Source organism: Lichenostomus cassidix, chromosome 1Aa, assembly GCF_008360975.1.
Source record: "Lichenostomus cassidix isolate B80296 chromosome 1Aa, HeHo_3.0, whole genome shotgun sequence".
Lineage (NCBI taxonomy): Eukaryota > Metazoa > Chordata > Aves > Passeriformes > Meliphagidae > Lichenostomus > Lichenostomus cassidix.
In genome coordinates, this window is record NC_139480.1 from 7,373,397 (window position 1) to 7,517,575 (window position 144,179).

Consider the following 144,179-nt stretch of genomic DNA (forward strand, 5'->3'; position numbering starts at 1 on the left):
AATCTCTTTACCCAGAGCTGAAATTTCTGGGTGTAGTCAGGGTATTTTGGACTTTTTTTCCTGGTTTTTTTTTGTATTTTTGCCATTCAGGGAGAACATGATATTTGTTAAATAGGTTTTGATTGTCCAATTTGAAAAGACAATTAATTTTAAAATTGGTTTAGCTACGAGTGAAGCCAGCTATGTTCAATTAATTGAGGAAAAACAATTGCTTGAAACCAAAATGCAGTATTTTGGTTTTCCACAATAGACTTTGGTCTTACTTTCAAACTTCATTAAGGACTTAAAAACCAAACAACTCTCCTAAAAAAAGCAAACCAAACCAAAACTCCAAAACACTAAAACAACACACACAAATCCATGAACAAAGACAAAAACACCACAAACCTTGTCTACTTCAGATTGACCTGTGATAAACTTTTTGAATCTCATTTTTCTATTCTTCCCATAAATAAAAAGTGATCAGTTTTCCACAAATCTTTCTGCAATTATTATTTTAATCAGATAACTGAGGTACTTGAAAATTGTGACTTCTGAATAAAACTAAAGTTTTCTTCAGCTTTCAGTAAGGCACTGTAGATTCTGGATTAAGCCTTGTTCTCATCCATAGGATTTCCTCTGATTCCAGCATTTCACTCCAGACTGTGCAGGGCTCAGAGCAGTCTGATGACTCTCCAGGCTCACAGTCAGGGTACTTGGGAGGAATGATGAGAGGACCCAATCTGCTTTGAGGTGAATTGCTCAGATCTTTAAATATGATGTGAGCAATAATGAGATTGGAAAAAGTTTGTATTCTAAGCCCATGTTTTACAGGAATGGGAACAAAAATGACAAACTTTTTAAAATAGAGAAATTAAAATAATTATGTGAGACAACAGCAAAGAATAAAACCCTGAAAATTCCCTTAATCAAGCAGTGTTTATGCCAGTATGTTGTGGAAAGCCTCTGCTTTGACATTTTCCTTTTCTGTCCTGCTGTGTTTTGAAACTGGGTTACTTCATCAGGCAATACCAGACAATCTGGATCCTTGCACATCCAATGGAAAGTAGTGAAAGGCTTTCTAGACAAAACTAAATAAAATACAAGAATGTCAGGAGCATTTGGTGGGACTGGAACTCCAGAGCTCTGCATGTGTTGGTTGTTTTCTTTTTTGTATGAAAAGCCCACATGCCAGAGCCAGCTAAGTATTCACAGCAGGTGTTCAGACACAGGCACTGGGTCATTTTCTCAATAGTGCTATTGAAAGGAATGACAACTCCAGCACAGTGAGATCCTCACCTGCTATAAATTAACTTCAGTAATGTCAATTTTGATTCTGGGACTGGAATTCATCTGACACAATGCCTTAATTTTTAGTGCAAACTCCGTGATCTGAGCAAGCTGTGCTCGCCTTTGTTTGGACAGATTCATCCCTACCTGAAGTGTCTGCCTGAGAAAAACCAGGGGAATTATGCCTACTTCCCTCCACTGAGTACAAAGGGAGAAGGGGCTGACAATCTCAGATGTAGCTATTTATTTAGTCCTTGCAAACAATGAGTGTCAGATGAGGTGCATTTGACCCTGATTGTGGCTTTCCATAAAAATTGAGAAGAAACTCTCATTGGCCTAGGCATTTTTAAGAGCTCCATAAAGATGAGATGTCAGCATTATGGTCAGATATTCTGACCTTTTGTCATGCTGTGACCAGCCTGTTAATCCCCAAAAGGAGCACACCAAAGTCAAATGAATGTATCTGCCCAACCTGAGGTGCTCTAAGAGGCCTTGATTTGGAAAGGAAAGCTCCCAGCCTGTCAAAACTTGACCGTGTGCCCTGCATCAAGACGGGAAACAAGCCTGAAATATTGCATATGGCAGAGGCTGTGGAGAGGAAGAAACTGAATGCAGAGCTCTGCATGTAGGGTGGGCTGATCTGTGTCTATTTTGGGAAAAGTCACAGAGATTTCTGTACTGGACACCTCCGTGACACAGAGGCTTAAAATCTCAGCATCTATCTTATGAGTAGGAATTTTAAGAACCTGCATCTTTAATTTTTGCATTCCAAATAACAGCTACTTCCTTTGCCAGTTCAGCCCTAAAGGAATTGCAGCTTTTCAGAAATGTGTGAAAACATCTGCAAGTTCAGGAGAATTGGGCTCCAGAGAACATGTACATCCCCCAGTCTGTACCCAGAGTGTCTGACTTTCAAGCCTTGGTGGTGTTGCCTTTGAAGTCAATGAGAATTTTGCTATTGACCTCAGCTGGAATGAGATCAGTGGGAACAAGCCCTTAGGTAAATATGCTCAGACACATTAATCAAAGGTGTGTTTGTTTCCTTAATGACTTTTTGGACCTGGTGGAAGGGAGGATTTCGGATTGTTTCAGTAGGGTGAGGGCAGCTTTAAGAGAGCACTTTTAAAGCTAGACTTTTAAGGTATTTTGCAATTGTCTAAGTAGGTGGTGTGTGTGTCTTGAAGCATTTGGTTTGAATGCAAAGGTCACCCCAGAGATGTGTGTAAATGTCTCCTGGATTTCTCTTTTTTGACTTTCTGGGCTCTGCTTTGTGGTGCTCCAATTACCTTTCACAGCACTGTTGATACAGACAAGCTGAACCAGCTTTGTTTTGGCTGGAGATATTAAACAGTCTTAGCTAATTTTCTGACAGATTTTGTTCCAACCTAATCTAAAATCTCTTTGTTTTTATGCTACCAATCCATTGTGTGCATGACAGCATTTAGTTGTGCCAAATGAGGGAAGCAGCAGTCAAGAATTTTTTACTAATTGCTCATTGAGATTACATTAGACATTTTCACTTTTGAAAATTATCCTGCATTTTAATAACAAAAAAAGAAATTGAGATGAAATTTGGAAGTTTTTTTTAAGAAGAGGAAATTTCTATCTGACCTTGAAAAAGCATTAATAATAAGCACATATATTGTGTTATGGATTTTATAGCAAAGGCACAGACCAACACACAAATACCTTTGTACACACCAGACTTTCTATCGTTTTTACCTAATGTGCTCTCTGGAAAAATGTAATGACCTTGAGAGAGGAAGAAACAAAAATGAAACCATGCTGAAAAACTTTTATCTTTTTATTATTGGTGCCTTTACATTAATACTGCTGTTTTGTGCTGAGAAAACCAATCTGTTACACGTAAGGTAACTGTAATATACAACATAGAAATGCAGTCTAAGTTAATTACAACAAGGAGCTACAAAAAAAATTCGTAGGAAAGAAGTCACCTAACATTGCAACTGTGCTTGCAACAATCACTCCCTTACTGCAGGACTATGCACATTGTGAACCATGGTTATTTACATGTCCTTTACCACCGTTAACAACAGAAGGGCTAAAATCAGTCTAAAAAGTTCCAGAATGTCACTATATACTGTACAATCCTCAAAAATAATTTATTACACTGTTTCTAAAAAAAGGTACTAATTTTGCTTTGATGTCTTCTGTTTTTCTGGTGTTTTCTGGAGTGCACAACATGTGCAAAATTTTACCTAACAGTCTAAAAACTCAAGAACTGAACCACGAGCCACAATCACAGAGACGAAGTGGTGGAGTCCAGAACTTCCCTCCCGTTGCACACTGTTGGCACATACATGCTGGCAGATGCTGGAAGAGAAAGAGAGGGGAAAATCAACTGAGTTCAAGACAGGAAAAAGGAAAACACAGAGGATTAGAATTTGTGTTGATCTGCACCATCTCACCCATTTTAACCAAGGTGCCTAATGAAGAGTTACTGCCTGTATTAGCAACAGGGCTAATGGAGGTGCCATTTGCACCTCTACAGGCAACTCAGGTTTGAGGCTGAAGCATCCTTTGAAGAAACCTGACTCCACTTTGCTGGCCACTGGGAGCACAGAGGGTGATTAGGATTCTCCAAGAAGTGTTGGAAGAAAATACATTAATTTTTAAAATATTTTTTAAATGATTCTGTGCTACTGGGTCTCACTTTGTAGCACTTTGTGTGGTAGTGTGAACTAATACTGCTAGAATGGTGCTAAGATACCTTAGTAGAAAAAAAGTGAGCCTTTTGCTTTTTTGTGTTTTATTGGCAAGAAATGCTAAGGTCTGATCCTCTGAGCTTTCACATAATTGGAGCAGACATTCATGAAGAAGATATATGTAGTTTTAAATCCAGGAGATAATCTGCCATATTAGAATTCTGTGTCAATCTACCTTTTAATTAATAAAAATAAGAACTCTAATAACATTTTGGATGAAGTGAAAATTTTTTTTAATAAATGAATTTAAAAGCAAGATTATTTCTTACCTAATCCCAGAATAATTTCTGCCTATAATACACTTCATTTCTAGGAGCTCTGGATCAGGATTCAATATGCATCCAGAGGTGAGAGCCAGATTCTGATAAACTTGTTTAAATGGCATAACATTTTATACATCAGTTTTTCATTGCTTTAGCAATATTTAGGTGACAATTAAATCGCAGTATCGCAATCTGTTTCCAAATGTATTTGTATTTTGCCTGTAGAATATATTACCCTATTCTGCTTAACTCTTGTGGATTTTAATTTAAAAGCAAACCGTTTTGTCCATCTTTGTTAAAATTATCCACTGGGCATCAGGAATGTGTTTTCAGATACTCTGTGACATCTCTGCTCAGGGCACCATAAAGCTGTTTTTTGAAAGATGCATTAGGTTAATGGTAACAGTGACCCAGAGAAATGTGATGCTTTCATCAAAGAAAACACATGGCAAGCAATGACTGAGTAAACTCAATCATCCAGTGTAAAAAGCAATTTATGCAACTGACAAGGGCATGCTCAATCTTCCACATCTGGTGTTGGCTACACTCTCAGTTGCACACTGGTTCTGTAAAGATGCTCAGTATAATTTTTAGGACAAATTATTCTTTCTTCAAATCAGCTAGCATTTTTAATTATTTCATTGACTGAATAAATATTTCATGGAAAACAGAATTGCTTTAAAAAAAGAAATTTTGAGGCATCTACTGGACTAACCTACTGCTCAGAGGGCACAACATCTTGCTGATAAACAGGAGACCCAAGAGCAAGCCCCTCTTCTGGATTAGGTAGATGGAATTTGATCTCTCATAACATGGATGTATGTTGTGACTCATAGATGTGCAAACAATTGTTGTAGGTAAAAGACCATAGGACATCATATCTGTGATCTGTAGAAGTTAACTATCAGGTTTTGGATTCTGTTTTTAACTGGGTATACATGGCAGCACAATGACCTGAATTTTTACTATTGTTGTTATTTTTATTTCTACTTTTTGTTAGAAAATAGAAAAATCAGTTCTGCTCAGGAAACCTGATTCAAACCCCTGTTCTGCTGCAGTATGGCTACAGGCAAAAGCGTTTTGTTTCCGTGAACATCAGTCACTTACCCAGAATTTTTTTAGTTTCAGGCTTTTTTTTTTGAAGTCCAACTCACTGACAAGCATGAATAGCTCAAATACTATGGTAACTGGGTCAGGAGGATATCAAAATTGGACAGAAATATGTGGTGGTAGGCGAGAAATGAGTGGCCTTGCCTTTTAAGTTTCCAGGCTTCCTGCACAGCACGTACACCGCTTGTAGTGCTGGGATGCAGTTATTAACTCTGCTGGGAGGAGTAAAGTGTTCTCACCAAGAATCCAGCTCTCCTGAGACAGAACAAAAGACTTTGCTTTTCATTACAGACCTCAGCAGTGTTAATCACTGGCCCTGCAGGGTTCTGAGCTACACTCCGTGTCTTATAGCAGCAGCCAAGGCATTTCCTGGAATACTGCTGGATGTGCAAGAGACACTTCACCTTCATTTTGTATTGAGACCAAGGACAAAAGTGTGACATCAGCAGAAGTTATGATTTGGCTCGAGTTCATGCTTTTGATCTCCCTTTTCCTGGCTGTCCCTCATTTTGCTGAGATAATCCAAGGAAAAGGACCAGAGGTACAGCACAAGAGCCCAGCATGGCTGTGGTCACCTTGCAGCTTTGCCTACACAGCCAGGAACAGGCAGAACTGCCTGTGTGCCACTTAGAATCACAGGGTCATAGAATATGCTCTCTTGGAAGAGACCCACAAGGATCATTGAGTCCAATTCCTGGCTGTGCACAGGGCAACTCCAAGAATCTCACAGTGAGCCTGAGAGTATTGTCTCCTCTACTCATGCTCACAGCGGGACAACTGTGAGTTAATCATATACAAAAAGTTAATAATATACAAAAAACAGGGCTAGTTTGGAACAAGGCTTGAGAAAATAAATTCAGAGGAAAAAATGTGCCAGTCTGGCTATAAACAGTAGCTTCAATTCTCTGTCTGACCCCTGTGGAGGCCGCCTGGAGGAGCTCAACTCTGTGTGCAGCTCTCCACGTGGACATTGGATAAATCTAGGTGTAAAAGCTTAGTCTGAATCATGTAGGTGCTGAAATAAGACCTGAGTTCTCTGTGAAGTTTTATGAGTGCTGAAACCCTTAAAATAGACCGCAGGAAATCTGGGAACATCCCAACAGGGGAAACACTGCTGAGGCAGCACCCTGCCAAATGGGAATTTTCAGATTCAAATAAGTGTGTACAGATACATACATATCAAAACATGTCATATACCTAGGTACACACCCTGCCTCTATTCAGCTTATATCTATATTCTTTTTTAGTCCAGACTTCAGCTATCAGAATGATCAAAGCTCAGCTCTAACACTTTGACACAGGAGCATCATGAGTGTCACTTACCTCTTCTCATAGTGTTTGACTAGTTTTCACAGTTCAGAGAGCTGTGTTAAAAACTGTGTGTCACCTGCTGTTCATGACCCACTGTGCTCATGGCATTCCTGATCAACGGAGTGAAGAGGTGGTGGCAACCCTGAGATGCAGTGGAGGTGGGAATCCATGGAGATAGGAAAAACACTGCCTGTTTAAGCAACTTGGGTCCTCTTGACCTCTAAAGCTCTGCTAATGTATAAGAACTGGTTGTTCAAAGTCACTAGAATGCCCTAGAGCTAATTTTGATCAGTCTGATATTAAGAAGTTTCTGAGATCAAAATAAAAACAAGCTGACATTCCCAGGAGTGATGAGAGGAATATTGTAGACAAATATTAGAAACAATTTGGATGGCAACATTTTTGGAGTCTGATAAATGACTAAACAGTTAAGAAAAATAATGGGAATTTATTTAAAATAATCTACAAATTAATGGAAGGGAGTAAGGGAATATTTTTCATCTTGGGAATATTTTTCATCTTGAAAATATTTGCACTGTGGTAGACAGTGTTATTTTTCCAAATCATTGTCCTGGATGGAAACTACAGGGCTGTTTCCTTTGTATGTGACAGACCTTTTAGCCCTACTTCCTTGTCCTTCCATGGTCCAAAAAGTCCAACAAGGTGAACAGCCCTTATTCAATTAGGTGTAAGCAGTAAAAGTAAATATCTGCAGCAACCTTTCTAAACAATGAAGTTGTAAGAGGTAGTAAGTCTGGATTTTTATGTTTTTCTTAATGTCCTCAAGCTGTTCACAAGTCTGAAAATGTAGGTTTTAATGTGAAGATGTGCACTGAGGATGTCTCTCAGTTGCATGCACACTTACACATACATATGTGCTTTCCAGCCATTAAAATAAATGAATTTATTTTATACTAGAATCCAGTATTTATGAATAAAAGTATTTATAAATCAAAATGGTTTTTGACTGAGCTCATTCCATAGCATGAGAGTATTAAAAAACTTGGAAAGACCATTGGCACAAAATTCATAAAGAGCAAGAATAATCTCATGGGATTTACCATTTCATCAAGGTACCAAAATTCTAAGAGTTTGGGAATCCATTGGCCTTTTGGGGAATGTTCAGCACTTCAGGCACATAGGGCCATCTTGTTAAATTTTCCAAACCAGCAAGGAGTATTTGCTCTCTGGTGTCAGGGCTGGATGCAGTCCTGACTCTGATATATAGACTGGGCACATATAGAGCCACATGGCTGATCTCTTCTTAGGGGACTCTGGACATTCTTGCACAGTGTGGTTTGGGATGGGAGAGCCAGGGATGGCTGGGATCCCTTCACTTCCTAATCCCTGCTAATGTAAAACATAGCAGGGTGACATGTTACTTCCATGCTCCATCTGAAATCTGAAGTGCCAAAGGTTTTGAGAGAATTTTGAAATTTAAGTGACACTCAGAAACATCAGGCTAGGTTAGTGTGAACTTGTTGGCAAACCTCGCTCTGTGTCCACCCCTTTCCTCTGTTTCTTACTCCCTTCCTCTTTTTCATTGTAGTGTCCTTTCCAATCAAATTTCCAGAGTGGACATGCTATCCAGAGAGCTCAGTGAATGAGGACGTGCTGTGTGCTCCCATCTTTGACTAGTTAAATTAGTTAAGCTAGACAAAGAAAAAAGCCCAAACAAATCTACAGATGACTTTTTTTTTGTAATCTATAAAACCTTCTGAGCAATTCACCCAGAAAAGAAGTGACAGCCTCAAAACAAAATCACAGCTGTGAACCTGCTTGTGATGAAGAGAGTGAAGATGAAGGAAAGAAGGGAATCAGAGCAAATGAGTTGTCCTTGCAACAGAACACTGATTGCTCCTCCAGGCTGTGGCACTGACAAAGGGTACTGATCATGCTCCGCATACAGATGCACTTTATGGCATCCCTTGGGTGCATTTTCTGCAGACTTGGAGCCTCTCCCTATAATGCAGGTGATGAGCCATTGAGAGCACACTGTGCTGTGGCCCAGATCCTGTCAGTGTGGTGCTCTGCTCCTGTCACACTGCCAGAGTGACAGTGGGACACAGGGTCTATGTGGTGTGGGCAACAGGCTGGAGTCAGGGTGCCAAAACTTTCTGCTGACTACAATGAGCTTCAGAGCAGGCTCTGAGCTGATTCCCATGGGAGGGGGATGAGTTTTCCTCTCCACACAAAAAGAACTAGTGCTTTCACAGGGTTACACAGTTCAGCCCATCTTGCCTTTACCCAAACTCACCACAACCCCAGAGAAAGGTGGCAGCCTTGTTACTTACACTGGGAGTAAGTGGTCCCGGTCCCACTGACACTGAACCTGTTGAGGTGGAGTCTGTGAGTGACCACGTTCTTCTGGGGCTGGAAAAGGATGATGTGCACCTTGGGTGCAAACAAGCAGCCCAGCACAACAAAGCCGCTGAGACTCACAGAGATGCACATGGTGGTGGTTTGCACCTAAGAGAGAGAGGGCACAAACACTGTGTTTCAACATGGAAAGCTCTGAAAGGCAGAATATTAGAAACATTTACAAGAAACAGCAACAAGAGCCACAGTCCTGGGGGTTTGCAGTGGTGCTGGTGTGAACATCTTGCATCCTTATCATCCACACTACTAGGATCACATGGGTGAGGTGCTGGTGCTGATGGTGCCCTGGGTCTCTGCATGTCAGGGAGAGATTTGGCTGAGTGTGTTCTCTCTCATTTTAGTACAGAAAGGATAGATCTGCTCTCTTTCTCTCCTACCCTTGATTTCTAACTTGATGAGAGAGCCCTCTGCAATGCTTGTCATGCAGTATCTGAGCAATGCTGGCTGCAGTGGGAAACAGCTCAGAGCATAGATTATGTGGGTTTACATCAGGTGTCTCATGCAAAGCATCCATCTGAAAACCATCTCCAGCCTCAGCCCTAATCAGAGAACTTGAGAAAGCCATTGCAGAAATATAGGTGTGATTTGGAGTAAAGATAATAGCTGGTGACTGTTTCCAGACTAGGTCTGAAAGGTGTCCTGATTTTGAGACATCAGTTTTTTGGGGTCAGAAATGAACTGTTTGTAAGACTGTGCAGTTTAGAATAGTTGCCTTGGGGCATTTGTTAGCACAGCTTTGCTGGCACTGTCTATCTCTTATCCTTTTTACTCTATAGTATAACTGTAGTGACAGTTTACTGCCTCATTTTCAGTTTATATTCTTTTATTCTAAGCAGATTCCTTAATTAAGATGTTGAACTAAAGTCCATTAAACTCTACTGCTTAATTTGAATGATTATGCATCCACGGCTCATTTTTCCTTAGTTATATTCCTGCAGTTTTTTCAGATTAGCCTTCTTCCATGGGAATGCTTCTCATATTTCTTTGTGAGAAATAATTGGTGCAAATTGAAAAACAGAGTAAGGAATGGACATTGTTGCTTTACTTACATACTGGGCATGATTGGTGTTTTGTCATCAATAAGGATAATTAATGTGATCATTTAATTATCACTCTTTGCACAATGTGGATGTGGCAAGCACCATGAAAGGGTGCTCAGCTTTCACAGGGTGAGTGAGCATGGGAGATCCTACAGAGGCTGCAGGAGAAAGGAACACCTTAGCTGCATATTCTCCTTCACCTCCCTGCATTTTGTCCACAGAGCTGTGCTGTCAGTTCAAGTGGATATTGAACTGTATAAGTCAGACAACACAGGAGTTTTCTTATAAAACAAGAATAAATGAAGCTACCTTTATTTTAATTTGTTTCAATGTAAGTTTTTTTCACCATCAGAGCCCTCTCCCCCACCCTGCTTTCCTAGGGTTTTTGCTGCCTGGAGCAGCTCAGCTGTGCTGGCATAATTATACACTCAATCAATTAAATGATTTGGGTTAAAAATAGCTCCATCCCAGAGGGTTCCTTTTAATCCAGGTCACTTCCAGTGGTTCAGTGTGTAACCTGGCTTCACGGACTGGACTGTTGTGCTGGCAGAGTGGAGGAAATCCTGCTGGACCCTGTGTTATGCTAAGGCACATGGAGAACAGGGAGGAGATTCAGTACAGCCAGCATGGCTTCACCAAGAGCTACAGATGTCATTTATCCAGAATTCTGTAAAGCCTTTGTTAAGTGCCCCCCAACACCATTCCCTCTAAACTGGAGAGATAGAGATTTGATGGGTGGACTCTTAGATGAGTAAGAAATTGGTTGGATGGTCACATCCAGAGGACAGTGGCCAATGGCTAAGAGTCCTGATGGGCATCAGTGACAAGTAGTGTCCTTCAGGGTCCATACTGGGACCAGTGTTAGGTAGTATCTTCACTAATGACACAGATGAAGGGATCAAATGTATCCTTAGCAAATCTGCAGATGACTCCAAGCTGAGTGATGCTCTTTCTAAGGCTGTTTATTGGTGATGCTACCAGAACAGGATGGCACAAGTTGATTCAGAGTCAACATGTGACACTGCATGTAAACAGAATATGGGCTTTTCAAAGGAATCTCAGAAGTATAGACTTGTCATGAAAGTGTCAAAAAGTTGTTAAAAGCATTTTCTGGTGATTTTGTAGTACTTGAGTTGGTTTATTTGGAACCTTGTATATAAATTAAATGCCCACAAGTGGTTTTGAAAACTCCACTCAGGAGATATGGCTCTAAAATTCTGCTTAAACAATCAAGTCATGTTCCTCCTGACCATTAGTGTCTGTACTGCCCACTCATGTGACTGTCTGCACTGAAATTTCCCTCCTTCTGTGTCTGTCTTCCTGATTGCTTTGGGTGTCCAGGGCTGTTCCCTAGTGCCTTCTTTAAACTTTTCCTTCATTAGCTCCAATCCATTACTCGCTATTCTAACTTCTCCTGAGACTGAATAATCCCTTCCTCTCGTTTTGTTGCCTTGAAATTATTTATAGTCTGTGCTCACATCTCCCTGGGTTTACTCTTGTCTAGACTAAATATATTTAGCTCTTTTACTGTCACTCTGCGTGTCTCACTGCGTCATTTGTTACCTACCCTTGCTTGCTAGGGGTTTTCAGTACATTTCCTAAGCTGAGAAAAATACTACTAAATATATTGTTCCAGTCTGGCCACACCAAAATTATGTTAAGTGACATTACTAGCTCCACAGTTTTGTATGCTAGTTCCTGTACACACTATTGGCAATAACATCCCCCTAAGGTAATCTACCTTTCTTCTGGGCAGAAAGTTGAAGTAATTCTCCGCAAAGTGCTGTAAGGGCCAACTCCCACAGTCACTTCTCACATTGTAATAACTGTGAGATTTCCAGTGGAGCAGATCTGAATCTTTTTTCTGAGACAATTTCCTTCTGTTCAAAAATACGATTTTATTGAACTTGAAGCTTTGCAACACTATCTGACAACTTAAACAGTTTAATGTTTCTAAAGTTTCCTGGTGAAAACTGAGCAATATTTTCTGCTCAGTGAGGTATGTGTTTTATGAAGTGCAGAAAGAATAAAAAGTTCTATATTGAAGCAGAACATTGGTTGGATTTTTTTAACAACATTGTTTCACAGGAAATTTTTAAATTCTATCCTTGTATTTTTTATTTGAAGAAAATGCCACGTTTCAATAACAGATTCTTTTACAGAAGGAAACTGGTCAGTCCAGATTTTATTTTAGGCTCCATTTCTGCCAAATAACTCATTATGACTAATTCTAGCTCGTGATCTACTGGGTCTTTCTGTTAGGACTATGACTTCAGATAGTGGTGAACCCAAATGAATGCTTAATCTGTATGTTATGCCTCTATTGCAATCAGACTGACAGAATTAATACCTTCCAGCTCTAACTGTTCATGTTCTTTTTGAAATGACACCACCTTTCTTAGAAGTAAGCAAAAATCTGGTAACATTGAAAGAAAACTCATTTGCAAGGGATCCAGGGGACAAAAGAAGTGAAAGAAGCCTTTAGTGAACACTGATATGGGCATCAGAAGTGATGCACATGATTTATGGAAACAGATATCCAAAGACTTACTCTGTAGTCACTGGATGTCACATAAAATATAGGCAGGAAGGCCAGCCAAATGATGCACGTAGTGTACATTGTGAAACCGATGAACTTGGCTTCGTTGAAGTTCTCCGGACATTTCCTGGTTTTGAAGGCATACACAGTGCATAAGACCACGAGGATTACATCATAGGTTAAGGACATCAACATAGTGGAATCTTTGACGTTGCACTTCAGAATGACAGTCTCTCTCTTCTCGGGAAGCGTGTACCGCCTGGTGCCCGGCGCCTCCAGGATGAGCCACACGGACACCACCACCACCTGCACCAAAATGAGACCCAGGCAGATGAACACCTGAGAGCTGGGGCTGATGAACTTGGGCCTCTGCGCGCCGTTCTTTACGCCGTCAAATATCCTGGCGATGCAGTTCGTTTTCGTCAGGAGGGCAGAGTAGCAGACGGCAAAGGAACTTCCAAGCCCCAAACGGCGGAGGGTGCAGATGGCTGGGGAAGGCTTGGCTATGAAGAAGAAAGTCATGCTGTAAGACAGGAAGACCCCGAAGAGCAATATGTAGCACAGCTCACGGCCAGAGGCTTTGACCAGGGGGGTGTTGTTGTGCTTGATGAACACTCCAATGACCATGAAAGTACAAATGAAGCCCAGGCATGCAATGGTAACAGGACCTATAGCCCAAGCATCTTCCCACTTGATGTAGTCTTCTGGCAGGTCGTAGCAGCCAGTCAGGTCAGCTGTGGGCCATTTTCCAGGCCCACAGTCTGCACAAGTGAATTCATCAGCCAGGTACTCATAGGTTTCACAGGGAATACAAATCCAGCAGCAGACATCTCCTGGCTGCATGTTCTTCATTTCATTGGGAGCACAGGGGTCACTGCACTGGGAGACAGGGATTGAGCTCCTGGACCAGTGGATAGAGTCTACCTCCAGTGACAAAGTTTCTGCCCACTGGCCAACCTTCACGTAGGAATATCTGTCTCCAGTGAACTGGAAATTGAACACATTGTATCGTCCTATCCCATCTCCATAGGCATCAAATTTGACCATACTGTCTGGATCATTGGGAGGGTTGAATGGAGCTGTGGAGGAAAAAAAGAAGAAAGAAAGAAATAGAGAATGTTATTATCAAAGCTATTTATGGTATTTTTTCCATCCTTTTGGCAAGCACAGGTACCTGACAGCTTATAGAATACAATTCAGTTGTCAACAGGTAAGTCTAGAGGTCTCTATCAGCCTCAGTTTTGAACTTGGAAAAAGAGCTCAAGTAATAGAACTCTATTTCACTTTACATTTATAAATGTAAGATGACCAATGTCCTTACTTTTTTTTCGTCCTGGATACAAATCAGTTTTCCAATTATTGTTCCCAGTATGCACCACTCCTATCTCTCACATTTTCTCTTGAAAGAAAGAGGTCTGCTTCTAACTGAGTCTCAACATTTTTTGTGAAACTTGGCTGCCGTGATACAAGAAAAATTAAATGTTCAGATCCTTAAATGTCAGTTTTGAGACCAATAGTCTGGAATGCAGCTGAATAGAGGATTCATTTTGAGGATGATGGAGAAATAATTATGAAGTCCTCAACGATTTCTACTATGACTTTTTCACTTCTCTCTGTGTTCTAGGAAGCTTTGAATCCCTTATATTTTGCTTCAATTTTACTAGTTTCTGATAATTTTTGTATGGTTTGAGTTCCCCATTATGTGCTGCTTTGGTCCTGTATCTTGTTTGGGGAACAGATGAAAAAACCACAAAGTGGATCTGTGGCCTTCTGTGAAATCAATATTATAACACTTCTAACTGGTAAGCTCTGGAGAGTTTTGTTTCTCCTCCAGCTGAGGTTTACCCAGAGAATGAAGAAATATTAAAAATGTGTGAGGAAATTGCATTTACCATGTGATTTATTGGTCACTTGCTGTAGCATCAAAGTTGAAAAGCTTTATAGGCAGGAAGCAAGAGGGGTTTTTTACCACTGAAGAACAATAAAGGTGATTTTATTCCCCAGTGTCTTTGGTCATAGAAGTGGTTCCACTGTCATTGCTGGAATAAATCTCTTTCACTGCCTCTGTACCTATGCTGTGCTTGAGCTTGAGCAATTTTGTATAAGGGTGTAAAACCTTCCTCCACTTCAATCCCCAGATACTTTGGATTTCTTGATTTAGATTTATTTAGCTTTAAAACACTGAGGCCAAATCCTTTCACCTTTATTCCTGCAGAGTGTTACCTTATTTTGCAGTACCCTGGCTAAGGTCAGTAAAAGGGACACTGGGTTTTGGCACAGCAGCCCCAGCTGGAGGGTTGAAATTGTAACCTGCACCTCCTCAGGTGCTGCACTTGGAGTGCATTTTTTCTCAACTTACTGCTTATTGTAGAGCAAAGTTGGAATGTAATTTACAGCCAGCTACAGACTCTTCTGGGTTTCAGTCAAGACTCTGCTTGTTCTCATCCCTGCCCTCTCCTGCTCCTTCCCACCTCAGCTGTGTGAGCCACAGTGGTGGACAGCCTTGGTTAGCAGGATTACAGAATCATGGAGTTACAGACTAATTCAGGTAGGAAAGGACCACCCGTGGGGTCCTCTGCTCCAACCCCCCTGCTCAAGCACAGTCATCCCAGAGCACATGGCACAGGATTCATCACAGTTCTGGAATATCTCCAGCGAGGGAGGCTCCACACCCTCTCCAGCAACCTGTTCCAGTGCTTGGTTACTGCACGTAAAATAAGTTCTATCTGATGTTCACATGTTCCAGTTTCTGCCCTTTGCTCTGTCTTACTGCCATCAAGAAGAGCCTGGCTCCCTTCAGATACCCACGAGGGTCCCTCTCAGTTGTGTCTTCCAAAGGCTGAACAAGCCCAACTCCCTAATCCTTTCCACATAAGACAGATGGTGCAGCCCCCTAATCATCGTTGTACCCCTCAATGGGACTTGCCCCAGGAGCTCCATGTCTTTCTAGTGCTGTACAGATTAGGACTGGGTAGCCCAGGAACTTGTAAGAAGTTTATTTAATCTTTATTTTGTCCCTGTTGGTATCTAGTTGTAACACTCCGTAGTGCACAATGTAGATCTCTGAGTGCACAGAAATGAAGAGCAGCATAATCCTCCCCCAAATGGCCAGTCCTGCTGGAAGTGACATGCTCTAAATTAAACAGGTAGCTAAAGCCAAAATATAGGTCAGCAAGAAGAATATTAAGCAGCTGTCCTCCTCTCCCTTCTCCTCCTCATGCACAGCCATGCGAGCTCTCTCATCCAGGAACAGCATTAAAACAAAATCATAATGCAGCACTTAACAGCTCCTCAATAATGTGCTGTCATTGCCAGTGTCTTATTTCATTATTCATAACACTTATATAGATTGTAGAAGCTGTTAACATAGCAGCCCAGCTTTAAGAGCCAGTTTATTCACTCCAGTGTTATCCAGGCCAGCTCCTGAGGTGGGCTGAGAGCTTTTGAGCTGCAGACAAGAAAGACAAACTCCAAACTGGTTGTTTGACATCTTCTGCCTAGTGCATAACTTGAAGGGTACAAAGTGCCCCAGTGCAAGTTGCCTGTGGGTCTGAAACACCAGCACTTTTCAAGGTGTAACGTGTTTAACAACTTCTTATAGAAGTTCTGATAGAATATTTGTCATCTAAATAGAGCAAAGCATTTTCCTTAGACTTTGCAGGTAAGTCCAGAAGGCAAAGCAGGTAATCTCACCCAGAGTTTGCTTGAAGCTCATGTATAATTGCCTTCCACAGGGCTGTGCCCACGCTACAAGCAGAAACAAAAGATTTTTGTAGGACAATATGTTCTAAGTTAAACCAAAGCTTGTAGCTTGAAACATTCATTTTTAGTGGCTGCTGATAGCGGAAAATAAATCACCCTCTTTCAGATGGAAAGGATGAAATCATTTAACCAAACAATGATGTATTAAATTATAGTATGGTGAGCCAAAGCCTACAAATTAGCCCACTGGGTGGCAGCAATTAATATACCCACTGATTATATATAAAATCACTAAGGCATTTTAACGTATCATTTATCAACCTGTTCTAGATCCTGTAGGATCACTTCCAAAAAGTAATGTTTTAACAAAATATGATGTAATAACAATCATAAAATCAAGATGCTTATAGGCAAGAAAGATGCTTATCACAAGAAAGCAGGACCTTACATTTTAGAGTAAAAATAACAGTTTTTCTGAATTGGTTTTCCCAGAATTGATGTCAGACTGTCATAAATCACTCTGGAAGTTTTTTTTTTCCAGTTATATTTCAGTTTTGAGAGGAAACCTCCAATCTTTATAGCAGGTATTTCTGGCAGGTCTATTTCAGAGTTGTAGCTCAGCTGTTTTACATTCATCCCCAGGGAGAGGACAGACAAGAGTCTCTGGATCTACTCAGCTGCTAGCAAAGAGGCTGAGGGACAATACAAACTTTGCCTCTTTTGAACAGAGCCTTTGAATCTTCTCCTTCCCTTGCACTTAATGAAATTAATTAGCCCTGTGTGAAGCAGTTATACAAGACAAATTTTGTAAAACAAGTTATCAAGGAAAATAAGAGATAATTAAAAGTGACTGAAAGATAAACCGGTGATGCTTTGTGCTCCAGCTTGCAGCAGCTCAGCTAGGAAGGTGCAACAGCAGTGCCATTGATGAGAGCAGGAGGGAAGAAGACAGAAATCTTTGGAGCCCTGGTGCAGGCAGCCCACCTCTGTCAGTTCCCTGGAGAAATCCTATTGGAAGAGGGGATGCCATTGTGCAAGTGGAGGACAAACTCCTTCAGCTTCAGATAAGAGAGGAATGACTGTAGATTTATGACTGTTTTAGTAGCAGATACAGATAAGAGCATAAAATAACATCATAGTTTTATGTAGTGAATTATGTCATTTGTTTCTATCTTCCTAAATGGGATCAATTTTTCCAACAGTCTGTTGCAAAAATGTGCTTATCTGCTGTTAGAAATAGGTGAGTTGCTTTCATTTAGAAATCTTTATTATTTTTGGTGTCAGCAATGTACAGCTCTTGATGACATGAAAAGTTTCAGAAAGAAAGTTCTGAAGGGGAGATTTATTTTATTTTTGGGCAAAAAATTTATTTGAAGAGGTGGTGTGAGAAATATATTTAAATGCTTCTAATTTTGCACATTGCCTCAGTTAGGTGAAAAATACTTCAGGATTTTTTAACGAGGAATGAGTAGATGAGGAAAACAAAGCAATTTTCATCCTAATTTGGCACTGGGAGACTTTTAAGAGGCTGAGCAGCCTAGGAAAAGTGCATGTCATCTTAAGTGGCTTGGAATCAGACCGGGTTTTTTTTTGTCAGCAACATCTTTGGGCCAGGAAGGATATTTTGCATAGAGTCTTGCGTGTGTCTGGCACAGACCTGAGTGTGTAGATGTTATCCTATAGAAAACATCCTCAGTAACACTTCCTGGTAGGAATGATGATTGATATCATCTACATCTGAGACCTTTCTTCATGTCCATTAAAACACACATCTGTTCTTTGTTTGCAGAGTTTATTCTTTCAAAACAAGGTGCAGATCACAGAGGCAGAGCTCACTAGCTAGGAGGAAATTCATTAATATCAAGGCTTGATGAAAGCACTGCAGTTTTTCAGCTTGGCAGTTGGCAAAGCTGGGATATTTAATGTGGCTCAGAAAGAGATGTAAAAAGGACTATTGCATGCACTGAAGGTACCTTCTTCCACAACTTGTTGGCCCCAAAGACTATGAGGAGATCATGATTGAATAGAAATGGAAATGTAAAGAGGGAATGGGCTGGAGTTTCTGAAAAATTTAGTACAAACTCCTTAGTCTCACTAGATGGTGCTGCAAAAACTCAGAACTTCTGATTTAAGACTGAAAAACAAGACATTTTTTTATGTAACAGAAAAACATAGTTATTTTTTAATCCCCCCTACTCTTCCTGTTACATATCCAGGGCAATGCCTTTTTAAAACACATTAAGGAAGAATCTAGATAATAATATAACAGGATATGGTGTGTTTGTCCAACAGGCTCATCTGTGTCTATGATGCCTTATCTTGAAAAGTATTAGAAAAGACCCTGAGAATGCACATATCTTTTCATTCTCTTTTATTTTTGGCTAGATATGGCTTGTTGAGGTCAAAGTGACTTATTTCTGCTTGGCTGAATATTCAGACCAAGCAACAGAGACCTGATGCACCCACTCCTCTTTCTGCCTCAGCACAGCACAGCACAGCTGGTTTCATACCTGATTGACAGGAGGCACGTTGAAATTTGGCAATTTAAAAGTTAGCGTAGGGAAAGATCAGAGTGAAATGTCACTAGATTATACATCTCCACAATTAATAAAATATTAGTTTTCTCAGAGACAAGCAGTCACTTTTAACCTCTGCACCACTGTGACTGGATGTGTTTGAGTCATATACAGCATTCCTTCTTTTTATTTAAGCAATGAGTGAGACAAATTAGACAGATTAGTCCCTAAAAATGTAATTTTCCTATCTATATCTACAGATTTTCCATTCAGGTCTGTGGTTTCTCTCTTAGGTAAGAAAATTGCTGTAGAGAATTTTAATACCTGTCATAGACCTCCCCAACATCTGCTGGGGTCAGAGACAGAAATGTTTTCCCCAGGCCTCATTGCAAAGTTCCATTACATGGATATCTGTGGACAAATTAGTTATCCCAAGCTTGTGTCCTACAAGAGAGAATGATTATTTCTAGGGTTCCCTTTAGAGGGGTATCCAGAATAGCTCAGCCAAACTGTTCTTTTCCTGTTGACCACCATGAGTGTGACTATCTGAAATACACCCACTATGAATGTACCTGAAGTCAAGTGAGATGAATGGCACCAACATCTGGAACAGGAAGCCTCACAGCTGGAGTGCCAAAAAGTAGCAACACATCCAACTCTCCACAGTGCACCTGCAAGCAGATGTCTCTTGCAAGCTGTCTGCACAGGCTGTGGGGGCTATCAGACAGAACAGCCTGGGAACATCAGCAAAACAAGCTAAGAAAGGTCTGAAAAACTAGAATAATTCCTTCAGCTTGTCATTATCCTCATTATCCTCAGCCTGGCTGAGCAGAGAACTCCCAAGCTACCTTTCCTGTGAAATGCTTGCCTCAAGCATAATGTTTTACATTTCCAGGTATGTGTTGTCCTCTTGCTTGTGTGGCTCTTGGGCATATGTGTGGTCTTTAGGACTCAGAGTAAAAGGAACTAGATGCTAAGTTACAAACCAACATCAAGGAAACTGTGAAATTGCCCTTATTTTTATAAAGAAAAGCTAAGGAATTAAAAAAAGGATTTCTTCTTTCTTAAAGCATTTGGATTTTGAGACATGGAAAGTAAAAAAACCATGTAAAAATTCTGCAGGCATTATATTTCTCCTTAAAAATACAAATCATCTCCCCTGAAATTAAGAATATTTCTTGGAGCTTTTTTGTTAAGGCTGTTTTAGTCCAACTTTAAAATAAAACAGACACTCATGGAAAAGCATCCAAGGTGTTTTTCTTGGTTTTTAAAATAAGTCTACTAGGCTGCTAATTAATATAAATAATTCATGATATTCCAACATAGAAATGCATTTCAACTGATGCCATCCTTTTAATTTAAGTTTATCCACTTAAAGAAATGGTTGGTACAAGAGGCAAAACACATGCAATGTAATTCATACCAGCAATCAACTTGCAATTACAAAGGAAATTAAACCATGACTTCAAACTGCTTAACTCCTCCCTCAGGCCAACTTGCTCTTTTGTACACAGAAGCAAGGAGAACCCATTCCCATTATGAAGAATTATGGCCACTGTTGAGGGTGACAACACATAAGCTCAGGAGCTGGAACTCTACGTTCTGGGCTGGCCTTTGGTAGCTCCTGAAATGTTTTGTTCTGAGGAAAATTTGAGTTAGTTGTTGAGTTCTCTGTCAGTTGCTGAACACTAATGTTGCTGCCAGAGCTTTATGTTTTGGTTGGGGCTTTCTGGCAGTTCAGTGGTTATGGGTACCCTGTGTCCAATTTGAACTTTTGGGTGAGGGATGCTCCCATTTAAGCTCAGAGCTGGGAACTGGTGCCACGTGCCTTTTACCCTTCTCTTCCCACTACATCCAAGGTGCAGCTGAAAGAGATTGAAGCTGTGTTTTAATTTTGCTAAAATTTACTTTTGGACTAAATTAGGGACATGGTTCTATCACAGGGGTATGAATCTTTCTCTTTTGGGAGGCACTGCTCCATGATGTGCTAATTCCACCCCCAGACTGCATACGTAGCTGTCTAAGGAAGTGTTAAATACCTAATAATATTTTTGTCCTTCTTTGTCAGCCTGAAGGAAATATGAATAGATTTAGTTATTAAGATATTAAAGGAAGTTGGTTAAAACATTCTCTCCTCTGTGGGGACTTGAGGATTAGAGAGGTGTTTCCAGACACAGCTCTGAATAATTTAGTTAGATGGTTTGCCCTTAGAGATCAGAAGCAAATGAACCATGAAATAGACCCTCTGGCTGTTATTTCCTAATTGACTTGATATGAAGATACTCCCAAATCAGGTGGACTGACATAGATTAATTACTTATACTGCATTGCCATTATTTAGTAGTAGTAATATTGTAGCTGTGACAGTCCAAGATGCAAGAAATTTCAAGTGCCTAAGAAAGGCAGTATTTCTTATTAGACTTATAGATGGAAGAAGTGCACAAGCTTTCAGGCCCCAGGTCACTCCATCAGGTCATCAGAAACATTGCTCAATAAATTTGACCTTCACTTATTTTGAAGGAACAGCTCTGCTCGAGTTTAGTATATCAGGTTTTTATTTCCTGCTGGAAACACAATTTCCCTTTGCAAGCAGCCTCATTACTATCCATTTACAGAGTAATTGCTGAAAGCTTTTTGTTCGCTTCTTTCAAAGTACAGAGTTCAGAAGCACAAGGTCTGATCAAGATGCAAGACAAGATATGACAAAGAGATGTTATGCCAAAAGCTTCTGTTTTTCCAGATATGTGGGCAGTCTAATAAAGGTATTGCCTCTTCCTACAAATCTTATGACTCTATGCTATTATTTTTGTTAAGAAGCTACTGAAAACTCTCAGCAATCACCTTACAAATTGCTAATAATGAGGTAATTTGCAAAATGAAATTGTATTTGCAGTAGGAAAATAAAACGCTAAGTACTGAATTCTAAGGAGAGCATGTATTTGAAATAATTGAAGCTCAAATTTATTGAACATTTTGTGGAAAAAAAAGGAGCTGTAGAATGCCTCAGAGCTGGAATTAAGAGACATTACCACGGTGAAACACAGGAACCTTTATGCTCAGACACATTAAGTAGCTCAGTTACAGCATTTGGCACATCTGACATAATGCTGGTGGAGGACAAAGAAGAATTGGAGTTCAGCTGGAAATGCAAATGTTTCACACATCACATGGTGTAAGATTCTGGAGTGGATAATTTTTTTCTAGGAATATAATGCATGAATGAAAAAAAGTGACCTGTATTTCTTGAACATGAGTTTAATTAGAGTGTCTATATTGGGAGTGCAGTTTTCTCACAGAGCTCCTGTAGTCAGTGGAGAGAATTTGGCACCTCCAAAGGTGGGTTCTAGCTAACACAAGTTGCCATCAGGAAAGTAGGTAAGTTCCCCCATCAATAGTTCTCCAGTGATACTCCAAAGTGTGTCAAAGAATACATGAAAGCTCTGTGACTTCACTTTGGGCCACTGATGGAGAAATCAAACTAATGTTTTCAGTAAGGCCCACCACACACATTATATGTGCTCATCTTCCTTTCCAGAGGTATGAGTCTGGATTTTATCTTTACTCATTTCCATGTAATAAGGTGGGGTCTGGAAATGCATATCTACTGAAATTGCAAATTAATTCACTATTCAACTGAATCCATCTCAGCTCACCAAATGCTGAGTCAGCCAGAGAGGTGAAAGTGGACTTCAGACAACAATGAATTTCAGTCAAAAGACAGTGAGATAAAGGATAACTCTTGGCTTTTCAGGTTATTCTTGCACATCACACACCAGCTGCAGAGGTGGCACATTGCCTCTCCCAACATCATCAGTGTTCATTGCCATGTGTTACACTACAACATGCAACCTGCACGTCCTATTATTCTTGCAAATTCTTCTGTTCTCGGGAATAAAAGATAAAGCTGAAAGAACAGAATCATTTTTGTTAATGCTTTGCTCCACTGAATCAGTTCAGCAACAGCAATCACTGGACCTCAGGGGAAAATGTAAAATGAAAATGTTGATTTATTTGCCTGTTTTATGGTGGAAGCAGAGACACATTGATGGGCTTAGACTGATAAAATGTTTCAGAGATCTAGAAAAGACATTAACAGCACTGCCTCAAACCTTCCTCTGACTTGAGATAATTTCTTCTCCAAAGAGCCTTTAAAGATGGGCTTTTTATTCTTTCAGTTACTGGAGCATTAACTAGCCATTAGCTATTTATTCAAATGGATGTGCAAATGTAATAGAGAAAGTTTAACAAACTTTTTCAGCACATTTTCAGTTTTCACTATTCCCAATAGGAGTTTCATACAGTTTATCAGCCACTGTCTGGTGGAGACTTATCCTGGTACAGCAGGCCAATCTTTGACACAAAGCTGATCACTTGGAGCTCACAGTGATCAGCTGCTCCATTCATCAGGCAATAGAGAAATGTCATGGAAAAGTTCTACTTTTGCAGAAACCACAGGTAAAATTTATTTATAGGGGTACATGGTGTATTATTTATGTCAAGGGCAGGAACCACAAGAGCACAACCTTTTGCTGTTAGACAATGACATCATTGCTGCTTAGGCTACAAGAGTCCAGCAATCCCACCCCACAAATTTCTGCATATGATCAGGCATGTCCTAGTGTTTTGGGGCAAATTTAAGAGCTATTGTAAAAGTTAGAGCCACAGAGAAAGTGTTCCCACTGGAAGAGAGAAGGACAGTTCTGTAGCAGAAGCACAGGCAGATGCTTGAGGCTCTAGAGCTACACACAGTCAGCTACTGATCACTACACAAATTCCACCTTGGGAAGAAGGGAGGATTGTTTTTAGGGCATAATTAGGAGAAAGAAGAGTGTGTTTTCCGCACATGCAAAGCATCCTGTGAATGGTGACAAAATAAAAGCAGTAACAAGGAGGTACAAGGCCAGTAACAGCCTCTGCAAAAAAAAGGAACTGGGACTGTCCCCTGATTGTGGACGCTGGAACTCATCAGTGTTGCTGCCTAAACACCAGGAGGTTCTCCCTTCCCTTCAGTGTGGAAAGACCACTGCTTGTGGATTTGCTGTTCCCTTTTTACAAATGTAAACTCAACAATCCCACATCAACTATTATCTTTTTTTATAGAATTGGGTTTAAGTAAATTAAAATTTTAAAGAACAGTGAGTGCTCTTGTGAATGTGTATGTTCATGCCTCTCTGTGTGTTTTCCAATCCATACAACAATGTGGTTAATACTCAGTCATAGAATCAAAGTGATATCAGATGTAGCCTGTGGGAATCACATTCCACCCTGAAAATCCATATTCTCTCAGCTGGAGAGTTACATAGGATTTCTGTGGCACATACATTGTGTGAGGACTCTGTTCAAGGCTGTGCTTCCCTCAGCTTTCTCACACAAGTTTCCCTGTTTCCTCTGAGCACAACACAATTCCTTCCCTGAATAAAACCATGGTGTTTCCTGAGCTGAGCCTCATATTTCAGCCACAGAACTGGTAAATATTTCATATGTATAAAGGAATTGTTGCATTAGTTTATTCCATCAAATTGTCTGGAATCTGTGCATAGCAGTAAGTAGAAAAATGCACTGCATGAAACCTCCATTGAAATGAGGAACAATTGCAGATAAACATTTAAAAAGTGAATATCTCTCAGCCTTCAGAAATTGTCTTGAATTTCTTTTGTGAGAAATGTGCTGGATATATATGTGTCATTAGTCTAGAAGAGATGAGATGATTCATATATTGCCAAGTAGAAAGATGAGCTTGAACAAGAAAAACAAAACTGTAGTAGATGAAATGCAGACACAAGACTGAGGGAGCAGAGGCTTTTAGAGTGTGAGGTGCAATAACCTCTGCTTTCCATCTACTGGGTGTTTGCAACCACCATTCCCATCCCCACTGCTTCTGGCCCTGAGCTGCTCTTCACATGCCTGCAAGAAAGAGTGAGTTTTGTGTGGAGACCCTACATCCCAACTTACCGGTCTTGGTAATTTCTTTATAAAATACATGCCGTAAGATTAAGGATTTATATTTGGAGACATGGTACTCTCTGGTGCTGAACCCTTTTTCATTCCCAACAGTGAGCAGGTGAGCAGCCAATGGATGGAGAAAAAGCAAGAGAGCAAATCAAAGGATTGCTCTGGTAGCCATGCTCCAGCTAGGATTTCATGGACATTTCTGTTAGAAGTTTCTCTGCTTCTGATACCTCTGGGCATGAATATGGGTCTTTCCCCCCTTGCCTTGAATTTTAGTATTCTTTGTCTTCATTTGGTATATGCTCAGACAAACAAACTTTCATGACAGGAAGAAGGAAACAAAAGGAAATGACTCATCCAGATAACAGCAATGAAATATATTTTTACATTATATTCTATATCTGCTAACTAAATAACCATAAATATTGCAGGGATGCCAAGGAAGACATTCTCTGAGATGCTTTTAGAGGTGTTTAGAAACTTGGCTCTGACAAATGTGGAAAGGAAAGAAAGTAACACACATTTGTCTGCCTGGTCCATCCAGTTTACAGTTGATGGGAGTTGTGTAGAAGGTCATTTTGTGAAGAGCATGCATATGTAAAAGGAGTTTCTGCTCCATTAAGATGTAGAGGTGACTGCTTTTTGAAAAAATGGGAAAAATTTTGGGAAAAATATGTTAGTGGAAAATGTAAACATTGGCTGTTTTGAGTTTGGGTTTCTTTCTCCCTTTTCATAGAGAAACAGCTCTGAATCACTGAGTGGGTTTTTTACCTTTTTTTCTACACTGGGAATCAGAAACAGACAAGACAAATTGAAGGGAATAATTCAGGCTTTGCAGAAAACTCAAATAGGTTCATATGCTCATCTGGGCTGCAGTCTAACAAGTACAAATACAGCAATCAGCTTGGGATAGGTTTGTTGCAAACTTGCTCCATGGAAGAGATGTAGGATTCAGACCATGATTCATGTCTAGATTGCAGCACCAGGCTGGGCTGAGTGTCAGTGTCACACTAATGCAGCTGTACTCCTCTGTTCCCTGTTCCCATTTAGCCACTGTTAGCCTGGGAATATCTTTGCACTGTGCTCTGCTGGGTGAAGAAAATGTGTCTTCCAGGAATGTCATGAAGTTAAGGTTATTTCAGAAGAAAAGATACTTTTCTACAGATTATGCTTTCACTTCTGCTTTTGTAGCATAATTATTAGCTGCCAGCAAGGATATAGATTTTTAAAAAATAACATAACATTTAGTTGTCTTTGGGATTTGACATCTGGATTTGTGACTTTCTGTAGTTTTCTTCATCACCTTTTGAAAAGATGAATTTTCTTGGAGACTCACTGGAAGTCCTGGACACACCTGGATTACTCAAAAGAGTGAAATGGAATCTCCTTCTCATGTCCTTGTCCTCATCCTCATGAACACTTCTGTGGTCACATTCTGAGCAAAGCCTTTGCCTTTGTCAGACCCTAATGTAGTATCTCAGCATGCAAGTGAGACTAATAACATTAGCCATGGAAGTGCTGAAGTGCTCTTCTGTAGCAGCTGGTAGAGAAGGATCTGGTCTTTCCATGGGCTTTTCAGAACCAAATTAGATACTAAAATGCAAGGGATAGGAATCCCAAACCAAACTCTTCTCTCTCACCTGATATCTTTTCCTTCAAATTCACAAGAAGAAAGAAGCAGACTTGAGATCTCTTCACTTAGGTGTGAACGTTTCTCACAGGTAAATCTGCATGAAGACTAAGAATATAATCTATGGTATGTCCTGAGTTGCCCCCCTACTGTAAAACCCAGTGGGACTGGGAAAGAGAATGTGTGTATTTTGGGGGATGAAAATGTTGTACAAGACTTCCTGCTCCTCTGAGGACTTGGAATGTACAGACCCTTGGTATTTGGGATTCACATATCATTTGCCAGCAAAACAAAAGATAAAATAATAACTATTATAAAACAAGCAGCAGGCAAACACAGGAGTCTGTGATTTAGAGAAATTAGGTTACCAAGCCTTCTGTCTCTCAAATATGTGATCTGAAAGAAAATCATTGCTCAGTTTGTCAGTCATGTGTTTCTCCACAAACACAGGGTGTCTAATCTCATCCTCATTTACACACTCACATGGATGCTGCGAAATCCAGAGATTTATGGATGCCTAAAGGCTACGTTATTAATAGGATATAAGCAGCTGACTATAAATTACATACAAGGCATAGACTATATAATTTTATATTCAGTATTTCATAGCTCAGCTGAAGTGGTAGGTTGTTTAAATATTCTAGTAGAGGAAACTGAGGTAGAGATCTAGTTGCCATTTTAGGGATGCCAAGTACTTTCCCCTAAATATGCCCCTATAACAGGTTTGGGGCTGTTGCTGGCCTGTCGTTTCTGCAGGCTTTCTAGGAATGGCACCCAGCTGGGTAAAGGCCAAAGGCAACATAGCTCCAGAGACTTCCTGAGAAGAAATGCTGTTTCTGCTCTGTGTCCTGCTACTGCTGCATTTCCCATCTTTCTGTCCATGGGAGCTCAGAGCCCAGGTCAGGCAGGCAGTGGTGGCAGCAGGCAGAAGTACCTTGCTCCTGTGTTAGGTGGGGAGCAATGGCCCAGCACACCTTGGCCTCAGCTGCTGGAGCTCATCTCAAGGGGTAAAAACACAATTCAACATCTGCTCCTGCTCACTCCGGCTAATTACTGTGAATTAGTGCCAAAGGAAAGCTTGAAACAGCAGCTTTTTTATGGTGGTATCTAGCTTGATAGCCATTATCAGGTAGGTCACTGACCTGCCATCATGTCAAGAGAAGTTTTAATGGATATTTTATTTGGAACATGTGCCCTGGAGAGGACTATGCCTGTGTCCTGCTGCCAGCCCAGGTATCCAATTCAGAGGGTGTAGTGAGTGACACACAACACATCCACAGTGCAGACCAGTTGCTTGCCATCATGATACCTCAAACCTAAACTAGTGGTTACAAAGGTTCTGTAATATTTAATTTCAACCAGTTTACATCTGTGGAGTCCTCAGCACATTGGTCTGATTGTACAGTTGTCTTTCCTTTCAGCAGGAGGTTAGATTAGAAACCTCCCAAGTACCCTTCCAACCTGCTTTACTCTTTATAATTTTATATATTATGAATCTATAGCATACACAATTAAATATCTACATAAATGTACATATATATATAAACAAAGTACATAAAGATTTTAATATACACACATACTAAAATTTTCAGGAGGACTAAGTAGAGATTAGCTTATTTACCCTTGGAGGGTAAATTTGCCCAAAGGACAAGGACAGCAGATCCTATGAGGTCTGTAAAGAGAGGAGGAAGGAGAAAGTAGATGAGGCCATCAGGATTACCAGGCCATCAAAATCTCTCTGCAGCTCTCTGTGTGTTTACACCAATGTGAGTCTAATACAGAGAGAAGATAGGAAAATACTGTGCAGCTTCAAGTGTTCCTCTTCTCTGAAACAGCAAGTCTCAAGTGGGCTTTCAGAGACTGTCCCTTAGCTGCTTGCAAGGTTTTAAATGGTATGACACGTTTGTGGTCCAAGGAAAAGGCAGTAATTTTTTCCTATAAATCATAGACATCTTTTTTATGTTTGTTTTTAATTAGTATCTTGGGGAATTCACTCTACGTTTTCCTTGCTTTTATTCGCTACAAATCCATCATATATTACATTTTTACAACTTTTATGATTAACAATGTATCTGAAAGTACCTTTTGGTTTATTTTACACATAAGCTTCAAGGAAGACCGGGAGGACCTCACTGCTGACTGAGTGCTGAAGGCAAGGGGGGTCTGACCTGATGAGAAGGAGCTCCTTGGGTGAGATGCCAGAGTAGCAGGGCCATCTGCTGCAGAGCCTGGCCTTTGAGCTCCAGCTTTACCCTGCACAGGTACTCCCTGCTGTAAACTCATAGCTGGCCTCTGAAGTTTCTGCAGCTGTAATTTGTGATAGCAAATGCAGCATTCTTTTGGTCTGTGCTCCATGCAGCCTGGCTCAGCATTGAGTTTTGAAGTGTACTTTTAACAGGAGCTGTTTATGGCTAAATCCCAGAGCAGGGCCCCTGCAATGCTGCTGTGCTCACAAGTAATGTGACATCTGCTTGTTGCAGACCATGACTCTTAAGCCCTTTCTTACTTGGATGGAACAGTTAAGATGGAAATGGTCTGTGAAATTGTGTTCCCACAACAGAAGTCACCGGTGTTCAACAATAAATGAGAAGGTAAATTTGTGTTTCTGCCTCATATTATTTGAGTGTTGACTGGGGCAGAGTGAGGAGGAATAAAAGAAAAAAACAAACCACATGGAAATGTAAGACCAGGTAAGAATAGAAGTTTTGTCATAAAGTCCAATGGAGGACAGGGGACAAATCAGACCTGACTTAAAACCCTTTTCTCATTTGGAGTAGCCATTCTTGTTAGCCATGGGAGGGGATTTGCCCAGGATAAGCTAGTCTGATGACACAGGCTTTGCTGTAGAAGGGATGGATTTCTGAACACAAGACAGAAAGGGACATGACAATGATTCCTGTTACTCAGAAGGAAGAAAGGGGTAGGAAAAGACACCAAGTACTTGAAATATGCATTGTCTAAAATTTTTTATGATTTTTTTCCAGGTCTACTTTAACCAAATTCCTCCAACCATTAGCTGTGGAGATTCAGAAAGCTGCATAAGACAAGTGGACATGCATGCATCCCAAAATCTACCCCCCTCTACCCACATATGCTCCCACACTACACTTGGGATAGAGTTAGTCCTGTTATACCCTTGGCCTTGCTAATTGCAGTGGGAAAAGCTGGAGCCCAGCCCCACACTCGTGGGTAACAAGGCTGTGATCATGCACAGCCAGATAAGCAACCCTGGGCCAGATGGAGCTACTGCTGGTCCTTCAGTGTCATTCCTGCCCTTCCTCACCTCCAGTCCAATGTCCTGGAAGAGCAGTTACACCAGGCAGCACATGTAGGGTACAGCTGTACTGGACCCTGCCACTTTTTTATCCCAAGTGATGGACACTCCTCTCACACTGTCCTGGCACTCGTCACATGTGAGGCTTGCAGAAGTGCTGTGGGCAATGACAACACTGCTATTCTGTGTTGTCCTTGTGGCTTAAATAAACTAAAACAGCCAGCAAAGCTGTTTGCTGCACTGTCCCCTGCACCCTTGTGAGGCAGCAAGGCTTCTGAATATGTGGATTCACCCTTGGATTCAAAGCCCTCCCAGGAGTCTCTCTGTATGCTGCCCTTCACCAGGCAATGGCTGGGTATGATGAGGAGTTGAGTTTACTCTGTGCTTTCTCCCATGGAGACCTTTACTTTTGTTCAGCACTTCTTTGTTGTTCTGGTAATACAAGTTAACAGCCTCTTGAACCAGCATCTCTTTATCAGCAGAAAACCATCACGACTCAGAACATCAAGTGCTGCACTTGTGCCCTCAGGAGGGAACGCAGAGGATGGGAAGATCAAGAAGATGAACCAGCCTATATCTCTTCGAAAGGCCAAACAAGCACTGAAATAGAGTGAGTGCATTTATCTAGGGGCTGGGCTTTGCATTCTCACATCCTGCTGCGGGAAGCTGGAATTAGGCACAGGTGTCTCTTTTTTCCTTTCCTGAAAAGATTCAGGATATCACGACGTTTGTTATATATGACTTACTGACTTGCAAGAAAATTATGTGCTTGGTGCATCTCACAGACAATAGGGAATGAAATCTCACCACGTCTTTGCGCCACACTGAAGTTCTGTGGAGTTATTTCAATTTAATGAAAAAGGAGAAATAAGTAGGAACCCAGAAATACTAGTGAAATACCTGTCACACAGCATGCCGGCAGCAGTGGCAGAACGAGGGTGCACAAATCCTGGCCAGTATCCTGCAAAAGCCCTGCTGTTAGCTGGTCCCTGAGTATTTCCTTGCAGAGCACATTATTGCTGTGCCTGAGAGTCTCACTTCAGGCTTTCAGCTAAATGGCAAGTGAAAATAAACCTTAATCACTCTATGCTCCATCTGTAGTCAGTAGCAAGAGATGTAGGGGCAAATCATACCTCGCATGGTCTGGAGCACACTCTGTAAGTGCTGATCCCCTCCATTAACTGTAATCAAAGACTAATCAAAACTAATTTGAGTGTGAAGGGTAAATGTCTAAAATTGCTCCGTCCCACACCAGTCATGGAAATGCACCCGATCGTTTACTCAGAGTGGCATGTGTGAAATACACCATGTTCCAGGAACCTGGGACAATACATTCAGGGCCATTTGCTAGATTTCTTCCATGGAAACCTGAGGGTTTATGCATGCAGGGCTTATCTATGTGGACCCCTGCGTTTCAGAGGAGGAGGCATTGCTTAAATAGCTGCTTGTGTGTCTGCAAATATGGTAATCACTGTTCTGTTTCTTGCCTGCTTCCTTGTGGTGAGTGTGGATTGCTACCCAGGCTGAAGAAGAGAGAAAATCCACAACCTGACTTGGTAGCAGTGTACCTGCTGGGCTGGTAACTTCCATGCCACACTCTCTCTGCACTGGGGAAACGTTCTCAGGTTTGGAGGTGAAAACGGGAGTGTCGTTGATCAAATGCACCATGCAACAAGGTCCTCATATTGCATTATCAACACACCCAAAGACCTTCTTCAGCCAGGAAAGAGAAAAGGATAACTCTTGGTTCCACAGAAATCAATGACAAGACTTAAATGTATTAAAATCTCTCATATGTATTAATTTTTCAAACCTTTCTGAAAGGAAGAAGACATGGAAGATTTGCTGAATAACTTGCTACATAAAAAATCACTCACCTGCTTAAAAAATAGCTTACATTAAAACATTATAATGGAAGAACTAATAACAAAGAAAGCAGATGAGCAAATCATATTGTAAGCTGGTAAAAATATGTATGGAACAAAGCCATTGGAAAAGAACTTGACAGGTTTCTTCATGTTTTAAATTGGAAATGAAAATTAACTGAAACTAAAGCTCTTCAGAGTTTCAAAGATTTTCATGCTGATTTTTAATCAAATTAATTTGGTTTAAAAAAAGAGCCTTCTGTTTTCAAAACCGAAAAATTACAGGCTTCAATTTTTTTTCCAGCTTGAGCAGTTCAACTTCCAACACACAAAAGTATAAAAGAGATTTCAGTCAAAGTTAAAATTAGTTTTTCTTGCTCTAATCAAACAAAGGTATTCCTGAAGTTTTGGTCAAAGACAGTTGGGGTCATTTTGACTTTATATATAAATGTTGAGTGGGAAAATGCTAGTGTTTAAAAAATATCTGCATGTTAGAAAAGTGATTAAGAATCCTATACTTGAACTAAGGTGGCTTAGTGTTAAAGCTGGGGTCTATTAATAGTGTCTTCATTTAAGCCCATAAAAATAAATACCTGTAGTGTCAGAAAAGTCTTTAAAATAATTGAAGTTTAAGATATTGAAGTGCCTATTCATTTGGGTGGGTTATTCCATTCCTGAAGTATCTCCCTGGCAGAGACAGAAGCACACCACTGCCTTCCCTCCTGATCAGTATTCCAGGACCCAACTCCCATGAAGTGCTGTCCTCCTAAAACCAATTGATTTCAACAATTTAAAGACATTCAAGTGCCTCTGAGGATAACTGCAGGCAAGTGAGAAAATAGTTTCTATGTTTTAAGTGCTGTGAGGAGGGGAAGGAGAAAGGATTCTTCTTAATTTCCAGAGATCTAGACCCAAAAAGTTTGTTTCATTCTGATTTGAGTACTTGGCTACACCAGCCATTCCCCACTGGGAGTGAGAGGAGCATCAGGGATGTGGTTGGTAGTATCTAGACATGATCTGAATCAAGTGCTGAGAAGACCTCTAAGGGAGGGGAGAGTTCAAGCTCCAATTTGACAATTTTACATAGTTTCCAGTGTTATTAGCATTGTACAATTATTGAAGGCCTCTTGAGATTGAGCATGCTGCATCATACACATTTATCCTTCAATTCCTCTTGGAGCTAGTTCTCACACAAAACACAGCGTGATGTTTCCTTACTATCAACTCAGTCAGCTGAGAATATCAGTTTAATAATACATAGAAATGCAGGTTCAACCTCAATGCTTCAGAAGAAAGTTAGACATGTAACAACAGAAAGACAGAATGTTCTACACTTTGTTTCCTCTGTAGATCTATTTACCTTTCCTGAGGTGTAATATTGTTATGGCATAGTATTAATAATAAAGCTAAACTCAGCCATATGTGATGGCAAAATCACAGAGGTGGCATGTGCTGTGCAGCCAGTCCCCATGAAGTTTGCTCATATCATTCCCAGGTTGACCACCCTCCTCCACGCCTCCTGCACATGTTTAATGTAGCTTTTTTACACTTTGTCATTTAAGCCTGAAGTTCTGTAACACAGGTAATGGCACTATCCCATATATTTAAATATTTTATGCACATCTGGTTCTATGACAGGAATTATTACTTTATTATTGCAAGGACTTTGGCCATGGTCCAACAATTATGTAAATTCATAGCAAAACGAGGGAGAGGAGGCCAAGCCTTGGCATAGGAATTGCAGGCAGCTGCCTGGTGTAGCAGGTGGTGAAAGGACCATTGGCTTTCAGACATGCCCAAACTGGCTGTGAATTAAATGGGTTGGTGTGTGGAATTTTAGAGGATGGAATGCAACATTGCCAAGACCAGCTGTTGCCACCTTCACCTGTTCCTTCTGCTGGAAGCAGGAGAACCATCAAGCTGTTTTTTTAGGGTTCTCACCAGGCTCCTCTTCCTTCTCCTTTCTGCCTTCTTGTGACAGGATTGGCTTTGCCTGGGTGCCATCCTGGTCTAAACTGTGAAAATAGTTGCTACCAGTAATTTGGCTTGCTGTTACCATGACAGATGAACATTTCATTAATTACAGTGCCATTCTGTATGTACCAAAAGAGGAGTTATTACCTGTAAAGTTTACTTTAAGGAGATAATCCTTGTACAGCTTCCTGCCATCCAGATGCTTCATGGCATCACAGAGTTTGGTGGTGTTTGGGCAGAGAGTCCTCTGCATTTTATGCAAGGCATGGGCCATTGCATACACAGCATTCACCACAAACATGATCTTGGACTCTTGCTCGTAGTTGGAACTGTTGATGGTGAAGTGCTTGTCGCAGGCCTTTTTGTGCGGTTTCCGGTTCTGCAGATTGCACTGGAATTTTTGCTCCCAGAAGTCCTTGAACCAGGGGTTGCGCCTGTTGTTGTAAGGACTGAGACTTTGGAAGTACTTGTCAAACTCTTTAACGGGATGGGAAGCAAGCTCCAGGGTTATGGCCCCAGACGCTATGTGCTCGTTGCCCTTGACGATGCTCTCCTGCGCTCCCCACCCGTCGCTGGCGATCCAGGTGAAGGAAACATTGAAGCGGTTGGCGGCTGCAATGAGCTCCCGGGAGTCATCGCCTCGCATGAAGAGCACCACCACCCTGGCATTGGGTTTCTGGAGCAGCTCCTTGATCACGCCATCATAAGATTTCCTGATGTTGGACCGTCCCACTTTCTCAGAGGTGGCGATGCAGATGTTGCGCAGGCGAGCTTCCTGCTCGAAGGCCTCGATCCCTGTCTCCCCGTAGTCTCCTTCAGAAGCCACTGTTGACACGTAAGTCCAGTTGAAATACCTCAAGATTTCAGCCATGGCTTTTGCTTGGTAGAAGTCCGGGGGAACTGTCCGTGCGAAATAATCGTAGCGGGATTTGTCGCTCAGCTTGGCGCTGGTGGAGGCGTAGCTTATCTGGGGGATCTGGAAGAGTCTGAGCAAATTTGCCACCTAGAGAAAAAGGGGCAGCACAGATTATTAAAGAGTGGTATTTATAAAACCCAACAGAAATATTTAGGGAAAGGCATTGACAGTGTTTTTTAATGAGAGATGTTCTGAGAATCACAGATTGAGGGTGTTGGTAGAGGATGTTGGTAACAAACTCCAGTGAGAGCATTGCACTGAGCATATGCACAAAAGCTGTTCTGATGCCCAGTTAATTCCCTGGGTCCTGCTGGGACTGTAACAGGCCTTTATTTTTGTGAAATTGAGCCTGTTTAAACCAACAGATAATTAGACACAAATGGACAATATATTTCAGTTTCAGACTGTGTTCCTTATTAAGGTCTGGCGATTTGCATGCCTTTGCTGTTCATAGTGGGATACATCTTCTCCAAGACTCGTATTTGATAACCAAATGCACTAATAAGACATAACTTTCCCTTTTGTGCAAATATCACAAATGTACAGGCCTTTCGCAGAACTTTCTAATCTCATTCAAGGTAAGTCCCCACCTCCCCCACATTTTACTAATTTAAACTCTTTCTTTCTTAGACGTTCTTACTTGCTGAGATGGTACATTTGTTGCATGTTAGTATTCTTGAAGTGTTGCACACTGTCACAGAACCACAGAATCACACATTCACAGATGCACAGAATCACAGAATAGTCTCAACTGGAAGTGACCCACAAGGATCATTTAATCCAACTCTTAAGTGAAAGGCCCATATGGGGACCAAACCCATGACCTTGGCATTATTAGCACCATGCTCTACCCAACTGATCTAATGTCATGTTGACCTACAGTTTTTAAAAAATAACAAAAACTTTTAGTAATGTCTATGTGCCCTTCTGGTTTGATTTATGTGGTCCAAAGTCCTGCCTTTTTTTTTGTCTTCTTCATATGTTGCTATGCCCGATGCTTAAATATCCCCAAATCTACTCTGCTGCTCCCATAGAAGTACAACACCTGATCAGATCTGGAAAGAAATGAAGAGAGATTATGGCATTTTTTTTCCTATGATAGCTTCTTAAGTGACAAAGGGAAGATTGGTGACTAGAAGCTGTGTCCAGTAAATTAAATTTGAAGCTAATATTGGAGCACAGCCTGATGAAACCATTTGAAAAGCAATAGTGTGCTTGAGATTCCTGCAATAGTGTACTTGAGATTCCCAAAGGAAACTTATTAAAAATTGCCCAATCATTTAATTTTTTTAATCTTCCCCAGATGTTTCTTTGACCACAGACTGTCTGTGAGAATTCAAAGGCAAAGGGCTTTTTTGAAAAAAGTGTTGTTGAGCAGGCAAATTTTGAAGGCCCAGACATCAGAAGAAAATTAGACAGTCTGGTTTAAAAAAAAACCAACAAAACAAAACAGAAGAATTTTATTGCTTTTCAGCAACCTGTATGACTTGGCATATTATAAATTTAGATTCTGTCTTTTCTGTAATGCAGACACTGAACTAGTACCTGCTACAGTTCAGTGCCTCCCTGTAAACTGGTGCAATCCCATCTGGGCCAGACTCTGCTGGCAGCCCTACATGTACAGGGACTTTCACAAGTCCTGAGCCACATGGAACTGAGGACTTCAGGAGGTCCTTGTCCTCCTGTCCTTCTGGAACATCAGGAAAGACCAAGTGTCCTAGCATATCACTCGTAGCTGTTGAGGTGTTGAAGTTCACCTTCTCAAAATGAACCCCTTGTTAGTGGCTTATTTTAGTTTAAACCAAAATAAAACCTTTTCAATAGTGCTTGGAAGGAGCACCCTGAGCTTTAGCTACCACTCTGCAGTTTTGCCAGTGAGTTTTGCCCAAGGCTTGGAAGTGCTGTTGCTGAACAAGTTACTGTCCCTCAGAAAGCAACTGATGTGCCCTTATCCTCCCTGCTAGATGGCAACAGGCATTAAACTGCCTTATTCTAGAGCTGTGGGATTTAATTTGCATCGTGGGGATGTAAATGAACAGCTTTAAAGCAACAGGATGGGCAGAGATGCTGGTTTTGTCACCAAGGTACAATGGATGCTTTGAGCATTGCTAAGTCCCTGTGGCTTTGTAACTTTGATTACATGCCCACATTTCCACCTGGTTTGGTTCACATGTCCTCTCTCAACAAGAGCACTCTGGTTTGCTAACAAGAATGTATTCCATGTAGCTATTCTGGAACATTTCTTGCAGAACTGTGTGGGCTGGAATTGCTATTCTTGTCTCAGTTTATTCTAGCAGGAATTATTTTATTTGTGCTAAACCATAATGATGATATGCACACATATCATTCTGCATTTCCCCCCTCAAACTGGCTAAAGAAGAAGTCCATTTTCAGCAGCTCAAGTAATGCTGTTCAGTGTGTAGACAAACCTTCAGCTCACAGAAAGATGCTCCTAACAAATATAGCAGCTTCTCTGTAGTTGGTGGTTTTTTTCCTTTTTTCCTTTTTCTCTTTTTTTTTTTTCTTTTTTCTTTTAGTCTAGGCAGCAAAAGCATCCATGGAGCTACTCTTCCAGTTTACACAGGGGCCCTCAGCCTTGGAGGACACTATACTTCTAGGGTTCCTGCAAACAGCTGCAATTCTGATTCCTGTGCTCTGGGGAGAAGAAAGCTCTCGTGTTTACAGCTGTTTTCTGTAATGCTCTTCATTACAAAGCTGTCCAGATGGCAGATTTTTCATGGACTAAAAATTAAAAAATATGAGAAAGTCTGAATAATCAAAAAGGATAGTGACCCAATCATCGCTGAGAACTATGACTGCTCATGGAGTTCAGTGAAGTTGTATGTTATTAATTCAGATCAGGACACTCTTCTTGAAGTTCTCAAGTGGGGATTTTCTGGAATATTGTAATATCCTTATATTAGGGAATAATTTTACATAAAAGCTCAAGTCTGAGGCACTTAGCTGATGCAATTGATGTCAGAACTGTCCCCTTTTCCAGCCATTTCCATGCTGATCTGAGCATTTGATTCTGAAAATGTTATCCTGGTTAAGAGACTAACATGATAATAGCACAAGTAGCAGGTTCTGCAGAGGAGCTGAGACTAAGTCTACTCAGTGTAGTAGAGGACAGTGTAAACCAGAGTTATGTGCACTGAGATTGAACCACCTGAGGCTCACTTCCACTGTAGCTCCATGTTGCCTTGGCATGTGTGCTACAGCTTCAAAATTGCTGTGCAGATCCAGCTTTTGCTAAGTGAAATAATTTATTCTGGCAAAGCTCCAGGGAGCAATTTAATCAAGCCGTGGTGCACGCAATTAGTGCCTGAAATCCATATGTTGGCACTTAAGCAGCAGTAGTAGCCAGGCTTTCTCGCTGTCAAAACTGGTGGTTTTGCAGATACCTTTGAAGATAAGTCTGGATGTTCTGCATCTGCAAACCAAAACAGCCACTTTGCACAGCTCGCTGTGAACAAAGCGTGTCAATAGAGTCAGTGTTCAGCGTGATGGGAAACCTTTATGAGCTCTCACTGCTGGGCTTATTAGTGCAGCCACTATCCTGTGGTAAAGTGCCCACTCCCCAGGCAAACCTGGCTCTCTCTCAGGGCTGGATGGTGGTGATTCACTGTCCAACATGAGCAGAAAGTCCAGTGCCAGCCACGTCCCTCCGTAGGGACATAGAGCACCAGCAAATAGTGCAAATGGAGTGGCTGTGGCAGTGCCAGGGGAAACCAATGCCCCTGTCCCAGCACTGGAGCCACAGCTGTCATTTCTGCTTCTCTGAGCTGCAGGGACAGGATAAATGCTTGTGGGAAATTGCCAATCTTGTTTAAAACACTGAAAATGGCTTCATAATAACCACCTGCAAGGAGCCATGAATTAGATACAGCTATCAAACATATGAACCTGGTTTCTGAGTGTATTTGTGGCCATTCAAGAGTCCTGCTGGTAAATGGGGACAGATAGGTAACACCTCTATGTCTCTGTAACCTTGCTCTGTCTTGTGATTTATTGAGTCTCATTGAACATTTTGCCTAACATTCATAAAACTTTTTTCGACTGCAGCAGAATTTATTCTGATGTTTTTGTTAAAATTTCCCTTTTTAATGGCCCAGAGATTGTTACATGGATTGTTTGAATTTGTATGGGACTGGAAAACACAGGAAACATTTTGGAAAAAAGATAAATCTCAAGAGTGCTAGAATAGATAAGATTTCTTCACCATAACACACAAGTGTGTATTGCACATTTGTTGGACACAGGAGGCCCCTTGTTAGATGACAGTGCTCTCTGCCCTTCTGAAATTTAACCACGTGAGAATCTCATGGCACTTAACATGGCTTAATGAATCTAATTTCACAGAGCTCCTCTGAGACAGGCAAGAGCTACTGTGTCTGCTCTGAACAGACAATAAATTAGGCTACGGAACAGAATAGGATTGAGGTAAAGGAGTTTTGTCTCTATGGAGAAACTGGACAAATCTCTGTTTCTCTGAGCTGCAATCTGTCCTAATGGAGATTCTGGTGCTGCCTTTGGTCTCATGAGAAAGTCTTTCTATTTCTGGGAATAAGTTCTTGTCCAGATTCCTACAGCAAGACCATGGCAAAGCTATGTCCCAAGGTTTTCCTAATTTCTAGATCATTGCTATAACAGGGTCTGAGCTCCTGCTTTGAAGGAACATGTCCTGCTGCCAGTGTATGTTGTATCCAGCTCCTAAGTGATGGTAATCTACCTGGTTGGCTTTTTACTCTTATCTGGGCAGCTCAATATCAAACTACAGCTAAAGCATTCATTCCGATATATAACACGGGTTTTTTTCCTTATTTAAATTTTTCATGTTTCTTAAATCTAAAAATATAATAAAATTTTGGCACAAAGTGATATTTTAAAAGGCAGGAAAGAAACACTGGTTCTGAGTGGGCTGGGATGTGGCTGTGAGGTAGGTGGCAGGCATAAAGCTCAGGTAAAGACTAAATAAGGCACCTCTCTAGGCAGCAGTCTCCACTGGCCTGTGCAATCTCCCCATGGTCCCAACCCTGGGTTGTGCATTTTTTCTCAGGTTAAAATCTCCCTTTTTTCATTTTATAACTATTTTCTTCTATCCTCTGGTCATGCATCATGTTGGTAAAGACATTCATTTTGTGTTCCTGAGAACAAACCCGTACATACTGAAAAGCTGATATTAGGTTCCCTCTAAACCTTCTCTACTCCAGGCTAAACACATGCAGTTTCCTCAATTTATTCTTGTAGGGTTTGTGTTCCAGACTCTCCTCCCCGTGATTATGATTGCATTTATTAAATCATCCTTTTACTGAGGGACCCGAAGCTGGACATAATATTCTAGATGTGGTTCAATGAGAATAGAATAAATAGAAATATTTATTTCCATCTATGTTCTGGCTATGTTTCTGCAGGTACAGCCCAGCAGGCTGTGAGCCTATTGAGCTGCCAGACTATATCACTGGCAATAAATGTGAGCAATACTGAAAAGCTGGGCTCCACCATAATTTTACCTCTTCTCTTGGGATTTAGTAGGCTCTTACCAGGGGACAGTGTGACCCAGAGTGACTCAGTCTGGACACTTCTGACATACTCACATAATTTGGGAGTATTTGGGAGTAGGAGAGTTCAGTGATGCAAATGCAGTTGCTCAGCTTGGACCCAAGGAAAAAAATCACTTCAAACCAATTTGTTTTCAAAGGGAAATTAGGACTTTAAGGGCCTTACTCCTTTCAGAATTGAAAAATATTTATCAGCCTGGAACATCATCTCTCCCTAGCCCATTTTTAAAATGATGGGTGCCATCTCTGGGATGTTATAATAATATCAGTCACTATGGAAGGCAGTGACTGCACAGGGGCTGTGCCATGACCTGCAGCAGAAAATACCCTTTTGGCTTCAGCAGGACTCCAAGCACTGATCCCAGAAGGTCACTGGGAATGCCAGTATCCCAGTTCTTTAAATCATTAAAGGTCAGTTGTAAGGAACTCAGCCAAATGCTGTGAGGTTGTTTTGGAGTCCCAGCCTGGCTTGCTCTCCTATGGAATCTTCTGGCACATTGCAGGACTGAAGCAGTGGTTTCCATCAGCTTTCTCACTCTTTGGTATTAAGAGAGCTGTTTCCTAGTTTGTAATGTTCCTTAACAAAATTCCTTCTGAAAGGTAACTTAGGAAAAGATAATTCACTATCAAACAAATAAGTGTCTGGCATTTTTTGTTAGAGGGGAGAGGGGAGAAGGAAACATTATTTTTAGTCTTGCTCTTCTCCTGAAAATCTAGGCAATGAAGCTGGGGAAAATCTAGCTAAATATTTTCAGTGGATTCAGTAGCTGTCACTAAGAGAAAAGCAGTGTTTGAACTGTGAAGTAACTGCATCTGCACAATGGACATCAGAAATAAGGCATGCTGTCAGAATAACATCTAGGATTTCTGCAAAGGACTTGGGAATTTCTTTTTATATTTACATCCATCCTGTGTAATAAAATGCAAAGCATGGAGGGCATGCAGAGAAATGTTGTGCTTTGAGACAATTGTGAGGAAATTTTATTTTTTTTCCTGCAGGGGATGGCACAGTGAGCTGTCACATATGCACTCTGCTTCCATACAGCATTAACTCTTGAAATGAACTCAGCTGAGTGCTGAACTTATACCCTGAAGAGAAACCTGTGCAGAAGACCTTGCTTTGCATGAGGAGTGTAACTCTGAGACTTCATAAACCTTCCTGTGAGTGACTCATGTCACATTTACACATGATCAGAAAAGGTACTAAAACTGGGGCTGTTGGTTCTAAAAGAACACGGAATTGCTTCTGGAGTTAAAAGAGCTATCAGTGATAAATATGGTTATTTGAGACTCATTAACTGGTGAGTAAGTCCTAGACAGAAGGGGTAGAATGAGTGTAGATGCAGGTGACCAAAGCTAGTTCTTATTTTTGGCTCCTTTCTCTTGTAGTTACATCCTTTCCTGCTTGGAACAGTTTATTGCTCTCTAGAACTCCCTGAAACGAGCTCCCAAGTCAGCCTCTTCTCCCATGGAACAAGTGATAGGACAAAAGGAAAGGATCTCAAGTTGAGCCAGGGGAGGTTTAGATTAGATATTAGGAAAAATTTCTTCATTGAAATGGTGGTCGGGCATTGGAATAGGCTGCCCAGGGAGGTGATGGATTCACCAGCTCTGGAAGTGTTCAAAACACATGTGGATGTGGCACTTGGGAACATGGTTTAGTGGTGGAGTTGGCAGTGCTGGGTTAAAGGTTGTACTCGATGATCTTAGAGGTCTTTTCCAACCTTAATGATTCTATGATTCTCTCATTATATGCTAGGACTCCTTCCTTCTTACCTGTCATCTCAGCGCTTACTCATCCATCCCTATCAAATCGTATGATTTCCCCTTGGCAAAAGGAGAAAATGCACACACTGAAGAAAAAAAAATATATCCCAGTCCCAAATCAAAAACACTGCAAAGAAATCAGTTACTGTGGTATTTTCAAAGAAGCCAGCCAGAGGGAGGTACCCGTATTCTTTTGAAATCTCTAGGAAAGAAATGTCCAGTGTTCTTTGTACACTTTGAAAATCTCAGCCGAGTGGCTGTTCAGTTTCTGAATGTGGAATAGAAACAAAGAGAGGAACAAAGAGCAAGGATCTGGCTGAGAGGTAGTGGAGAGAGGGGAAGAACAGAGATAAAAAGAGGGAGAGTTTAAAGGAGACACATGGAAGTTGGCAAGTGCATGTGTAGCTTAAATGCTGGTGGTAGGTGGTCCATCTCACAGAACAGAATTTTTAATAAGGCTCTGGTTTGCTTTTACAAGCACAAAATCACCAGAGGCTGTCACTGCACGGCACAAATGGTGTGTGTGGCCTGGCAAACCCCTGCAGTCCCCTGCACATATCTCCTGCCCATATCCCTGTGGGGTCCATGCACAGTGGGACAGAGCTCCATATGTTACATTTTGTTTCTCTTTTGCATTTAGTTCTTTTAAGAATTTTGCACTATTTTCAGTGGTTATGGAAGTCAGAAGCTATTGTTAAGACTCTGGTTGAAAGATGGTTTATCCTTGGAGGAAGGAAATGGAGGTGATTAGCTTTCAGGCTACATGAGCCCTTGGCAGACTTTTGTGGCTAAGGAGAAACGACAGCCAGGAAAAGATTGCCAGTAAATGAGCACATATTCTGAATTTCATGCCAGATGGTCACACACTTAGGAGTGGCTTTAGCTTTTGTGATAGCAGTAATGCAGCGCTAAACCTTCTGCAGTGATTTTGGTACAGTTTACTTGAGACACAGCAAGGAATTGAAGAGAAGACAGCAGGGCATTCCTGTCTGTTCTGACATTTTTTCTGACCAGGCTCTAACTTGGAAAAACTTTCATGGTCATGATCTGGAGGTCTTGTGGGCTAGTAGCATAAAAAAACTTCATATCCATGTGGATATAGTATACATAGAAATTCAAAACCCAGCTCACCTAAAGGAATGTCTTAGTTTTTCTAAAAGTTGACTGCAGGGAATGGACCATAGTCTTAATTTTCAGAAGATGAATCCAATTTGCAGAAGCAGGGAAGAACAAATCCAGCACTTGAATAATTGTATTCCTGCTTCCACATGCATATTCCTGACAAGAGCTGACCTAAGCATCTTAAACATGGAATTGGTATTGGCTGTGCAGGTGCTCCTCTGCAAATGAATACTGCCTTTTTTTCTTATAATTTTTACTGCGTCAGTGTCTCCAAGGAAAATATGTTTGAAATTTCTGTTGCAAACTACGAAAGAGTGGATAACCTGGCTCAGATACAAACCCTCCAAATTTTGAATTATCAATCTCTTGATGCTAGATTCAACTCAAGTCAGAATTTTATTTCATGAAAACAGCTTTTATTATTTTTTTTTTTAACATGAGCTTTTCCATTGAGTAAGAACCCTGGCTTGAGTTTTGAAGGATCAAATGCTGTGCAGATTGGGCTCACTGCTAATTTAAACACAACATCTAAAAACTAATTATCCAGATCATCATTAACGATAATAGCCTAGTCTGACCAGAAAATAATTAAGCATTCTGCATTCTCTTGTTGTTTTTAGTCTCTGCAAAAAGTGCCTATCGCACATACTGACTCAGTGGGGAAGGTGTTCATTGCTGATTTACCAGCAAAATCTTTTTTTCCTTAGTGGAAGGGTAATGAAAGAAGTACAAATCTGACAGCAGGAGCATCATGAAGTGATTTGGCAGACAGCTGTCCAGACAAAAAACAAGAGAGGGAGGGTGAAGGGAGGGGAAGAAAAAATATTGAAATATAAAGACAAATTCACAGGAGGGGGAAAAAGAAAGCCAGAAATAATTTTTGTCTGAAGAATTCAGCATGTTTTATTTTAAGGCTAAGAAACTGCACTGTGGATTTTATGGTGTTTACAGCTCTCAGCAAAAGAAAAATGCTCGCCAGGGCTACATCTGGAAGCATCCAGCACCCTGAGTGCTGCTTGAAAACACAGGGAGTGGGAGTGCTGAGCCTTGCACACACACGCCTGGTGAAATATTTTGATTTTCTGGTGTGATTCCAGTTGTTACTGGAGCTACTCTGTCCAGGTGACTGGCTCTGAAATTGGGTAGTCTTTTCTGGTATGGCAGCAGAATGCTTGCTTTTAATGCTTGGAAGTCCTTACAATTTCAGGCTTGAGTTTGCAATGTCTATTTTTCTTGACAGGGATTTTCTTTTGAAACAGGACTTGTACTGGCTATCTTAACAGGATGGGCAACAAGAATGAATGGCTTCATTATGTCTTTTCTAGGGCTTAATTACATTTTTTTAGATGGTGTGAAATCTAGAGGAAAGCTAGAAAAGAGAGACTGAAGGAAGGCCAACACAACTATGTCAAGAGAAAATAAACAACTGAATACTTTTTTTCTAGCTGGAAAATGCTTGATGACAGTTGAATGATTTGTAAAACTATTTATTTTTCTGAAGAACTGTTATAAAAGATCCTATGTTAGAACAACTATTGACAAGTATAGGGAAAATCTTAGAATAATATTAACTATAAGTATTGTTTCATCATCCTCCATAGGTTTTGAAAATTGGATGACACTGGATGCATTGGAAGATGATCCAAACCCAAGATTTTGGAATATGAATCATCTATGTATACTCTATTATGTATATTTGATCTGTGCTGCATCCAATCTACTGCCTCAGTAGATTCAATCTCAGGTCAGTGATCACCAGAGATTGGCTTCAAAAGGACAGTGACAGTTGTTGTGCAAGAGACACCAGGCCACCTTAGAAGTGTGACCTGACTCCCTCCGGGTTTCTGTGAGGGAATGAAATTCCTGCACCATTTCCTGTGCTGTAACTACTTTTATAGATATGTCTTTTAGGCTACTTCATGTCTTTGTATGTGATCCTTTGGACACACTTGAATTTAGGATGGACTGAGAAGCACACAGACCACAAACCAAAGGTACAGTGAAAAGACTGCCACCTCTCCACCAGTGGGACAGGGCAGTCATGCAGTCACAAGATGCTTAAAAATATTTTGCCAGCCTTAAGACAGTTGTAGCTCTGGGAACTGCTGAACCAGAGGAGGTATCTTACCGAATTTCTTCTTTTTGTTTCTAGTCACTACTAGAACTCATTTAGCTTTTAGCATCCACAACAACCTACCCTCTGCTGGTTGATGTACTTTTTGTCTGATTGGAAGAGACAATGAATAATGGTTTCCTTAACAATTTGTGCTGCCCAAGGTTCTGTAGCTTTCATCTTTACCCTTCAGATATCTCTTTTTCAGCCTGAAACTTACTTGTTCTTTGTGCTCAGTGATCAGACCCCCATAACTGGTGAAGGATACCTTCCTGTTCTGCTAGCTGGTCCACAGTGGGACAGAACCACTCCTACTACAAGAGATGGCTGAGGTTCTGCTCTGCAGAAACTATTCTCCTGTGGTGTGGGTAACTATTCACCCTTATATTCCCTACTATGAATACACAGACAAGTTACACACTGGAATACAAAAGGAAATAAAACGTAATTTCTTAAATTCTTCTGTGCTCATGCATGTCCTATGGGATCTGACCATGCTCCCTACTGATGGGATTCAATGCCTTCACAAGAGCAGTAACCAGCTCCCCAGTGTAATTCTGACTGAAACGAACATTGGATGAACTCTTGGCCTATTTATGAAACAGGCAAATGAAGTGCTGTGCACTTTCTGTCACTGCAGGGATAGTCTGCAGTACAGAAGAGCTCTTATTGCTGTTGACACTGGTGCAGTGATTAAGGCCTGTACTCAGTCTGGAAAAATGTTCTGTATTGAGTCTAGAAAAACATCCTTCACTAGGTGCCTTTGGAAACCTGCAGCTGACCATGAGGAAATACCAGGTGCAGGGCCTTGGTCTGTGTCAGTCTGGGCTTAGGACAACACTCATTTGTGATTATGAGTCATGTGGACTGGCTTGTTTCATTTGACCCGAAATAATGAGACCACAGAATCACAGAATCATTCAGGTTGGAAAATATCTGTGAGATCACTGACCCCAACCTTTGACCAATCACCACCTTGTCAACCAGACCATGGCACTGAGTGTCAAGTCCAATCACTTCTTTAATATGTCCATGGATGGTGACTCCACCACCTGCCTCCCTGAGGAGTTGGTTTCAGTGCCTAAAAATCCTTTCTGGGAAGAAATTCTTCCTGATGTTCAACCTAAACCTCACCTGTCACAGCTTGAGGCCATTTTCTCTCAACCTGTTGCTGGTTGCCTGGGAGAAGAGGCCACCCCTCATCTGGCTACAACCTCCTTTCAGGTATTTGTCACTTTAAAGTCCCCTCTGAGCCTCCTCTTCTCCAAGCTTAACATCCCAGCTCCTTCAGCTGCTCCTCATAGGACTTTCTCTGTAGACTCTTCACCAGCTCTGTTGCCCTGGACACACTCCAGCACCTCAATGTCTTTCTTGCAGTGGGGGGCCCAGAACTGGACACAGGATATGAGGTGTGGCACTGCCAGTGTCCAGTACAGAGGTCACTGCCCTAGTCCTGCTGGCCACACTAGTGCTGATACAAGCCAGGATTCCACTAGTTTCTTGGCCACCTGGGCACACCTGGCTCATGTTCAGCAAACCCTCAATCAGCACCCCCAGATCCTTTCCCTCTGGGCACTTTCCAGCCCCAGCTTGTTGTGCTGAAATGGGGTTATAGTGACCCAAAAAATCCCCATAGGCACTTAACTTTATTGAACCTCAGTCAATTGATCCAGTCTATCCAGATCACTCACAGTTTTCCTACCTTCCAGGAGGTCAGCATTCTTACCATCTTTTTCTGCAAATGTACTAAGGGTACACTCAATCCCCTCATCCAGATAATTGATAAAGATATTAAGCAGGTCTGGCCTCAATACTGAGCCTTGGGGAACCCCACTAGTGACTGGAAGTAAGATAAGGATTTATTTTTAAATTTTAAATATCTGTTATTAAAATGACGAATGTTATGCACATGCAGCATGGCAGGAACACATAAGTTCAGACACATAGGTGGTATCACTTATGATTGATGTGAAAGCAGAGATCTGTGCTTAGAGCTGTAGAAGTCCCATGAAATGAAAAGTTCAAAAGAAACACTAAGACTTTTGGAAACTTCAGATGCCCTCAGGATACACCATAACTAGAGGAAGTGGACAGTTGATGGTGTTTTTTAAAGAAGGAATCAAACTAATATAAATTCAGTAAAAATCATATGCTAGATTGACCCCTAGAGTACAGTGATCAAGCCAAGATATGCTTTACTGGCAAATGTACATCGTCAGTGTTTCTCTCACTGGAATTGCAGATGAAGAATTCTCACCTGGGGAGCTGCTGTGACTCACCTGTATGGAGACACTGCTGTAGGAACCTCCTATGACTCCTGCAATGAGCAGTGGCAAATTCTCTTGGATGGCATACGAGCCATCAGGGCACATGTACTCTGTTTCATCCACTTTAGTCAAAGATGCCCTGACGAACTCCAAAGACTGTTCTAAGGCATATGTATCCCTGGAACATGTGTCCAAGATGTGAACTCCAAGCTTAATTCCTGGCAGCAAGTAGTTGTCTTTGTTGATTTCATCAATGGCAAACAGCATGGCCTCCAAGCGCTGGATGCCTCGGTCTTCATTGATTCTCCCACATTCTTCTGTCCCAGTGCCTTTCTCCTTGATGGGGAATAAGCCTCCTAAGACCAGGTCTCCTTCTATCTTAATTTCCTTCCTGACAAAGCTGTGGTCACTTAGGGAAAGGAAAACTCCTTTGGAAAATAAAGCTAGCGCAAGGACTTGGAGTCTGGTGAGCATCTTCATTGGTCCTGTTTTAGTAGCTCTAAGAAACATTGGTGGGAGCAAAAGTGCTCTTCAGTCCTTCTGATCCATTGTCAAATATGAAGTGCTGTCCCACAAGCCAGCGAAGAACAAGCCAAGTCTTTCCACTGGACCTCTAAAGAAGAAATGGAAAGAATTAGAAGAGGCAAAAGGAGACATGAAGATGTGAGATGCTTTAATCACACAACCTTCCCTCCTTAAGGCAAACAAGACTCTCTTCTGAGCAAATTGAGGTAAATACATAAATAACTAAGAGAAACATGAAAGAGAAAAATAAGAGACATGACAAGAAGGAGTCTCGTGTTTGATGCTTGCTCAGGGTATGAAAATGCTTGCGGCTGGACTTTCTCTCTTTAATGTTAACCACAATTCAGTGCTTGGATCAAAGGGAGAACACAGCAGTGATGTGTGTACTTAGGATATGATTTTACTCTCACCAAGGTCAGGAGAGTTTGCCCATAACCTGAAAAGGAGAAAAATCAAACCTCAGAGTGAAGATAGCTTTGCAACAATTTTGTAAATAAATACATACACATACACAAATTCTGTTTATGGAACATAGATGCATGACTTGTCCATAGACTCCCTGTAAATATCTCTTCAAATTTATCACAGTGGCTGCCTTGGTCTCCCAATCCTTGGATATATTGTGTGGCAATAGTTAAACAGAACACTTTAATAATTTATTTCTGTACTTACCTTTTCTTTAACAGAGTATATACTATTAGAGTTGCAGAGTTATTTATAATTTAGAAACACTTAGCACAAAGCAATTGACATGAGCAACAATTAAGATTTAACACTGAATAATGAATGAATATGCTTATTGCAAGGCAGTTGTTTATCCTAGTACAGTTTCAATGTTGCTGTACCAAATTGTGTGAAAGGATAGCTTTTTATTCATATTTATTCCAGCATTGCTCTCTCATAAATCAGTAATGGGTCAGATGCTCAGTTAAAGGTCTCTCTCTGCTATCCTAATAGACTGAGCTGCAGATTGCCTCAGCAGAATTTTCCATTCAGAAATGTCAATGGAAAAAAGTCTTCCTCATCCCTAAATGATCTCTAAGTAAACTAGTTTTCCTATCACCTGTGGTTTATTAAACAGGTCCAGAAAATATATTTCCTGATAATATTAAGAGAAGTAATGATGTTGACTGCATTCAGCAATACTTCCTGTATCAGACTTAGTATTCTAATTTACCAAACATTATTCAAATGTATACAGGGCATATAAAAATTGTGGTACTATCCCATTGGATATCATTATCAGACAAAAAGATGACATTTTTCACATAAATGGCTTTGTGGTTAATAATTCAGCTGTGTTGACTTCCATTGTTTTCATCACTAATCCACCATTTGGATAAAAACAGGATTTGGGATTTTTTTTTAAATGCAATATCCATCTTCTTTACCTCTGTGGCTTCTCTTGCCACTGTATCTCAGCAAACATTCATACATTTATCCTTATAACATTGGCAAAATATTTGTTTTCCCTTTTTTACACGGGAGAAAAAGAGACACAGAAAGATGAAATACGATTCTCAGAAGAGAGATTCAGATTTTGATTTGCTTGGCACTCACAATCACTATCAAACTTTGGAAAGTTCAACTGTGCCCTGAATCCCCTGGTTTCTACTGAGGCACTGATGCTGAAAAAGTTCCTAAACAAACTCTTCCAAGTCTGTTCCTGAGTGATTTACCTAAGGTCATCAGCACAGCCAAGAGTCAAACTTTGATCTTGCCCAGTGCTCCTCTGATACCTTAATGATAAACCTCCCTTGTTCCCTATTGCTAATTCTAGCTTTAATGTGAGTCTTTTATAAGGTCATATTAAAACTGCTTTCAAAAGCCCTTCAACATGACCAAGAACAACCTAGTTTCCCCAAGAAAAGGATTTAAAATGGGGCTCTCTATAAGGTTTTCTAAAACTGTCCTGGGACATACCTAGAGCTACAGTGGATTTACCCTCAGGAACAGGGAGAATGCTCTCATCCCCCTGACTCCTTCATTGGTGCTGCTTTCTGCAAATGGCATCATCTTACACCTTGGAGGAGATCTCCATGTCTCAGGAATCTGTGTCTCTGACACACCAGCAAGAAAGGATGGAAAGGTACTGAAAATGATTTCTACATTGCACATGGAGAACTGTTTTCTCCTGCAAAGAATGAGAAGGATTTCTATGTTCTGTCATTTAAGCTTGTTGCAGTGGTACTGCTGAGGGAAACAGGAATCAGTGATGGCACAGCAGAGGATCATTCCTTGCAGAAATCAAGGGGCAAGCAGAGAAGGTGTGGGTTTGGGATAGACAAACCTGCTATCATTGCTCTGTTTCTTCCTTGCCACCTTGTGTTGGCAGCACTGGTGTGAAGATGCCCTGGGATATGGAAGGAGGAGATGGTGGAACCCTGTGTGGCTTGGAGAACACAGATGGCTCATCCCCACCATCCTGCTCTATCTGGGGACACACTGCTTGGTGAGGGGTGTCCATGGGTGGGGGCCACCCACCTGTGCCAGCTGTCTTACCCTCCCCAGGGCAATGCCTGCAGAGTTCTGACCTTGTCACAGGGGTTTTCATACTGCAGGGAGACACCATAGATGCAGAATCCTTCTTCCCAGGAAAACCATCCTATTTGATGTGTTGAAATGCTCTCTTTATAAATGGAAGACAGCAAAGAAAACCACAGCTTAGGATATCAACTGTGCTTTTTCATCACACTTGGCAGCCCCTGCACTGCTGCCCATGTAGTGGCATTGCAGTGTCCTGCTGAGGACCAAGGATGCTGGGCAGAGGTTGGGCAGTGAAGATGTTCAAGCAAAGGCTGATTTTTCAGGGGAGGTTTCCTTTGGGCTGTGAGGGGTGGGTGCCTCCAGGGTTTCTCAGCAGTGGGACTCCTGAAGGAAGCTGTGAGGCAGATTTGGGAGGTCAGTGAGCAGTGTCACTATGGTGACACTGAACAGACATCTTGGTGTGATGAAGGGAGACTATTTTAAAGCAGATCACAGAGATGGGCTTGCAGCTCAGTTCCTCTCCTGTTTTCTCTGGTGTGCACCTCCCACATGCTTTCTCTGCAGCTTGTGTAACTCAGGACTATATATACAAACATTTGGTACCTATTCTAGGCTGATATTCCATATTCCTCCTCTTGAACACGGTGAAGCTACCACTTGCCATTTCCTACCATGAATCCTTCCATGAAGTGATTTCATTATGCTGACCACTCCAATTCAATTCAGTTTTGCAGTACCATTTTCTACTAAAATGTTTCTGGTATATTAAAAAAAACCAAAAAAAACCAAAACACCTGCTGATCAAGCTGAATTTTTTTTTTTTTTTAATATTTGAAGTTTTTACTACAGCTACAGGCAGGGTTGTATTGTTCCAGGTGTTCTGTCAGTACTAAAAATATGTACATTCCTGCCTTATAGACTTTGGATCCCTGGAGGAAATAAAAGTAAAGTCTGGGTGTAGAAGTGATGCAGATATCAACATGAAAAATAAACAGGCTGAAGGAGAAAGTTTCCAGGTCTGCATCAGGGGATTTCTGCCAGCACTGCTCTATCTGAACTTTAGCCAGAAGCACTCAGCTTGTGAAACACCTTCATTTGGCACTCCAGAGCCCCTTCTCTTTCCACCAACAAAAGTCCACAGGGGGAAGCTAAATCTGCCCTTGGGGGACACTGTCAGCACTTCCCTCAGTGAAAGCAACTCATGTACAATAGCAGCTGTGCTGCTTTCATTGAAAATTCACTTGCCTCTAGGTCTGAATCATCACTTTTGGTGGATTATTTCTCTGTCTGTGAAAAGTTGATTGCACAAATTTACTATTCCTTGGTGTAAGTTTGCTTATTTACAAGGACGGGCACATTCTTGTTTCTGTGAAAGCAACTAGGATGAGAAAGAAGATGTGTGGGGTTTCTGCATTCAGTATCACACTGATATAATCTCCAAAACAAAACCTGTCTTTCAGGGCTATATTCACATGACAGCTGAGGCCCTCTGCAGGCTTTCTGTCTGCAGCCCACAGAGTAGACCCACCTGTTCTGTTGGTTCAGAGATGAATTCTTATCAGAATAAGCATTTGTAGACTATTTTTCTAGTAGGTGTCAAACTCCAAAAAGCATTACAATTGGATCTTTCATTTAGCCAGATGACTTATAAATCAAACATAATTGCTCATACATCAATGACAATTTTGTTCCTGCCTTCCATCATACCAGCACCAATGCTTGGTACTGGCAATCCAGCATCCAGCAGCCATGCACTTTCCAATTTTTCCAGTTCTAAGGATGGAATAGGAAGCCTTAGTGAGAGCTGAGGCACTTCAGATTGCCTAGTTATTATTCAACATCATTAACTAATGAATAGGACAATCTACATGACTGGGCTAAAACTCTGGATAGGTTTTTTCTCTTCCCTACCATGTGCTATATCCTAAATTTTCCCACATTTGTTCCTCTTCATGGTGTTTTGTGGGGTTCATCTGTTTATGCAGCTTCCTGACAAAGGATGCAACAAGAGCTGACGTGGGTGCTGGAGAAGATTATGTTTAGCTTTATTGTGGGTGGCTCCCCCTTGGCAGTTGAGGATTTATACTGCATTATTCAGCACTATAATGTGTTACTGTGGTGTCTGGAGCCATATGTCAGCTTGGTATCACCTGCTGTCCTTTGTAAACTTTCTTTGGAGGAGAACCATGCCCAGTGTAAGGTCACAGAGGAGGTTCCCACACCTGTGCTCTTGTGGCATTTTACAGCATTGAAGCTAATGGTTTCATCAATAGATCTTTCTCCAAGGTCACCCATCAGAGAAGTGTCTTTCCCCAAGCCCTTGCTGTGCCCTATGAATTTTATCTTAGGGAAGTAAATTTCTAAAACATTTCCAATTTCAGCTCAAAATTCTGGTGTGTCTTTCAAGAGTGACACAAGAAGGTGGATGCAAAGATTTCTTTCTCTCAGAGATCATGGATAACTTGCACAGTGGCATAGATCATCCAACACATTTATCACATTTATATGAGCCCTGGCAGAACTTGACCTTAATGGCTGATGGGAGCTGCACTGAAATATAACATGTCTTATTTAATCAGAAAAAAGTGATAGACAAGCTTGAGTCTCCTTACCAATTATAATTAGAGATGTTGTCACCTTTGGAGAAGAAATATTTGTAAATTAACCCAAACCTGTGACAGACCAGTGCAGAGAACATAAATTGTTCATATCCTGATTCCAGCAGGCTGAAATCTGGTAGCTTAAATCAGGATGTAAAAGAAAACAAAGAAAGGTGAGGTAGAGAAAAGAAGTCAATTTCTTCTATGGAAATGGAGAAGTTCCTTCATGAAAGGTAAATCAGGTGCTCACATAAATTTGCTGAAAATTAACCAAAGTGCTTTAAATTTCAATTGTTGGCTGTTATATCTCAGATTTTTTTTTCTTTCCTTGTGAAAAAGGACAAAAATGCCTTTCCAATTAGGTGATTTTGTGAACTTGATTTTGCCTTGAAAACCCATACACAGAAAACATTAATTAATGTAATTACCACCACAAGCAGCATGAAGCTACACGCCATTCAAGATCATGCCATGCCTAGGATATTGTAAAAGAGTTTGAAAAGCCCTAAAAATTTAGGAGCATTTTCAATATAAAGACATATAAAGCAAGATGTAGGCAAGAAATAATATGTCAGTGTAGAAGTAAATCATCGGTTTCAAAACAAAAACTTATATTCTGTTACTTTAGAACAAGAAGAAAAATTCAGAACACTGTGTTACTGTTTGTACTTTGTTATCATCAACATCTGATGCTGTATGTTTTCTACAATGTCAACATACAGCAGATGCCCAGCCCTCTCCTCAGAGATCTATCATATCCTGTTTCAGAAAAAAAGAATTTCAAATATTAATCACACAGGAAAACAGGCATCTCTGACATGTTACTCTTTAAGGTTCCAGATATTAATAACTCTATAGATTAGAACTAGATGTATTAATTTAGCCTGGTGAGGAAAAAGGAGCCCCTGAAGATGAGCAGACATTAATATGGTGTGGAAATATCAGTCTTTGTTACTTGTTAAAATACACGAGAGCATTTGGCACTGGCTGAGTCCTTCTAAAGTGAGTTTGGTCTCAGGAGAGGGAGTTACAATGAGCAGAGGTAGAGCTCTGGGTCAGGCTGTGAGGGCTCCTAACTCATTTATAGTTTCTCCCTACTCTGACAATAACTATATTCAAGTGCACTGCGAAGTCCAGCCGTGAGCCTGAGGCTTTGTGCCATCTGGACAATTTGTGGTGTAATGATCTTGATGTAATGCAGGGTTAGACCTTTGAAAGTCCCACCATCTTCCCTTCTGTCTTCTTTGGATTGAGCTGAATCCTACTGCTTTTTGTCCATCTGCTTATTTCTTCCAGGCATTGGTGACAGATGAAAGCCCACCAGCAGTGACTGCAACGAACAGGCAAGTTCTGTGTGCTTATTGATTGTGTGCTAGTTTACTTAGCCTTCCCGTGTGGTCCCAGAAAGACATGGAAAAGGAAAAATGGGAGCATAAAGCCTTTGGGGACAAAGGAGCAGCTGGTTTCTGTGACCTGTGGATGTCACAGCAATAATTCCTGCTAGGTGGTGTGGGAGCACCATCACCAGCCTAAGGTCAGCAGTGTCAAGTGTTGGGTGAGAGAGGTGATGGCATAACTGTGGAGTAGTCTTGCCCAAAGTAAACCATGATGTTTTCTGTGTCATGTCCTGGGGTGAAATATTTAGCTAAGAGAAGCTTTAACACTTGTGCTTAATGTGAGTGAGGCTTAAGTAAGTGACGTTAACACCATTCAAAGTATAGCCCCCCAAGGAACTCCTGTGCATTTAGTCTTTAGACACGTATTTAACCTTTCCCTCTTAATTGATTCTTAAGCATCTATTTTTTTTCTGCCCACACAGAGATCATTTCTGCTTTGTGCTCCTAATCACTTCTCAGCTCTCAGCAATGCCTGCAGGGTTTTCCTTGAGGCTGTATCTCCCCATGAACCTGTGCTCCAGCTGAGGTGCTCTGCCTGGGTATTCTTGGCTCACTCCAAGTGGCATCAGAACCAGCTGCCAGATTTCACTCTCACCTCTTCTCTGCCAAGATGTTTCCCTCACATTGTGGCAACACAGCAAAATATGGCTGAGCCTCTGCATATGTGGAGGGCAGAGAGTCCTTTGTCACTGTTGCTTCTGTTGAGGCTCAGTCTGGCTGGCAGCACAGGAGCCTCAGGGTCACACCAGACTCACAGAGTGTGCACCCTTTCTCTGTCAGTATGTGGGGTGACTTCTGCTGCCACCCAGCCTGCTCTGATGGGACCCAATCTGGCTTGGACCCCTAAGCAGCAGCATTCAAACCTGGCTTGGTGCTCTCCACATCACTGGTCAGGATAGGAGAAAATGGAATAGCAAAGATGATGGCCAACAGTGGGCAAAGTCCCCTCTGTGACTCCATCTCCCCACCCCAATTTAGTGATGAGTCAAATAAAAACCTTCCCAGGCTAGCTCTCCCATCCCTGTGTGGTCTGAGCTGTATCTCCCAGTTTGCCACAACAGTACCAAACACTCATCTGGAAATTTCCCAAGTTAAGATGGTTCATCTCATTTGCTGATCAAGGCAATATTTCTCCCTCTGACATGTTCACTGCAAGCACTTCAGAGCAGAAGCTGCTGCCTTGCCTGTCGTTGTGCAGGGCTGAACCCTTGTCTCATCAGCACTGACCATTCAGGGATGAGATTCAATCTGCCTAAGTTGCTTACTAACTTATGGCAAAATTTTAGGCACTTTTGACCTCCTCCAGGAGAATCTCCTGCCTATTCTGGTCTAAGAAAGTCTCCAGGTGTCTCTGGGACCACTATAGGCATGAAAATATTTCTAATGAAAATTAAGGCAATTGCTTTAGGCAGACTGGTTTGCCCAGCAGCTACAATGTGAGGTCAAGGTTGGTGCCTGATTACACAGACAGGGTTTCACCTACCAGTTACTTGTTTTGTCTGCTCCTGGTAACACCACAAAGCAATAGAAAGGGATCAAAACATGGAAAGAACGTTTAGGTTTTTAAAGAAAGAACTTTTTAGCAGTGGATTGTAGCTTTTTGATGTTTAGTTGTTTTCTTTCCTTTTTCTTTTTTTTTTTTTTTTAACATAAAAGGATTAAAAATTTAACAACAGTAACCTCTCTTGAAATGATCCTTCCCTCCTCCACCCCCCTTACACCCTCCCCCCAGAGCCCACACTGGTAACTCTTCCATCACATGAATATTACCTCCAGGCTACAGCATTCAGTGGAGTGTGAAATCACAATTAACGGAGCAAGTGTTTTGTAAGTGAGCAGAGACGGCCACAAATTACATCCTGCTATTAGCCGATTTTAGAACAACACTGTTGAACAGCTTCATGATTACTGGGCTGTGGCGTGTATTAAAAAAACATTAATAAAACATAATTGATTGTGAATTGTGCTTACTGCCTTTACAGTTTAAATCATGAAAGTCCCAGAAGTTTGCTGGAAACAAAAGCTGCCCTCAGCTATTTATGGGAACTGGATTGTACTAAAAGTTTTACAGAACTTGATTTGCAGCTGTTGTAAATCAGTAAACTACTGAAGCCTGTGGGGTTTGCTGAGTGATAGATACTCTTCACCTTTTTCTTTTCCAGTCAGCAAAGAAAGGTGTAAGACTGCCTTACCTCCACCAAGAAAGTACCTCTGGAAGTGAAAACAATATCCTCAGTCTCTCAGACCTGCCATGCCCTGGCTGTGTCCTTAGATGCAGCTAATGTCACTGACATGGAGCAGGAGCTGGTGGCTTATATTCCCTGAGAAACAAGCAAATACAGAGCTATACTTCAAAAAATACTTGCATTTATGTCACTGTTTTGGGCTCCAAATTATTTTCAAAACTTAAATCATATATTTTTACAGGAACCTGGAATGTTAACTCTGATTCATGACCCTCTCTGGGCTCAGGGAGCGACAAGGTATGTCACAAAAGTTTACGGCTACATTATTAAGCTTGGATGCCCTGATATGAATTTATGGACTTTAAAAAAGGCTGTTCACAATCAGTCAAATGTGTGACTTTGAAAGAATTTGAGGCCCAGCCAGTGACACAAACAAACTGCTCTTCTTCATCAGCTAGTGCTTCAGGTAACTAAATCTCACTCTCAGGCTGAGAATTCCCAAAACACTTCAGACACTGCCTGCACTTGCTGATCAAGGTGATGCCTAACTCCATTATAAGCCAAATTTAGTCAGAGGAAGATGGACCTCTGCCAAAATCCCCAGGGAAATAGGCTCAGGGAGGTGGGGAGGATCTTGCTCTAGCTGTAACTCTTTAAGCAGTTTTCTCACCCCATGGAGAGGTGGCATAAAGTGAGGAATAAACCTCACAAGTTCTGAATCTCTCCTGCTGGGACCACTAAAAATGCTAGTCCTAGGAGTGTTGAAAAGTCTTAGAAGTGGATCTAAAATTAGGTAATATAATGCCTGCATTATTTATTGACTTTTTTTCAGCCTGCGCCCTGGCAAATAAACTTGTATAAACAGTGGGAGTAGATTGCTGAAAAGCATTTCCTGTTAAAGAGCTAGCAGCAAGGGTTATTTTTAATGAAAAAAAACCAGACAAAGCAAATTTTTCCTGTTTCTGCAAAGATTTATCTCATGAAGGCAGCAGCAAACATGCCTTGTCTGTCCAAGGGAGTGACTTCTACTGCTAAGAAATGATATTTAAGTCAGTTATCACTCAAGCTGATTTCAGTTTGGTACTCAGCTCTTTGCAGGTGCATCCTGGAACAAACAACTCCAATCTGCACCAAGCTTCTTCTCTTTCCACAGCACCTGTCCCTCCCTCAGATCTGATGCAAACTACTTGCTTGGCTCCTTCCATGCAGCTCCACGGCAGTGTATGTTCATGCAGACATATATTTTTATGAGGAGAACCAGAACCTCACACCCCCAACACATTGCCTGCATTCTCTCTCTCTAAATGGCCATTGCTATGGCAACAACAGCTTAACTCAAAATTTAGAGAGGAATTTAGCATGAATTATGAAAGAAGAGATGCAACACTGGGTAAAGCCATGCACGGTTTGGTGGCCCATGGTGGCTCCATTCACCGATTGCTTCAGGACACCCTGGGGGCATTGTCACTCACAGTCTGTCACCTTCTGCCCAGCATAGTGCAGGAAACAGCTTTCTCTAGCACTGGCTTTGTCTTTATTCTTTTCTGCCCTGATAGTAAATGGCCTTTCAGCCACCTGATCGGCCACAGAAGTGAATTTGCAGTCCACCCAGCCTGGTCCTCAATACCTCTGCCAGAATAATTCATGGGCTGTAGTGTGAGGAGGGAATTCCTTGCTAATGAAGGGAAGGAAAGACACTAGATCTATTTAGAGTATCTGGAGCAATGCTGGTGTTCTGCATCAGTGTATCTGGCGGCAGATGAAGGCCCAGCTGAGTTGCAGGATAAAGCATACTGCATGTCTGTGACACTTTTCCTTGCAAGGAGCTGCTCTGTGGTTCCAAATCTCAGACATAATGGCAAGGTGGAGGAAAGAGAAACGTGAATAACCTCAACAATTCCTAGTGAATTCACTTACTTCTAAAACCTGTGCAAACTTTGTTCTGTGTTCTTAAATAAGGCCACATCTTATATAAGCCAAAATAAAAGGTCTGCAAGGAGAGGGACTTTTTAGAAGGGCATGAGAGGGAGTAGATTTACAAAAGATACAGAGAAGAAATTCTTCACTATGAAGGTGAAGAATCACTGAAACAGGTTATCCACAGAAGTTGAGGACTCCTCATTGCTAGAAGTGTTCAAGGCCAGGTTGGATGGGGCTTACTAGGGGGGTTGGAATTAAATGGTCTTTAAGGCCCCTTCCAACCCAAATAATTCTATGGTTATTCTATGATGATGATGATGATGATCTTTTGCTTTGGATGAAGCACAAAATTGGCAAAAACTATCCAATGAAAACTCATGTCTAATTTTAGATATCTAAAGTGAGCTTCCTTCTTTGTAACCTAAAGCTAAGCAGGATAAAACTGGGTCTTAATTGTGCTCCTTTCATCCCTCACTGGAGGCAGAGAGAAAGTTTTGGTCAAGGAAGAGTTAAAACTGCTTTGCATGGATGTTTGTATAGAAGATTATTATTTCTTGGACGGTATAGTCCACAGTAAGGATGTACTCCTGCCTCACTCCAGGAGGAGTTAGGTCTGATTTATTTTGGGAGGATCAGGGCTGGATATTCTTTCTGTGTGGCCTGTGTGCCTTGTAATAACAAGCTCTCTTGTTATTACAATTCTCATTGCAAACTTGTATCCCAAATTTCACCGAGGCCAGCATGAATGAATAATAGTCCCATTAAAGAATTCAAGAACTGGCCAAGAGTCACTAGTTGTATTTGTTAACAAAACTGAACCAGAGGTAAAGATTTCATTGCTTTGTTTGCACTTCCTGGCTTTGATCAGGGAGAAACTTCATGTTTGCCAACATTTCCACTGACCACAGGAAGGCAGAGCCATCCACATGTCAGTGGGCACTCAATGAAAGCCATTCTGTCATAATTGCCCCAAATCCTTCTGTCATGCAGTGACTGAAAAATGAGAGCTGAGAAACCGCAAGACCAGGTGCATGAGAAAAAAGTAGGTTAGGAATTGTGCATGCCAGATTGTGAACCAGGCTGCACTCCCCTCGAGGGCATATTCTTCCAGTTCCACAGCTTGTTTCACAGAGAGGAAGATGATGGACAAGAACCATCTCTGTTCTTCCTGGGGCCGTGATGCAACCAACCCCACATGCCAGTGCCATGGCTCTGGGAGGCAAAGGGCTCTCCCTACACCACACATGATGAACTGCAGAAGTATATTTGAGCAAGGAGAAAAATCAGGAAGCAAACAGCATCTCTGGATGTGGCTCTGCTCCAGCAGGAGCTGAGCAGCAGCTCAGGGTGTTGCTGAGCCTGGGGACAAGTTCTGGGGGTCACTGAAAGTGACTGGGAAGAGGGAAATTACAGAAGGATGACAAGCATGGAAATGTGAAGAAATTTGAGGGGAAATTTTGAAATTCATTTTCTAGGGCAGAATGATAGCTTTGACAAAATCCTTTGACCTTTAAGCTACATGACAGCTTGCGGGGCGAAAGAGCTGCAGTTCCCTAAGTTTTAAATTGAATGACCTTATGTGCTTTTTAGGGCTATCACACTCAGTTTGGCAGAAAGCCTCCCTTCATGGCTCAGGCCCAGCTGCCTTTTTCTCAGTAAAGCAAAGTCAGCATGGCCAGCATCTTCTACCTTTTCCTATTCCACACAGGAATGAAAATCATGCATGGAAAACAGGGGAGGCCTGTGAAAGCAGGTGACAATATTTAAAATAGGAAATCCTATGGCATCTTTCCAATATAAAATGAAGACAACACTTGAGTAACAACCTACACGTATTGCAGGCTGCATGTTTTTGGTACATCTTAGGGGCTTGTAGAAGTGGTATCTTCATCTGCAATAAAAAGGTATCAAAGATGGCCAGTAATCCTGACCTAAGGAATTCTCACTGGTTTGGATAAGCTACTGACTGCTTTGACTGTGTCCTGCCTGTAACTTTCCTGTCTAAAACAAATCTGCAAGGCATGAAATCAGGGTTTACTGAATTCAGAGCCAAGCTTTCACTGATGTCAGTCAAACACAAGCTATCCCCAGGTGACACTTGTGTTCCAGTTTGAATGTTGTCTTTCTGACATAGTATAAGACCAGGGCATTTATCTTTTCCAAGACGGATACATTATCTGGCAGTTTCCAGCTGATGTAAGATAGGTTCCAATAGTGATACAGCCTATCTGAGCAAAGGACATTATGGAAAGTCTCTTTGCCTGTGGTTTCCTGCAGGGGGGTTTTTTGGTGTTTGCTATATGGCTGAGCTCACTCTCCAGCCTTTCTTTACCATGGGATTTTAATCTCATTTTTCATTTCTTTATTCAGCCGCTGTCCTTTTCTCAAAAAGAAACCTGTAACAAATTAATGTCTTCAAAGTCTGTATTTTGTATGATTTTGTTGAAACTGGCTAGCATTCAAACTTTATTGGAATTGACAGTTAATGTAATTGCATAAGCCCTATTTCCTTAGGAAAACAGCCTTCAAAAGAGCAGGGCATGCTATGAGAATGCCTCTATCCTTGCAGTGTCCCAAGCTCTAACTTTTAAACCTCTCCTAGTGTTATGTAAGCCAATAGCACAGCTTTGTTCCTGGAATTTGTCAATTATAGAATGTGATTCATCTGTTTTAGACATTGGAATAGGACGAAATAAATTGCACACTACTGTATCCATTTCTCTCCATGGACAGTGGACAGGGTCTGTAGAATTGGACAAAAGAATTTTCTGTGTGGACTGGACTCTTCAAGTGGTCTCATTTAGTCAGTGATGTATACATGGCCAAAAGTTTCTGGCATGCAATTCATTTCACAGAATCACAGAATCACAGAATGGGTCAGGTTGGAAGGGACCACAGTGGTCATCTGGTCCAACCTCCTTGCTCAAGCAGGGCCATCCCAGAGCACATGGCACAGGATTGCATCCAGATGGTTTTTGAGTATCTCCAGTGAGGGAGACTCCACAGCCTCTCTGGGCAACCTATTCCAGTGCTTGGTCATTGCCCAGGATAGAAGTTCTTCCTCATGTTCAGATGGAACTTCCTGTGCATCAGTTTCTGCTCATTGTCCCTTGTCCTGTTGCAAGGCTGAACAGGCTCAACTCCCTCAGCCTGTCCTGGTAAGAGAGATGCTTCTGACCCTTGATAATTTTTCTGGCCTCTGCTGGACCCTCTCCATGTCTCACTTGCACTGAGGAGCCCAGAACTGGACGTGGTATCCAGATGTGGCCTCACTAGGGGTGAGTAGAGGGGCAGGATCACCTCCCTTGACCTGATGGCAAAGCTTTTCCTAATGCACCCCAGGATCCCATTGGCCTTCCTGACCCCTGGGGCACACTGTTAACTCATGGACAGATTGTTCTCCACAAGAACCCCCAGGTCCTTTCTATTTTAGGCTGATTCACACTCTACACTCTATTGACTGTATTGATAAAATCCACATATAGTCACTCAGCTCACATGAGACATCAACAACAAAGATATCTAGATAGATGGGCTCCTCTTCATTCTCTCAGATTTTCAGTATGGCAGAGGACTGTTCCCTGGGTCACATTATTTGGACGTTTTGAGCCCTTGGTAGTACCAGACCTTGTGCCTTAGCACTAAAAGCCCTCTGTGAGTAGGAGCAATACCATATGAAACAGGGAGAACTCACATTTTGCAAATCCATTCTCTCTGTGGGCAGCGTTTCAGTTTCATTCTGGGATCATTGATTTGCTAGCTTTGAGCTGTTTTCTTCATCAAGCCCAGAGGATAACCTTTTTTTGCACTGCATCTTTCTCTCTTCTATGGCTAATGCCAGTTTATTCTCCTTCAAATCTTATGTAAAGCTTTTACAGGAGAATACATCTGTGATATGCTCTTTGGCTGTTTTTTTTTTTTTTTTTAAATATGAATAAACCAGAGTAAACTGGAAGATTGTCAGTGTATTTTGCAGATTATCTGTGTTCCAACTCTACTCACAGGAAAATGCGAAGTCGATTAAAACCCACCAAGTGTAATAAATATGTTTTTTGATTCTGTCAGCATGGCTAAAGATAAAAGCTAATGGCAAATCCATAATACAGTCATACAGATCAAATGATCTATCAATCTATAAGCCTGTATTCATGACAGACAAATGCTCTTATTATCTTCACAGCATGCCCCAGTTAGTCCAGCATGAACTTTGTGAGTTAACTTGGCACTCTGCAGTCTGGGTGCTGGCATGCAGGAAGTTGGTTTTGTTACAATTTTAAATGCTGAAAGTTCCATTCCTTCAGTCTGTGAACTGTTCCTTTCCTTGATCACTGCTCATCCCCCCAGCAGCTCTCAGGTGTATCCCACTCCTTGTTCCAGTTTTGATCTCCTTGTTTTCCTCTTCCAGGCCTTCCCCCTCTTCATGCCAGCAGCCTCTTTCTCCCAGGTTATTTGTACACTGAGCCTCAAGCAGAAAACTCTCTACATTTCCATTCACCTAGGGCTTGAGAAAACCACATAATGGGAAATATTTGACAAATTTAACTAGAGGCAACATAGCCAGAGAAAACTTGTACATTTTTCAAGCTAAATTCAAGAATTTGTGTCAGTTACCCACTTGAGACTTTTGTCTGGTCCATGGTTCAGGGAGTCAGGGGTATCATACACTTGAACTATGAGCTCTCTTGTATGAGCAGACTGTTTTGAGCTAGGACTATAATCATAAGGAATAAAACTGTTAATGCAATGGCCAAATCAAATACCAGTGAAAGAGGCTCCATTTGTGTCAATCACAGTTATCTTGTTGATGGATCTGTCTCATTGTTAACATTAAAACCTTTTTTATTCCCTCGTTCCAGCTATTCAGAATTATTCATTCATCCTGAATGAATATTTTGTGCTTAAACTGAATCTTAGAAGCTTATTTAGAACCACTTAAGATCTTAAATTAAATATGAGTGTAATGTGGGGAGGCATAGAAATGAAAGATCCATAATTTTTCAAGTGTAAAATTAAATTCCTCCCTCCTTTCCTCTCTGATTTGATGCATCTAGTACAAAGTATATGAAATTTGAGTAGGTGTACTAAGAAATTCAGAGAGTTTTGATAGATATCTGCATGTGTGAGATACATGACTACTGGAGGTCCACAGAAATATACCAATTGATTAGTTTATTTTCTGATAGAAGTTGCAGATTTTCTCCATTTACACTTAAAGGGCAACAGGATTGACTTATGAATTTTTTCCTATTTTATCTATTTCATCTCAGGACCCACAGGGAAGAAATTAAAAGCCCATCATCTGGCCAGCATGGAGGCTCAGAGCTCTGATGGTTTCAGCTGTTAAGCCTGCTGTTCCACAGAACCCATTTTTGACTCCTAGATCTGCTGCCCAAATCAATGTGCTGATGTTTGGTTGGAAGCAATACAGTTGCAGACAGGGTTAGCAATTTATAAAATTTCCATCAGCCTAAGCACAGCAGTGAGCATATATGTGCATGCATGCATGTGGGCTTTGTTGCTGTTTTCAGCATTCAGGAAACAATTACAGGAGAGCATTAGCTGTGCTTCAGTGCATACTGTGAGTCTAAAGTGGAATGATCTTCACTCAGGGACCAAGAGTGTCCCAGATGGATCAGCAAGGCAACAGGGAAGTAAAGCTGCAACACAACTGATTTTCTTTAGGTTACTTCTCTGTTTTGAGCACCCAACCCTTACACTCAGAAAGATTTTTTCATGGAGTTGTGAACAGCTCTCTCCTTTTAAGCAGCTGAACCGATAAATGAGAATATTTTGTATTTCTCCACAATTACAAATCCCTGTAAGACAGGGGATAATACCATCCCTGTAATTTAGCAATGAGAAGCTGTGGAGAAACAAAGTATGGCCTGAATCAATGGCAGAAGTAAAAATCACTTCTTTCCCAGTGTCAGCATAAAACTCTCAGAGATTACAAATGTCTAAGAACAATGACAAGAACAAGAAGCTGCAGGCAATGGGGGATTACCTTCAGTACAGCCCAGTCCATACACAAGAAGAAATGGTTCCTGTTAAAAGACTGGTACAGCTGCAAAAAGCAAACACCATTTATATTACCAAAACACTTTTTCAGGTCTTCATTATCCAAAGCTAATTTGTTTCCCCTCAAAAACATTAGGTGAATTCCCATTTCTCCTTAACAGTGCTGCTTCACTTTAACTAGACAACTATGGCCACAGTGCTAGTCCTTTACAAAGCTATTTGTCCATAAAGATAATTAATTTCAATGGGGAAATGCATAGCCAGCAGCAGAACTGAGAGAAAAGAGCTCTATGACAATAGGTCAGAACTACTTGAAGTGCCCTGAATACTCATTGTTTTGTTGATGAGAAGGAGCAAACCCTGACATTTTCTATGAAGGTGTCCTTCAGCAGTTTTTGACTATATGACAACCATCTAATTTAAATACCAACATCCCCAAATCTCAGGAAAATTAATGTACACCACATATATACTACACCTGACTCATTAAAGCACATGAGATTCTTTTCTTCATGTCGATTTGGGCTCAAAATATAATATACAAAATCCCCTTCCATTTGTTGGAAAGGCTCCAGCCTAGTAGGTAAACCAGCACACTGAAATTCAGTTCCAGTCTCATCTCTGCCTTTGGCTCACCTCTTAGTACCTATAGAAAATAGAGATAATATTGCTTTGTGACCTTGCAGTTGTGTCCTAAGGATTAATGATGTAATGCACTACACCCTCCCCCAGTGAATAGAAGTCTGGTAGTGAGTACACTCTGTTCTTTGCGTGGAGGTAGATTAGGTGTGCCTCTGATGGCAGCAGAAATTTGGCCCCATTGGATGAATCCCATGATCTCCAGGCTTTAGACAGACTCATTCAGCTGGCACCCTGCCTCAGAGCTAACTTCAGTGTTGTGGCATATCTTGCAAGGAAAGGTATTTTTTGGGTTGTGAGAGAGTATGTTGATAAGTAAAGCAAGAGCTGGGGGCACCCTGGTGAAACAGGGGATGCTCTCTGGAGAATTACATCACCTGCTCCCTCTGAAAGGACTGGTGGAAGAACAATTGAACAGGGCATGTGGGGTCTGCTGCTAGAACACAGAGAAAAAAATCATAAGCTAGCCATTTTTCTGGGGCTCCCTCTGATTTCTGGGCACAGGAGAGTTCCTCAGGGAAACCCCATGGGATTTTCAGAGAATCTCGGTTTGGCTGCTGCTCCAAAGTGCTTTCTGGAGAGCTTTCTAATGGCAATGGGGAAGAGCAGGGAAGCCAGCTGAAATATGAGGGTGTCAATAACATCTACTGAGCCTGAATTCCCCTGGGCCAGAGCTGCTGGTGTAGACAGAGTGTGAAGGCAGAGTGCTTGGCAGGCTGACTCTGCTTTCCGAAGCCAGGCTTCATCCTACAGCCCTAGCAAGGTGTTGCTGAGAGCTCCTCACTGCACTGAAAATAGCCAGCCCAGAGCTGGGGTTGCAGCCCACAATGTGCTGGGGGATCTGGGTGACAAGAAGCCCCCAAACAGTCCTTAGTCTGTCATGCCGTGACAAGCACCAACTAAAACCTCAGCATACACCAGTCAGGCAAGCACCAGTTATTATGAGCATTAATTATTCATATATTTCCCTTTTATTTAATAACGGAGTTACAACTATTCATATTACTGTCTCCTTACTCCAGCACTTACACAGACACAAAGGGCAGATGATAAATACATTTAATACTTCCTCCAATGCAAATGTTTCTGTTTGTTTTTCAATGTTTACTTGCTTGACTGGAGCATTTTGCTTGAGCTTCATACCCCAGTTAGTTACAGCAGATTGCAAAGTGGGATTCATGCCTGGGTAAAGGTAGTTTGCTTGCTTTACAACACCAAGATAAATACTGGTCTGAAGCAGCATCATGAGGTCAATCAGGCCTAAGATTTTAAATGCCAAAAGATTTACAATTCCATCCTGACAGCCCCTCTGCTCCTCCTCATCTTCCCCCCAGCAATATGACTCTTTGAAAACTTTAAAATGTGGGAAGTAGAAAAGGAGTCATTAATTTTACTTGCACAACAGCATTCACACTTGTAAGGCTTTGACAGCTTCCTTAAACCCAAAGGAATTCAGATAGCTAGGGCAAGGAATGCCTACCAATACCTGTATTGGAAGGACAGAGTTTTCAGGGCTGAACACATATTTTCGTCCTGCAGGAAGCTGACAGTGATAAGATGTAGGATGCTTTACTACCACATTCACGTGATGCTACTTATTTTGCCCTTCATCTTGTTCTGCATATTCCTTTTGTGTTTCTTAAAAAACCAGAATTGCAGTGAGCCAACAGATTATTTCAATATTTTGTAAGATGCTCTGCCCTAACCGCCATACTTAATACCTATTGTTTTTGGTAAGGCAAATAAACTCCTTAAAGGTTGTATTTGCTACTTAGAAGGAAGTTGACTGTGTGTTTTGGGGGATAAGAAATTCAATTGCAGAAAGCTAAACATATATGCGTGGAGCTGAATGCTTTTAGAAACAAATTCTGTGGGCTTTCATATTTGTATCACTGTCATGATTTTGGATGGAAAATGGAAAACTTGTGATGAATGCATAATAGGCCATTGCATTTCCATCTGAGACAGAAGGAACGTGCTTACTTCTTCAGAAGGGAAGACAGATGAAGGCAGGCAAGCTGCAGAATAAAACAAGAATTAAGTGATAGCCTCTTGATGATCATTGTTCTGCTATCTGTCCATTATCTGTCTGGGTGTAGGTAGCAAACACCACAAGAATTTAAATAAAACCCATTACTCACACTCACTTACAGACGTGATGATAGGAGTTGCTTGACAGGTCTTACACAGGAAACTCGGATGTAATTGAGCTCGTTGCTCTGTTGATTCTCCTCCAGCAAAATTCTCTACCTGTGCAGGAATATTTTAAGACCTCACTAAATTTGACAGAGTGTTAGGGTTTTTTGCTTATTTGTGTTTTGTATCATTATTGGGTCTCTACAATAACAGATGGTGAAATCTCTCGAGTAAGCCAAATGCCAGTGATTTTCCTTACAGGATGTCATGCAAAAACACTAACAGCTTGGTTCCTATGAGCACTAGAAACCGATGGGCCAGCTCCAGCACCTTTTAAAGTTCCTGGGTGTCTTTGGATCAGCTCCTTGACACTGCTGAATGAGGCAGGCAATCTGCTTGAAACACTCCTTTATTATTCCCAGAGTTTCTGCTGAACATCCTATCAAACAGGCTAAAAATCTCACTAAAAGAGCACTTTTTTCTAGAATATGCAGGTTCCTTTTGAGATGAGTGAAGTCAGGGCAGTTCGCAGGTAAATTTAAAACACCCATTTGTTTTTCCATCTTGAATCAGGGACATCTCACTTCTGAGATGGCCACTGCTGGTGGTTTCTGTTTGCTGGCAGCAAACACTTTACAATATTGCACTTGGCACAGGTTGGCCAGACTTGTCTTTCCTTGGTCTTTTCCCTGTGTCTCTTGCTATGCCATATTGAAGGAATCAGGTTTAATGACTATAATGGGATAGTTACATCTATTTCATGCTCCTAGAGCTGTCTTAATTGACTCTTTCCTCTCATCATGATTAACTTATATTCTGCTGATCGTGAAATCTCAATTGAATTGACCATTCCCTGTCAAGCGTGACTGTAGGGACATTTCTCCATCCCTGTAAGTCCCATACTCCCCATTGGTGATATGAAACATGTTGGAGTTCTTTCACTACATTCTTGGGCTGTGAGAGTAAGTCTGGATGTATTTATAAAGTCGATAAATTTAGATTTTATTCTATTTATATCTACCTGTATTTAATGTTGAAATTCTTATTTTCAAGTACACATATCTATTTATGATCACTTTTTTCATTAAATTTCCTTTGGATTTATGAATGAACTGTTGGTGGTCCCCTAACAAAGAAGGTTTTGCTTTGTTGGATCTCTGATCTGAACAGGTTCCAAACTGGGGAACAGGTTTGAGTCTTTTCATTGCACTTAAAGAGAAAAGGGGAGAAGTGCTTCTCCTCTCCTTCCTGTCTCCTCCAAGGAGATAACTGAATTTCTGACAAACACTGTATTTTAAGCAATGTGTAAGTATAAGCAGGGGCCCTAAAGAGGTGAAATGCTCACTGCAGTAGGCTTCATACACATGCCAAGACGGAGCACTTCCCTCTTTATCTCTGGGACTCTCTGTGCTGGACAACAGTCAGTAGCTGGTAATGGACACTGAGGGACACAGTAGCAATAGGGACAAGATGTCTGTCAATTTCATGCAACCCTAGTTATCTACAGATGTTTGTGGGTTTGGGCTTCCATTACTCTAGGCCCCCTTGTTTTTCAGAGAGGCAAGTCCTGACCTTATCTACTTTGGCATTTTCCTTGAGAGGAGAGACATAGCAGAGACAGAGCAAAGAAGGCGATTCTTATGAAATGTCTTCAAGGAGAGTTAATTTCTTTTGACTGATGTCTGTGGAGTTTTCATATTTATTCAGAAGGAAATCATGCTCAGCAATTGTCATTACCTCCCAGAGAAGTGCTGCATTCGTTTGAAGGTATATTTGACACATATTGTGTCAAAGCTCACTGTCTCTCAGACATGACATGTGACAGCTGAAATTATTTGTCATGCTCCAGTTAAAGGAATTGAGAACCAAATTCCCAGGGGCTGTGGACAGTTTTTGTACATAAAGCTCTCTTTGAGTATAAAGGAGATTTTTCCAAAGCATTCAAAATCGGTTTTTCCTGCTCTCATAGAGTTAATTCTGGGTTCTTTTGATCACCAAGGTAGTTCTTCACTACATCTGAGCCAGTTTGGCTGAAAAGATCTTAGCAAATAGGATGGGTCATGGACCAATCTGATCTGGATACCATCTGACACAGCTGTGCTGTGCCATTACAGAGAAAATCTCTGTAGCTCCAGAACTGGAAGATCCCATTCCACAGATCTGATGTGAATACTGCTGGAGCTAAGACAGTCTCCAGCCTCTTCCCAAGGATCTGTCTTGGGAGAATTATATCGGTCAAAACTCCATGGCTGGAGACTGTTTTAGCCATTAAGTGATGTGATCATATTCTGGTGTCTGTCAGTGTTTAAGAGCTGCAGTTGCAAACTTTGAGCTCTTCTGCCATCAGCACAGATGATCAGAACTGTGCACAATCCTTCACATGAGGAGCTGCATCCTCGTGTGTAGAGCTATGTCTGCTCTCATAAATTAAACCTCTGTGGGACCCTTCTGAGGCAATGAGATCATCAGGCCCACAGTGGTGGGCACTCATCCAGCTGGCCTCTGCCAGCCTCTGGAAAAGGGGGCTCACATTGTAAATGTATCTGGTGAATGGTCCACTCTATGTGCTATGTCCCAACACATGTCTATGAATTATTCAGAACAATGTCACATCCCAAAAGAACTCCAGGGACCATTCAAGCAATTTCTCAGTATGGGCAATCAGGATTATATTGTCAATGTCTTTTCACTGGCACTGTTTAGCTCATTAGTAATACAAAAAGACAGTCCTCACCACTTCTGCTATAGAAATCTTGCCTGATGCATCCCAGTACTCAATTTGCTTTGCTAATAGCTGCATCAAGATTGTCCCTGGGCACTATCTCTGGGTTGAGAAAACTCATGTGTCTTTTCCCAAGAGATCTCAAGCTTCCAGGTGCTGACTGAAACTCCTCATGCTTTCCTAAATCTGAAATCTCCTTTGTTGAAAATAACACAGGAGATAACACAGGCGCCTGCAGCACTCAGTCAGTGGATACAACTTCCAGAGTACCAACAGAAAGTGTATTTTCTGTGCATGCAAAGTGATGTTGGTGCCACTGCACAGCATGTCACATGAAACTTGTGTATAATCCATGTATTATTGTGAAAATAATAATTGAAGTAGGTATAGATATAGAGAAGGACTACTGCAAAAAACAGGGGACTGATGAACTTGTTTTAAGGGAAAACAATGTGGCTTCACATGTTTAGCTTAGTGAAAGGAAAGCTAAAGTTTTTGACAGCTATCCATAGACACCTCAGGGGTCTGAGTACTCAGAAGGGAGGAGAGTAAAAGACATTTCTGGAATTAGAACAAATTACTGTAACCTGGTCCTGAATAAACAGACAGTGGAAATTATAACGAAATTTCTAAACAGCAGAGGAATGAAGTTTTGGAAAAGCTTTCTGACAGCAGGAATAACAGGAAAAAAAATTAAGAGGGAGCTGAAGAATTCCAGAGAAGGGATTGTATGACCTGATGGTTCATGACAGCAAGAACTGAACTCAGTGACCAAAGTTGTCCCTTCAGGTCCTATTTCTGATGATCTGAAAAGTATTTAAGAAGACCATGTCCCATTGATCTGCAATGGCAGAGAAGGTGGAGACTGAGTCTGAATCTCTCCAGATCTAAATGTAGCATAATGCCCTTGAGCAACAGTCCTGCCATTCCATATAATAGCAAGAGAGCCCAGAAATAGCTTCTGTGGAGACAGTAACTTGATTTACCACAGTTGGGAAAGAATGGCCTCAAAGAGTTATTTTTCCTAAACTGTAGTATCTTTTTTCCTGGGTATGCTATAATCATGAGAAATAAATTGGCAGATATCTAGACACAAATTTTAAATCAATGAGATCTTATATTGAAGAGCTTTTGTGTCCAAATGGCTGTTTCATGCCCTAAATTCTCTGAGTTGTTCTTAATTCTTGCAGCACATAAGGCATGTAAAAACCACCCACTCACTACTTCAGAGCCATTTTTCTTCATCTAAATGAAATTTCTTTAGTTCCATTCATCTTTACAGCTCATTCAACAGGTCCCTCTGCAGCAGTGAAGGGAAGCATGTTTCAATGTGCTAATCCAGCTCGGAGATGGATTAATTGACTCACATGCCCCTCTGATCACTAGCCAGATGTCTCTCCCCAGCTGGCAAGCCTTACTAATTTTCTTGTTGTTGTTGCTGTTGTTAATTCTGGGTTTCCAGCCAGCAGGGGCTCAATCAAGGGCAGCATGCCCTCTGCAGACATTTTGTATTCTTTGGTCTGCTTTCCCTTGGGCAAAGATATTCAGCTAGGGACCTCCTTCCCTGGCTCTTTGTCACCTGTCCTGTGGCCCCTGGACAGAGCTCTCCTGGTGCAGCAGCACTTGTGTATCTGGCAGGTTGGACCCCTGGGAGCTGTGCTGCGGATATTTGGGGAGCCTGAAGGGCCTGCAGGACCAATTCCAAGAAGTGGTCCAAAATTTCAGGTCTGTGCATTGAAGTTTGGGGAGAAAAAAGAAAAAGAAAGGCACTCATAACAAGAGTTAGAAATATTTCCTTCATCAGGCTGCGTGCTATGAAATGATGTGGGAGAAAACTCAAGAATGCTTAGGAGGACAACACAAACCTGCTGGGACACTAAATTGGGAACTAATGTAACATAAAGGGTGGTTTGATGTATGGGTTTGATGAAGGATGGGATGTATGTGTGCTCCAGGCTCTGCTCCTCATTCTGTCATAACACTGATGTCTCAACAAGACACTTCACTACTCTGGTTTCTAATGCCTAGCAGAGTTATTTGGATTTTTAAAAGATATTTGCTCATGAGAAAGGCACTCAAAATTAAATATAATTTGCATCATTGAACATACAGCCATCCATTTTCAGCATGAAGGCTTCTGAAGTGACTTGCAGTGATTTGGCTAAAACCATGATGTTGCCAAATGGAAAGGTGTTGGCTTTGGCCAGACTGTAGAACACTGCTTGCTCTTGTCCCATTGCTTGCCTTGGGTCATCACCATGATCACACTGAATAGAGATGTAACAAACAAGAATTTAACTGGATGGTACAACTTTTGTTCACCTCAGCAGTGACTTCCTCGCACAGAGGTTGTGGGCAGCAAGTGGTCACTGAGGGAGGGCAGCTGAGAGTGCAAGTGGCAGTAGGAATATCTGAAGATTTGTACTATTTAACACCAAGACCCTGAGGTTCAGCTATTCACACAGCTGAAGCATCCCCTAAATTATAAAGGTGGAACATGGGTTTTCTAATTTCTCACTAATGGGGGTTATTTATCCCAAGCTGCTAAGAAAGGAATTCCTGGATTATATGAATATTCTCCTTTTCTTTCCTTTTACCATTCCCCCTTTTCCCCCCCTCTTTCTTCCCCCTTTTCTTTCTTTTCCCTTTTAGTTTCTTTCCTTTTCCCCTTTCCCCCCCCCTTTTTTTCTCCCTTCCCTTCCCTTCCCTTCCCTTCCCTTCCCTTCCCTTCCCTTCCCTTCCCTTCCCTTCCCTTCCCTTCCCTTCCCTCCCCTTCCCTTCCCTTCCCTTCCCTTCCCTTCCCTTCCCTTCCCTTCCCTTCCCTTCCCTTCCCTTCCCTTCCCTTCCCTTCCCTTCCCTTCCCTTCTTCCCTATAATGATCTGACAGGAATCAGTTCACCAGGATAGAAAAGCAAACACTTTTCCTTTTTTTTTTTTTTAACTCATTAGAAAAGAAGTTGCAAAATATTGTTTCATGACAAGATCAAGAGGAGCACAGCTTGAGAAGAGAGAAGTAAGAAGTTCATCTAAGGTGTGAACATTAAGAACTCTGTTGCATTTCTATGGACCCAACAACTCCTACTCCAACCAAAAATGTGGACAAGGTCATTTCTCCAGCATCTGAGCAGTTGCTTACAATTCATAGGGATGCAAAAGAGAAGAAAACCTCACTCCTGTAATTTAGCATCTTTGGTAATTTTTAGCTTAGGTACGTTCCTTGTGTAAATCTCTTTCCAAAACCACAAATTTCTTCCCACATCAGGCATAGCCCCAGGGAAGTTGTTTTACAGGGAAGTAAAGGCTTCGACCTTTGATCACTGTAACCTGGCTTTTCACAATCCTGAAAACAAGTTTCTAAAAAATTGAAATGTGAACAACACACACCATCAATATCAATTACTGCGTTGTTAGGTGGTAAATTTTCCCCACAGGGGGTGAGCAATTCACTTGATGTATTTGGCAAAGGGTTTGATTCTCCTCCCCACTGGCAGCAGTGTGGTGCTGACAATGTCAGTGTTCTTTGATGGGGCACAGAGCAGAGAAAGGGAGAGCAGAGTCAGACTCAAAGCTCTGTGAGTGCAGAGAAAAGCAGGCTCTGTCAAGAGAGGGTTTATGCAGTCTGAACAGCAAGCTGCAATCTTTGAAGAAAAGACTTCAAAGAGAAAAGGAGAAAAGAAACAATGTCTAATCTTCACAGAAATGTGCTCAGGGGTCTCTGAAATTCAGAAACTTCTAAAATCTAAGAATTAATTATCACTTGCCAGAGGGAAGCTTTATTCACAGGTAACAGTTCCAGCAATCCGAGTCCTCTAGGTGTAAAACTCATGGAATTATATTGAACTGACTAAAGCTCAGTAAATCACCCTCCTTCCCTCTGGTGTACTTGCACACTTTCCAAGTGTTTGATATTATCCTTCACATTGTTTATGTGGGACACATGACAGCAGCTCCTAAAATTTTGTCTTTGAAAGGAGATGCACTTGGAAGTATTTTGGTACAAGAACTGTGACTCACAGGTTCACATTAAAACATGCAACAAAGCAATGCAGCTCCTCAGCTCCTGTAGAGCAATGCAGCCCTGTTAGCTTCTGTTTACTGCAGCAATAGGCAAGACTCTAAATCATTTGCCAGCTCCACAGCTGCATAAATAACAAGGAGCACTGGGGGTGACTAAAAGCAAAGCAATTCTGTTCCAAGTCCTCTTAGCAGAATGGGGTGTTTAAAATGACCCTCAGGCCAGGTATCCAGAATATCTCAGCACCTCACAGACTTTCTTGTATTAATTCTCATAGTACCCTTTTGTGTAAGCACTCCTCATATTAATTTTACACTTGAAGTATGAAACCCAAGGAGGTGATATGACCCATGGTTGCAGCACAAATTAGTGGTGAAATCAAGAATTAAACATTTAGGTATCTGGAGAACTCAGTTACATGGTGGTGTTATTGTGCTTAAGAAAGTGAATGATTTATTGTGGATGTCTGACCAGAGTCACGCTCAGGCCATGGTAATGTGTGGTTTAAATCCTGCATTTACTGAAGCTGAGGGTGTGAACCCAGCTGGCTGGTGTGGCTCAGCTGCTGCACAGAAACACATTAAACCGCAATAACTTGATTGTGCATCTCAGCCCTCTCCTTTTAAAAGCTCTGTCTTTCATCTTTAAGACTTCAATGAAAACAGCTGTTGCAGAAGCTCACAAGAGAGCTGTACCACGGCAGGGAAACAGTTCCCTGACATGAGCAAGAGGGTCTTCAGACCCAGAGCAGCTATATCTGATACACAACTAAAAAATTGTCTATCTTAAAATGTCAGTGAGCCCAGGCACCTGTCCCAAAGGGAAAAGAAATGGAAGACAGAGACCATGTTCAATGCAGCTAGTTTGAAATAATGAAACCCTCTGGGAGGATTGGAATTGCTTCATTTTATGTTTATATCCATATGGCTTTTGAGGTTAAATAGAACTTGTCTTGATATTTGCCCACCAGCAGTCAGGAAGCATCTGTGCCTGTTTTCTCCCTGTGCATATGAATACTTTGCATCCCAATAATAAGTAGACCCAGACATTGTGCACTACCAGCATTGCCAGAGGTGGCCAAAACCAGAGTAGACATGGCAGTTTGTGATATGGTTTAGTAGGCTTGGTGGCATTTGGTCAAAGATTGGACTTGATGATCTTGGAGGTCTTTTCCAACCTTAGTGATGTTATGATTTTATGATCTGCTTCTGCTTGGGAGTCACTGCCCATCCCAGAAGATCTGAGTAGCACAGGGGCATTGAATTATCCAATGATAGCATCCAGAAGGATGCAAAGGACAGAGTTTGACCCTGGTGTTGCATTACAGGCAGGGCTGTGGGTGTTTGCTTTCAAAGGAAATTTTCTTCTGCGAGCAATCAGAAAAATCCCAGGCAGTCTCCTCTCGCTGACTGTGGCAGCTCCCAAGACAACAAAACCAAAGGTAATTGGGGCTGCCTCTCCCTCCAAATGGGAAATGTTGATATCTCAAGTATTTGTTTAACTGCGGATAGTTGACACAGCTTGTGAGGAATTATTCTGGGAGGAAAGGAAAGCTCCCAAACTCCTCCACTTCCTTTGTCCCCGGCTCCTCTCAGCTCCTGCTGGGTGCTCTGAATCAGTCCCCCAGGAATGGCCCTGCCCCGGAGCAGGTCCTCCATCCCGTCCTGGAGGTTTGGCATTCTCCTGCCAGGGATCCAGGATCCTGGAGCAGGGGATCCAGGGCTGCTCAGGGAGCAGATCCTCGGCATCCAGAAAGGTCTCAGCTCTGCTGGCATCAGTGGGGCCAAGCCGTGACACCCCAGCCCGTTTGGGGTAAGTCAGGCAGACTCTGGCTCTGAGTGAGTTCGAACCAAAACAGGCAATCTGGTGCTGAGCTATTTTTGCCCACTGGGGGATATCTGCTGTGTTTGTTGTAAGATTTTTGGTGTCACTTATCACATGCTTGTTATAATGCATTGCCTGAGGCATAATTAAATTCAAAGGGCATGTCTGTGTTGAAAGGGAGGGTTGCAATTTGTTGCTGTTAGGATTTTTCATTAAAAACCAAGCAGTTTTTCTGACTGGCAGGAACAATGGTTACAGAACAAAAATGCTATTAAATAAGGAGAAGGCAAAGGCTTTTCTCTTTTTTCTTTTTTTTTTTCTTTTTTTTTTTTTTTAATAACTACCTGCCTGACATCTCCACACTGACTTGGAATAAAGTACAGCATTATAAAATAGTGGGATTTTAACAGTAAGACAAGGCAAAGAAAAGAAGAGCCTTGACATTAAGAAAGGTCTGGCAGGTGATAGATATATTATATATACACCAGATTATGTGTGTATATCTATTTATACACACAGATATCTATATCTATATGTGTGTGTATGTGTTTCATATCCAGATGAGAAATTTGCCTTTGTGCTGAAATTTTCCTGAAAGCTCAGTTAATTAGTTCTCATAATACCCATGGAGACAGACATTAGTATCATCCTTATCCACAGATGAGGAGATAGGAAAGAGCACAGAGAGAAGGATGCACAAAGAGATTAAGGGATTTCTGCTACAGTGAATTCAGTGTAGAGCTGGGAATTCAGTCCAGCAGGCAAAATCCTAACCCCATTAAAAGCAATGGGAGACTAACTTACGAGAAGCCTGGATTTGGCAATTTTTGCTTGCTTTGTTCAAACCTCTCTGATCTATTCACAGCTACATGAGTCCTGATGCTTTCAGAAGAAAATTACACCTGTGACTGTCTACAGCTCCTGGTCAAATCCCAGCCTCAGAGCTTCAAAACGGGGGGTGACTCTTTCTTTGAGGGACTCTGTACCATGCATTTACATATATCTTAAAAATAGTCTGGAGTGATAAGTGAAGTAATTTAAGATCTTCCTAAATAGAGTACTATATTCTCCCAGGCCACCAGGGTCAAAGAACTGAAATTTTACATCCCTAGTTGCTATATTCCACCTCATAATGCTACCAAAAAATGACTGGAGGGTTTCAGCTAAACAGATGAGCTACTTCTAAAATAGATTGGGTAAAGCAAGCTCGTTAAAGAAAAAAAAAAATAATGTCCTCATTTTATAATGGCTTTGTTGCCTTCTTGCTTATATACTCATTCCAGGGCAGTATTTTCATGTTATTATGGTGTTTTCAGCTCTTATTTTTAAGCTCACTTCATTAACATTGGTAGAACACTTTGAAGTAGAAAATGTGAGTGCTAAGTGGTATCACTGACACACTTTCAAGGCAAAGCTTTTGCCTTCCCACAGGTCATGTGAAGCAAATTTGTCACACCTGCAAATGTGCACAAATTGCTGCTGGCAGCAGAGGGACAAATTTCCCTCAAAACTGCTGCAGCAGCTGTACAGTGGCTGCAAGTGCCTGGAAGAGGATTCCTCTTTCCAGCAGGAAGCTGGAGTCTGCCAGGAGGAGAGTGAATCCCCAGCCTTGCTGTGAGGAGTCTGGCAGTGAAGCAGCTGTGGAGCAGAACTCCACTGCCTGATACTTATGTGCTGGATAAAAATCCCCTAAACTCTTCTGGAAGTTCCCCAATGGCTCCTCCAGTGCTGGGCACCAAATCTCTAGTTTCTTTTTCTCAACAAGAGTGTGATGGACTGAGGAGTGTTGGAAGGAGCACAGTGTGCACGGTTTGTGTGGCACAGGAAAGGCTGCTGGGGTAGGCAGCAGATGGACCTGCTGCAGCATCTTTGAACATGGGGACAGTTTAGTAGAGTCACAGAAAGTCTTCAGTTCAAAGGGACTTTAAAGCTCATCTGGTTCCAGCCCCCTGCCATGGGCTGTGACACATTTCACCAGATCAGGTTGCTCAGAACCCCAGCCAACCTGGCCTTGAGCACTTCCAGGGATGGGTTATCCACAGCTTCCCTGGGCAACCTGTGCCAGTGTCTCACCACCCTCACAGTAAAGAATTTTTCCTAACATCTAACATCTCTATCTTGCGGCTTGTTCACTGATCAGGGGTTTGCCAGTGCTGCAGTACTGTTGAACACCAGGATTTACTGCTCCCTTGCCTCCAGCCCAGAGCATCTCAGGGCAGAAAACAGATTTCTAACACCTGAGACAAGGACTTACCCATGAAGAGTGGTACAATAGAGTCCTATGGTGTGTTTGAGAAGTCTGTGACATCAGGGTTAATTTTGAAAATCACTGAAACCATGGCCTGGTTCTGTATCCCTTCCCCAGCACCCCATGGAGTGTGGGATCACAGGAGGGATCATGTTGCCCTGAGGGTAGGGTTTGGAAATGTACACTGCTGCTGGCAGAGTGTGAAATGGGAAGCTGTCCTGGCACTGGATGGCAGCCTTCCCTCAAAACTGCAACAGCACAGCTGGCCTGCTTGCCTGTGGCTCTGATTTATTACCTTGTCATATTTCAAAAGCTAAAGCAGGTTGAGCTTGGTCAATGTTTAGATGGAAAGGTCTCCAAGGAAAACACAAGAGCTAGAGGAAATGTTCCCTGAGTCAGAGTCAGGGCAGTAATCCAGCGTGGTGTTAAGGATGTTGCTTTTGGTCTGATTGCAAAATCAATGTATAGGCCAGTAGTGGTCTGTGGGGAGGGACTGTAATACCCAACATGACTGGGCAATAACTGCCAGGTCTTTCTTTTCCTACAAGGGTCAGCTCTACAGCAGGTGTAAATTGGTTGAAATGAAGATGATGAATCTGGCTGATTGCTTTCTCTCTTTTGTCTCATTATTTGGATTTAGAGGTTTGGTTGTTTGTCTTTGTCATCTTCCTGCATATGTTTCATAATTCCTTAAATGGCGTGGAAGGCCACAGAATACAAACCTTTAGCTTTGGTTTTTTTTCTAATAAAGTTCCCTTCTGGAGACCTACAACTTAAGGTCTCCAAGACCTTAAAGGTTTGGGTTTTTTCCCTCTAAAACTATTGTTATGTGGATTTGAATTTTCCCTCATCACTCCTGCAGAATTGCCTGAAATCTCAGGCTGCTCAGCACTGTCTGCAAGGTTGGATCCATTATCTACCAGTTTCTTATAGTGAGCATCATCTCTGTGTCTGGCCCTCAAAGAAAACCTGTGACATTTGTTGCCATTACCCCTGTAGATGTTGTGTTTCAGATACTGGACTCTGTCAGTATCCTGTCTGCCAGTATTTCCACAATGAAGTATGAGTGCTGATTATTCACCACATAGTTTTTCTGAAATGGTGCCAGTCAAGGAACACAGACATTTGTCTCCTGTGATGCAAGCTGCATGCATGTAATAGAAGTCATAGTCCCATTTGTAATAGTAAAGACTGTATTAAAAGAACACTGATCCAAATTTAAGGAGATATAATGAAAATGAGCAAACTCGTCCATGCACCAGTTTGGCCTCTCTGGTTTCTAAACAAATACCTGTTCTTCATCCATCCTCCACCTGTGGCACAAAAAGAAATATTTTTCCATGACATGATGGAATTCAGATTAAAAAAGCTGTATTTTCATCTCCTGAATCTTTGTTTCTGGCTTAACAAACTGCAAATTTGAAGGATGAAGGTGCTAAATGATCTCATACTAAAATCTGCAAAGCAAACAGAGCATCTCTACCCCCTCTGTTATTTTAGGTGGTCAATTCAAGAATGAACCAACCAGAGAGTTTTGAGGAGGGAAAGTTGTTCATGAACCACAGCGCAAACACTCTGTGACTGCAGTTATTAGCTGTGGGCTTCCACTGGGAAAGCAGAGCCTTGATAAGCACATTACAAAACCCCTGTCTTTTGCTTCAGAGTATAAGGAAGTATGTAATGTGAAATTTCTCAAAGGAGATTATGCTTTACTTGGGCTTTTCTATACAGATTGAGAGGCAGAATGTGAGAAAACTTCACAACTTATTTAGGAACACAGATATTTGCAGGCTGGACTGCACCCAAGACCAATCTTGCCCAGCATCCTGTGTCAAAGAGTAGCAAGCACCAGATGCTGCAGGAGGATGTACAAAAGAATCTGTACAGGTTATGTTTTCACAAGTGGGGAAAACATCTCCCTAATTTCTAGTCATTGTTGCTGTTATGTGTGGATTTATTTTCTTTCTACAGCAAAAATTAAACAGAGGTGTCTATTTCAGACTTTAGATATCATTGCCCAAAGCATTAAATGCTTCCTTCCAGTCCTACACTGAACGACTATAATGAAGCCAAAAAACCTGACTCCTACCCATGCATTCAGTAATTCCAGTGCATATTTCCACATCCCCACAATCTGGGATGTGGCATGGAAATGACCACTTTCCTTTGGCCACACAGCAGTCAAGGCAAATGGGAATTACCTTTGGTTTTCAATGAGGTGCAGGACTTTTTCAGCAGATCAACACTAACACCCCCAGCCCTTGCAGAGGGACACAGAGGGCCAGGCTGGGACCTTCTTGGTGGGTTCTTACTGGTACAGACTGCCTTAGAGATTCTGTACTGACTGATACTGGGCAAGCTGTTCCTCATCTCTGTGTTGTCTCTACAGAGGAGAGATACTGACACTTGTCTTCTTTGAAAAGCAGTGTGATTGATGGCTGTGGCTAAAAAATAACTGTAGAATGTAACAGAAGAGACTGTTTCTTAGGACTATCAGCTCCACCACTGAAACTGCTTAAAACCACCCACAAAAGTCTTCTGTAGACTGAGAAAAACACGTTCACCTCCCTGTAAAGCTTCTCCTTCTGTTCCTCCTGCAGAATTAAGCTGAGCCTTTGACTTTTAATAGCGGGCATTGGCTTTTTTGTTATTATCATTATTAAAAACACACAACATAAACTTAACTGTGGTCAGATCCCTCATTGAGCTGCAGTGGAGGAAGGGCATTTGTACTGGAAATTAATATGGCTGGCATGTCTGCCTTGGTTTTGAGAATAGTGTTTTCATGTTCCTTTCCTTTCTTCCTCAGCTTTCTTCTCTTTTGTATCTGCCTGCCTCTTTCCCGTTTCTTTCACAGCCGCTATTTTTGCTCCAAGCAAAGAACTCAGTCATGCTCTCACTCTCTCATGGGCTCTGTGTACACTTGAGGTCAGGCTAGCAAACCTTACTGGAGCCAAACTTTGCACCCTTCCCTCGCCCTTTTCATACCCTCTGCCTTGTCAGTTTTCTGTCCCCTGGGTTTTCCCCATGCTCCTGGAGGGCAGGAGAACCTCCCTGCTGGCACATCTGGCTGGCTTTGCCTGGGTGCTCTCAGTGGCTCCTGTGCAGAGCTCCTCTTGGACCCTGGGCCAGTCGCTCCTCTCTCCTCTGATATATTTTATCTGTTTCAACCACGTGATTTTCAGGAAAAGGGACAGTCTGTTACTCTTTGTCATTACCCACTGTAGCACAACACAGCTCCCCAGAGGTTCAAGGCACCATATGTTTCTTTAAAAGACACAGTCACTTTGATGTGCCCTCACATTACTCTGAACTCACTTCACCCTCACATCCCTTCTTCTTCTTGCTGCTGTTCTTTTAAGTGTCTTCCTCCTCAGCACTGTGGTCCTTCTTCCTTTTCCCCACGCTCCCCTTGCCCTCCTCCAGAGCTGTGCTGCCAAGCCTTGGGCAGCTGTCCTGGGCTGGAGGTGGGGCTGGGACCAGGGGACACCCAGCATCTGCCAGGAATTGCTGAGCCATTGTGACTCCTGTCCCTTGTGAGGGAGCAGGGATTTCTATGTCTGAACCTCTGTGGGCAGGGAACTGAACAGAAAGAGGAGGCAGAGCTGTCTGATGAGCTCAGCAGAGGTGACATGGCTTGTAGAAAAGGCTGTATGTTCAACAGAGAGCAAACCTTGTGGGAAGGGATGTTTAACATCTGATTTCCAAAGCCTCATTCCTTGGAGGTCTCCAGTAATGTTTTTCACTTTCAGTGCCTTCCATTTTCTCATATCTGCCCTAATCTCTGTGTTTCCTTGTATATAGTTTTCTCCAGTTCTGTTTAACCTTCTTCCTACCATTCCCATCAGTGTGGCCTGTGGGCTGCTTCATTCCAACCAATATCCCTAAAGTTCCTTTGGAGAGGTGCTCCAGTGAGGCAACAATTAATTCCTGTATCTGTAATTTGTTTATCTTCCTCTATAGAGTCTTACAACAAGCCTCAGGAGATGGATATAAATGATGAATGCAGATTAATAACACGGGAATCTGTGGAAAATTGCATTAAAATGGCACAGAAATAACGGATATAAAAACAACTGAAGCATGTGGTGAAGCCTCTACTATATTAAAATATTTCCACTGGTAATATACATTGCAGTTTGCACTAAAAAATCTGAAACTTAAAAGTGATAAAAAATTAATACCTCCAAACTGCTAGTGAGAAGAAAGAAGGTTAGGTAAATTATTCTCCTTACAATAATTACAATAGGTGAAAAAATTAAGCAAAATGGGTGAACTTAATCCTATTTAGTTTTAATCACTCAAAGGCCTGGAGCCTAGCCGTGTGTATCAACAGAGCTCCCTCTCTCATCAGTGCAGAGAGGCAGAGACCTCAAGGGAGACAGATTCTTCTCAACACAGAAAATAAAAGCTTAAAAAGCAGGGACACTGGCTGTCCCTTAACTGGAGATTAATTCATCTCGTCTTACGTAGGCAGGATGTCTAACCCTTCCAACAGCTCCACTTGGGAGCTTCCTCCTTCTCACAGACATTTTTTAAAAAATGCCCTAAGGTCACTGTGGCCAGACTGAGATTAACAAAACTATTTGTAGTTTCTGATATTCTGAGAAGGAACAAAGACCATTTCCATTTGTTTAATAACACAGAGGCAGCTCATGGATTTCACTAGTTGCACTGGAAACTCTCTGCCAGATGTGAGGTAGTGGAAGCTGAGCTACACAATCATCAGGATGCTCAATATATCACCTTTGTGAACATTTTGTGTGCCTGCATGAGCTGAGGGAAGCTACCTGTGTGAGCTGATATCACAGAGGGGTTTCAAGAGACCTGCCACTAATCTTCAGTCAGGCAAACAAACCAGGGGAGCTTTACCCTCTCATGACAGTTCATCATTCTGCTTCAACAGGTTGAAAAAGCTATCAAGAAGTGATGTGGGAAGCTGTCACACTAATGTGGAAATGGAAAACTGCTTCACTTTTTCCAGTAACAAACAAACAGAATGAGAGCTGGGCACTGTCTCTGGAGCATCAATTGGAAAAAATGTTTAGGACATCCCACCCAGCAATCTCAAACCAGACTATCTTTTGTGTCAGGACACAGGTATTGTGGAGATGGGAAAAGGATGGGAGCTACCTGCTGAATTAAGAACAGGTAGGGTGTGTCATCATAGTGAGATGTGTTTCCACTAATGCACTTCAGCATAAATAGTGCTGATGTTGGTTTTTGAAATGATAAAGAGGCACTGAGTAAATCCTTGGGCTGGAGGTGCATTCATAGGGAGCCAAGAATGCAAAATCCCACTTCAATAGGATAATGTAAAAGAAAGCTGCAGAAAAGCATTTAGGTAAAGAAAAACTTAATCCATATAGTTGTCTGTTCTTCCAAAGCATTAGCCAGAAATCTGTCTGAAATGCTGTTTTTTAGTGTATGATCTTATAGCTCAATGACTGCTTCTAAGGTAAGGATTTTTTTTTTTTTAATGCTATTTCCCAATAGCAGCAAAATTTCAATTTTCAGCCTGTGGTCTGTGATTCTCCATGGGTCCAGTATTAGCTTCCTGATATCCATGGTTTCCTACTTTTCTGAGAAACACAACCCTAATGATAATATATTTTCAGCAGAATCTGTATCTGCAGGAAGAAATAGGAAAGGATAGCAATAAGGAGTGAAAACCACTGATACATAAGGGTTGTGTTTGAGCTCAACATGAGAAAATTGATCAAGATTCCCTTGGGCTTTTTTTTTTTAATGGCAACACTTTGACTAATGGGAAAGATTGAAATGCAGAAAAGGTCAACAATGCCATTGTCATTGTCCAGAGAAAGTAGAGTGGAAAGTGCTGAACTGAAGTCAGACTGCCATTTTTATTGCAACAATATAAATGTAGCATTGAACTCTGCAAGTTCCCAGTCAGCGCTTAGATAATAATGGCGCCTATTTTAGTACAATGCAGATTTTGGGGGATTTTATCATACAGCAAGATGGTTGGTCTATAGAGGAAATGTTGCTGGATTTGCCACAGCAATCTGCCAGATACAACATCAGCAGCCAAGTGGTAAAAATATGAGCCCATTAAAGATATTGAGGACTCCAACTGATCCAAGATGAGCCTGCAAAGTGCATTTTCTTTTATCTATCCTCAGTTTGCTCAGTGGAATAACAGTCTGTGAGGTAAAAAATAGTTCACAGAAAGACAGAATGCTGTCTCCTCGGTGTTGTCTCTGTTCCTCACTTCCTACATATTGAGATGTAGTTTGCTTCAGTGACAAGTTTGTGTTGGATATCCAATGGAGATTTGGCAGGTGGAGCAGAGATCAAAGTCCTACCCTGCTTAATATCTGCAGCATTTCTCACCTCTCAGAACCAAGCCAAACCACAAAAAGAATCATCTAGGATATAGAGTCTTAATTGACCAGATAAAATCAGTGTTCAGCAGGAACAACTAGGCAGAGTCCACTTTTTTTTAGTAAATCACTTAGACAGTCATTGAAATCACAGAGCTCAGATGATAATGATAAAAGTGACATATAAAACTTTATTAAACGACAGTCTTTGCTGTCATCTTAATCTTAGCTGCTTGTTCGTCTGTATTTGTGGAAAACATGGCCTTAACTCTTTCAATTCATTATGCTTGTCTCTTTTTAAAAAGATAGTAGCATCTTTAATATTCTCCTAGGGCTGTTTTGCTTGACTATGACATATTTATTTATCAAAGACAGATGTCCAGTATTATGAAATGTCTAGCTTAATTCACAATTTTTTTTTTAACACAATGTGACATTAGGAACGGAATAATTTTTAGACATGAGTTCTGTATCTGCAGTCATCCACTGACAGGTGGAATTTATTTTAAAAAAATATGTTAACTCTGGGCTGGAGCAGTTTAAGAACAGTTTGGACCTAGTAATATATGACTCATAAGGAAAGTTGTTTCCTGGTTGAGTGAGTACTTTTTGACTGATTTAAGCAGTAAATATGAAGCCTGGTGAGACATCAACAAAGGTTTATCTATAAAAACAGCCCTCTTAGTCTATTTAACTACAGCTATGATCACAAGAGGGTTAGCAGTAGTGGATTTGTGAATTCAAATGGTACAAAAGAATAACTTGGTCTGCTTCCTGATATTTATGGTGCTGTAACTCAAAAGTTCAGTGAAAATCAGTGGAGAACCTTCAATTTCATGCCAGAAAACATTTTCAGCTGTAAAGACATTAGTAAAAAAAGGACATTCCTGGGTACAGTGGGAATATGTTAATATTAAATTTCAATTTTTGTAACTCAACTCTAGAGTAGGAAAAACTAAATAATCAAAACCACTAGTGCAACAGCAACATCCTGGAAGGTCAGTCCTGAGGACAAAAAATACACACTGCACCTGTGTAGGTGCAGTTGCTCCCTGTATTGCAGTTATTCCTCTGCCATATTAACAGATATTAGTGCAAAGGTGTGTGTGTGTGTGATTACAGACCCTTGGAACAAGGGCAGAACATAGAGGTGAAAAATTTTCCCAGTTACCTGAACCCTGAAGTTAAATACAACCCAGGCTATAAGGATGGAGCAATGCAGAATGTCCTTGTAGTTATTGCTATTACCTGGTTATTTCACACAAAGCCAGAAGGACCATCTTGAGCTAATCAGTAGGACAATCTGAATATGTAAAGGAATGAACCATTTTAATCAAAATCACATCCATTGAACAGGATGTTATCAAGGCCTTGTCCTGATCCTGTTAATATTCCTGTCTTTTGGGGCTAACAGGTAGCTGACGTGGTGAATACAAAATCAAGCAGGTGGGGAACTCTGCAAGATTACAGTACGTGGGAATCTCCAGGAAGCTTTGACAGCCCCAGGAAAGAGTTCCCCTAGCTCTAATTGAGCCAGCTTTAGAATGAGAGACACTGCAAAGCGCAGCAGAGGAGGAGGAATAAAAGGTAACTTTGAGGAGGAGAAAAGAGTTCATGAGGGAAATCATGAAAATCCACTCCTGGGGGCTAGAGGACTCAGATTCCTGCTGTTTTATGCAGAAAGGGCAAAGTCTAGCCTTTAATGGGAGACCTTCAAAAGCATGACAGCTTTTAACAAAGACAGCCAAGGCTGAAGAAAGAAAAGAAAGAACTCAACCCACCAGGCACCAAATTTAAACTAAACTAAACTCTGGTGAACCCTGTCAGGCAATCTGTGCTCAAAAAGGAAATTAGGGGACCCGAGGTCTCAGGGAGTCTTGACGTGGGGAGGAAGAACAGGTATTTATGACACTGCAAACGCCTCTACATGAAAACTGGAGTCTAGCAGAAGTCACTTTCTGACAGCACCACTTGGAAGGAAATGTATTTGCTTTAATTTGTGCCATGGAACCTCCTCCACACTCAAACCACAGAAGCTCTGAGCCCAAATCAGCTTTATGAACAGGAAACTGTGTTTTAGTTTAAGAATGTTAAATTTTTTTGGCTTAGGAAATTGTTGGTTCAGTTTTCATTATAATCAAGATGAAAGTTATCACATATGCATAGTATGTAAACTGAGAGGAGTTTGCATATTTGAATACTTTAATATTGGACCAGAGTGTTGACATTATGAGATGATTGAAAGAATGACTTACTATTTTCTGAAAGGTTTGAAATGCAAATCTTTCAAATCAACAAGATCAAGAAGAACAGTGAGCTTAGACTTGAATGCTTGCCAGGTTTTCTAATATATTTTTTCTCACTTTTTTCTCACTTTAACACAGTTTTAATTTACATCCCTTAAGATTATGGATGGTTAATTCACAGATCTACAGACTTTAAAGTCATAGGAACCATAACTAATCTTCCAGCTTGACCTCTCATATAATGCAAGCAAAAGACCTCCCTGTATTAATTCCCATTTTAAGACTAACAGTTTAGCACTAAGAACTTAGGAAGCTTTGGGCTGGGTTAAAACAAGGGCTTCTGTAGCCCATGTCTGTCATCATTCAATTTCTGTCAGAAGTCATCTGTGTACATTTAAGGAAGCTTAGGTATAACAGTGCTAGAGATCCCCATCAGCACAGTAAGTTGTTGATTTCACATGCGGTTAAAAAGTCAAACCTCAACGGAAAGGCAAACTCTGAATTCCAGGAGAGAAAAAATTAATTTTGCAAGATAAACTTATCTCCAAATAAAAAAGATGGCATTGTAGGATCTCAGACACATTTTGCCTTCCTCCTATGTGTTGCAGAGAGAAAAGTGTCTCTTTTTGGAAGAGGCACAGAGCAGACTCTTGTGGAAATAAATGAGGGAGGACAACTTGGCAAGGACCAAGGGAAAAAACAGCAGCACCATGTTGTCCTCTCTTGCTGACATGACTCCTTCTTCGAGTTCAGTCACAAAGCAGGCTATGAATAAAATTATGACTAAATTTTCAGTCATGTGAGAAACATGGATAAAACTGAACCTGAACTGCTGGAGTCCCACCTGAGACATTTAGGTGAGATTCTTTTAATAAAACAGTCAGATTATATGGTTCTACATGTGAGCTGGTTATTCAAAGGCCCTTTTATAGTCACTGTATAGAAAAAAAGCCCCACTTTTCTGAATGTGATTTCTCTCTTCCTATAGTGGATGTCTAAAACAGGTCAGTTGAATCACTCCTTGGAAGTGTAATTCTTTTTATCATTAAATATGATTTTCCAAAGATGTAGGCCTCCACACTGTGGCTTCAGGTTGTATCTGTTGAGGTAAATCCTACCCTCAAATACTCCCTTTCCTTGATTGGTAACCAAAAAAAAAAAAATAGAGGTTGTGGAAGGAAACGACCAAAAGAAGCACCAATTCCTTGGTACTCACAAAAGTGGTGCAAGAGGTCACTACAAATACTTCTCCCCCTCAACCCCCTAAAGTTCACAAGCTTTTTCTGAACTGGGGAAAGCAAGATTATCTCATAGAAGGGGTAATGGAGAGAGACTGCTTGTTCTTCCAGACATCTGAGTGGGAATCAAGTCAGTTTCTGGTCTTTTAGAGGGAAATGAGACAAATTAAATATTACTATCACTGTTGGAGTTAATCACAAGTAAAAGGCTCCAATAGAAATCCATTCATTCGACTTGAAATGGAAAGAATTCCTTGCCTGCTTAGAAAAAGTTTTTATGTGGTATAAGTCTGAAGTGCCTGAGATGAAATGCAACTATTTGGTTAACTGCAAGGAATTCTCAGGGAAGCGAAATGATACTGGAGACCCAGAGGCAAAACAATTAACATATTTGTGCAGCCAGCTGAGCCTTTGCAGTTGCTCTCCACATACTCAGTTGGGCTGGAGTAACACATGACCCCAGGGCCTTGGGGCACAAGGTTCTCAGCCTGCAGACAGCAGGAGGCTTGTGGGCAAGAGCGAGGAGACCACTGCCTACGTGCCAGGCACCAGTCCAGATCATACTGTACTCTCTACAGGCCCAAAGGTCCCCAGAGCCATTGCAATTTTACTCCAGAGGAATGTGCCTGAGCTGAGAAAATGACCCTATTTTGTAATTTCAGGTATTCTTGCCTGCTGTCACCCTGAAAAAGTCAGCAAGGGTCTCAGCAGTTCAAGAGGACCTTCTCCTAAAGATGCAGGAGGCAAAAAAGAGCTTGCTAGGCAATCTGTCGATAGCCTGAAGGCTCTTAGAAAATTTAATGGAGGAAAGGGGCTTAGAAACACCTGAAGGACATCATTAAACTGTATTCCTGGGCTCTGCAGTGGAATGGGAGGATTAAACAAACAGAGGAAAAGCTCCAGGCCCTAAAGCATGGCTGGTAGTCAGTAAAGAGGAACAAGAGCCACGGAAAAGTCTACACATATCTCTGAACACCAGACAATGCCAAGCTCCTTCCCTCCATCTCAGTAGAAGGGAAGTGAGTTGACCCTGGCACCAAGTGAGGCTGAGCAGGGGCCAGGAAAATGCCACAGTGATCCTCCTCACGGAGGAAATGCCCCTCAGGCTGAGGTTTAGCCAAGGCTGCTGCCTCCAGTTGCTTTGCTAGAGAAGACCAAGCCCTAGTGAAGAGCAATGATCAGGGAGGATAAAGTGTTATCAGTAACTGGCTACTCAGGAAGGGCTTTGAACCAATTTGTTTTTCATGCAATAATCAGCTTGGGAAGCACTGTGACCCTTGAAGGAGATTTTATTGATCATAACAGAACAGGCCACTAATAGAAAAGAAATTATTAGAGAAAAAGACTTTTCTGCCATTCTCAATACTGTTTTCATCAAAGCTTTTTCACCAGCAATAGTTCTTTCTTTTATGTATACTCTATTTTATATTCAAACCAACGCTATTTTCTTCACTAAACACTAAGTCCTTTACTTTGATAGAAACTAAATATTTCCTTTAATGAGCATAAGAGATAATAATGTTAAGCATTAGTTGGAACCATCATGCAACAAAAGCTCAATGCCATTTAAAAACACTTAATGCACAGGCTGAAATTTGTCATCTCTCTAAAGAGCACAAGATTAGAGGTGCTACAACTTAGAAAGGAAGCATTATCCCACAGATGAGGTAGTGCTTTCCTTTGCACTAATCACACAAACAGTGTAAAACAAGTCTTTGAATCTATTTCTTATGTTAAAAACCCTTACAGAATGTTCTTGTAATAGGAGATGAAGAAAAAACCCCAATCATAGGACTCTGGTTTTTTTCACGAGCATTACTTTGAATCTTTCCAGAGGCAATGAATGTTTCATGGCTTGATGGCCAATTCAGCAGACTGGAAGATCTCTCAACTGAGAACTGTGCCAGTTTCAGACCACCGGAGAAGGCATGGATAGACTGGCCTGAGACTCAGAGTTTTCCAAATCCAATCAGCAGTCTCAGGTTCATCCCAGCTGTGGCCAGACCAGATTGCAAGCAAAGCTGCATCAAGCTCAGGGGGTCAGAAATTGATTGAGATGAAAGGAGAACTTGGACATCAGTCATTAGCTAAAGCACAAATGAACTTAAGCCATAAAAAATAAATATTTAGGGGAAAATGTTCTCATCATAAAGGTACTGAGGCACAGGTAAAGACTCCACAACTCTCCACCATCACAAGTTTTCAAGAAAAATAACCTTTTTTCAGAAGTGACACAATAATACTGACTCTGCTTTGGGACAGGAGATAGATTGAATTGTCCCTTCTGGCTTTATTTATGTTGCACAACCCCCATATTTCCTGTATTTACCAGCTATCTCCGTCCTTGGAGCTTGTAACAGTGCAGTTACACTGATTTACACTGGTTGGGGGACTGGGACATGTTCATGACTCATGTTCTCATGCCATCAATTCCTCAGCAGCTTCCTACTGGTGATGGCCAAGCTCAGAGAGCAGCAGCCAATGTCAATGAGAGGGGCAAGAGAAATGCTTTATTCCTGTGCAAGGATTTTGCTGCAAAGTCCTCTCTATTGCTTGAGTAAAAGCGAGGGAAGGAAGAGGCTGACTTTGAAAACCCAAAACTGCTGATGTTATTATCTCTTGAAGCTATTAAATGATGGAAGTGCAGCACTCCTGACAAACTGAACAGCACTGCCAGTTGCTGTAACATAGACCAGCTCAGCTGAGTTTGTTGCTAATTTCTCACAGTCTAGTGTTTGACCCACTGAATGCTGAATTAAATTTTTATACATTCGTGAACTATTTATACTGTTTGAAAAATCAATATCTTTTTATTGTTCACCTGATTTAGGATGGATAAAAGGAATATTTCAGTATTCTCCAGAGTCAATGCAGAGAGGCCTTGAATGATGAAAGGTGCAGTATCTTTTGAATGGAAGAAAAACTCCAGGGTAGAAATGAGTGTAATTTACACAAAATACCTTTCCTGTTCATGACATGAATAATACATTTTTTCACAAACTCACACCAAAACATAATGCCCTTTTAGAAGACAACATCTAATTCTTTATCACTCTTTAAGACAGAATTATTAATTTGGAAAAAATTTTCTTTCTGAATTTTTTTACATTTTGTATGAGCCATGAAACCTCAAAGGAGTTATTTGAATTTCAATACCATCTCACACTTTTATTAAAATATACTATAACCCTGATTCAGTAATTAACATGAAGATAGGACTCTTAGTCTAAACCCAGAAATCTCCCAGTTATTTCAGATTTTCCCTAAGTATGCTTTTGATTAAATAATTACTGAACAGCAGTGTTAACAATTTATCTATGATAGAGAGCATGTCACAATTTCCTACTCATGTTCTGCAGTTTATGCTTTTGCCAATGTGTTTTATGAGTATTTATTAAAGATGACGCCTTGAGTTAATAACATAAACTACCTACTAGTTTCATAATCATCACTGCAGTGCAGAAAGCTTTAGAGTTACGGTAGTTCTGCATTGACGACGTCAACAGATTTACTGCATTCATTTCCTTATGCAAATATTCCAAAAACATACATAACTTTATAACCTTATATAGTGTACTGCCTACACAGGAGGGTATCAAAGCCTGTGAACACTCAGAGTAGACTTTAAAGTTGACAGCACAAGTCGTGCTGCTCCTTCCTTTCTTGTTTATCTGTTGTCCTAATATTAGAACTCATTTAATGCTGTGTTTTGTAGACACATGGGGACTTCTGCACAGTCCCTGCAGTGAGAGGGGAGACTGCTCATGGTCTTTACATGACATGTCTGTCTATACTGAAGTTACCCATAAGGAGTCTGCATGTGAATTAGGCAGAGACTTGTGATTCATTCTTGCCCTGTATACATACATGATTTGCCCCTGCATGGCAGAGCTTGCCTCTGTCTTGCAGGGCAACCTTCTTTGCTCCTGCAATTTGTCCATTTTCCCCTCTCTTCCCCGAAAGAAGCACAATGCTCTCTGCTCTGACTGCCTCTGCTGCACCTCACCAGGAGAGGTTAGCAAAACAGACCCTGGGATAGGAACCCTGAATTATGTTCAGATCACTGAGAGGAGAAGAGAGTTAGAAGGAACCCTGAAGGATCTTGATCTCAATATTCCTTTGCTATTACCCAAATCAAGATCAATTTTACTTATGTCTTATCTAACTCATGTCTTGGCTAATTTGTTTTTAGACACTTTGGTTGACAGGAACTTCCTAGATTTCCCAGCTGTTTATTCTGTCTTTCCCACTCCTTACAATTAAAAGCTTTCCCTGAGGTCTAGTCTTCTGTGTGACAGTTTAAGCCTTTTACTTACCTGTGACAGATCTATTTTTTCCACACAATTCTTCATGTTGACATTCTGTGCACTTCAAGAAATTTATATTCTTTTTTAAAACATAATTCTCAAAACTGGGCACCATACTCCAAAAGTGGCCCTACTAGTGTTGAGTAGAGATTAATGTTTACATTCCATATCTTGAAGACAATATTCCTGTTTTGTTAATCCTAGTAGAAAATTTCTTTTTTCCACAGCATTATGATACCATGGTGTTGAGTCATGCTCTGCTTCTGAGCTTCCATAGTCTTAGATACATTCCTGTTGCACTGCTACCTGGCTCGTGGCTCATTTCCCATATTTGTGGTAATACCTATGTGAATAATTTAATGGTAAGTCTGTTTTCATCCAAGGATTATTTTGGGAGCCAGAATATGACAATATTAATGTGTAGCTGATCTGAAAAAAAAAATTACTTTTTGGAACTTGGAAGACATGATAATCAAGTTAGCCATCAATAACTCTCTGTCTACTTGTCTGGCAAACAGGTAATCAATTACACATCAAACAATGTAGGAACTAATACATAGTAGTAGGCAGAAATCAGCAATAAATTTTAAATCAATTCTTTTGGGTCAGGTACAGTCTGGACCACTTTCATAGAACATTGCATAGAACTATGCATAATTTTGCAGAAAAATATGCCTTAATTAAACATGGAGAGTATCTGGAATCGATACAGATGGAGAATACATTCACATTAATCTTATTGAAAGAATTTACGTTTTATTTTAGGAAAAGAGTAGTACAGAGAGTTCCAGTCACATCTTGAAGTCCTTCTGCTATTGCTGTCATGGAAGTTTTGCTTTAAAAAGGACTATAGGATGCAAGGCCTGCATTTCAAGTGAGTTTCTTTAAAATTAATAAATAAGCATAGGTGAATTAATACATGCAAAATAATTTTGGGAGGCATAATAATGGAAATAGCTAGAAAAATTATTGGATGGATTAGCACACTTCATTTGTCTTAGGTTTCCTAATGAACAATTAGCTTTGTGTTTAATCCCTCTCAATCCATTTGTCTTTGCAGCTCTTACTCTCTACAGATAAGCAAGGATCACTCCAAATGTGCTTTTGTTTTTGAAACTACTTATATTAGTATTTAATTGTAATCATTGTCATGGAAACCATCTTATACATGGGAATGGGCAAATATGGCACATGCTAGACCACCTATTACTTGGCGCTTGCAAAAAAAAACTGTTGCAAAAAAATTTGCACCACTCTAAAATACTACTGAGATAAGTCCTGTTAATTAAAAAGAGATGAATCTGCCTGAAAACTGTTTTTTTAAGGCCTTGGGAATGTGTTGTTGACCATTCAATAAGTGGCATTATAATGCCAGACCCTGCTGACCATGATCAGACAGTGTATCTTAGGTATTTAATTTATTTTTTGTGATCTAGGTTCAAGAGCCAGCATATCAGATGAGTTTTTGGGATTGCTTGGGATTGTTTGGGATGTACTACCAGTGGAGAGAAAAAGCATCAAGCTACATCCATGGGTTGCCTGAATGTGCCTCTCTGTGTCTCCCTATCTCAGGCTGTAAAAAATTTCTCTCTCACATGGACACCAATCTTCCCTTTCACCCAGTGCATCCAGGGAATGATTATTTAGCAGTCCCAATGTGACCAAGTTAGACAGAGAAGAGGGACTTCTCTCATACATAATGGTGGCTTGTGTTCTGGCAGAGTCAGGCCAGATAAATCTTCAAAGCAGCTGCTTACCTGTTCAGTGGGAATTCAAGGCTTGGAAGTTAATGGTCAAAAAAAAGTGAGTTGGACTGGATGTCTTTTAATTCACTGAGATGTATTAAAACAGCATGTTGATTAATTTGAAGGCTAGATGGAGCATTTTTTTTGCAATATTAAGGTGCTCTGTGAATTACTACAGATATACGAGTAAATGCTTTTTATTTTTTCCTTCCATAGATTTTATTTGTTCTTTTTTTTTCAGCAGTAACTAATACTCTCTTATGCATGAACCTAACAGATGTAAAGGGTTCTCTAAGGACCCTTTGGGGTAAGTACCTGTGGCAGCTTTATTAGGACCTCACTGACATTATCCATGTCCTGGACAGTTTGGGAAATATTCTAGACTGGCCAGGGAAAAGTTTGAGTCTCAATAAAAGAAGAGAAATTAAACAAGTGAGGCACAGAGTGTGTCCAGGGGTCGTGAAGTTCTGGATTCTTGCCTAATGCCACATTCATCCAGGCTTAATGTAGGTGAACTCTGTGTGGGTTTGCCAGCAGCAAAGTCAAACATCTCACTTGAGACCTCCTGGCTCTGTGGTTATGATCCTGAAAGCATGAGCAGCTCCTGCCTTTCCACAGGCCTGCAGCTGGAACACCCAAATGAATTCCCATCACACATTTGTATCCATCACTCTGCTCTGCAACACTCATCAGTACATTTTATGCCTAGGGTTGGTCTGGAGGCTTCCCTTCTACAGATGCTCCTGGCAGATTTTCTCTGACTTGAGGGCAGTCAGGCTGCTGGCTGAAGTTAGTGGCCAGGATGGTGTTTTTGTGCTAAACATGCTAAACCTGTGTTGTGCTGCACATGACACAAGGCAGTCAATGCAGCAGTCAAGCATCCCCTCTCTTCAGCAATGACTGAACCAAGAGAAGCCATTGCCCACAAAGATCCTTCTGCCAAAGACAAAGCAACATCTTGTTCTGCCTAAGCTGCCTAAAAAAATTTTCTTCTGAAATGTTAATGGGGATGTGAGAGCTGATCATTTCACCTCCATTTTGGATGGAGGTGGATGTGTTTGTAAGCTAGGAATGACCAAAAGCAGTCAAGAAAAAATGTAGCAAATTGAAAGGTGACAGGATAAGGACATCACTATGGCTCTGTGTGACTCCTGAGAACTCTTTGGGCAAAGTGCTGGGTGGAGTGAGGATTGGACAACAGAAAAAAGAAATAGTACAAAGGATTTCTTCAAGGAATGCTGTATTCAAGACAAGGGAAGTCAAGCCATTCAATGTCTGTACTCATCTTTTGGGTTCAAATGAGCTAAGAGGGAAGGCAAAAAGGAAAACAGCAAGAAAAACAAGCTACTCAAAAAAGCAAATGGCAAAAAGAAAAGCATTTATTTCACTGAGTCAGGAGGAGATGGCTGAGGAGAACATTACATAAATGAACATTAAACAGCCAAAATCTAATCCCTTTGCAATATAAAAGGCTAGAATGGAAAAGAAAATACTAAAGTGCTGTGAATTTCCATAGGAGAGAGGATAAGAGTGATAGGCTTGTTTGCAAAAAGTGGGATTCAGTTAAACTTCTGGAGACCTTCTGTCCATAAGAGCAGTGAAGAACAGATATATACCATTGCAGGTGGCTGTGAAATCTCTGTCACTGCAGATTTTAAGGAAATCATTCTACAAGTATCAGTTAAAAAAAGACTTAAAGACAGTTTATGCCATCTTTGGAGGGGGAGATGGATCAGGTGAAATCCTTATTGGTGCCATTATCTGTGGAACTGTAAATGCTGCGTTCTGGCAAAGGGAACGTTGTGTACAATCTTTGAAAAGTAAGAATCTTACATGAAAAGGGCCTCTTTCTATCCATTTCTACCCTAATGGATTCTGCACTCTTTCAGGATAAGTTCTAATTGGAACCTTGTGCCCTCGCCAGGAAATCACAGGCACCAAGAAACCCTATTACTCTGGAGCTGCTCCCTGGATGTTGATTTAAGGTAGTTAGGTCTAAATGGAACTATTTGTCAGCTTCCTTCCTTAAAAAAATGTGGACTAGACAGGCAGATAGAAGTAGTGTAAGACTTGACTTCATCTTACCTAGTGGCCAAAATCCTGACATTTTAGGGAGCAGAAGCATCTCCCAGAGATAAGGAGCCAACAGGGCACTGCTGGTCACACCACTCTGTGCTACTGCAAGGTTCGTTTACATTCTACCCTTTGGCCAAAAACCTGATATACAAATTAAATCTCAGCTCTCAGGACCTGGTGTTACTTCCAGACTAAAGGTTTCTTTTCTTCATACTGAATAATGCCACTAGGAATATCTTTATCTGAGCTTGATACTCAAGGTATTAGCACTAATCTCTAAGCTTTGTCCTGGATATCTGCTTCTGGGAAAAAAATCTTGTTTAGATGACTGATATTATTGAGAATCATAGTCCTTGGAAATCTCAAAAATGTCAAAGACACAAAAAAAAAGTAAATCATCAAACCTTATTCACCAGAAGTCTCTAATGCTGTTGAAGTGTCTGATATTTCCAAGAGTTTTTCAGTCTCTGAAACTGTTAAAATAGAAACACCTTTCCCACATTTTCCTTCTCTGCCTTCAACAAATGATGTTTTTTTTAACCTCCTTCTCCCCTCTTTGTTTGCTTAGAGGATCAAAGCCTTTTTATTTATTTCTTTTTCCTCCCAAGCAGTTTCTGGAGTGTTAAAAAAGCACCACCAGTATACTGAGTTTACATTACAAACAAGTTAAAATTCCCAGTCTGTCAGAGCTTTTCTCCTAGGATACCAAGAAAAGCAAAGTTCAACGAAAATGCACAATTAATCGGAGATCACTTCTGAGTGGAGAAGAAAAGGCTGCTTTAAGCAGAGCTATTCTCTTCATAGAGATTTAAAGTCCACTTCAGAAAGGAAAGTTATTATGCTCTGAAAGTTATCTGATTTTATTTGGATTCCTGGAGCTACTCCATTAAGTAATGTTCCCTTTTCACCCATAAAATCATCTTAATGAATCAACTGTGGGATTGGCCATATGTAAATGTGGCCTTATGACAGCCACATTGACAAGTGAATCGATGAAAAAGACACAAGGCTGCATGTTGCTTTTGTTGGAACAGCAGTGGGGTTTGTTCTGCTTTTAAGACCTGAGGCAGACAGTTTATTTCTTTTCTTGGTTATGAAGAAAATGCTCTTGCTTTTTTTCTTCCTGAGGTGAATGTATTATGTAATAATGGGATGATAAAGAAGCTCGAGCTGTGTGGTTTAGGAGTATTTGGCTAAGACAGACTTGAGTGTTGAGCTACCATTCCCACACAATTGCTCTCCTTTTCCTCAACTTCTGAGAGCAAAGACTTGCCTGGTAACTCAACCTCACCATCAGTCCCTGCTGGATTGGCTCACACCTGTTTAGGAAAATGCATTGTCTGCTGATCTCAGGTGTTGTCAGGGCTCTTCAAAAGCCATCACAGCAGCAAGGAAGAAAATGAGCAGCACAATTAAGAGATCCCAAGTGAATACACTAAAACACTTGCAAGGTAGCTTTAACAAGTGTTCTTTAGCGTGCTCTTACAGTGTTTGGAAAATATCTAAGAAGATTCCTATAAACTTTACAAATTTCCTAGTAAAATGTCATTTTGTGGACAAGTATTTCATAATAAGGAAAACAAGAAACTTAATATTCTTAATGCAAATAACACACTAACGTCTATTAGGCATTGTAAGGTATCCTTTTCACACAGTTTTGCTAAAGTTTAATCATTATTACTACACTGATGCCCCACATGGATGTTTGTCTCTCCTGCTTTTTGCAAGGCAGGGTTAAATGCTGGTAAAATACATCTGTTACAAGGTAAAATCAAAATATTTAATGTGTGGTATTCAGAAATATCTGGAAGTTTTACAATGGAACCAAATGAAGTGTCAGCTGATATACAGTGAAGATGTCTTCTTTCTGACTCACTAAAGGTTAGTAAAAATGCCATTAAAAATCTGTGATAAAAAGCAAAGAAGTCCATAGTCATATTTGTGACTGGTGACAATCAACCATCAAATACACACATAATCTCACTAAAAATTATAATGAAGTTTTTTTGAAAATTGACTTGTCATGGCAAACTCAATTACAATTTTGCATAAAAATATCAATTTTGAAATTATCTTGCAGAAAACGGTAATTTTTGACATTTCTTAGCCATGTGAGCTCAGCCAAGCTAACTCTTTTAATACCTGAGTGCTGAACCCTACATGTGTTACTGCATGTCTTTATCTCTCTTTTTGCCTCCATCCTTTCGTCAATTTACCTGTTTTCTCTTTTCATGAAAATACAGAAAAATAAAAGGGAAAAATTAGTCATTCTGTGAGTTCTGGAAACATCCCCAAAATGTGCTTTTTGATTTTTATCACATCTCCGTCTGAGTGAGTCTAACAGCAGGGCAGCCAATTTCTGCTCAGCATTACAAATGTAATATTTTTAAACAGTAGCAGAATATGTCTTCTCATGCTTTCCTGATAATTTGTTCACTAGATGGTGCAACCACCGTAAATTAAATTAATAATAACAATATAATAGATAATGACTACAAAGCAATACAGGAATTGCTAAGCAGTAAGCACTGGATCTGAAAAACACTCAGCCAAAAATCTCTTGCAAAACATACATGTAGAAATATTCCCTCAAGCACTGCTGCAGGTGTCCCATTGTGGAGGCCTGGCACATACAAGTTTGGGATCTAAGGAGATTTAATCACAGCTACTTTATGGAAAATAGACAACCATCCTGACATGGTGAGCCATCCTTTTAGCTGGTCAGGGTCAACAAGGCCAAGACTGGTCTAGGAGCCTCTCAGAAAACCCTGAACCCTGGACTAGCTTAGCATAGAGCTCCATTCCTCACCAAGGAGGAGGAGTGTATTTAATCTAAATTCGTATAACAAACACAATTTCTGCACCATCTCAGCCCTGCCATTACATGTCTGTGGAGCAGGGAGTCACACCACTGATGAAACAATATGTAGGAACTTTTAGAGATGAAAAGATTTAGGAATACATTTAGGGATAATTTTTAGGAATTTAGCTGTGAAACAATATTTTGTGAGGTTTTCAAACCCTTTTCAAATGGAGTCCCATCCTACACCTCAGCATCCTTTTGACTACACAGTGTTCAAAGCCTGTAGCAAGCCATTAATGTCCCTCAGTGTTGGCTTCTGACACATTAGTTTTGCTGGAAGAGATTTAGAGTGTTTCATCACAAGATGAGAGCCAGCTCCTTGTTGCCCACTTATCTCAGCCAGCTTCTTTGCAGGGCTCATTGCAGGGAAGAATCTCACTGCTGCCAAACCCCAGACTCAGTGAATTGGCACAGGGCAGCATCTCAGTGTGCTTGGAGGATCAGCCACCACCAACCACAGAGGCTGAGGCTCTGCAGAGCCCCAGATAATGCAGTTATGTAGCTGTGTGCCACTTCTCCAGATGCAGCATTTAGGTAACACAAAAGTTGTCCCTGGTTTGTGTGTGGGCTCGTTAGTGGAGCATTGCATGGGAGTGGAAGCTACTGTATAAGTTTCACTCTATTTCTCAGCTGAGGGTGCTGTCAGTCACCACATTCTGCACATTTTCTCTTCACTCTGTTTTCCACCAGCATGTCATGTTCTAGACAAAGATACTTCTCAGTTTTCAGGTTCCTTTCAGCTCTTTCCTCCTGGCAAGCCCAGGCCCCAGCTCCTCCTCTCTACCAGTGGGAGGTGACTTTTCCATACCTCCCACCCACTTTGATTCTCTTCTCTTTCTTTCTTTCTTTCTTTTTTTTTGTACAATCCCTTCTTCCAGCCTTGTCCGTGCTTTTGCTCAGAGGTCATGCCTGTCCCAATCCTTTCATTTTATTCTTCCCTTTGCTGTCTCCCCAAGCACTCCTCATTTTCTCAAGAACAGTTTTGTTTCTTCTCACCTGCATGCTCTACCTCCCCTTCTCAGCACCCCTCCTTTCAGGTACCCTGTTCCTTAAAGGTACCCTAAACTCACATATTCATCCTTCTTCCCATGAAGAACTAATTACCCCTTTATTTCTCCTAATACAGTTCTGTCCCTTGAATTTGCTGACTTTGACACACTTAGCTTTTGACTTCATTCTGCCTTGTGTGTACTTGCTTGGTTTTCCTCTGGAATCTGACAATGTCTCCCTTGACTTCACCACCTTCATCTGCCTTAAAATCTCTTCTTTCCACAACTGGCTTATCAGTTAATTTACTTTTCTTTCAGTTTGAATAGTCATTTGAGTATCTCTACTGACATTTTTTTCCTTTTCTATCAAACTATCTTCTTCTCTTTATTTTTCCCATTTTGTCTCATACAGAGATATTTTCCTCAATCTTTTTTGTTTTTACAACTTTTTTTCCCTTTCTCTATTCTCTTTCCTAATGGAGAATTTCAATGGAGAATTTCAAGCACCCACTAAAAGTCTGCTCCAAGTTCCCATTTCATCCATGAAAACTTTATCAATGATTCCCTCTCTACACACCTTGCTTGATGCATATTTGATCTAGTTTATATATTTGATTCTTAGTATTTTGGGAAAGCCTGTTGATTTACATGAGGAGCCCATAAGTTCCTACACAAGCAGTACCGTTACTGACGATGTAAATACTCCCATAATCTCAGCATAGCTATGAAAAAGAGCATGATAATTGTTTTTACTACATCATTTTATATTTGAAGGGACCAATATCAGATAAAAGGAATATAATTCTGCAGCCTATTTTTTTGGTGTAATTTGCTATATCTCTAGGAAATTCTCTTCTTTTTGACTTTAATATGTTCACAGTGATTTGCCTCCCATGGAAATTTGCTGCATTACTCTTAAAAGGCAGCTGGAAACAAGACAGTTTATTTTTCACAGTATTTTTGAAAATCTGCACATCCCTGAAATAAATGTCTGAAAACATCTTAAGACAATAGATAAGCCAGCAAATCCATTGAGATCACACAGTGGATTCTGGGCTTACCTGAAGAAAGAGACAATTGCACTAATCCTCAATAGTTAAAGCACTACTAACAATGAACTGTGGTTTAGTCTCAGTGGAAATACCTGACAATTGCATTGAGGCTATTCCCCGGCATCATTGCCTTGGAGGATTTTTTTTTTTTTTTGTACCGTTTTACTCCTACTGCTGAATTCAGCTCAGGATTTTCAGCCAATCTGTATTTTCATTAAATGAAATATGTCCTTCCTTTTTCCTGCCAGTTTAAGGATAGATTATCACTGTGAAAATTGTCCCACCAAGTTCATAGCAAGAAACAGTCACAGGCAGAGACTTAGGAAGATTGTACCACTGAAGGATACTACACTCCTTTCCTGACACCTTTGGATCCCAGCTCCACCATGGGTTTGCTCTGGACATTCAGGGCTGGCTGCAGGGGCAGAGTGGCTGATTGACCCTCTTGGATCTCATTTTGCTGGCTGTGGCTTCCCCTCCATGGCAAATGCAACCCACCCAGGGATCAAAGCACAGACTTATTCTCCACCCTAGTGCAGAGCAAGAGGACAATCTTCTCTTTAATTCACTGATTAAGCTTTAAACCAGCCCTCAGTTTTCTATCAATAAGCAATAAAACACCCCAACAGTCAATATTACACCATTTTCACAAGACCTTATGTAGCTTACCACAGTTATACACATTCCCACACAAACAGTAATGCTGTCAGATCCTGGAGTGTGTTAGACATTTTGGTGTTGTTCTGTGCCATCCTGAGATTGACTTTATCAATGACAAAAATTCATACTAACTGATCAGTAACTGTAGCACAACAAGTTGGAGCAAACAAGATGCAAAAATCCTTATAAAATTTTATAGGACTTTGGAGATAGCTTTCAAAAAATGATCAGAGAATGAAGTCCCTTCAGTAGGATGCTGTTGGCAAGTTTAACAGCCTCATAGACAGGATCTCACACCCCATGAAATCTTCAGGTTGGTTTCTCAAATTGCACTGCTAAAGCAGACTTTTGGTGGGTGCACACTTTATGTGACCCTACTGAATTTTTGTGGGCAAATAGAGAATTTAGCCCACCGGCTTTCAAGGTAAAATTGCAATTTGACCCCAGCATAAGCAACATTAGAACCAGGTCTTTCATGTCTTATAGTATTCTATAGGGGACTCTGAGCTACAGCCCAATTTATGTTCTGTAGGACACTGCCATGGGCGAGTTGTGTTCACACAAAACATCCAAATAGTTCTTTCTTTAAATGCCACTACATCTCCCTACACTGCCTTCATTTCCAAATTCAGCTCCACTTACATAACACAGACCACTGAACTGAATGATAGCATTGTTTGTAATGTATTTCTTTTATTTTGGCTTTCCAGTCTGATTTAGTACTTTGCTTTGTCACATTTATTTAACTGTAAAAACATTATGTGAATCCAGAAAAATACTTTACCCCTGCATCTTGCTTTAGATCCACTCTTTCAATGATAAAATTAGAATCTTACTCCTAGACAAGGTGTCAACATTTGCCTAAAAAACTTTATTCCTTTATTTGTAGAAGCTTATAAGTAGGTCATCAACACAAGTAACCCAGGCAAACATCAACAGTGATTAGAAAAGCATCTTGGCTCCAGGATGAAAGTCTAGTTTTAATGTACTTAATGCCAATGCCATTTTACTTGTCTTTAAGTTACAGAGCAGTAAAGCAACTGATATATTTTCTATTTTGAAGTGTATTTTATGTTTAATATATAATGAAGGGCTCTAGAAATATTGAGAGAAGTGGACAACATTATTCTTAAAATAAACATCTAACAGACAAACAAACAAGCAAACAAGAGAAAAAGCCACAGAAATTAAAGTATGAAATATTCTAATAAGGGAAAATTAGCTTGCATTGCTCTTCAGATAATCAGTTCATTAAGAAGCATTTGCATGAATTGTTACTGATTTCACTCAAAGAATGAACATTACAGAAGTATAATTTTTCTATTTATCTTAATTGTGAATAAAAGTAGCTTAATGTTCTTCCCAATAGAACTGGATAAGTTATATCTTCTTGTAATATGTTTATCAACATAAATGACAGCAGAAGTCATCATGATTTAGGTGCATTTCAAGAAAATGAAACAAGTAAAGTTTTCTTAAAATTTGTGTTTGATCAGGTGGGTTGTGTGATTTTCAAATTGTTTTCATGCATATTTAATCAACATGAGACATATACTTATGCAAGCTGAAATAGGTACCAGTCTGTGTCCCAGGCTGTTCTCCTTCACAGTCTTCCAATAGAGTGTATTTAAAAGCTGATGTAATTAATTTTAAAATTGAACTAAAATAATCTTCAGCAGGTGGCATAAACTGAGAAGAAGCCAAAGAACTCATGAACTACCAGCAAATCCTTAGTTCAGTTCAATGCAGTACTGGTGTGATGCCTAATTTTTCATGAATTGCTTGGGTTTTATCAAGATTGCTGAAATACAGGGATGTATACATAAAATGATCTTTTGAAATATTGTGATAACCTGGGGGGATAAAGCCCCCAAAATCCAACACCCCACCCAAATCCTACCTATCCACTGGCACAGAGATACACTTTCTCACACCCACATGTGTGTCTCAGCAGATACGTGTGCCTGGCACACACACAGATGGAAGGGATGTACCCACACACCTCTAGGGCTACAGAGGGTTAGATAAACACTGTCTAGGAATAAAAACCACATTCCTATGACTCTGTGCATGTAACACATCCATACGCATCCAAGCAAGAACAGAAGCACAGCTACACACACCTACACACCCAGAGACACAGGGACATGGGCAAGGCACATCCACAGGCACAGAGAGCCCCGGGAGCACACAGACACACCTGCACAGCTGGCTGTATGCTCACATGGACACACAGATACAGGGCATACACATATATATATATGAGAGAGAGTTACAATGGCTCTATCCCTCCTAATTTCTCCTTCCTTTCTGAAGTATTCCAATTGCGGGATCCTGGAGTGAGCCAGGTCCCTGCAGGGGAGATATTCCTGGAGGAGCAAAGCACTTCCAATTCCTTTAAGGTTGCCCACGTCTCTCCCCCTCTCTCCCAGCAGCAGATCTGTGGAGATGAGCTGGGTGCTCAGCACAGCTCTCCCAGCTGCTGGCTTGGCTCGTTCCACCCCAGCTTAAGGAAGGCTATAGGATGGCAAGCTTGACATCTCATCCCTTCACCCCAAAGCCTGTGAGAGTAGAAACCTCTGGGCAACATCGGGACACAGCTCCTTTCTGCACGCTGCCCTACCCCCCCTCTCCCAGCTGCCGACTACAGGGGTCCCCCTACACCCTGCCCTTCCTCTGCAAGTGTGAAAGCCCTTGTTCCCTTCCCGTTCCCCGCTTCCCCGTTTCCCCTGCCCCCCGAATCCCGTCAGGAAACCTCTTCGCAATTCGCGGCTCTAAACTTTTTCCTGGCTGCACAACCCCTGGGGCAGCGGCTGCGTCTGGTCCAGAGGGCAGAACGGGGCGGGGGTGGGCTGCAGGGACCCGGGATGCAGCGATCCAGGCTGCAGGGTGTGGGATGCAAGGAGCGGAATGAGGATCGAGATGCGGGATACGGGGATGTGAGGACCGGGATGCGCGAATCCGAGACGCAGGATGCAGAGAGCGGGATGCGGGATGCAGGGATGAGGGCGCGGGATAGCGGTGTCCAGCTCCTTACCGTGCAGTGAGGATAGGTCCTGCTGAGGGTCTCCAGCTGCTCCCGGGCATCGCGGGCCTCCTGATGTGCTCGTTAAACATCCAGCGGGGAGTCTCACCCCCCAAACTTGTGTGAGCTGCTTCCTCTGGGAACAATCACCCTTTCTCCCCCCCGCCTTGGATCGGATCCCGATGGAAACTCATCAAGGCCTCCGAAGTGGTCAGAGGTAAGCTGTGAGGGAAGGAGACGAGGAGGGGGACAACGGGACGGAGAGGTTGTGATCACCAAGCGATGATCCCCTTCCTTTCCCCTCTCCTCTGGAGCACCCGCTTCCCGTTCCTCTGACCAACTTTGCCTCTGCTTAGCCAGGCAGCGCCTGGGACCGGCGCTGTGAATTGGGGTCCCTTTTCGCAGCCTGGCATCTTTCTAGATTTCCTCTCCTTTCCGGGCAAAGGGGATTGGTGCAAAGCTTTAAATTAGGAGGCGACCTAGAGTTGCAAAGACAGGGAGTGGGAGCTGGCTGGCGTTCGCAGCCCGCCTCCCCCGGCACTCGGCGCTGCGCGGAGGGGCTGGCTGAGCCCGATCCCTACCATTTATTCATTGACTGCGTTCCTAGCTCTCACTCTGGAGCTGGCTATCGCTCCTGGCACGGCCGGGAGCGGGGCTGTGGCAGGAGCCCTGGAAGGGAGGAGAGCCCCATGCTGCGGGGCTCCCCGCGGCTGTTTAACTGCGCCGGCAGCGCGGGCAGGAGCGCAGCCCGGCCCCGGGGGGAGGACAGGGGTGTGGGGGGACGGGACACGGGGACGCTGCTGTCGCCTGGCAACCCTGCATCCCGGCCCCGAGCATCCCTCCCCCAGCGCCCTGATTGGACGCGGCCGGGGCGGGGGGAACACACACGGCTCCTCCGAGGATGCTGCGCCCCGGCACTGCGACTTGTCGCATCCTCAAAAAGCCGGGAGCGGGCAGGGTGAGCACAGAGCAGCCGGGAGAGCCGAGACAGTTCAGGGCGTTGTGTCACCGTCCTCCTGCCGTTTCGCTCCCAGCTGGCTCGATCACTTTGCTTCTGCGTTACATCTCCTAGAAAAACAATCTATGTATGTATGGATGGATGGGTGGATGGATAGATACAAAGAAAATATACAAATATATACACATATGCATTTGTATATACAGATAAATGTATATGTATTATCCCTAGTCTTTATAATCTCTCTGTAGTCTAACTCTCCTATGTGAGAAGAGAGAAGAAAAATAGTTACTGAGAAAAGATCATTTCAGGGTTCAGCAAGGCTGGATGCAAATGGAAAAAGAAAGCTATTTTTTGGGTTATATATATTTGGAAACCATAAGTTTATATCAGCTGGAGTGTTAGCAGAAGGTCGTGGTCCAAAAGAAAGAATTAAACCCAGTGAGGTGAGTGAGCTGTAAGAGTCAGTGAGGATGGATGCGTTGACTTCAGGGAGGGTGAGTTTAAGTTGTGCTGCATGGGGCATTGCTGGTGTTATATGTGGCTTCACTGCTCATTCTCTGCTATGTGGGACAGCGAGCAGCTGCTTCCTGCTGGTTGGGTGTAGTATGGAGAGGATGTCTGTAAAACCCCAATACTTCCCTTTCCACCACATCCCCAGCTGGGACACCGAATTTCTCACTCTTCAGCAGGGAGAAGGCCATTGTCCACTTCTCCCTGAATGTTTCCCCCCACTTTTGGACTTAACTCCAGGCAGCTCCCCCTCAGTGCTCGGGTAAAGCAAGGAAAGAGACACTGCAGTCAGGAGCTGCAATCCAGCAGCTCACATGGGGCCACTATTGTTTCAGCAGCCACAGTTCCGGAAAGGAGTTAAGCCAAAGTAAGAGGAAATAAAACAAAATAATCTGTTTCTGCTAATGTTTTATGTTTAGTTATTTAACATCTGCTTACTTTTGTGATCTACTCATTACATTTGAGCTACTTGGCTAATTCTATGCATTTTTGCTTTCTTGGAAGCCAAGGACATTTGCTAAGATGTGCATGATAAACTGTTTCATTAAGGACTAAAGTTAAGCCGGGAGCAAAATGAAAGACAGCAGTTTCTCTCAGGTTTACCCTTTTAATTGGATCAAAATGTACATTGATGTAACATCAGGGTAAACTGGAGTGAATAGGAAATCAGTGTCATGTCTTTTGAATCATAGCACAATTTGACAGATAGGCTTGGAATACAATTTTTTTCACAGTCTTGCAGGCTGATTGCCAGGAAAGACTAGTGAAAAGAAGGATCTGATTTTGCATTGCTTTGTAGATAGCAGTTATGCCTCAAAGTGAGTATGAAAGTAACTTTTTCATTGGGCAGGATATAAAACCCACCATGTATGAAATTGGGCTCCACAGGCACCAAGTGGAATTTGGCTGAGATGTGTTGTCTGATTTGCAGCAGGTCACTTAGAGCCAGGGAGGTGACCTGGTCATTTGTTCTGTGCTTCAAAAAACAACCTTGGTACTGATGGTTTACTCCCTTCCCACACCTGATATCAGTCCCTAACACTGCTGTTTGCATTTACACATGGTTCATGGCTACTGAGAAAGAGTAAAATAAACCTGAACAGTCGAACAAGCTGTGGGCAAAGGTACAAGAGTTTAATTCCCACTTTCTGCCAGGGCTCTTCCTCTGCTGGTTCTCCTGGCACTACAGGGTTTCTTTTTAGCTATAAGACAATTTATCCCAGTCTTTGTAAAGTAGGATTCTGGAGACGTCCCTTCAGTTTGGGACTCTGGAAAACCATCTTTTTTTCTGTAGGGAACACAACTGTGCCTCAATTCTCTTGGGACAGTATGTGGTGCTATCCATGGAGGGTGTTGTGTTCTGAAGATGCAGCCACATGCTGAATCTGTGTTTTCAGTCAGACAGAGGTTTAGGCTGAGAGTTACACAAAGAGCTACAATGGAAGGCAACACAAAGATCTCAGTGAAGCTCTGGGCTAAACTGTGTTTGGGTGCTGCTGGCAAATCATTCACTGCAGGCTAAATTGAGCACCTCATCCTACACTTAATTGTAGATATACACACGGTTAGGCACAGAAATCAGGCTGTGTAACTTCTGCCAGGGGACAGCTTGGAGAAAACACTCAACAGCCCTCAATTTCTTTGACCTGGATCCAAAGAAGGATCTTTTAATATGAAATGTAGTTATCTATTTTCTGCCTGTGAAACAAAAATGGTGAAACAGCATTAAAAATTTCTGAACTAGGAATATTTTGCCTTTGTGAATAATCTATTAGTGAAATAGTAGTTATGTCTAGCTAAAAGATCGATTCTTTTCAAATTGAGCTCTCACATAACACCAAATTGAGTTCATAGAAAGCGTTGATGAGCCGAAGAATTTCTTTTTATAAAATTTGTGAATGTGATTAGCAAGCTTATCAGCACAAATAAACAGATGCACGTCTTTTCCTTACACAGAATTTTAACATGAGCTTCAAGACTGTACACATGGGAACTTTCCAATTTTACATTTCATGGCAAGATACTGTTCCAGCAAAACACTTTGTAGGTTTCCCTAACTTGCCATAAGCAGCTGTTTTGGGACACACTCAAGTTATTTGCTGATTAAAGACTAAAGCAAGCTTTAGAAAAATTGCAAATGTGCTTGTACAGCCAGTGAATGATCTATGGATTGGGCCCAGCCTACCTGAATAATTCATGAGGCTTATGGCCTTTCCTCCTTTTCTGGGGACCTTATAGAAATGGACAGGAATAGGGCCATAGATCAATGAGCTTTTTCTAGCATATTGCTCCCTGCCACCTGATTTCTGCATCTGCTTCCCGTGTGGAAGGGATGTGTGAGTGGGCATGATCCTGTTCTGTGGCTCTGCCATGAGCTAACAGTTGTGGTCATCACCCCAGGGCCAGTGTTGGCTAATTGCTGTGGTTTGGGGCACACATCAGAAGCACCTAGAGATAGCATCATGTTCTCCTGTGAGTTTGCCAGTCTCAGGGTACAAAACCCTGTTTGGTAGTCACAGGGGTCTAGATGTGTCTCCACAACACTATAGCCACATCAGTCTCTCTCTTTGTACGTATGAGGGATAAAAGTTCCTAGTAGCTGATGCAGGGATCTACAAAACCCTACATTCTGACTCATTGCTGTCTGCCAATCATAAATGACACAAACATACTCCAAAGGAACAGGCCAGTGGTGTTTAGCTTTCAAAGGAATATAGTGATTCCTAGGGAAGATCCACAGCTGTGAAGAGTGTAAGGGGTGTCACTGTGTCATTCTCAAGGACCTCATGGATTGCTATGGAAAATTATGCACTGCTGTGGTTTCTTGGCTGTGGCTGGATGTCAACACTCACCAAAGCCCCTCTACTTCCTCAGCTGGGCAGGGCAAAGAAAGAATAACAAAAATAGACATTCTTTTCTCTTAACAAACAGCACTGATGGTCTTCATCATGAAGCTCATCATCAAAACGGAATGTCTTCTTTTCTCACTGTTAAGTGGTTTGGAAGAGATTTTAGGTCAATACATATGGTGCAGAAAATCCCCATGTATATTCAGTGCTGATCCTCTTATGAATGATTTATTTGGCACCCCTTGGGCCTTCAGGGACATCGTTATTTCCTGTCAGATGTCCTTTGATGGCTTTCTTAACTGACTGAAGGGATACTGGCCTAGCACCAACATGAAGAATATGCCATGACATACTCAGCATTTTTTGGGTATTCTGAACCTTTCTGGTGCACAAGGACAGTGGCAACACTGACTATAAGGCTCAACACAACAAAAACCTGTGCTTCATGTGGTATGTTCTGGCACATGGAAGAAAGACTGCATGCCACACTGTGTGCACATGCAGCAGCATCCTCCCTTCTGCTTCCCTCTCCCATGACCATCAGTGTCTTTACCTGCCTCTTGTCCTCAGCTTCCCTCCAGCCAGATTTCCTGTTTCCTTCAATTTCTCCCTGCCTTTTTCACCTTCTTGTGTTTTACTCTTTAGATATCTGGCTGCCTGCTCATGCCTGTTGGCCACGTCTCCAGTTAACCCCAAGGTCTCCTTGCCCCTTCTCCACAAAGAAACCTCTTTCCATGGAAAAAAACCAGCAGCTGTTGTTCATCTTCATCAGCTACAAGAGGCGAAAACGTCTGGCTTCACTGTGGGAACCAGCTGCCCTCTTTCCACCTCTGCTTCCTTCTCAGAAATCAGGTTTCCCAACATTCTGCTGGAGACACACATGACATCCAGATGTTGTCCAAATGGGGCTCCCTCATGAAAATACATGAGCAGCAAGGATGCCCCCAGGTCCCTGGGAGATGGACAAGTACACACACTCCACTTGCACCCTCCAACCCTTCCCTAGCCAGAATCCTGCTGCAGTTTGTGCAGGTGCAGGGATGAACATAACATGTGCAGGACACTAAATCTCCTCCAGCTTGTGGCTCTGGGTCCAATGTCCACCATCCATCTGCATCTCCTCACTCCATCCTTCCTAAGTGTCTGATACAGGAGGTATTACTTGTCTTCTGAGAGGAGACTCAAGCCTTTCCCAGGGGGTGCAGGGGACTGGGCATAGCACAGTAGCACATTCCAATCTCTGCCATATTTAAATTAATATGAACAGATGACCCCATTCTACAAAATACTGACTGTTATCTCTTTTTCTTACCAAGTAAATAGTTGGGTACCAGATACCAGAATTTCCTATGTATTATGCTTTTGACTTAAGTCACCTTTAAGTTTCTGTGCATTATTATTCTCTTTATTAGTGTCTGAGCTGCTAGCAGTCTGGCTTCTTCAAACTACTCCTTCCTCCCCCCAGAAAATCCCCTAACATTTCTTCTCTTTGAAACACTTTCCCTTCCCCCATCACTCTTCTCTGTAGGAATTACTGCATTTACATATTTTGTTTAAGGTGCTTAGGAATTATTGACAAACTTGCCTTGCCCCTGGGGGGTGATGTGACACCATCGAGCTGTGAAGCACTTAAAGCATTGTCTGGCTCATAGGAGGGATTACTTGTGACTCTGAATTAGGGCACGGGCCAAGAAATGTAGCACAGTGCTGTCAGGGGCTGTGGCACACAGATCCATTTCCTTTATAATCCCATCATATCTATGACCTACCACATACAGAGCAACGTAAAAGATCTACATTTTCCCATTAGCACAAGATACAGCCTTCCTGTGAAAAAAATTTACTCACAGTCCCTACACCACTGCTTTGCAAGCCTGAAAACCCTGGTTTTATTATGTGAGTGAGTTTATTTCAGAATTCTTTCACGCTGAGAATCCATCTGGATATACTACTTTTGAAATGTCCTGCTGAGATTCTGCTTTGCCACTAGTTAAAAATGAATGGATAAATTTATAAACAGGAAGTTTATTGTATTTTTTCAGCTGAAAGATGTTCTAGATTTTATCTTGGCTTAGATTTTTGTTGGTAGCATTTTGGTTTTTATTGTGGTTTTTTTTTTTCTTTTTCCCAACCATTTAATTTTACTAGCACCCCTGGAAGGAACAGTGAGTCCAGAATTAGAAAGCTGAAATAAAAGGAATGAAGTTCCTGGAAATGAGACTGGAACAAAAAAAGCAAGAAATCCAAATCAGTCACAAGCTAAGGATCTTGATTTTCTCTTAACAAAGACAAACCATTTCCAACAGGAAAGATATACCTGGGCTTGGAAAACTGCTAGTAAAATAAAATATAATTGAGCAGATGGTGACAAAAATAGCACTCGAGCTGTTTAAAAGCCTTTTATAGAATGCCTGTTCTTTTTTTTTTTTTCCCTCTGGAATGCAGTTGTCCTCTCTAATTTAAGAAAAGACAAGAAATACAGGTAAATTGTGAGATCTGTACTTTTTCTTCAACGTGTTCTATTTAAATTGCACAGTAAATGTGATTAAAAGAAATAACTTGAAGTTGCAAAGCAATAAGAACTAACATTGATAGTAGTATCTTAATTCACCTTCTCCATGCATGTGGATACACTCTTTAATTGGTTTAACACTGTCTTTTTTTTCTCTTTCAGAAAATCCTGACACATTCAGCACCCTAAAGAAATAGGGCTTTGTCAATAATTTGATTTCCCTGCACTGCTCAGTGACTCTGTATTTGTATGTGCACTTGTCTTTCCCTGCATGACAGGGAGAATGGTCCATTTCTTTTCAGAAAAACACCCAAGCGTTTTGGAATTTTTTTTTTTTTTAATTTAGTTTTACTCCATTCCTGAAGTAAGGGCTGGTATGCTGGTTTTCTGTTTCCCAGATAAGACATAGGCAGTAAAACCTGGAAGTGTTAGTGACTTGTGAGTACCTGATTTTTCACATTTAGGAGTTGTACACATTCAGAATAGTTTACATGATGCCTTGAAGCAGTGGCTGTTGTTCACCTTATATTAAGTTTGTGCTCCCAGTTGTTGGGTTTTATCTGGTGCTAGAGTTTGACTAGGAGAACATTATTGTTTTCCTACACTCATTCTCGTAAGTGACTAAATCTTTTTGTATGAAATTATGCACAGAGGCAGAAAATCAACATGGAGAAGTCCATCTCCTCAACTGAATTTTGGCAAGGGTGTAAGCCACTGCAAGCTGAGCTTCATCATGGGAAATGCATCAGTAATTATACTACTGCTTATGATTAATCCTGGAGTTCTAACAAAACTCCAATCACTTGGCATTAAATAAAAAAGAGAACTTGGTTAAAATACCAGTTAAGATCAGTGGTCCTATGGTCATACCTTATCCAAAGGTTGTTGACACCTTCACTCTGCAAAGCCAGTTTCATGAATCCTGGGACACAGCAGGGGAGCAGGTGGCTTTCCCTTTCACTGTTATCTGGCTCTCATGAGGTCTTTGCCAAATATATGCTATTTTCAACCTTTGTAAGGACAAAGGATCTGTGGATCTCTCTCCCTCCTTCCCAGACTGGGGGAGGCTGAGGTCACCCACAGAAATTTGGTAGAGATGGGGGACTTTGCTCAGTCTTCCTGTTGGAGGAGCCCGTCAGTGTTGGCTTGCCTGCACCCACAAGTGAATCAGTGCATCAGCACTAGATAGTCTGACTGGGGATACACAGCAGAAATTCCATTTACACTTCCTAATTTTCCATGCAAAGTCCTAGTGAAGGTAAAAACCCTTCATTTGCCGAGTAATAAAAGTCAACCAACATCAAATCCTCCCACTGTAGTATGTCCTATGTCACCAGGCTTCACTTCTAAAAGCTCAGGATTTTGGTCTACTGTGGTAGAAGGCTTTTGGGAAGAGGAAGAGGAAGAGGAAGAGGAAGAGGAGAGGAGAGGAGAGGAGAGAAGAGAAAAGAAGAGAAGAGAAGAGAAGAGAAGAGAAGAGAAGAGAAGAGAAGAGAAGAGAAGAGAAGAGAAGAGAAATGAAAAGAAAAAAGAAAAGAAAAAGGAAGAAAAAAAAAATGCCCAAAGTACAGATTCTAGATGGATTTTGCCCTGGTAGCTTTCTTATGGTAAGGAAGGAGCACCTCATGTGGTGACAGTTATCAGATCTTGGCCAGGGAACAGAAATACCTTCTAAGAGCAGTGTTTTACGATCACACCAAATGTCCATCAAGGACAGTTTTTTCTGTCTAACCCTGGTCAGTAGCATGTACTTAGAAAAACTTAGGGACTGGACAAAATGGAACATTTTTCTCTTGATATACCACTTATGGCTTCCAGCAACCTGTGCTTTAGGGACTTTAATCTTCTTTTGATCCCATTATTCTGTTTGCTTTTACAAAACTCTGCTGTGGGGATTTCCCTCACCAAAATAGTCAGTGTGTGAAAAGCACTTCCATTTTTTTTTAAATTTTAAGCCTGCCTCAGCAAGAACCCTGATCTACTGTGTTCTGGGAAACCACAAATACTTTTTTCCTTCCTCATTCTCTTCAATCTATTCATATCTTTAGACATTTGCCATACCCTTCCCCTGCACAAAAGATGAAAAATTCCAGGCTATTCAATTTTCCTTTCTCATGATTTACTTCTGTCCACATTTCTGCCCTTCTCTATTTTTTTTTTAACTTCACAGTCCCTTTTTCTGAGATCAGCACACCACCATTTGGAGCTCTCCAGGTGTGGGAGAAATACCTATTATTACAGTCTTATAATGATGATATTGGCTTCCTTTTTTTTTTTTTTTTTCTTTTTTCTTTTCTTCCTTCCTAAAAAGTTCTAACATTTTCTTTGTTATTTTGACAAAGGAAAGCTGAGCTGGCGTTTTCAGAGAAACTATCAAAAGGAGGAGCGGTAGTTACTTTAATTTAGAGTCCATTGTATCACATGCAGAGCTAGAGAGGTTTTTTTGTCTCATCTGCAGTTCTTCACGTTCATCGACAGTGATTTTCATCTGCCATTTTATTGTCCAGTCAGTCGATATTGTGAGATCCTTTTGTGCCTTGCAGACACTAGTTTGGCTTTTTACTATTCTTAATATCTCTCTATATAAGTAACAGTCTCGTGTCTCATTAGTCAACCATTTTCCAGATCTTTCCAGATTATGTTAATCAATATTTGTCCCAGAACAGACATTTGGGGAACTCACTGAGGGGGGGGGTCTTCCTTCACAATAAAAATTGAGCATGAATCCCTACCCTTTGCTTCCTCATTTTCAGGCACCTTCTACCTGCTCTTGTCTTTGCTAAGTTTCCTTGAGACTCTTTTATGAGGATATTTGTCAGAAATGTTGCAAAGATCCAAATGCAGGTCACCTGTATCTGTTTGCTTGGAGGATCCAAAGTGCTCCTGCAGCCACGTGCAGCCCAGTTTTCCCCATATCAAGAACCTATTCCCAACAGATTTTTCCACACATTAGTGAAGACCATTTCTTGCTAGTTTTATTAGCAATTTTCTGGTATGACAGACAGACTTATTCATCTCTTTTTCTCCAGATCAACCTCAAAATAGTTTTAAACAACAGCTGACTTCACTCCTTTGGTAACAGGGCTGAATTAAGAAAGAGGTTACAGATAACAAATCAGCAGTTTCATATCTGAATCTCTTTATCTCTTGGGACTTGAAGTTTTTTATTGTTCTTTTTATCATTTTTAAAAAATATATTCTTGCTCTTGACAGCTAGAGTTGAGATGTATCCTCAGACTTGTCCCATGTAAAGAAAGGCTACAGTGAACACTGATGCAAAAAAATAATTTGTGTTTTCTGTTATAGCCTTAACATCCTTCAGTGCTTCTTCTATACCTGCACTATTTATTGCCCCTCTAACTCTGGCAGCTTTCTTCTGAAGTAGTAAAGTAAAAAAAATTGCTATCTGTGGTTGTGGGTTTTTTGGCACATTTCACCTCAAAACTCTTTTCTGTTTAATGTCTGACTCTGAAGCTTTTATAGATCATAAAGCAATTGCCTAAATCCTATCTCTAAGAGCAATAGGCAATTGATGGCAGAAGAAGGAATAATGTAAATAACCTATACTGAAGATGAACTTCCCAACTGTTTGTGAAGGCATGGATATTTGTGGCCATTTGGATGGCATCTGAAGCGACTTGTACGAGTGTGAGGTAGATACCAGGACTCATAAGTTCAATTTAATGGAATATCAAAGTACACTTCCAGCTACCTCGTCCATCAGTCCAGCAATACAGGTTTAGTTCATCAATTCTTACCCAGCTGTCAAAGCTTGCCGTAGAAAGTCTTGCAGAGAAGTAAATGGGAAATACTTTGCTGACACTGCTCAAAGAAACTCTAATTTCTTGGACTGGCAATTTCATTTCTGACTTCCTCACCTTTCTAGTCATACTTCTAAACATTAAAAGAGTCAGAGATATTACCCTAGCAGTAAAACCCCCCTTTTTTTCTTCTCTCTCGGGTTCATATTTCCTGAATTGCTTTTATGGGAGCAAAACAGGAGAATGGGAAGTGAAATGCCTAACCTATTACACCTGACTGATCAATATATGTCTTTTTTTTCACTACAGTAAAAAGATGAAGTTGGCTTAGGTGGTTTCACAGCTTATAACTAACTTTCTTTACTTCAGTCTAGGCAGATCCAAAGGAAGCCTAAAGAGCAAAAAGGCTTGAGGACATCTGAAAGGAAAACACTTCCCTCTGCTTTCAACTCAATGGGTCTTGCTGACATAGTTCAACTAGAGAAGAAGGAAAACTGGCACCAAGTGCTTGCAAAAGGCCTGGCAGATTTATTACAAACACACACTACCTGTATATAACATATAAACACATACTGCTAAGTACTTGTGGCAACCCTGTGCTCAGAGGGTGGCTGTCAGAATAACTTTAACTTTCTGAATTTGCTAGTCTGGATAAACACCTGCTACTGATGAAGCAGATGAGACAGGCAAAGGAAAGATTTGACTTGCCATATATTATGATCCAAGCAACTGAGACAGAAAGAAAAAGGTCTGAAATCCAGTTGACACATCAGCTGTGAGTTGTGGTACAGAAAATTAGACCTCAAGAGTGTGAAACATCTATGACATGAATGGGTAGAATGGGTTGGCCACTTTTGGATCACTATATAGTCAAAGCAACATTTTTTTCCCTCTTTGTTTTAATTTGTGTGATTGATCTTACCCATTTTTGACAACTCTTTTTAGATGTAGGGTGTTAGATGACTCACATCCTTAAACTGCCTGTCTCCCTCTGCTAACTGTAACGAGCATTGGTTGCACCCTAGATATTTGGCCAGATGAACACCTCTGTAAATGTAATTGATGTCTGTGCCTGAGCCCTGAATGTACCTGGGGAAGTGGTCAGAGGGGACTGCAGAGAACTCCCTGAGCAATGCCCATCCTCCTGCAAGTCACACCTCCCAGCCCCCTGGTTCCAACCCTGCAGCTCCCACAGCACAGCCACAGAACTGCTCTTTCCTCTGCAGTGCTGCTAACGCTGCCACTCACTGAAACGGAGAGGATTAGGAGAGAATAAAGAAAATCCCTACTGCTTTTTTGCCTCGGGGCAGCAGAGGGCTGCAGGAATGGACACGCCAGGATCACCTTGATTTATAGAGTAGCATCCTAGTTGGTCTCATGTATTTAATCCTTTTGTGCCAGCAGCAAGTTGAGAAGTCCCGACTCCAAGAAGTTTAATTATATACTTATACGTCTATTTTTTTTTAAAGGAGATTAAAATAAAATAAATAAATAATTTAAGAAAGAATCTTTTTAGGACTTGTAAGATCTTGCTTGCTCCAAACCTAAAATCTATTTCCATGTGACTGAAGGAATTCCTATAGCAAATGTGGGGAAATAACACTGAAATGGGAAATAAAGGTACAGAGAGCATGGGCTGCAGTTTTAATTTTTGTCTTATTAGCCTCAGAGAAATAGCAGCAAATATTTTTGTATACTGTTTTGGTCTGACTGACACATTTGTACTCAAATTTTAATGTCGCTAACAGCTGTTCTTTCAGCAAAAACATAATTTTGTGAATAAATTCTGCTTATGTTATTTCTTACAGTGCTAAAATTTTGTCAAATATCTATGTCAAATACATGTCTATGATTCAGTATGAGTGGGATAGAATGCAGGTGACTGCATGGAAAATGAACTTTGCAGCCTTTCACTTGCACTGTTTCCTAATAAGTTTCTCTCAGACTCTGGTAATGTAAACCTCTGAGATGCTCCTAATAAAAACATAAACACACGACAATAAACTCAAACTAATCTCAAAAGTAAGTGAATTTATATTAAATAAGCATTCTTAACTTATTTCTCTGTCCCCAGAATTACACCTAGAATTACATCTCTCAAACTTAGAAAAAGTGAGATCCAGCAGGACATTTTATCCCATTCCTGTTTGTTTATATGCATTCCCCTACACAAATCCTTCCAGTTTCATACTTACTGTCTCTTTTTATTGTGGAAGAGAAGTTGCTACCAGGAGAAACATGGTAAAATGGTACAACCTTTTGGTAAGATTTACCACTTCTTGGAATCATAGAATCATTTGGGCTGGAAAAGCCCTCTAAGACCATCGAGTCCAACCATTAACCCAGCAATGCCAAATCCTCCACTAAACCATGTCCCCAAATGCCACATCTACACATCTTTTAAATACCTCTAGGGATGGTGACTGCATCACTGGTCTGAGCTGCATGTTATTTTAGTGTAGAAGACTTCTAAGTATTTAAGTTTTTAAGGCCTTGACTTATTCAAATGAAATTAATTTTGTGTGTTTTGGGGATTTGGGAATGAGATTTGCAAGCAGAAATTAAGGCTTTGAAGATATACAAATGTTATCTAATGCAAATTCCTCTGGCATTCATAAAATCTCATCTCACTGCACCTCAATTTGGATGTGTCTGGAACCTGCTGCTGCACAGTGTGGAATAAGCCAGCCTCCACCTCTTGGGGAAGCACCAATGAAATAATTATCTGCTTGCTAAACATTTCCTGCCTTAGCTGTGAAGCCTGATCCAAATCTGCTTTGCCTGTGACCTTTTACAATCCATTTCTCCAGGGCTTTTTACAGCTGATGGATGCTACAGGGCGCTTGTGGCATGTTTGCTCTGCACCTGCAAATCGTGCAGACAGGGAGATGGCAGCTCCCACACCCGAGAGATGCAAAGCCTGATTTCCCTAAGGTCCTGGGTTGAGAGCTTCTGTTTGAGGACACTGTGAGAATAGGTGGGGTTCATCTGATTAAAGGCAGGTGTTTATAATGGAGACCTATTTGTGAGCTACTCACCTGAAACTTCCTTTCTATATGTCTGCCCAAGGATGAGGTGAAACAACTTCTGAAGGTGCCTTTTCCTCTCCACTGCTTCCAAAGGCAGCCTCAGGCAAGCAGCTCAGGTGAAAATGTCTGTCCTGCAGGATGAGGAGAGATGGATCCCATCTCCTGTAGCAACATTCTATTTCTCCCAATGCCTGTGTTTGGGTCACACTGTGCAGTTGCTCACATTCTCAGGGTTACTCATGTGCATCAGGGCTTCCTGTGTGGGTGTGACCTGCAGGGCCAGGCAGGCAGAGCTGCCCCTCTTCCTAGATATGGGCTCAGGTGTGATATGTTCAGGATTTTTCAGAGAAGTGGAAGCCCCATGCCTGGAAGTGTTCAAGGCCAGGCTGGATTGGTCTCTGAGTAACCTGGGCTAGTGGAAGGTGTCACTGCCCATAGCAGGGGGTTGGAACTAGAGGATCTTTAAAGCCTCTTCCAGCCCAAACAATTCTAGGATTCCATGTGGTATTTCCAAATTCTTCAGAGTCACCTTCCTTGTTCTGAGAGCTGCACAGAATCTTAGCCACCCAGAGTAGCTGCTGAATTTTCAGATGCCACTATGTTTCAGTGCCTGATTAAATGCTTTAGACCTTTGTGTCCTCTTTCCTTCCATGTCTGTTCCAAGATGATCCAATTTGACCTAGAATTTTGGGGCTTGCCTTCAAGGTCTGGTACTTTAAACTTAAACCTTGAATGCTGGTGGTTCAAATCCCCTTGGCTTGCCTGAAAATACAGTTTTTCAGGCTTCCATGTAAGAAGCACAAAAGATGGGAGAACTATAAAGAAATGGCTCCTTTACATAAGGTAGTGGATCAAACACAGTGATGGATACATCAAAGTACTTGCATGCTTAATTTCTATTTCTCTCAGAGGGAATGCAAGCAGGTAAACATTTTCCTAGATCTGGCCCAGAGGCTAAACAGACTTTCAAAGGATATATAACATTTATGTATTTTGTAAATAACAGTCTTTTTGTGCTGCTGCACTGAAGCAGCCTGATTTTTAGTTTTCACACGTAAGAAAATTTCAACTCATCCTTTTAAACACAACTGTATGTGATGGTATGTTGGACAAGATGCCATCCTAAGGAGGCTAAATTCCCCAAATCTTTCTAGTGTGAAAGGCAAGTGGAAATGCAACCATGAAACATCCTGGCATGCAGACAATAAGCTCCAAAGTGACCTCAGAAGTTTATTGCTCCCTATTTCTGCCTGCAGGCAGGAACTACTGTGCTTAAATCAAATCAGGCAACTTAAAAATTATATCTAATCAACTGAGAAGATAAAGAGGAGGCCACTGTACTCCTTCACCTTATCTTAAGACCTTTTTAGATCCTAATGCTGGAATGGAGAGGTCACACCAAAGTGACTTAGTCTGGCACCACAAATCGTCTCAGTTCAAATTGCAACATATTTCTACTTTGTCCTTTCCCTTGCTTCATTTATGGTTAATGGCAGCTGTTCCTCATGAGCCTCGACAGAGAAAGGACTGTGTGCAAAAACCAGCACACCACTTTATCTGTAATATTATTTCTTGACACTTTTGACTTTAAAGTTTTGTGTATCAATAATCCCTTATTCTGTACAAAAGGTTTCATAAGAAGTTTTTGACAAAGCCAGTACCTGAACCCTCATTTCTTGAGTTTTATTCCAAAGCCTGAAGTGTCATTTTTCTAAGCACTCATCAGAGTAAACCTGCATCAGTTCCTTCACTCTTGAGATGAACTGTACTACCAGAGGCTGTTTTTGCTATACTCACAGTCAGCAACATCCCTGGAAGTGAGAGGTTTCAGTGCTTGCAGCATGGATGGCTACACTTGATTGTGCAGTCTGTTTATAGGGAGGAGATGAGCTCCTCAGAGGTGTTTTCTTGACCTTTTGCAGAACTTAATGATGGGAGGAATAATTTCCTAGATTTTATGTATGATTTTGATTTGACCTCCTTTGACTGGGAGGGGAGATGAGGTAAGTGTTCTGAATGCAGGTGCCTGGGGTGTCAGTCGCCTAAATGCAGGCATGGAGTGACACTTCAGGTACCCCAGAACGTCTGAACCTCCTGTCTATCTACAATATGTAGGAATTACCAGAGGCCCACAGCTCTCTGGAGCTGCAGCTAGGAGCCAGTCAGAATATTACAGAAATTTTTGTTCAGACATCTGATTTTCACCTTATCCTGGAGAAACCCCTCACCCTGAACTTAATCAAGAGGAATCCCAGTGCACCTGTCTATAAGGTAGAACCATTATATAAATACTAAATTTAACTTGCAGTACTGTTAGTGGTGGAAGGGGGAGATGCTTTTGCTTTGGTTTTGGAATGTTGTTCAAAGTAATCTCAGGCAAGCGAAGGAGAAAAGATCTTATCCATCTCTTTCTATCTAAGAGAGCTTCTTCTTTCTATCTTGGCTTCATCTTCAGCTGTATGAACTATTATGCCTTTGGTCAAAATCAGTTAAGAAATGCCAGTTGACTTGATGTGGATATGCCCAAAGCTTCACTTCAAATATAAAAAGAAAAGGACTGCATCTGTATCTTTCAACCTTAAGTTCCCTAAGCACTAAAGTAAATCATGCAGCGACTAAGAATAGTCATGCCATTAAAAATGTTCAGAGACAGTTAAAAGTCCAACTGCTACTCATGACCCAAATTCAAAATGGCCTTCAAATTTATTTTAGGCTGCAATATGATGCTTTTGATTCCCCCTTTCCCTTCATGTGTTGTGTAAATTAGACCTGTTGTGGAGGAGCAGTGGAGTTTTTGGTGACAGATGATGTTTCCAGGGAAGTCTCTGGGGTGAATTTCCCTCTGACTTCTACTGGTGTGACGTCAAAAGTAACCCTTAAACCAGATAATTGAATTATAGAAGTAATCTACATTTCTGTGGGAGTATACCCTAGGCAAAATTACTTCCTAAATTGCACCTGGACAGTGTTAATGAGGGCAAAAGAAATTTGTGATATTAACAAGGGAGATTTAACATTGGTTAATAATTCATTCATAAAATGTGCATGATATGAATGATAGTGGATTCCTTACAGAATCAAAACACAAACAAGGATTCCTCTCTCTGTCCTCAGGGATGACACCCATGACATTTAATCTATATAATTTTAAATCTACCATGTAAACATCCTTTTAAAAGTCTTTAAATTTGAATGTAATTGCTACCAGCTCTTGATTACATACAGGCTACATAATCTATCATTGAATCAAATAATTACTGTTGCTGTTGGGAAATAGGGAATTATGCAAGAGCCTAAAGGAGAACAGCATGGCAGGTGAGAAACAAACAAATCAGGGTTGGGTAATCAATCTCTGCACCATAAAATGCTAATGTTGTCCTAATAAATATGAATTCTCTTCCATTGCTTGATATGCTCCCTACCAAGCATGTCACTTAGCCTGTGGTGTGCTTTAGTTTAGTTTAAAGTGGCACTACTATTAACACTTTTGCAAAATTATAATAGTTCCCTTTCATTTTCATAAAAGCAATTAAACTTATCAGTTTTCTTGTTATGCAACAAGCCAACCAATAAATGAACAAAAAAAAGTTCCATTAGTGGTATTTTTGAATTAGCATCCTATGCAACAGGGATTATTCAGATATGAGATTCTGAATTAATGATTTTTTAAAAATAAATTTTAAAAAAAGGAGGAAATAAGAGTGATATTGGAAGAGAAGCATTCCTGTCAGTTCCTGCATTGACAAAATTATATTAACTACAGGATAGCTATTAATACTTCATTGCAAGCTCACATTTTTTTCAGATAAGGCTAACCTGATGACTCCAGAAGGAGAGAGAAATTTAAATTACACTTAAACAAACAAATAGCTTACCATGGTGAAAAGTGAATTGCATGCCTGGATGGACTGGGCTTTTTAAGGTACAGTGAACCTAGAGGATGCACTGCATGGAAGGATGCATTCTGCTCATGGAATGTAAATTAAAGAACTCTGAAAGGAACTGTCCCATGAAATCTGCTCAGAGATATAGCAAGGAGTTAAGAGAGGAAATAATATTCTTGGAGATTTCATAATTTGCATTCACCAAATTTCAAACCCCTCATGAAGAGAAATGCTCAATATATTTTAAAACCAGTCCTGATATATTATTCAGAGACAAGAGTAGAAGTCTGCATTTAATCTATGGCCTCAAAGAATGAAGAGGCAGAAAGACAGGCAGCCCCCAAGGCTGTTTTTTCCAGGTGATACATTCCCCAGTCTGACTTGTAATCTTCCATATGATGAGATTCCCCATCCTTTGGAGGTCAGCTATGCTGGAACAAAGGTCCAGCAGGGACTTTCTGCTCATCTTCCAGCCATTTGCTGGCATGCAAGGGGGACACCTGCAAACTCAGCTGCCTCACTCTAGAAACAGGACAAGGAAAATAGGGAGATGTATGTTGAACCCAACTGATTTCACCTCATCACACCATACTGCCAGAAGGGATAGTTGCTCGGGTGTGTTGTCCCTGTCCCTCTGCTGGCAAGTTAGGGACAGGGACAAGGAAGCTGATAGGTGGAAACCTACCAGACTATTTCTAATCCCAAGCTGCTGAGAGCTTGGAAAGCTCACGTAAATGTTGCAAAGTTTTCTGAATAGCTTCTTTTAGACTTTCTGACTCAGGAAACTGATCAATGAGGGTTTGCATAGTAGCAAGTATTTTTTGTTCCCTTTTGTCCATTACACTTTCATAATAACCTTTAATAAAAAATTATGCTTGATGATCCTGTGGGTAAAATGCTTGATGTGATATGGGTGACACAATCCTTATTCTGTCACAAACCTGGTTTTAGACCAGATCTTCAAAAAGGTTTAGACCACTAAGTATATGTTCCAGCAAGGTTTTCAAGTCTACTAGCTTAAAGTATTTTAGTTCCTTGATTTCATTCAGGCTTATGTACTTTAGGTGCCTATATTTATATGCACAATTGAACATCTCACAAGGTGTCTATCAGCCTGCTTTGCCCTTATTTTCTCAGTATAACAGCTGTTTTTAGCTGATCTTAGTCTTCAGAAAATGAGCAGGATAGAAATTACCTTTCTCTTTTTATATCCATGTGCAGGCAGCACAGCATGAACAGGCAGCAGGGCTTCTGTTGTAACAGTGAGCAGTTCCTGAATTAATTGGATGATCATAAGACTTCAAAGCAAGAAGATTTTCTCCAATCAATACAATTTCTGAGCAAGTGCTTTTCAACTGCACTTTCAGATTTCATGAATTGGAAATTAATAGACCCCTCTTGTTTGGGGATCTGTGACATCAGTGAATACTGTAACCAGAGAACACCAGACCCTTAACTTTTGAAAACATTTCTGGAGTAGGGATTTCTTTTCACTCTCTGGCCACATCTGATGGCAATTTGCATATTTATTAATTTATGTTCTTTATTATTATGGGCAGGAAGACAAATAACTGTCTCAGTATATAAACACTTTCCTGGAAATGAACAGAAGAACAGATTTCAAACCCAGTTTTCATCATGATCATCTAATTAGCTTTCCTATATGAGAGGTTGTGGTATTTCAACCAGTAAAAATGCTGATTTCCAAGTGAAAGTTTGCAGCTAACTCTTAAATAAATCTGTTATCTTATTTTGGAGGCATATGGAACAAACTTTAGATTCAACCGAATTCCTTAAATTCCTCAATATATTTAAATCGTGTAATCATTTAGGTTGGAAAAGACATCTGAGATCATTGAGTCTGAAATAGCTGGACCTCTGTAACATGCAAAGTAACACACAAAGACAGGAACAAAATCTGGATTTTGGAGGCCTAGTTCTCTATAGCAGGAGTCTTGACTTTTATTAAAACCAATACCTGGAATTTCCTGCAAACCTCTAGCAAGTACCAGACCAGCAGAAGGGTTGTAAGTACTGCCTCTGCACTAAACTGAAGTGACAGGGAACACCACCAAAACATTTATCAAATAAATATTTGAACATTTTACAATATTTTAAGAGAGAAAACGAATCCGTTTTCCCACAGCTGAAACGATTACTTGCCCCACCACAAGTTCTGATGTCTGTTTTAGTGATAATCTCTGCTGCTTTGAAATACACAAAATAATGAACAGCTGCTCTGGCTGATGAAATGCAGAAGCAAAGTTGAGGTACTAATCTCTCATAAAAACAGTTTATTGCATCTGGAATAAAAAGGCAATAAGGGATTATTGTTGATGCAGAACAAACCATAATAGCAATAAGAGCAAAGTAGACTTATTCATCCTCTTCCTTCCTGTAATCTGACTTTGCCACCTTTTAACAGACACTTGGGTGATGTGCACATCCACAGAGTTCTTGGGAGGGATGAGCTGCTTCACCTCCTGCTGCTGTGTCTGGATGCTGTGCCTTTACCCATCCTGGTTTCAGCTGGGGTAGAGTTAATTTTTTTCCTAGTGGCTGGCCCAGTGCTGTGTTTTGGATGTAGTGAGAATGATGTTGACAACACACTGATGTTTTAGTTGTTTCTCAGTAGTGCTAAATCAAGGGATTTTCATTTCCCCATGCTCTGCCAGTGACCAGATGCACAAGAAAGAGGGGTGGAACATGGCCTGGGCAGGTGACCTGAAATGGCCAAAGGGATATTCCATACCATAGAACACCTAGAACACCATGCTCAGTACAGAAACTGTGGGAGTTGGCCAGGGAATGCCATTTGTTAATTGTGGATGGACTAAGCATTGGCGAGTTCATGGTAAGTAACTGCATTGTGGATCACTTGTTCTACTCTCCATTACAATTGTCATTTTCATTATTATAACTATTCTATTTGACTTTATTTCAATTTTTAAACCATTTTTATCTCAACTCATGAATTTTACCTTTTTTTCTGATTTTCCTCCCTATCCCACTGGGGAGCCACTAGAGAGTGTGGTGAGTGGCTTCATGGTGCTTAGTTATAACTGGGGTTAAACTACATCTCTGCACTTAACTACCTATTGGTTATATTTTTGAACTACAAGTGAACTATGTCTGTTTTTCTTTTTATACCCATTAATTATTGTTATTCTACACAAAGCTTGAAAGCTTTTAAGGAGAGGAATGAGCAAGGAATCTACAAGGAAATTACTTGAGGAGGAAAGAAAAAGCAGCAAAGGCCTATGAAGCTAACACAGCTTTCCCTAAAGTGGAAGTTTCATTTATGAAAGCTCTATGTGCCTATTTTATACCCTTATACCTAGTGATTTAATTAAAAACAATTGAAAAAAAATGGGAGAAAGAGAACAAAATAACACCAAAGCTTTGTAGCATAAACATTGAATATAAAAGATCAAGCAAACATTGTTACACTTGGAATTTTATCCAGGGTTTCAAACCCATCAGGATATAACATTTATGAGAGATTAATGGAAGGATGAAATGAAACATGCTGCTCTCAGTGCAGGTGTGTGGCACATCATCTCCTAGAAGGAATCAATCAGAAGGGAAGGCCATGGAAAAACAATCCCAAATAGCATGGTGCTAACTGCAGTGGAGCTGGAACAGAACCACAGGTGGCACAAATTTATAAAACTTAGATTTGCTGAGTTACAGAAACAGGGAATCTACCTATTTGTAGTTTATTTTTTTAATATGTGTTTGCAAATGACAGAAGTGTTAAATGCTGAGTGCCTGATTTTCTTCTCACTTATGTCAGTGTCAACCAGGGAAAACTCACTGAATTCACTTAACACACTTCTTTCTGCCCTCTGGCTTCCCTGTAGCTTGTCCTAATTAGAACTGTGCAAAGAGTTGGCTGGGTAAATCCTTCTCTAAAAACATAAGATTAAAAAAATATTTTGAAATTTAGAAGGAATAAAGGAACTGAGATGCCATTTTGTGCCTAAGAGGTTTTCTCTTAGCTTGCAATGGAGAAAATATTTATCTAAGTAGCAAAGGCTCAAATTACTTTTAGGCTTGAGTGGTGTAAGCAGAGATTCAGAGAGGTCCTGTCTGTACTCCAAGTCAGGTAAGAAGCAGTTGGATATGGATCTTCCATGCACTGCAGGATATTCCAGTATCAGAGATGTATGCAATAACTGGGAAAATGTGATTCAGGTTTGTTATGAACACCTATTTCTTTAAATGTTGCCTTCCAGAAAATAATGTTCTATTGTGGAAATGTCAAAACAAAATATTTCAGCGTTCTGAAGAGTTTTTTTTTCCCTTTGTTTTTTTGGGGTTTTTTGTCATGAATGAATGTTGTAACAGTGATGATTTGGATCCCTGAAAACCTCTTTCATGTAGGACAAATAAGTAATTTGCTAGGGTTGTCTTTTTTTTTTCTTCCCGTTGAGTAATAATTATTTGCATCTGTGTAAAGCAGAAGAAAGGCCAATGAAATTATGCTGACAAGTGCCTGATACAAGCAAGAAGAGAGTGAGAACTGACTGACTGATGGAACCAGACTGAACCTCTCAGCCCAAGTAAGTAAAGGTCCATTATTCCTGGGCTGCTGCATCAGCAAAGCAATTAAATTAAGGGATTCTACAGACTTCCCACACAGTTAAAATGAACTAAACCAGATTGAATGTAGAGCATTACACACCAGGGAAGAGAATAAGTAGGTTGGGGTTAGAAAATGAAAATCCAAGAGTACCAAACAAAGAGAAGTAAAATGCTCAGCCATAGGAAATGATTATTATGAGAATAAAAAAGAAACGTTATTAGTGCTTGGAGGATTTAAATTCTATTTTATGAACCCTGGTTTGTATTTATGACCTTCTCACATGTCTGCTAAGATAAATGTGCTAAATTCTCCATGTACCATGAAGTGTTTCTTAGACCATTCTTGCCTAAATGGGTCGAATCTGTCGTTAGTTTTAAGAGTGGGGATACAGAAATATCTGGCTGTTACATAAATAAACACTGTACACCCTTTTTGTGAGGACTGACCAGTACGAGCTTTTCTCTTTGAGCTGTGAAGCCACAAGCATCTGCCTTCAAGCTGCATGACTCCTTCTGGGACTTCTCTGAATCCAAGTAATCTCCTTCCGCAATGGATTCACTTGATGGTTAACAGCATTGCTGCCAAGAAGAGATTTGTCATCTCTTTAGGCTAAGAGGAGGAATTCTGCAGTACTAGCTAACTCCTCTCCACAGGGGAAATCAGCATATTCTTCTGGTTATGCTGCAGTCCTATGATCAATATATTTGTTCACATTTAATGCTAAATGTGAAATCCAGCATTCTCATTTTGAAAACAGCTGCAAGCAAATAGTGACCTATATATAGGATTTGTCTTCTTTCCAGCTTTATTCTTAACAGAACTTATGTGGAATTAATTGTAAATAGCTGGATTTGGAGGTGTCTTTAATTTTTTCGGAGGAAAGTTGGCATTTAAATCTTATTCTGCCTAGCTAGTCAATAACAATGTTCTTAGCTTCTGAAACTTGGACAGATTTATAGCTTCAGCAAACTTTCACATTGCCATTTTTAACTACATATCATGTATTTCACAGAGCTCCTCAGCAAAATTTTTAGACATGCCAACGCGATTTAGAAGTCTAGAGTATATTTAAATATGATTGAAGCATTTGGGAAAACAAACCCCAAAGACTTTCAGTAAGATTTAGACCATCCACAAGTTAATTTCCAAAATGGCACGTGTGCTTAGATGTAAAACTATCAGATGCTCTGACAGATATGACAAAGATATGAATCTTAAGATCCCATGTTCTTAAACCAGTGGATGATTGAAAACATTGATAACTCAACTTCCTACTGCAAGGGTCTGTAAAGTCCCTATATTTGTGGTACTCAGCATATGAAAAACCAGTGACACTGTGATAGTGCTGGGAAGATCACTGAATCTCATCGCTGCACTTCACCTGGGGTGACAAGCAAAGCACAAGCCTCTAACCTAGCCCAGCATGGCAGCATTACTCACATCCTCCCGTATACAGGTGAGGAGTAAGGAATGAGTATTTCTGGTTTCCCAATAACTTGATTGTGTTCAGATGAGGTAGGAAGGCTGTTTAGACTCAAATGCCCCTGCTTGCTGAGAGAGATGAACTTAAATTCCTCACATGTGACAGCTGCTAGTACCATCAGGAAAGGGATCTCTGAACTGCTCCTTCTGAAGGTTCCTCTCTGTATTAAGAAATGATCGAGATGGAAGTAAAAAGATAGCTCTTGACAGAAGTCTTTTCCCTGTCTGCCTTAGAACTGATCCTTAAAGATTATTTTGGGGATGGGGATCAATGTCTATTCACAAAGAGATGCTGTTTGTTTTGAGGTGTCTCTTCTATCTCCTAACACTGTTTCCAGGCTGCTGGGAAAACACAACCTCTGTAGGGTTCCAAAATCTGAGTCCCACTAGTGAGTGCTGCAGCCAGTGAAATTCTGCTTCAGAAGTCACATTTTTCCTTCTTTCACTTTTTTTCTTTCTTGTTTAGGATTTAGCTTGATGCAGATTGGGACTAAGCCTGCAAGGTGTGTGCTGTTTTTTTCAGTTCCACAGCTGCAGTAAGAGCTGTAAAATGATCAAATACATCAAATTTCTTGTAGTGTCCACAAAGGCCACTGAAGCTCACAGCTCTTGAAAAGCCTTTTAAGGACCCTGGAAACCCTAAAGATACTTAAAGGGAGCTAGGCTTTTAGTCTGAACTGCAGAAAGCCTCAATTGTTACAAACCTACTGAAACCTGAAGTGCCTTTTTGCTGACTGCTCCAGACTCTCAGTCTCGTGGCTTTATGCCACAACTAAACAGCATAATCCACCTGGATGTTTTAACAAAGCTGGCTGCTCAGAAGTCACAAGCCCTAAGAAGACTGGCATATTCAGCTCTAGATGTTTCCTCCTCACAACAGGATGTTTTGGGCAAAACTTCTGCAGCTCAATGAGTACTAAAAACCTATTCAAACACCAGGCCCAAAGCTTTATGGTAAGACTGGGCTGCAGGTTATTAAATTGCAGCCAGATTTATAAATGCTGCCTGATGTTTTTCACTATGTTTTCATGGCAATTCCAAAGGAAATGAAAAGAGAAGAGTTGGAATATATACAATGTGGGATGAAACTATTGAAAACAGTAAGTTGACCCCTTCAGTTACCTTTGTGAAATATACTTAGTACTAATTAGTTCTAAAAACCCTAAATCCCATATTTTTAACTGCAGAATTTTTTTGAATTGTCTTTTCCTTGGATGAGTGCTTGAATTACATAGCATGTATGTCTCTGAATTGTTATGAATTAATAGGAATCTGGACAAAACTGTGCACTGTTATGTTTTTGCTCAAAGTTAATTTGCACAGCTTTTATCTTCCTGAAATCTTCTCTGACTTTAGAGTTTAGGATCACAGCTAATCCTGGAAACCATTTCCAGGCACAGTGAGGATGATGAAATCATTAGGAGTAGTCAGCTTGGCGTCACCAAGTGGAAGTCATGCTTGACAAACCTGATGCACATCTGTGGAGAAGTGAGTGTCTTGTTAGATGAGGGGAAGGCAGAAGGTATTGTCTGCTTGGACTTCAGTGAGGCCTTTGATAATGTCTCCCATTAGACCCTCATAGAGAAGCTTTTGATGTCCAGACTGGGTGAGCAGACAGGAGGTGGATTGAAAACTGGCTGAATTTTGTTTGTGTCCAGGGAGTAGTGATCCACAAATTTAGCTGGAGACAGTGTCTAGCAGAGTTCCTCAGCAACCAAACTGGGTCCAGTGCTGTTAAACCTCTGGATGATGGGGCAAAGTGAAGCCTCAGCAAGTTTGAAGACACCAAACTGGAAGGAGTGGCTGTTACACTAGAGGGCTGTGCTGCCATCCAGAATGAACTCAACAGGCTGGAGAAATGGTCCAACAGGAGGTTCAACAAAGGGAATTGCAAAGTGCTTACCTGGGGAGGAGCACCCCCATGCATGAGTCTATGATGGTGGCCTCTTTGGTGGGAAGAAGCTTGGCAGAAAAGGACCTGGAAGTCCTCATGGACACCAGGTTGAACACGAAACTCTCAGTATCAAAGTGAATATCTGTACAGATTCCATTTAGATATCTATGGTATATCCCTCATTTTTTATGATGTAGGTGCAAATTGACCTAACTGAAGGCCATGGTTCAGTCTCCAAACCTAGTTAATACTGCACTGCATCATGATTTTCATATCCAGCTCTTCTGAATTTGCTGTTAATTCCTCCTACAAGTTATCAGAAGAAAAGGCCTTTCCTTAATAACAAAATACTGATCTGAAAATGTTTCATAATATCTTTTAGGGTAGGATAATTTCACCTGGGCATGTTCCAAGGAAACTTTTCTTGGATGAGTTTCACTTTTCAGAGTGAAGAATCGCAGTGCAAATCTGTTTCATCATCTAAAATTTAAAGACCGTTTACATAAGGATAATCAGGGAAAGGACAGAGTGATCAGGATTGCAAGTGTCTGAAAATAAAGATAAGACCAGATCTGCCAGTATGAGCTTTCCTTGTGGTGCATCTCAGATGATGGAAAGCAGCTGTAAAGTGGTATAGCCAGCATTTGTGATTCTCTGCATCAGTGGAGCAATGCCAAAGAGCTCTGGTGTATCAACAAATCCAGGGCAAGTGGCAGCTGCATCCTTCTAGACTGATAAAGCTTCTTCTGCTGAAAGAAGTGTTAAGAAAACATTTGCATGTACACAGTAGGGTATTTATTTACATGTGTGTTTGCACGTACACACTGTCAGTGTGGTGGGCCTGGCAGCACCATCTGGTATTAAATTCACCCATCATCTCTGCTGATAAGAGCAGTTGCCTACAGTCTTGCTAAATGTTACTCAGAAAGCTGAAGTCCTCCACATCATCAATAATCCTTTTTGGACTCAGGCAGAGTAAAGGAGAAAATTTAAAAACAAAACAAAGCAAAATCCAGATGCACATATTAGGTAAAAAATTCTGGTGTGTCTGGGTATGTGGAGGAGAGACTGGAACAGATTGTTTCTAAATGGATGCTGGGACTGGGAGGCTGTGTAAAATGGACAAAATACCAGGAAGGGATGGAGGTTTGGGGACTGAGACAGTTTGGAAAATTATTTCAAGTACATTTGTTGGTGTACATGGGGGTAGCATGGGAATCTGGAATCTGAAATATGTATAGATAGGATGGCTAAGGGATGCAGATCAAAGGGAATAAGATTTAACATAAAAGTACAAAAAGGAAAGATCTTAGGGCACTAGGGAAAGAGGCAATCATAGCAGTTGTTCAGGAAAAATTATTGGCCCAAAAGACCAGGAAGGGGAAGGAAGTGTGGGGGAAGTCAGTACTGGATGGGCCTATGGTCCAATAAAGGCTTGAGTTGGGTTCAGAGATGTGAGAATGTAAAAATAAGAGGGAAATCTCAAGGAAGAGTAAAGATAAAACTGACTGGCCAAAGAGGTAGGAAGTGTAATAAATTACAATCAGCTTAGTTCACGAACTGTTTGAAAAAGGTGATAAGTCTTAAAATTGCCTTTCCTTTTATTTTTCTTTTTTTTCTTTCTTTCTTTCTTTCTTTTTTTTGCTGTTATAAAAACGAATCTTGTTAGGAACCCTGCCCAACCCCCATGAGGCAGATACAAAGGAATTTGGCTCAGGGGCCATAAAAAACCTCCCCCTGTGCAGCCCCTATGAGGCAGATACAAAAGGAATGTGGTTCAGGGGTCCATAAAAACCTCCCCCTGTGCAACCCCCACGGAGAGATCATCCCAGGAGGCCCAGTAACCATCACCCAACGCAGAGCACACCAGCCCAAGACGTCTCAACAGCCAATCAAGGATTCATGAAGAGACGCCAATCAAGACATACGGGGGGAGTGGGGTACTAAAGGGTTATAAAATTCAGTCCTCTGCAGGCCCGAAGCGCGGTGCATAGAGATATGCTTGAATCTCTGCCCGTCCAGCGCTGACTTGACTGATATCCGCTTGCTTTTAATTAATAAATTTTTTTAATTGGATCTACGTCTCTGATTGGATAATGAGGCTAAATTGATAACAGGAAGTGTTTGGGACACACTTGTTTGCTGTGCCAGAAATGGTGGATGAGACACTCAAACACAAATTATCCTTGCTGGGACTGAAGTGGGCTCAGAAGAGAGAGTGCTGCTGCTAATTTCAGTTGCTAGGCTCAGAATAATCTCTCCTAAGCATCCATGAACTGTTGGGTTTTTTCCTCGAGACTTGTGGTTTGCTCATCTCCTTGTGGATTTTGTCATATACACTGAGTAGAACAACCCAAATTTCAAATCCCTCCACAAAGCCTTCTAGAACTCTCTCATCTTTCTAAGCAAAAGTGGTCTTAATGTTTTGTTTTGTTTTGTTTTTCTCACATTGACCAACACTATTCTCAGTACAGGCTTAGCTATTTTGATTCAAACAAATTAGTTTTGACTCTGCCTGGATAGCCCTAGCAGGGAAAAACCCTTAATCAAGATGTTTAGCAAAGTTATGAGGCACTAATAAAAGATCCTGAAAGAGGGAGTATCGAGCAACACTAATTACAGGAAATGCTGGAATATTTATAGACAGATACACAGATATTTGTAGAACAACCTCTAGGCTTTAAACTTTCCTGGCCCAATCTCAGTGGAGGGACCCTTTCAAGTGATAACCTAAGTATTTTGGTTCAATGTGTTTATAAACAACCCATGGATTTCCTTGAAAAAATGAATGGAGTCTGGCACATGTTTGGGGTTGTGGCTTACTGTACATTTTATTCATTAGGGAGTATATTTTGCTAAATATACTTTCTTTATTTGTGTGGAAGAAACTGCATTTTGACTTTGATTTTTTGAAAGATAAGGCTGAAGCAATCGCTTACAGTCATGTTTTATTATCTGCTGGAGCTTCAACTAGGGCCTAATCCAATGATTGCTGAAAACATTTTTGATTCAGAAACAATTTATTTTCTCATATTACCAACAATGTGACACTTTGGGGAGTTCTTTGCAGCAGAACTCAGAGAAGTTACACTAGAAGAAAATTTGGGTTGATTTAGGTCTTTGAGCATTAGAATCCTTCATACTGACCTAACAATTATCCAGGGTAATTCAAAACACATTCAAAATGGCTGTAATTTCACATTCAGCCCTAAAAGCTGCATTTAAGTTTGGTGTATGGTATGAAAACACAAATCACCAGCTATGGAAAGCCAGCAATATTGTGGTGATAACCAGGTGCTTAATAGAACAGCTTTTACAAGCAGAACTCTTATTCACAGAAATTACTTGCATTTTTCCAATTATGTAAGAGCTGGAAAACTGTTGTTTTAAACATTAAATCTTATTATAGATTACTGTGGATTACAGAAAAAAGAACCTGCTTTCCTTCTACACTCTCTTCGTCTTCTGGTAGAAAAGAAATGCTGTTATTCACAAACATTTAAGCCACGATTATGATGCCCATGAATCTGTAAACTCCTATTCAAGCCCAGGAAGCAGGAAAGGTGCTGTGTTGATCCATCTGGCTGCAGGGAAGGGCTGTGTTCCCTGTTACAGAACACCCTTTTTGCTGCACACCAGTCTGTGCCCCAGGAATGAGCACTGCTGCATAGCCACATCTTCAGGAAAACACTCTGGAGTATGACATTTACTGAGGTGTTACCAGGAAATGACCCCTGAGGACATGAGACCTTAGGACAGAAAAAAAAATATCTGATATAAAAATGTCAGCTTCTTGGAGAGTCTTAACCACTCCACTGAACTTTGTGAAAAAGTCCATTTATGCCATCTGAAATGTTGGACCATGATCTTTTAGGATAGACATCAGTTTCTCTAAATTGCTTGCCAAGAGGAAACAGTGTTAGATTTGCTGCTGCTCAGCTAGCAACTAGGTATTTATCATGATACTCTACTTCAACTGTGTCCTGATGCTGTTAGGCATTGTCTTAATGTTTCTTTTTACCTAAGATAAATAAATTGGTGTCATCTTGGAGATTTAGTTGCAACTGCAGTTTATATGTGAACAAAAATTATACCTTGCAAGCAAGTTTCTTAAAGCAAACAAACCCCCCAAACCCCCCATAACTCTCCCAAATTGTAAACCTCAGGAGAAGTTAATTAGAAATGGTTACAAATAGCAGTAGTGAAAATATTACATCTTGAAAATATTACAGGTCCCTTACTATTCTTCAAGTCAAGCAAATCTAGGAGAAAAGCAGGCATTGGTGTTTCTTTTACTGCTTAACATGAGCCATAAAGTAAAATGTTTGGAAAATACCAGTATTAAATGACAAATGCAGTAATTTAGAGCACAAATAATACTTTATTTATCAGAAGTGAAATAATATAGATAAATCCTTCCAACTTCTGTATCAATCTGCTATTTGGAGTAAATGGAAAAATGAAATATTTCCTTAAAAACACTCAGATGATTTGTTTCAGGCCTCATAAACATCTTTTATGAGCAGCAGTTTAGTAATACCTAATGTTAAGTAATACCAGTGGTGCTGTAACTAATCTAGACTATGGATGCCAAAGAAATAATGTTTAGAGAGCTTTATTAGACTGATCTAATAGAAAAATGAGATCTGCTTTGGGGCACAGAAACATAGTGAAGCTTGTCTATTTTTTTCCAAACAGATGTGATGCTATTGTTGCATAAATTGCTTTAAAAGGCACAAAAATGCAGAGGGCAAGAAAATGTCCTTGGGCCTTTTGAGGCTGGATTCTTACCTTGGGCTGATGTTTGCACTTCAGGGATGGCCACAGCAGCTTTGCCTCCCATTCCAGGTGTGCTGGGCAGTCTGGACACCTTCCCTTGCTACAGTGCAGCTGCACTCTGGATGAAGTCTCCTTCCATGGGATACATTCCAGGAAAAGTGAGTGGGCTTTGTCCTTTCACATTGGTGCTCTCAGAGACCTGACTGAGCAGGGCTGGTAGGCTGAACCCCTTCATGCTTGGATGAGTCTTGGAAGTATTTTGGAAGCAGTATTTGAATATCTGCTATGCCATTTTCTGATCCTTCTTAAAACAACTTTCTGTCATGATGCACACATAGGCTGGCTGTAATTACCCTTTTTATGTGCTGTGACAACATTCCATCACAAGAATTAACAGGATCCCTTGCTACTCTGTATTCTCCTGCCCATCTACTGATTCCTGCCTTACATGTTATATTTTATGCTTGTAAACATCCATACAGCACTTTATCATGCTGAGATCAGGGTCCATGACTGTGTTTCTACCTCAATAACTTAGGAAGCAGCCCTAACACTGGTTTTAGAGGCACTGTGGTGGCTTCAATGACTTACTGTGCTGGAAAGCCTGAAGGAGCAAAACAGCCATGCTACTGAAGATAGACTGTTTATGCTGGGAGTAGGATTCAACTCATTCTAAGACAGATTTATAGTAGGAAAGATGAATCACACTCAAAAACTTTCTTTCTCTTCTGAGTATGAAAAATATGTCTAAAATGTGTCTTACCTAGAGGCCACTGGTATCTGCTGTGTCTTTTTGTAATTTATTATATAAGGAGCAACATATGTCAGCTCCAGCAAACAAAATATTTATTTATCAAATAAATGAATAAATACATCCATCACTCTTCTTTGAAAAATACTGGGGCATTTAAGTCAGGCCCTTGAAAGCAACATTATAGTAACAGAAACTGTAAGTGATAGCAATAATGCTGGAAAGCTTTTATCAAATTAAGTGAAGGGTTTGGATCAGCTCCCAGCAGCAACGACTTCATTTCTCAGAAACCAGCAGCTGGTTACCTGCAGCACCTGTGCTTGCTGCTCCAGCAGAGTCCTCAAGTCCTGAATGGATGCTGGGAATTGCTTCCAGGCTCTGAGCAGTCCTGTAGGTTAAGACATTCTCACTCAGCTGTGCATGGGTAGGAATTAGTCCTTTCATTGAAACATTGGGATTTGAAATAGGAGTTGTTAATTTTGGTTGACAGTATCTTGGCAGAGAGGAGACAGGCAGATCCCTTCTCCTCCATTAGTACTTCTTGTTTCTGCTGTTTTATTTAAACAGCTCATCATATTTGTAAGCTTCAATGAACAATTCTTCTTAACATACTCCCACACAAGGATCCATTGAACAACTTGAATTGTCTCAGCTATTTTGAGGATAAACATTTCTTCAGGAGTGCTCATGAAACCTGCAATAGCTAAATTTTTAAACATAATAAATATCACCTACTTCAGTCCATGACAGGGAGTAATTTCTTTGTTACTTGCAAAGATTTGAGTTAGGAAGAACAACATTGCCCCTAAAAAGAATGGCAAAAAATTAGGGTAGTGTAGTAGGACCTTGGCTCTGGAGTGTGGTAAAAACTGTGTTCATTCCTGGAAGGAATGTTAGATGAAAAAGTATTATTCAGTTACTAATGATACAACTAACCTTTACAATGAAGGAACCATCTTTCTCTGGGTTTCTTATGGGTTATTTGTTTTCATACTCTTTAAGCACAAACAATATTCATCTAAATCAGACAAGATGTTTAAAAAACTTTAATGGATAATATAGTGAGAATTTAGTAAATAAAGATAGTGTAGAGACCAATTTCCTGAAGTGCCTTGCTCCCTTAAGCTTATTGCTACTTTAAAATAGAATTCAGGGGTGACTTAGGCTTTTGGGAGCCTTGCATCTCTAATAATTTGTGGAGTAAGGCTCCTCCATCCCTAAAAGTGTATTGCATTGCAGCTGCTTTAGGTAGCTCTAATGTAATTTCCTTGCATGCAAAAAGCAGAATAGTAGGTTTGCATGGCAGTTTGCCCGGACTAATATAGCAACTTCTAGATGTTAATTAGTCACAGTGGAGCTCCACAATAAAGCTTGTTTGTTCAGCACTTGCTCAGGTAGCTTCATGCTGCACAGCTTTATGACAGATAGGTATAAACCTGGGTGCTTCTAAAATTGTAATATCTTGCCTGAGAGAAAATTAAGGAAAAAATACCCATGCAGATTCCATGTTTTGTATCTGCCTGCTGATTTCCAGATCAGGTGCTCTCTGTCAGGGCCAAACCTCCCCTGCAACACATCTCCATCAGCAGGAAACTTTTGACAGGACTAGGTGTGAGATGAAACACTTTTTAGCCCTTGCCATGCCACGCTGTTAAATTGGGAGCCATAAACTCCAGCTCTGTCCTACATTGCTTTGTTGATGCTGCAGAACTAACTTAAATGAAGCATAATTTAAACATATTTAGAGGAAAGGTGGCTTGAGTACATGATTCCCAGTAGAAGCTGTGGGAAGAGCACTCAGTAACTCCCTTATATCTAATAATTTAAGGAATACCTGTAGGCTTCCTTCAGGGCTGCATTCAGCATCCAATTTGGAATCAGAGCTGCAGCTACAGTGGGAAGCTGGAGAGACCAGGCTGCATCCAGTTGTATGCTAGTTCAGCTCTGTTTGGGGTGGGACTATCAGGAGTTCAGCTTCTCCACTGGAGTTATGGTTAGATACAAACTCAGAGAAGCATAAGTGACCCACATTGTTCTGTCTTTTTTTCAGCTTCCTAAAGCCTCATCTGTTGCCTTTCCCCCACTGATTAAGCTAGGAATAATAACAGGTGTAATGCTTAAAAAGCCAATATTTTGAGAAAGAGAGGGAAATTTCTATTTGGCCCTTTGTCTTGTTGGTTTAGAAGTGTAATTGCACGTTTTTCTTCTCTGTGCATGTGGCACTGGTGAAAGGTGCCAGACTGACATGCCTGGGGAATGAATAACTCTTTTTATGCACAGTTGGTGTCTGAGTACATCAGAGGTTTTAGGCTAACAAATCTCCTTAATCCTAAGAAGTAAATCGCTAAAAGATGTTGTTGGTAAATGTTAATTATTTTCCTTCAGATGGAACTCAGTATCACGGAGAAAGGAGATAAAGAAACACAGACATGCCTGATAATTCTGAACATATCTCCAGGAAAGGCTTCTCTGCCAGGTTGATAAGGGAGTGTCCTGATATCTCATCTTGTTTTGAATATTTCCTCTCAAATGCCACAGCCTCCAGCCACTCTGCAGCTGACCCAGGCAATGCAAACACAAAACTGCAAACACAAAACTGCAAAAACTCAGCCTTTAGCTCCTTGATGCTGCATTTCCTTTCAAGACAAAACAACTGTGACAGTTTTTCTTAAAATGTGTATTTTCTACTGAATAAAACCAGCAATTCAGAGTTCTAAAAATAACTGTCATCTTTGCATGCCAGAGCTGAGAGGTCTAAAGGAATGTGCCAATTAATTGACTTGGGAACTTAAAAATGGAATCCTGTCAGATGGATGTGTCTGGACCGTAGATCAGGAGGAGAGGAAGATGGAGAGCACTGTGTGTGCTGGAATTTCTAACTAATCCTGCAGCTTGGAGCAGGCACTCTGAGCCAGGTGATACTAATGGGAAAGGAGCTCTTGCTCCCCATCCTCTCTATTTTGCCAGTCTTAACTGACTCATTGCTTTGGAAATTCTTGGCTAACATATTCATTCATTTCTCACAGAAACTAAGTGTTGCAGCTAGAAATAAAACAGAAGATGGCTAGTAGCGACGTATCTATGGAGAATTCATAATGCATGATTTCACATCTCAGAAACTTCAGAAAAGTTATAATTTATTCCTTTTCCTGCTCTGCAATATGTCTAATACTTCTGGTATAAAAACTGCATGATCCTAAACTCATATTAACAGCAGTGTTGAGAAGTGTTTAGTGGTTATGAGCCTTTCATCCCAGCATGCACAATACCCAGGACAAAGGGACTGACTGCACACCTGACAGAGGAAGAATGAGCCACCCTGGCAACAGCAGGGAATATGAAGACTGATTTTCTTGGTGTCTGTGCCCTTAACATTCTCCCTGTGAAGCTCACATAGCTTCTAGCTCCTTCCTGATTCCTCTAGAGGTTTTCTGGGGGAATAGGAGGCCATGCACTGGCTTTTCAAATTTATGAAAGGTTGAATAGTGGGGCTGTACCTGTGTTAAATACCTTTGGCTTCCCTCTCTCCCAGAGCCTAAGAAGTTAACTTTCACCATGGTGGTGGGAATCCTTTGAGTCTCTTACCTCTCTCTATCACCAGTTTTTATCAAGTGCTTATGAACTCTATCCTTGGAATACAATACCACCTGTACGCCAGTAAAATTAAGCAGCCTTTTGGCAGACAAATTTAGCATCTCATGTATTAGATTTTAAAGTTGTTCTGAGCAGGTGTCAGAATGTTTTTTCATTTCAAACTCTTGGACAGCTTAAGACTACCTTTGGTGATGGTACAGTCAGCCCAGAAAAATCTCCAGCACAACTTTTTCTCCTTGTAAAACTGACTTTTTAAGTGAAGCATTTAACAAAACATGTGCACTGTAGATGAGTAACTTTGATATCACCTCCAAAACACATTCCCCATCAAGCCCAAATATTTTGAATGTGAAAATTCTTTATGACAGTTGTGATTGATGGTGTCTGAATGCAGGTACCCTTCTTCTCTAGGTCTTCTTTACTTCCAGCTGACTGCATTGCTGACTGTCAGCTCCCATAATGCACAGTCCTCAAGAGGATGGGTTTATGATCCCTCAGAGGAACCAGAGTTTTCTCTGAAGAGATTTTCTGCAGAGGAGAAATGGACCATGAAGAATCAGGGAGCCACTTCCCAAAAGGTGCTGCCAAAACATTTCTGACAAAAAATTTTTTCACATAAAAAAGTGTTTTGAATTTTTGGGGGTAGTCCCATTTCTGATATCCAGCCAGCATATTTGTGGATGCTTTTCTTATTAATTATTCAGTTTTCCTGAGCATCCTTCTTGCCAATAAAACTCTTAGGTTGGAGACAGATATCTGAATGCTTTGCAAGGACAGTCTGCACTGACAGCATAGAGAGGATGATGGAGTCAGCCAACTCAACCAGCTGCCATAGTGCTGAGCTGTCCACAAACACAGAAGCCTTCCAGAGATGCAGTCATGACCACAAGAGTCTCACAGTCAGCATATTAATTTGGTTTTTGAGGAATAATGTGTCTGATGCCATATGGTGAAGCTAATCTTGTTTATCACTGCTTCACTGCCCCATCCATTTGGTTCATAGTAGGAATTATTGCACAAATAGCTACTGCTGAGACCTTCTGCAGAGGCAGAGACAGGTGTGAGTGGTCTGGAGAGGACTCAGGAGAGTGCAGTTGGAGACTGAATAGAGGCAAGAAAGCTCATCCTTTCTGAGTTACACCAAAACATCCAGCATGAGATAGATTAAATAGCTCAACTCTGAGAGATGCTTCTAGTGGACCTAATAAACTGAGTTTTTTTTCCATTTCATCTCCAGATTTCTACATTTAGTCAAAAGATTCTATTAATTATGGAAAGTTTTTCTGTAATGAATTTATTGACCAATTCTTATGTACAGATACACGTTGAGTCCATTCTAATTCCTTGATGATTACAGGTTTCCTGTTTATGCATGTCAGGCTAACTCACAATGCAGTAATTACGCAGCCTCATCTTACCAATAACCTGCCTTTGCTGCAGTTAGTGTTATTTCACTGCCCACCTTAGGCATCTGTGCTGAATTTGATGCTAAGCTCAGTTATCAGCGACAGGGGATTATTAGCCACTGACCACAGACACTGCCTGTGAAAGGTCCATGCCTTGAACTATTGATTGGCAAAGTAAATGCTAGACTGAGTGTGGAAACAAAAGACCTTTTTGTTAGACTTTACAAGTCTTTGAAGACACTCAAAAGGGCCAAATGGGGTTTTGATACAGTTTTGAGTTGCCAGCAGAGTTTCATCCTCTACAATTTTTCTGTCACCTTTTTATTCTCACTTATTCCAAGAGATCCAGGGTTACTCCCAGTGTGAGGTTTGCCTCTGACTCCACTGAGAGCAGCACTTACCCTCTGTGCTTCAGTAGCTACAGGCAGAGCATGTCAAGGTATCTGCTAGAAAAGGGATGTCAGCTCAGCTCCTGTGTCTGTTTTAGTTCCATCAGGAACTGGCTCATGCAGCAGCTAATTCACTGCTTGAACACCCTCATTCTAATGGGTGAACCTGTATAACACTTTCTCTTTTGCACTGCACCTTGAGTCGTGTTAGGAGGACTGCAGGGTGCCAGCTTTCCAGTGTCTGTGAGAAGCAGAGCAGTGTTCACACTTCCCAAGGCATTAGTCATTCAAATCCACCCTCAGTCTTCTGTCATACATTATTTGTGCATGAGCAGGTAAGCTCAGAATAAGCCAGAATCTCTTCTTGGAAAAAAAGGAGATGTGTAAGACAAGTCTGCACAAGATTTAAAATAAAAATCCTGCAACTCCACTGTTGTGTTTCACTTCCACCTGTGGCACCTGTAAAACCATCAAGGTTGAAAGAAACCTGGAAGCAAAAGCTATGCTTGGGAAATGATTTTGAGAAGTTTTGCTTCTCATTCTACTATTATATGGAAGAGATTATCCCAGTATTTGCAAGAAAGAAGGATAAAGTTCACCCATCCAAACCCATCCTCCTCCTTCCGGCCTTCTTGACACCCACTTGCATTTCAGTCCTGAAGCTTAGTTACAGGCTGTGTCATCACTGCACACAACACAGCAGCCAGAGAGCTTGGACAGCTGGTGCTCTCCTGGGTCAGGAGAGGGTGAGGGTGAGGAATGAGAAACCCAAGAAAAACAGAGTTGGATGAGGAGGACATTTTATTTCTCTCCCTTACAAACAGTGGCTCTCTCATGTCAAATCTCAGAAAGTGAAAACACAGCAACAAGGTTAGGTCTGTGGTGCAGCCAAAGAAAGAGCAATGTCATCAGACTTGCCTGCTTATGTGTCTGCTTCTGCAGGTTTCGTGTATGTGTAAATACCCATGTGCAAACACGTGTATATGTATGTCATATGAAGACAGCCAACATTGTAATAGATGTGCAAAGTCATCAAAGGATGTATCTCATTCTACATTGTTTGGAATTAAACTGTTAAGGAGCAAGGATCAAAATACTTTCATAATCCCCAACTCCAGCAGCAGGTTAAGCACAAGAAGTATACTTTTCTCTCTCAATACAGTAATGCACAGAAAATCAAAGGACTGGCATCATTACCATGCCAGAACAAGTGCTTTGCTGCTCAGACTACTTTTTGGAAGAAAACAAATTCTAGGAAAAGGAGACTTATTTCCTTCAAAATTATCTGTTCTTTCCACACACACGCTGACAAGAAGTATACTGTGAACTGTATACTCCAAACACAACAGTAAAATGAGGAACAGAAGAGCAACTTCCATTATTTGGAAATAACAAAAGCTGAAAGAGAATTTGTATCTTCAGCATTCCCAAATCCCTCTCCAACTGTGAGGAGGACCAACCAGCAGACAACTCTTCTGCAATTTCTTCTCTCTCCCTCTTTGCAGCATTGGCATGACAGAAAGTAAGCAGCTCTGCTGTCTCATGGACCAAAGATTATGTTGTGCTCTAAACCTCCTCCTTCCCACCTCGTGCAACTCATTTGTGCTGGCTGTGCCCATTATCATGCTGAGTGTTTTCCCTGAGACATCAGTGTCTGTGAGCTTGAATGAATCAATGAATGAATGAAATTTTGTTCTCATTTTCTCAGACATACCCTGCTGCTGGAGATTGCTGCACTAGCTGCGTTGGAGAGACACTCACTGGATAAAGAAACAGGTGAGACCCAAAATATTCAGCACCAGGCAAGTGTCCTTCCCAAGCTGACAGGGACAGAGTGGTTTGGTGGAGGGAAGAGGAAACTCCCAGCAGCCTCTAGCCCTGCAGTCCATGCTGACTGCCAATGTTTTCCTGTTCTTGATCTGTTACCCTCACAGCTCCAGACTGCACCAGCTGTCTCTCACCAGAAAGGAACTATTTTGTCTGACCTTAGTGATGCACTTCAGTGGTGAACAAAATCCCATAAGGCTTTTTTTGTTTTCCAAGTTGCACAAAAGAAATGTGACAAGGTGGCTGAAAACTGTGTCAAAAATCTCATTTTGTGTGATAAAACTTGAATCGAGATGCTCTTTGCAATTTCAGGAAAACTTAGGCTGATTTAGCTTTACCAACCATAGCTCTTTTATGACTAAGAGTACCTTCAGAAGTTTCTGCTTAAAACTGTCTCCCTCTTAGGACTGGGAACAGTGAAGTTATTTGATAGTTGTTAAAGATAGTTTTTGTGGGTCAGGTGATATATAGCTCATTACCTAAGCCATATCTCTAAGATTTTGATTACCTCTTGGCTAATAAGGATTTTGTCACAGAAGTAAACTAAACGGTATTTTGTTAAAGAGAAAAAGCCTGAAAGAGTGAGCTAAAAAGAGATGCATGGAAATAGTGTGGATCTTCTATTGTGGGAACTAGATTTTTTTTCTAGAACTCATAAACAAAGGAGAAAAATAGTTCTGGTTGAAATAATTGTGAAAAGCTCACTCTTACAAGTCTCACTGAAAGAAAACCTTCATCTCTAGATTCAACCCCCATTATCTGACAGATAATGGAACTACCTGTAGGAAATGAAAAACCTGACAGAGATTAAATGTGGGATTCACCTAATCTAATTTCATCTCCTTGGAATTTAGGTGACTAAATTAAAGCCATCCTCTTGGCTCTCTATATTGAGTACAGAGTGGGAGGAATACCTCCAAAGAGTAATTAATCTTCTGTCTTCTGGTCATCTGCCTCACACAGGTATGTGTTGCCTTCAGGAGAGATGTCCATCTCCACTGGTTGCTGAGAAAATCCAGACAGGCTTGGTAAAAAAATCTTGACTATGAAAGGCCAAGGATGCTCAGTCCCATGGGTCAGAGAGTGAATTGGTCATGCCCAGGGAGAGTGGAAGGCAGTGGTTTGTTTTGACTTGGAGAATAGCATAGGACAGGGCCCAACATGTCTAATATGAAGGCATCAGATAGCAAATACTAACAAATTTGTATCCTTTTCCTGCTACTGTCATGAAATTTGACATTTTTTCTATTAAAAATGCATTAGTATTTCTTGAAAAATAGTTGTCCTTATGAACACATAGAGAGAAATTCTGAAGAATGCAAATACCTGGACACTGAGGGGCTTTGTTTCCCCTTAACTCACTGACTTCATTTTTTACTGTGAGTGGTAAAGCAAAACCCCTTTGTAG

At 41.1% G+C, this 144,179-nt stretch overlaps 1 protein-coding gene across 4 annotated transcripts; it reads right to left on the minus strand.

Moving 5' to 3' along the window:
* Window positions 1-3,052: 3,052 nt before the first annotated feature.
* GRM3 (glutamate metabotropic receptor 3) lies at window positions 3,053-105,278 on the minus strand. 4 transcript variants are annotated; one of them, XM_085083241.1, is made up of 7 exons: window positions 104,568-105,278; window positions 67,217-67,315; window positions 47,306-47,906; window positions 33,695-34,550; window positions 12,650-13,716; window positions 8,974-9,148; window positions 3,053-3,603 (listed from the first exon to the last, which is right to left on the minus strand). In XM_085083241.1, exons 3-7 carry the CDS (start codon window positions 47,801-47,803, stop codon window positions 3,530-3,532), a joined length of 2,670 nt encoding a protein of 889 aa, XP_084939367.1. In that variant the 5' UTR covers window positions 47,804-47,906; window positions 67,217-67,315; window positions 104,568-105,278; the 3' UTR covers window positions 3,053-3,529. The 4 variants fall into 4 exon arrangements, with proteins under 4 accessions (XP_084939367.1, XP_084939375.1, XP_084939350.1 ...); XM_085083249.1 differs by having other exon boundaries at window positions 67,213-67,315; XM_085083224.1 differs by having other exon boundaries at window positions 67,207-67,315.
* Between the last annotated feature and the right edge of the window lie 38,901 nt (window positions 105,279-144,179).

Bases quoted from the DNA above. Each gene is read 5' to 3' on its own strand.
- GRM3 (XM_085083233.1), bottom strand. From the start codon at position 47,803: ATGTTTCTTAGAGCTACTAAAACAGGACCAATGAAGATGCTCACCAGA. The intron at 9,149-12,649 runs GTAAGTCTTTGG...TCTCTCTCTTAG, and splicing joins TGACATCCAGTGACTACAGA to GTGCAAACCACCACCATGTG. The intron at 3,604-8,973 runs GTAAGTAACAAG...TTTCTCTTCCAG, and splicing joins CGGGACCACTTACTCCCAGT to CATCTGCCAGCATGTATGTG.